Source organism: Myotis daubentonii, chromosome 21 (assembly GCF_963259705.1).
Source record: "Myotis daubentonii chromosome 21, mMyoDau2.1, whole genome shotgun sequence".
In the NCBI taxonomy this organism is placed as follows: domain Eukaryota; kingdom Metazoa; phylum Chordata; class Mammalia; order Chiroptera; family Vespertilionidae; genus Myotis; species Myotis daubentonii.
The window spans coordinates 11058560-11178621 of NC_081860.1; the positions used below are offsets into that span (position 1 = coordinate 11058560).

At 50.1% G+C, this 120062-nt stretch overlaps 2 protein-coding genes and 1 non-coding gene across 4 annotated transcripts; 2 read left to right on the forward strand and 1 right to left on the reverse strand.

The window, feature by feature from the left end:
• The first annotated feature begins 2734 nt into the window (after positions 1 to 2734).
• Positions 2735 to 11841, forward strand: RLBP1 (retinaldehyde binding protein 1). Its single transcript, XM_059678376.1, has 7 exons — positions 2735 to 2997; positions 3218 to 3346; positions 4565 to 4769; positions 7773 to 7951; positions 9262 to 9420; positions 10767 to 10877; positions 11524 to 11841. Exons 1-7 carry the CDS (start codon positions 2986 to 2988, stop codon positions 11680 to 11682), a joined length of 954 nt encoding a protein of 317 aa, XP_059534359.1. The 5' UTR covers positions 2735 to 2985; the 3' UTR covers positions 11683 to 11841.
• A 4187-nt stretch (positions 11842 to 16028) lies between these two features.
• ABHD2 (abhydrolase domain containing 2, acylglycerol lipase) lies at positions 16029 to 84684 on the reverse strand. Of its 2 annotated transcripts, XM_059678368.1 has the most exons (11): positions 84539 to 84684; positions 64873 to 64969; positions 61639 to 61838; positions 38816 to 38991; positions 35754 to 35921; positions 32237 to 32420; positions 27230 to 27322; positions 25330 to 25440; positions 24249 to 24318; positions 22452 to 22536; positions 16029 to 20234 (listed from the first exon to the last, which is right to left on the reverse strand). In XM_059678368.1, the coding sequence occupies exons 3-11, from the start codon at positions 61830 to 61832 to the stop codon at positions 20038 to 20040; spliced, it is 1278 nt and encodes a 425-aa protein (XP_059534351.1). In that variant the 5' UTR covers positions 61833 to 61838; positions 64873 to 64969; positions 84539 to 84684; the 3' UTR covers positions 16029 to 20037. The 2 variants fall into 2 exon arrangements, with proteins under 2 accessions (XP_059534351.1, XP_059534350.1); XM_059678367.1 differs by lacking the exon at positions 64873 to 64969 and having other exon boundaries at positions 84539 to 84650.
• A 25026-nt stretch (positions 84685 to 109710) lies between these two features.
• On the forward strand, positions 109711 to 109821 carry LOC132223096 (U6 spliceosomal RNA). The gene has a single exon (XR_009450376.1). It is a non-coding gene; the product is annotated as a U6 spliceosomal RNA (small nuclear RNA).
• The last annotated feature ends 10241 nt before the right edge of the window (positions 109822 to 120062 follow it).

The window sequence follows — 120062 nt, forward strand, 5'->3', positions numbered from 1 at the left end:
AGGGCTTTAGAGTGACGGGGTCTCCAATCCTTACCCGCTGTGTGGCTTTCAGCTCAGTTTCCTGTTCTGTAAAAAGGGGGATTGTACTCTAGCCGGTTTGGCTCAGTGGATAGAGCATCGGCCTGCAGACTGAAGGGTCCCGGGTTCGATTCCGGTCAAGGGCACATGCCCGGGTTGCGGGCTTGATCCCCAGTAGGGGGTGTGCAGGAGGCAGCCAATCAATGGTTCTCTATCATCATGGATGTTTCTATCTCCCCCTCTCCCTCTCCCTTCCTCTTTGAAATCAATAAAATATACATATATATGGGGGGGGAGGGAGTATACTCTGCCTCACATCTGGAAGGACTAGGAGTGAGATAACGCTCCTCAGGCCCCTGCCACAGTGCAGAACGGGGGCACAGCAAATGCGGGCCCCCTCCGTCCCTGCCCCCAGCCTGGCACAGGTGCCCGGGCCAATGAGGGCAGCGTCTCTCCTCGAACAATGGCACTGCTGTTGTTCCAGCCAGAGGAGCCAGACGTGAATGTGAGTGTTGAGACGGGGAAGGGCAGGGCCGAGGCAGGAGAGGGGCTGCGAAGAGAAGACGATGCCGGAGAAAGCCCCGCTCCCGGACAGGGCCTTGTGGCCTGTTAGCCTCCTGAAGAGCTCTGTTATGGGCAACCCGTAAGAGACGACCACCAGAGCCAAAGGGTAGAATTTAGGAGCGGCCCACTTGGTGATGGACTTCATCACCCAGCTCTGACGGAGAGACCTCCTTGAAAGTGGTGTTATGCACTTAATTGTGTCCCTCCCCCCCCCGCCCCCAAATTCATGTGTCACAGTCCTCTCCCCTAGTTCCTCAGAATGTGACTGTGTTTGGAGATAGGTGAAAGCTTCGGAGTGAGCCGGGGTCATGCACCTATGACATGCAGCCATAATCAAAAGAGATTTTATTTTATTGTTGTTCATCCTCACCCGAGGATATTTTTCCACTGATTTTTAGAGAGAGTGGAAGAGAGAGGGAAAGACAGAGAGAAACATCGATGTGAGAGAAACACATCGATGGGTTGGCTCTTGCCCCAACCAAGGCCCAGGCCGGGGAGCAGCCTGTAACCGAGGTACGTGCCCTTGACCGGAATCGAACCCGGGACCCTTCGGTCTGCAGGCCGGGGCTCTATCCATTGAGCCAAACGAGATTTCTATTTCACGCACCTGAGCGCAGGTGGGCCGAGTCTGAGGAAGGAATCGGCGGAGAATGCAGAGAGAGAGAGAGGTTTTTATTAATCCTGGCTGGCTGCAAGCCGTCCTTCTGACATAAGGGTCCAGTCGTCCTCGGTTCCTCCCCATGCCAGGTGTCTGGTGGTTATCTGGCCTATGCCGTGCTCAAGGTTGCAAGCCTTCTGCAAGGTATCTGCTAAGCACAGTAAGTTTTCTCTGCCCCCTTTTATTCTCTTTAACCCAGTGGTTCTCAACCTTCCTAATGCCACGACCCTTTCATACAGTTCCTCATGTTGTGACCCAACCATAAAATTATTTTCGTTGCTAATTCATAACTGTCATGTTGCTGCTGTTATGAATCGTCATGTAAATATCTGATATGCAGGATGTATTTAGGCGACCCCTGTGAAAGGGTCCCCCAAAGGGGTCGCGACCCACAGGTTGAGAACCGCTGCTTTGACCCTTTCCATAGGGTCTTTAAAGGTAATTAAGGTAAATTACCTGAATTTAGGTCATCAGGGTAGGCCCTAATGCAATACGCCTAGTATCCTTATAAGAAGAGGAGATGGCCCGGCTGGTGTGGCTCAGTGGTTGAGCATCAACCTATGAACCTCGGGGTCACAGTTCGATTCCCAATCAGGGCACATGCCCGGGTTGCGGCTCGATCCCCAGTGCGGGGCGTGCAGGACGCAGCCAATCAATGATTCTCTCTCATCGCTGATGTTTCTATCTCTCTCTCCCTCTCCCTTCCTCTCTGAGATCAATTTTTTAAAAAAGTGGTCGACTGGACCCAGAGCAGGCTCCTACCACAGCACAAACTGCCTAGCAGCGGGGTCGGCCTATCTAGTCTTGTCTCCCGCCTCCGCCTAACCAGCTACCTTTCCCCACTGGCCGCACTCACCGTGGAGGGGACAACTCCCTCGCCAGGCCCCGCGGGGCTAGGGGAGAGGGTGGCACGTCTGGATTCCCCCAAGCTGCCATTGCATCGGCAACCACCTTTAAAATCTGTCTGTGCCTCCTGCAAGCCTCCCTCTGGGTGTGAGCTCCCGGAGCCTGGGAGGAGGGAGAGGGCAGGGAGGGGGGGATGGGGCTGGCCCACATCCCACCCCCAAAGCCCGGCTTCCACATGGCTGAGCAAGAACCCCGGGCAGACCACACAAAGGAGGGCTTTGAGGCGGCTCCAGAGGACCCGGGCCGACCCCCTCACCCCCCTGGTGCTGTGCTTGCCCCAATCTGGGCCTCCCGTGAGCCTGATTTAACAGGAAATCATGGGCCCTGAGCAGTTCCTTGTGACATTCTAATCCCAGCCTGCTGACGGGACCACGCCCCCGGCGGAGGCCACGGCCAGGGTTCCCCCAGGACACAGCCACCAACCAGGTGGCCTCAAAGAGGAGCTGCAGGCCGGGCAGGTAAGTCAGCCAGGGGCCCAGCTGGGCGGGGAGGGGGGGGGGGAGTCCAGGACTACCATGAAGAGTCTGGGATGGGGGGGCGGGGAGGGGGGAGAGGCGAGCACAGCCCAGAGGCCTGTAAAACGGAAACCAATGGGCTACTTTCCAGGCCGAGCCAGACCGGCCTGTTGGCAGACTGAGCACCTAAGTCTCAATGAAATGTGAATGTGAATTTAAATAAGGAATTTCAGCCGAAGGACAACAAATGCCCCAGGTGACTGTGATGCGTGGGAAAGTTTGAGAGCTGCGGTTCTGAGACCAGATCTGCAATTTCTCCATCCACTGCTGCCCCGGCCCCCTCTCCCAGGACAGAGGCCCAGGACTCAGGCTCCTAGAGGCAGCATGTCAGGGGGGGTGAGTACCCCTGCGCCCTGAGGCTCCCCTCCACCCACCTTCCCCCTGCCCTGCCCTGCCCCCTCCCTCCGTCTCCACACCTGGTCTGCCCACAGTCATGGGCATTCTCCCCTACAACCTCTCTGTGGCCCTGGACGCCGCCCACAGCCCCCTTGGGCCGGATGGGCTCGCTGGCTCAGGCTGATGGGAACCTGTCACTGCTTTTTCCTGACGCCTGCAGGCCGGCACCTTCCGCGAGGTCCCTGAAGAGGAACAGCAGCTGCGCGCCCAGCTGGAGCGGCTCACAACCAGGGACCACGGGCCTGTCTTTGGCCAGTGCAGCGAGCTGCCCCCACACACCTTGCAGAAGGTGAGGTGACCCCGGGTGTGGGGGGCGGGGGGGGCAGGTGTGGGAGGCAGCAAGGGGGGGATGTTGATGGCCTCCTTGCTGCTGGAGGCAGCGCCCTGCCCCAGCTCTCCGGGTTGTCCTGAACCTCATGGCCTGGCCTGTGCTAGGGGCCCTCCTGGAGGTCAGGCCTGGCAGCCGCGGGGCTGGCCAGACATCAGCCGGCCTATCCAAGTCTACAGCCCCCAGGGCTCCCTGAGACCAATGCGGGACCTGGGGCCTCCGGCCAGGGATCACCTAGACTCTGATATTAGGGACTTTTTTAAAAAAATTATTTTTATTGACTTCAGAGAGGAAGGGAGAAGTAGAGAAATAGAAACATCAATGATGAGAGAGAATTGTTGATTGGCTGCCTCTTGCACGCCCCCCTACTGGGGATCAAGCCTGCAACCTGGGCATGTGCCCTTGACCGGAATCGAACCCGGTACCCTTCAGTCCACAGGCCGATGCTCTATCCACTGAGCCAAACCAGCTAGGGCTATTTTTTTAAAAAAATATATTTTATTGATCTTTTACAGAGAGGAAGGGAGAGGGATAGAGAGTTAGAAACATCGATGAGAGAGAAACATGGATCAGCTGCCTCCTGCACACCCCCTACTGGGGATGTGCCCGCAACCCAGGTACATGCCCTTGACTGGAATCGAACCTGGGACCCTTCAGTCCTCAGGCCGACGCTCTATCCACTGAGCCAAACCAGTCAGGGCTGGGGCTATTTTTTTAAAAATATATATATTTTTTATTGATTTCAGAGAGGAAGGGAGAGGGAGAGAGAGAGAGAGAGAGAGAGAGAGAGAGAGAGAGAGAGAGAGAAGCATCAATGATGAGAATCATGGACCGACTGCCTCCTGCATGCCCCCTGCTGGGCATCGAGCTGCCACCCGGGCATGTGCCCTGATCGGGAATCAAACCGTGACCTGGTTCAGAGGTGAAAAACACAATGGACTTCAAGGACTGGGCAGAGGGCTCACCAGGGGCTCCTGCAAGTGCAGGCTGTCAGGATGACAGATATCCAGACCTTTGGCTACGTCCTGCCAACAAGGCAGGATGAGCAGATGGACAGATGGACCTAATGTTGTCCCAATACAACCAGGTGTCCCCAGCGAGGTCTCACCCTGTGTGCGTGTGTCCCGGCCCGCACAGCACCTACCCGCGACTTCCCGCTCCCACCCGACTTTGTTCCAGGCCAAGGACGAGCTGAACGAGAGGGAGGAGACGCGGGAGGAGGCGGTGCGGGCGCTGCGGGAGCTGGTGCGGGAGCAGGCGGCCTCCGGGCAGGAGCTGGCCCGCGCGGTGGCCGAGAAGGTGCGGGGCAGGGACAGCGCCTTCTTCCTGCGATTCATCCGCGCCCGCAAGTTCCACGTGGGGCGCGCCTACCAGCTGCTCAGAGGTGAGGCCACGCTGGGAAGCTGGGGGAGGAGAGGAGGTGAGGACGGTGGTGCTGACCCTCACGCAGCCACAGCTCACACCGACCCCTCTGCGTCCGTCCCATTCCCTGCCCAGCGCGTCTCTGAGCCGCCTTATCTTTCCCCCTAAAACTGTCAGATGTGGCCGATCCCGCTCAGCTGTGACAATGAATGAATGAATGAATGAATGAATGAATGAATGGGGCAGGACCAGATTCCTAGAGATCTGGCTCCTCTCCTCTCTCTCAGTCTTAGGACTCAATGAGTAGAACCGTGTTATCGTAAAAACAATCAAACCTGTAGAGAATTTTTGTGAGTTTATTGGAGCCAAACTGTCGACATATGCCAGGAAGCAGAACCTCAACGAATTGAGATAATGCTCCCGAGAATGGCGGGTGACATCTGTATTTATACATGGCAATCAAAGGAGGGATGTAGATGGGTTACAGGAAATCCACTGGTGATAGACTAGAGAGGCGGGAGAAAGCAAAGCAGGGAAACCCCTGGGATTGGATAAAAAGTGAAATGATACCCCTGACCGGTTTGGCTCAGTGGATAGAGCATCAGCCTGTGGACTGAAGGGTCCCAGGTTCGATTCCGGTCAAGGGCATGTACCTTGGTTGCGGGCACATCCCCAGTAGGGGGTGTGCAGGAGGCAGCTGATCGATGTTTCTCTCTCATCTGTTTCTAACTCTCTATCCCTCTCCCTTCCTCTCTGTAAAAAAAATCAATAAAATATATTTTTAAAAATAAAAAAAAAAGTAAAATGATAGACACATACTTAGGTGGATGCAGGAACAATTAACATGATAATGAAGGAATTTGTGGTCTCTGTCCTGGCGCCCAGCACATTTGGTGGTACCCCAGGGACTCCAGAAAAAGGGAAGTTACAAGTTACCCAGACATTTCAAGCCTGTGTTATCATAGATGCAAAAAGACAGACAGGCTCCGTTAAGGTAAAGGCTGACCTTGTCAGGGAAGATACCGGCCTAGGACGTAACTGCCCACCATCACTGCTTTTAGTTCAAGTGTAATTTCAGACCATCCTTTGTGGTGACTTTAGGTCTCTGAGTTTGCAAGACCACCACGCAGGCGTCCCCTGAGCCGGTCAGGTCAGCATGTGGCCGCTTTTGTCCGCAACCAAATCCCCCAAATTGGTTGCCCAAAGAGGGGAGAAGTCCCCCGCCCCCCAAGGCTAGGGTTTGGCTCTGGGGCTCTGCGGGGAGTGGGCATGGGTGCCTGCTCACTGCAGGTGCCTAACGCTCATGCAGAGAGTGGGCAGAAGATGGTGCCAGGTTGGGCAGGGTCCCGAAGACTGGCCCTGCTGGCCCACGGAGACAGGTTCCCCCCAGAAATGGAGGCCATGGTGCTGGCAGAGGGTGGGGTCCTGGGCAGGCCCTGCGCAGGCCGAGTCTCCTGTTCTTGCTTCTAACTTCCTCCCCCAGACGTTCATTCACTGCCGGCTGTGCCATCTGCTGGTTTAGGCCAGTGGTCGGCAAACTGTGGCTCACGAGCCACATGCGGCTCTTTGGCCCCTTGAGTGTGGCTCTTCCACAAAATACCGGCTCTTCCACAAAATACCGGCTCTTCCACAAGATACCGACTTCTGCGCATGGGCCACGAAGTTTCAATGGCACTGTACGTGCGCGCCCGCACGTGGTATTTTGTGGAAGAGCCACACTCAAGGGGCCAAAGAGCCGCATGTGGCTCGAGAGCCGCGGTTTGCCGACCACAGGTTTAGGCCAAAGGGTGCGGCTGAGAATAATGCAGACAAGAACGGCTGCCCTCACGCACCTCACATTCTAATGTGAAAATACTAACGCAGATAAAGTAAAAATATGTAACCTGGCCGGCATGGCTCAGGGGTTGAGGGGTTGAGAGTGTTAGATAATAAGAGGGCATAATGGAAAAATAGAGGACGTGGAGATGAACCATTGAGGGTTTGACGTTTTTTATTTTTTAAATATATTTTTACTAGAGGCCCGGTGAACAAAATTCATGCACTTGGGGCGGGGGGTGGGGGGAGGGGTTCCCTCAGCCCAGCCTGCACCCTCTCAGAGTCCGGGAGCCCTTGGGGGATGTCCGACTGACATCCTTAGTGCTGCCACAGAGGTGGGAGAGGCTCCCGCCACCAGCAGCTCAGGGCTTCTGGCTGAGCAGTGCTCCCCCTGTGGGAGCACACTGACCACCAGGCAGCAGCTCCTGCAGTGAGCATCTGCCTCCTGGTGGTCAGTGCATGTCTTAGCGACCGGTTGATTTGCATATTAGCCTTTTATTATATAGGATTGGTCTCAGAGAGGAAGGGAGAGGGAAAGAGAGATAGAAACATCAACGATGAGAGAGAATCATGGATCGGCTGCCTCCTGCACGCCCCACACTAGGAATCAAGCCCGCAACCCGGGCATGTGCCCTTGACTGGAATTGAACCTGGGACCCTTCAGTCTGCAGGCCAATGCTCTATCCACTGAGCCACACCAGCTAGGGCTTAGGGTTTGATTTTATCCTCTCCTCACCCCACTCAGCTCACCCTGTGCCCAACGGAGACACCTGAGCCCCTGCCCGTGGGAGAGAGGAAGATCCAGTAGGTGCCATCCTCAGGTTTAGGGTCCCACCTCACCTGTGGGCAGTTGACCAATGATGTTAGGCCTAGAGTCTTTTGTTTTTTAATTAAATATATTTTATTGATTTTCCACAGAGAGGAAGGGAGAGAGAGAGTCAGAAACATCGATGAGAGAGAAACATTGATCAGCTGCCTCCTGCACATCTCCCACTGGGGATGCGCCTGCAACCCAGGCACATGCCCTTGAGTAGAATCGAACCCGGGACCCCTCAGTCCTCAGGCCGACGCTCCATCCACTGAGTCTTGATTCCCGCGGCAATTATCCCAGAGAGGGGGTGTCCTGCTCGGTCCCACGCAGGCCTTGGGATCCCCTCCCCCCCAGGACGGGCTGGCTCCCTGAGGGGCCCCTCTGTTCTCCCTGCGCCAGGCTACGTGCACTTCCGGCTGCAGCACCCCGAGCTCTTCGACAGCCTGTCCCTGGAGGCCGTCCGCTGCACCGTGGAGGCCGGCTACCCCGGCGTCCTCTCCAGTCGGGACAAGTACGGCCGAGTGGTCATGCTCTTCAACATCGAGAACTGGGACTGCGAAGAAATCACCTTTGACGAGGTCAGCGAGTCCCTCGCACACGCTGGGCTGGGCTCCCTCCCCCAGCCCTGGCCTCTGTGGGGCTGTCACTCTGCGAGGTGGGGGAGGGGGAGGCAGGCGGCCAAGGCCCCCAGGCCCTGTCCAGCTGGGGGAGAACTAACTCCTAGGGTGGCCAGGGCAGCTGGGAAACCCAGAAGCTTTGCAGGCAGGGCCCGCTGGCCAAGGGTCCTGGTGTCCCTGCCAAGCGGGGTGACAGCTGTGGGCCACGAGCTGGGCTCAGCCCAAGGCTGGAAGCTGAGAGCCACAAAGACGAGGGAGAGCGGGGAGGGGGTCTGGAGAGCACAGGCAGGTTCCAGCCTCATTAGCAGCCTGAGGTCTTGGCATTGACACGTAGGCGATGCCATGGGTCAAGCCCTTAAGAGCGCTGCCCTGCCCGGCCTGCGGGGCTCAGTGGTTGAGCGTTGACCTATGAACCAGGAGGTCACGGTTCGATTCCCGGTCAGGGCACATGCCCGGGTTGCAGGCTCCATCCCCAGTGGGGGGCGTGCAGGAGGCAGCCGATCCATGATTCTCTCTCATCATGGATGTTTCTCTCTCTCTCCCTTCCTCTCTGAAATCAATTTAAAAAAATAGATTTTAAAAAAGTCTTGGCGCCCTAACCGGTTTGGCTCAGTGGATAGAGCATCAGCCTGCGACTCAAGGGTCCCAGGTTTGATTCCGGTCAGGGGCATGTACCTTGGTTGCATGCCCAGTAGGGAGTGTGCAGGAGGCAGCTGATCGATGTTTCTCTCTCATAGATGTTTCTAACTATCCCTCTCCCTTCCTCTCTGTAAAAAATCAATAAAACATATTTTAAAAAAAAAGTCTTGGCACCCTAGCCAATTTGACTCAGTGGATAGAGCATCAGCCTGCGGACTGAAGGGTCCTACGTTTGATTCTGGTCAAGGGCACCTACCCAGGTTTCGGGCTTGATCCTCAGTAGGGGGCATGCAGGAGGCAGCCGATCCATGATTCTCTCTCATCATTGATGTTTCTCTCTCTCTCCCTCTCCTTCTCCCTTCCTCTCGGAAATCAATAAAAAAATATATTTTTTAAAAAGTCTTGGTAAATGCAGTGGAGTTTATAGGGGACAGGGAGAAGCACGCTGGCATCTCACCATGGCTTGGACACTTGCGGTTATTTCTTGGGACCCATTCACAGAGGGGGGAGTGTCCCAGCTCTAAGCTGGTGATGGTGGGTGACAAGTGACCTCTGATAAGGCTGCACCAGTCAGGTCCCCCGCCAGGATCTGGTCGCTGCGGCCGGGCTGGCAGCCTGTTCGCTGTGCCCAGATCTTGCAGGCCTATTGCTTCATCCTGGAAAAGCTGCTGGAGAACGAAGAGACGCAGATCAACGGCTTCTGCATCGTGGAGAATTTCCGGGGCTTTACGCTGCAGCAGGCTGCGGGGCTGCGGGCCGCCGACCTCAGGAAGATGGTGGATATGCTCCAGGTGAGGCCTCGGCGCCGGCCTGGCACAGGGCGGGAGGCGGGGCGGCAGGGCCCGGTGTCCTGGTTTAACGGTGCCGGCAGGGAGCGGAGAATGGGCCAACCACAGACACTTGCGTGGTGATTGACAGCGGGCCAGGGATTCACGTTCATGAACTCATCTACCCGGAGAGCATCCTCTCGCTGCTTCCTGCTTCGTTTTTTCCACATTTTTTACTTTTATTTTTAAATTTTTATATATTTTTTTAATTCTCACTTGAGGATATTTTTCCATTGATTCTTGGAGAGAGCGTGGAAGAGAGAGGGAGAGACCGAGAGAAACATCGATGTGAGAGACACATCGATTGGTTGACTCCTGCACACGTCCTTGACCAGGGCCCAGGCTGGGGAGGAGCCTACAACCGAGGTACATGCCCTTGACCGGAATCGAACCCGGGACATCTTTGGTCCACAGGCCGACGCTCTATCCATTGAGCTACACCGGCCAGGGCATTCCTGCTTCATTTTTAAAACCTGGAAAGTGAGGCTCAGAGATTTGTGTGACTTCTCAAGGTCACAAAACTCTATAGTGGCAGAAGCCGGAGTTGAACTTACACCTTCTGACCCCAAATCCCACTGTGTCTGCATATGTCTCTTTGAATGTGAATTTATCCCGAGAGAAGATATCACTAACGCCCGGGACACTCACTTACTCCTATAAGTGTCATGAGTCCTTTTTATTAAAAAATATATTTTGTATTGATTTCAGAGAGGAAGGGAGAGGGAGAGATAGAAGCATACATGATGAGAGAGAATCATTAATCAGCTGCCTCCTGCATGCCCTGCACTGGAGATTGAGCCCGGTCCCCTACAAACCCAGCGAGGCTACCATTTCATTTCATTTCTTTTTTTTTTTTTTATATTTTATTGATTTTTTACAGAGAGGAAGGGAGAGAGATAGAGAGTTAGAAACATCGATGAGAGAGATACATCGATCAGCTGCCTCCTGCACATCTCCCACTGGGGATGTGCCCGCAACCAAGGTACATGCCCTTGACGGGAATCGAACCTGGGACCCTTCAGTCCACAGGCTGACGCTCTATCCACTGAGCCAAACTGATTTTGGCGCATTTCATTTCTTCATGCCACCGAACCCTGAGGTTTCATGCGGCATCGGGGTGAGGGCTGGGCTGCATGGCCTCTGGGGCTTCCTCTCTGGGGGGGAGGGGGTGGGGGGTGCAGCCAGGGCTCCCCAGTTGGTGGCCTGGGGCTGGAACCTTCAGGGGGCTGTCCCTGTGCTTTGGGGAGGGAGAGGGATGGGGGAGTAAGCGGGGACCTCTGAGGCCCTTGGGGCACTCCCTGTCCCCGCAGGACTCCTTCCCAGCCCGGTTCAAGGCCATCCACTTCATCCACCAGCCCTGGTACTTCACCACCACCTACAACGTGGTGAGGCCCTTCCTGAAAAGCAAGCTGCTCCAGAGGGTGAGTGACAGCTGGCCGCGCAGGGGGCGGGGCGAGCAGGGGCGTTGCACAGCGATTGGCTGATGAGTGGGTGAGAGAATGGGGCTTCTTTTGTTGTTGTTAATCCTCACGAGAGGATATTTCCCCATTGATTTTTATTTTTTTTTATTATTTTTTAAAATATATTTTTATTGATTTCAGAGAGGAAGAGAGAAACATCAGGGATGAGAGAGAACCATGGATTGGCTGCCTCCTGCAGGCCCCACACTGGGGATGGAGCCCACAACCCAGGCCTGTGCCCTTGCCTGGAATCCAACCGCGACCTCCTGGTTCATAGGCCGATGCTCAACCACGGAGCCATGCCAGCTGGGCAATGTGTTTGGTGTTTTTTATTTTATTTTTATTGATTTCAGAGAGGAATGGGGAGGGAGAGAGAGAAACATCAATGATGAGAGCGATTCATTGATCGGCTGCCTCCTGCATGTCCCCCTCTGGAGATCGAGTCCACAACCTGGGCATGTGCCCCTGACCGGAATCGAACCTGGGACCCTTCAGTCCACAGCCCGACACGCTATCCACTGAGCCACACCGGCCAGGGCTGTTGGGTGACTTTTGCTGAGGGCATCCTAGGGCCCCCCAGCTCAGCTCCGTCTCTGCTTTCCTGTAGGTCTTTGTCCACGGAGATGACCTCTCCGGCTTCTTCCAGGAGGTGGACAAGGACATCCTGCCCACCGACTTTGGGGGCTCCCTGCCCAAGTACGACGGCAAGGTGGTGGCTGAGCAGCTCTTCGGCCCGCGGGCTCACGCCGAGAACACGGCCTTCTGAGGACACTCCCGCCTCCGACCCATAGTTAGCACCCCGGGGCCTCTCCCCAGTGCCCCGGAGCCAGAGGCTGGGAAAAGGGCTGCCGGGGGGGTGGGGGGGAGGCTGTGGTCCCTGACCCTCCCTGAGCTTGGGTGAGCTCAGGCATCACCCTCCTCCTAAGTCCAGGGGCAACAGACCGGGGGAAATTCGCTTGAACAAGAATTGGGGCCCTAGCCGGTTCAGCTCAGTGGATAGTGTCAGCCTGCAGATAGAAGGATCCTGGGTTCAATTCCGGTCAAGGGCATGGACCTCGGTTGCAGGCTCCTCCCCAGCCTGGGCCCTGGTCGGGGTGCATGCAGGAGGCAAGCCATCGATGTGTTTCTCTCACATCGATGTTTCTCTCTGACTTTCCCTCCCTCTTCCACTCTCCCTAAAAGTCAATGGGAAAATATCCTCGGGTGAGGAATAATAATAATAATAATAATAATAAATACATATCTTGTTTAAAAAAAGATGATGATGATGACTTGGGGACAATTACATTCTTACTGTCTTTGAAGCTTTGGGATAATGGCGTGTGTGAGGCTGTTTCCAAGACTCTACATTTCATAATGATTTCCTTTGCAGAGTTTTGCTACTTAAGAGCCGTGAAAACAGGCCAGGAGGGGGTAGAAGCGTGAGTGATCTGGGGGCACCGGAACCTGGGCAGCCAGCAGGCAGTGAGTGAGGGCTTCCCACGTGGAGGCAGGCTTGCAGCCACTCCGTTTTGGGGTGGCCTGCTCCCCTCAGTCAGGTGCAGGCTGGTGCGGGCAGCGACGGCAAGCTGTGTCCCCCTCCTCCTGTCTGTGGGGTCTCTCCAGCAAAAGCTGCCGAAAAAGAGTGGAGCTACTCTATAGCCTCGTCCTGAGGGTTTTCCTACAACATCTGGAGCTGAGGCGGCCAGGAGCTGATAAGTGAGTTTGCTGACTGTGGGCGGGCACCGCCCCCTGCTGGCCATGCCCTGGTACTGCCCCTCCCCGCGCAGAGACCAGCTGAGCAGGAAAGAGGCGGGCGGGCTGGGCCAGACCTTCCCTGTCCCCTTTGGGAGAATGTGTCCCAAGACCATGAATTTTTTTAAAAAAATACATTTTATTGATTTTTTACAGAGAGGAAGAGAGAGGGATAGAGAGTTAGAAACATCGATGAGAGAGAAACATCGATCAGCTGCCTCTTGCACACCTACTGGGGATGTGCCCGCCACCAAGGTACATGCCCTTGACCGGAATCGAACCTGGGACCTTTCAGTCCGCAGGCTGACACTCTATCCACTGAGCCAAACCGGCCGGGGTGACCATGAATGTTAATGTTAAATCTGACATGCTCAGCCTCTCAAAATCCCAGCTGCCTCCACGCTGGGTGCCTACAAGTGGCCACCATCACCATAATAGTAAGAGAGGAAGCGGGGCCCAGCCAGTGTGGCTCAGTGGTTGAGCATCGACGGGTCTATGAACCAGGAGGTCAGGGTTTGATTCCCGGTCAGGGCACATGCCTGGGTGGAGGGCTCGGTCCCCAGTGGGGGGCATGCAGGCGGCAGCTGATGGATGATTCTCATCACTGATGTGTCTCTCTCTCCCTCCCTGAAATCAAGAAAAATATATTTTAAAAAGAGAGGCAGAGGGACAATAAGATAGCCTTTTGGAAGCCACCCACACAACTCGACTTCAATGACAACTACTTGCTGCCCAGGACTGCTTTCTTTCTGGAGACACGTGGATGAAGCAGGAATTCATCTCTGCCACCGCACGCGGGCCTCGGGGGAGGCTGGGTTAGCTGACGGAGGCAGCTGGTTAAGGCGGGTGGAGGTCTCGGCAGGGAAACGGGCCGCCAGGTTTTGCCTGGCCAAGAGGCGAGACCACTCCGAGTGCAGGCTCCCGGGGTGGGGAGCATGCGAGCTCTCCTGGCTGTGCTGGTGCCTGGCCCGGGGGGTGGGGGGGCCTGGGCTTGGATTCAGACCGATACCAAGGAGAAGAGACCACCACCATCGCCCAACCAACCCAACACAATCCCAATTCAGTTCTCCTGTTCAGAGAGCTCCCCTGGAAAAGCACATGAATCAGCCATGGCAACCCCCACTGACCTCGCACCGCACATTTTGCCTACACGGTTCGCTGTGCTGATGAAGGCGCTGATTTCTCACTTATCTCGGGCCTTGGCTTTCTTGCCTGGGGAGACGGGCTTGTGAAGATACCTTGGGCTCGTCATTCCCCCGAATCTGCAAGGCTGGGTTAAAATCAATCATCATGAGCCCTGGCTGGTTTGGCTCAGTGGATAGAGCGCCAGCCTGGGGACTGAAAGGTCCCAGGTTCGATCCTTATCAAGGGCACATGCCTGGGTTGGGGGCTCGATCCCCAGTGGGGGGCGTAGAGGAGGCAGCCAATCAATGATTCTCTCTCATCATTGATGTTTCTCTCTCTCTCTCCCCCTCTCTCCCTTCCTCTCTGAAATAAAAAAATATATATATTTTTTTAAAAACCAGTCATCACGAGAACTTGGTGTTTGGCCCATTTCCTTCAAGCTCACGCTTTGGTGAAGACACAACCAAGAACCCTTTTAAATATAAAACCCTCACCATACAGAAAACATGCAGCCTCGCCACGTTTTTAGTCTTTTAATTTTTTTTTTAAGTAAAGAAATTCCATTGAATCAAAGATAACAAAATTACAGTTTTCGCCTGTAATGATCTTTGTTTACCACCACACAGAATCAACATAGGACCCCAACGCAATATGAGAACATAAAACGATCAAGGACACCGCTGTTTAGTATAGTTTCTTAATAAAGGTAAATCTCCTCGTTATTTAGAAAAAATTGCATTGCTAGTTGCAGATCTTAAACACCTCGGTGCTGGAGGGTCCCGTGTCCCCCGCCCGCCCGCCCACCCCCCCAAACCCAGCAGCACGGAGGATTTCAGAACACAAACGCAAAAACACACGGTTTTCAGGGCAGCAACGTTAAGTTTCAGGGAAATCCAAACAAAACGAAACACAACAGGAATCAGGAATGTGAACGTGATGGTTCCCAAAAATCAATCTGGAAGCAGATCTGCTAGTGGCTGACGGGAGTCTGAGCGGGCGGGGGGGGGGGGGCGCACTGGCTCCCACCCCTCCCCGCCCCGGTGGGTGGGTGTCGCTAAGGCAGCTGCAGTGGCAGGAGTCGGAGCTCAGGTACAGTGACGGTCTTCCTGAGGCAGTGGGGTGGAGAGGTGACAGGGCTCGAGGCGGACTTGTGCTTCGGGGGAACTAACCAGGCCAAAGCAAAAACCAAACGGGACCTAACTGGACACCGGGACCTAACTGGACACCCGGGGGAGCCTGGCCCACCCACGCCCGCGGCCTGGGGGCTGCTCAGCGTGGGTGGTCCGGGGGGAGAATGCCCATTGAGATGAGGGCGTTTCTGCAGGTGCTGTAAGTGGACAGTCCCCAGCTTATGGCAATAGATTTCTTGGCTTATGGGGACCAGGAGGGGGAGAACGTAGGATATAGATTTCATTACTAATGGACAGAGGAGTCGAGTTAAAAGGCTTAATCTGCCAGTTAAGAAAGGAATGTCATCTTATTTATCAGAGACACCTGCACACATGCCGGAAAAAACAGCTCAGAAAACATGGAGGGGGTGGGGGAGGCTAGCTCTCCCAACAGGGGCAGCTGTCCGCTGTCTGTAAGTGGAGAAAGGCTGGCGAGCTGGACCCCGCAGCCTGCTTCCGAGGAGGCCCGGATGGGAGGCAGCGTCCGGGGGCAGAGGTGGGGGCGAGAGGAAGCGGCTTTTGTTTTGGGAGCATCCCAGCCTCGCTGCCAGCAGGGGCCATTCCCCTTCCCTTAGCCTCAGATACAGTTTGGCAACAGCAATGCTACTCTAGGAAGAGGGGGGTGCCTCCCTCTGCTGACAGACAACAGGGGTTCTCTAACCTTCCCCTCCACTGCTGGGCCCCTGCCCGCCGCGGACAGGCCCCTTTTCACGGCCTTGGGGAGCATCCAAGTCAGCCAGAGTGGCTTTGAACAAGAGGCCAAGAAGGAAGAGAGGTGTCGGAGGAGGCATTTGGCAGGTTCTGGGTCCCCCAGCGCCGAGGGATGGGGGTGCCGAACGTAAGAAGGCGCGTGCAGGCCACAGGAGAAATGCTCTGGTTTTGCTTGTGGCTTCGCTTCTAACTCCCTCAGCGGGAGGGTGTGAATGGCGATGCCACGGTCCTGGGGAACACCGGGGAGGAGGGATAGTCAAGTTAAGGCTTTCTGGTCAAAGAAAGGGATTCCAGATGATAGTGTGAGCGGATGCTGCAGGCAAATGCTTCTTAGCGACTTGGAACGCCACGTGAGGTGTCAGTGATCTTTATCCACCTGCAAGCCAGGGCCGAGGCCCCGGGAAAAGAAGGGCCCCTCACATCCCAGACATCTGCTTGCCTGGCAAACACCCACAAGAACACACGCATTGTCCCCCTGGAGCTGGCGAAACGACCCGCAAGTCGCACGGCGACAAAGCGCGCTCTCATTCTCGGCTGCCCTACCCGGGGAGTGGGGCTTTAATGAAGACGGGGTTGGAGAATGCAAGCCGGAGCTGGAAGGGTGTCTGCCCCGGGAACTCTCAGCGCTCTGCCCGAGTCACACAGAAAGATGGGCCACCGGCCTCGCGCCAGCGCTGCACCTGCCCTGGTCACGCGGCCAAACCTCGGGACAGCAAGGACATGGAGATGAGGATGGAGACGCTGAGGAGAAGCCAAGGGCAAGGGCGAGGGCGAGGGTCTTCACCGCAAAGCCTAATGCAGCAGCTCCCTCCCCCAGGCCCCTCCAGCGGAGCCGGGGGCCCTGACTCAGCGGATTCTAAAGCAAGAGCTGCAGAAGGCCAGTGGGAGTGTTCGGGAAAATGACCTGTACATACATCAATGGTTTTAGAGACGGTCCAGGACAAGCATGTCAAACTCACGCCCGCCGGTGGGCCACCCGCCTCGAGGCATGTGGCCCGCCGGCCACGAGTTTGACATGCTTGGTCTAGGATCCCTGGGGCTCAGGGGGGTGAAGCGACTGCCCCCATCCAGGGTGAATGAGGGACAGGCAGGACAAGCACCCAGGTCCCCTGCACCCTGCTTCCTAACACCACGCCCAGAAAGGGGCGCTCCCCTTCCAGGCACACTGCCCCCTCCAACCCCCGCCAAGTGTGAAATGCCGCTGAGAGCTTACAAGGAGGGTGACCACAAACAACCTTCCGCTCCAGGCCGTCCTGGTCCTGGTGTAAAGTCACAGCAGAGAAGTGAGGGGTTTTCTTTCTTTCTTTCTTTTTTTAATCCTCACTGGAGGATATTTTTTCCACTGATTTTTAGAGAGTGGAAGGGAGAAGGAGAGACAGAGAGAAACACCGATGTGAGAGAGACACATCAATGGGTTGCCTCCCACCTGCCCCTGACCAAGGCCGGGAGCCTGCAATCGAGGTATGTGCCCTGGACCGGAATCGAACCCGGGACCCTTCAGTCCGCAGGCCGACGCGCTATCCACTGAGCCAAACTGGCCAGGGCAAGGGGTTTTCTTCAAGGCTGTTAAGCGCCCTCTAACAGAAGTGCATCAAGGAGACCTGACACCATTTTTCAGAAAATCCTAATTTGACTGGAATTGCTTACTCATCAGTGCCTTCAAATGGTTTAGGAGGCAGGGAGGAACATGGGCACCCCCCCCCCCCCCCCCCCGTTTTTAACGTGTTATTCCTGCGATTGAACTGTCTGGGTCTATGCAACTTACATCCTTCCTCTGGTTTCAGAATAGAGTGTTCAAAAGCCCTAGTTTTAGGCCAAGTGGGGCCTTAATAGCCAGATGAGCGCTCCCCTCACCATCAGAAAGAAGGACTTCAGAAGAGAAGCGAAGGGAAGAGGGAGGAAGGAGGAAGCTGACCTACATAGAAAACGCCGCTCCCTTGTTTACCAGCGAGTTCGCATCTCTGCAGATTCAATGCCCTGTGCGCTCATTCAGGGCAAACAAGAATGTCCCTGTTAAGACGGCCACAGCCACCCTCTCATTTCCATGCGCTGAACAAAGGGCTTCAGTGGACCTCGTGTGAGCGCCATTCAGAGTCACACACTGAAAAGAGCTCAGCTGGGACGCCACCCTCGCAGCCCTGGGGGGTGAATTCCGGTTGGGTGGCAACAACAAAGGAGGTGCCCCAAACTCTGCCTCTCCCCCCACCCCCGGAGGGACACCTGCCTCGGACTGGACTGCCGTGCAGACCAGGCTCTAAGCACTTCTGTCCCGGGCACCCCGGGGGGTGACAACGCTGTCTTTTCTCTTCCCGATGGAGCTGGTACCTGGCCCGTACTTCCTCAGAACAGGGCAAGAGAGGGGGCCGGGGCAAATGACAGGAGCCGCTGGCTTCCTGGGATGGTCACACAAACCTATGAAGTTATTGCTTTGTTTACCGAATGTCACAGAAAGTCTTAAGTAATGAAGGGAGACAGCGGTGGCTGTCGGGTGGCGGGGAAGTGACAGGGGAGAAGGACACGCTTCCAAATGCAGGGTTAGATGGTAAAGTGCCACTTTGTGCCACAACAACGCCAAGAGGAAAAGCACTAGAAAGATAACAACTTGGGGGGTGGGGGAGGGAGTCACAAGGACAAACTTGGTGTGTGTATAAACCACAGCCAAGTCCGGACCACAGGAATCATCATCTTTTGAGATCATGGCTGTTTTTGATGTTATTTGTTAGTTCGATCTAATGATTGTCAGCAAATAATTTCTCCAGGTCACAGACGTTCCTGTCACAGTCACTTGGACCAATGCTCAAGCTGTGACCACCTGCGGCCACAGGGGTCGGCCTGGGAGCCCCCAGGTGACTCCCTCCACCCCTTCCACATCCACACGGACCCACTTTTTCTATTCCTGTCTGCCCCGGGACAAAGGAGATGAAGCAGGGAACATTTTGAAGTATCCAGGCAATTTCTCTCATAGTTCCATTTCGCTGCCGACAGCAATGGCAGATTTTTCCAAGTGCAAGGGTTTTTAGACATTCAAGTACCACAGGATTGGAGAAAAGTACTTGAAACTTAGGGTGACATTTTCATTGGGGAAGACACCTTCGGAGAGACCTCTACAGCCTACAACAGGCTATGATGGTAAAAATCTGCTTGCAAAACACCTCAGGCTGGGAAGGTCTTTCTCCAAACTCGGGTCCAACTTTTGAATTGTTTGGTATCAAAAGCCAGAGTTGGAGAGACCTGGGTTACAAAATAAAATTACAAATGAGTGCATAATAAAGGCCCCACACACGGCTTTATATGACACGAGGAACAAACAAAGGCAAATGATGACATCTACATGTTTGGACTGGAGGGCGGCCCCCGGGAGGGGTGGTCTCTCAAACCTCAGGAAAGTGAGTTTGTCATTGAACTTTAGGGCGGGTAGTGATCTCGGCCGGCAATCCGCCTGGTCCAAGTCCCCCATTTTACAGGTGAGGAACGTCAAGTTCAAGGGGGCTCTTCCAGGGTCATATAGCCAGTGAGAAGCAGAGTCAGGTGTGGGCACAGGGGGCAGGCCTTGGAGGCCCCTGGGAGCCGGGTGACCCCTCCGACGACGGATTTTACTAAAAAAGCTACCGAGATGTTTCTAATTTAAAGGCCCTGCAGACAGTGTTTCCCAAATTTGCCTGGCGATGAGAATCACCGGGGGCACTTGTCAAAAATTAAAATCCCCAGGCCCTTTCCCAGGCCCACGCACGGGCTGCCCCTAGGGGAGGGACCCGGGAGGCTGAATTTTTAATAAGCGCCCCAGGTCACTCTCATCACCAGCAAGGGGCTGGGAGACCGGCTAGGAGAGAGCGAGGGGGAAGCTTGGCTTGTGATCAAGGGGGTTTTCTCTGCCTTAAGAGGCCACGCTGCGGCCGGGAGCCCCGGGACCCCAGGTTCGGAGCTGACCCGCATCTCCGGCAGGGGCTGCGCTGGGGAGCGCTTTTCCGGGTCTACACGAGGACACATAGGGCCACCACCAATAACAGACGTCCTTCATTGTTCCTGGGGGAGAGCCTTCTGATTGGCAAAGCAAACTGCTGTCCCGACACGTTTTTCATAGGGAAACTAGATGCGATTGGCTTAAAAGCAATCATGATATGATGCTCAACTGGACAGGAGGGTGAGAGGCTGTCTGGCGTGTGTCACCATGGCTAACAAGCAATGGAGGAAACAAGGAACTAAGCACAAAAATAGCCTGGAGCTCCCGGGGTAGCCGCCCACCCCGAGACAGGTGTGCCCGGCGGTGGCCCCCGCTGACGGTGTGAGGTCAGATCCAGGTCACTGAGGGAGGGGGAGACCTGAACAGCCGGTGAGGGACGCCAGTTCAAGGAGGGCAGCCGGGGCGCCAGAGTCCGGGGGCCTCACTCCAGGCCGGCCTCCACCTGCTCCGCGTCGGCGCACTGCAACTTGCTGCGTTCCCACTGGCAAATGGCGTTGGCGTACTCCACCACCAGCTTGTCCATCCACGTCAGCGGCTCGGGCAGCAGCATGGAGCCCTCGAAGAAGCCCAGGTGGCCCCCGTGCAGAGGCAGCACAAACATGACGTTCTCCCGCTTCTCTGCAGGGAAAGGCAGCCGTGAGTCCCTGTCCTCGGGGTAGCCCGGCGGCAGGAGGTGCGGATACACTGGCCAGGTGGCCCGGGTGTTCCCACAGGCGAAGGTCACCTACAAGGGCATCCGACCTCCGCTCACTGCCTCGTTCAGCTCCGTAGGAGGGAGACCGGTGGGGCAGGCACTACAGTGGGACCTAGCAGGTTGGGGAACAGCAGCTTGGCTTGGAGCAGAGCCTTTAAGATCTAAGTGGTCCTCAAACACGGCTGCGTGTTAGCACACATGGGTTTGGAAAGATCTCTGTGCAGCACCCTAGCTGGTTTGGCTCAGTGGATAGAGCGTTGGCCTGAAGACTGAAGGGTCCCGGGTTCAATTCTGGTCAAGGGCACATTCCAGGTCACGGGCTCAATTCCCAGTAGGGGGCGTGCAGGAGGCAGCCGATCATGAATGATTCTCTCTCATCATTTCTCTCTCTCTCTCTCTCCTTCCTCTCTGAAATCAATAAAAATATATATTAAAAAAAAAAGATCTCTGTGCGGCATCCAGACCAGTTACATCCGGGTCTCTGTGGGTGTGGGGGATGGGTGGGAGGGGGAACCAGGCGCTGCAGCTGCTAAAGCTCCCCAAGTGACTCAGCTGAACAGCCAAGCACGCCCCAACTTTGTGCATGGGAACCCCTGGACTGTTGCCTTAAATGCAGGCGCTGCTTTCCCAGGCAGCGACAGCTGAGTTGCCAGGCGGTGCTGCTGCTGCGTGGAGGGAGGGAGCTGGGAAGGATTCCCAGCCCAGCGCTTACACTGTCATTTCCTGGAGAACAAGGCGACTCAGCGAGGCGATGGTTTTTCATGCCATTTATCTTCTAAGACCGAAGCATCAAGCTGCCAGTGGGGCTTAGAGATGCCCACACTCTCGTGGCACCCGCTGAGCGGGCACGCCGAGCAGGACAGACGGGGCGGGCGCGAGGCTTGATGAGTGAGGTTAGTTGCTAGCACAGCCAGCACAGAACGGGCACACTGAAGGAGCCAAAGAGCTGCATGTGGCTCGTGAGCCGCGGTTTGCCGACCACTGCCCTGGGGGATAACTGACAGCACCCCTGCTGGCTGCCCCGGGCCTCCGCGGGCGACACTTCCTGGCACGCGCACGTGGCTCTCGGGCTCGCTCCTTTCTTGCCTGACCTCTGCACTCTGTCCCTGCGGTCACTATTTTTTTAAAAATATATTTTATTGATTTTTTACAAAGAGGAAGGGAGAGGGATAGAGTTAGAAACATCGATGAGAGAGAAGCATCGATCAGCTGCCTCCTGCACACGCCCTACTGGGGATGTGCCCGCAACCAAAATACATGCCCTTGACTAGAATCGAACCTGGGACCCTTCAGTCCGCAGGCCGACGCTCTATCCACTGAGCCAAACTGGTTAGGGCCCTGCGGTCACTATTGCACACGTTTCTGTGCCACGGCAGCAGCGCTATGGCTGGGTGCAGGGAAGGAAGCAAACGCGCTGCTTTCTCTGGGTGCTGCCCACGTGGCTGAGTGGGCGACTTCGGTGCAGGGACCCGAGGTTTGGAGGGGAAGGCGGGTGACGGGAGAGAGACTTTACCCAGCCCACGCGCGGCACGCACTTGGCGTGGTGCCTGGAGCTCTCTGGACGCGGGCATGGGTCCCCGTCTGCTGCAGGATCTCCCCTCCTCGCTTGGGGTCACGAGAGAACCAGAGGTATCCCCCCTCCTCCGGGTGACATAGGACACTGACAGGGGACGTGCAGGGAAATGAGGCCCTAGCAGTCCCAGGCTTCCTCCTGCTGCCCCGCCTAGCTCTCCTCCAGCCCCTTCCTGCCCTGGGTAACGCTCCCACAGCCACAGCCTGCTTTCTCAGTGGCTTATATTTTTATCCTCAAAGCAGATGGAGAGGCTGGCTGTCACACGGGGTTTTTTTTTATTTATTTTTTGCTTTTCAGGTCAAGTCTGAAGAGTAAATATCTCTTTCAGTCAAACTCTCAGACTTAAGGGAGCCATAACCCTGAGCAGCAGGGACTCCGCTGTCGCCTCTGATGGAAGGGAGGGGCCTGCCTTCTGCACGGGACGGACACGGGGGGCTCTGCCCAGGCCCCCGCACAGCCCGGCACTGTCGGGTCTGACCAACAGCACCGGCAGGAGGGACAGCGCGCGAAGGGGACAGAAGGACCGCAGGCTGCCGAGTGCCTGAGGGAGCGGCAGGAAGACACTTACCCGAGAGAGACTTTGGAATGCTGAGGAGACTTTCATGTACCAATGGGTCATCGGCCGCGTTAACCAGCATGAGGGGCACATAGATCTGAACCAAGAAAAGAAAAAGAATGAAGCGATCGCTTCCCTTTTGTGGACCCCACTGATCCAAGGTGCAAGTTCACTCCCCGACCTGGCCCTGAGTCAGAGGGAAGGTGGCCACTGCTCAGTGTGCTGAACAGGTGGGCAAGGGACACCCTGGTCCCCCGGGTGGCCAGCTGCTGTGACGCCGGCCCTCGGCCACCCCTGGACCGCCATGCCGGGAGTGCACGCCTGCGTGTGCTAAGCTGGGGTCTCTGGCCTGAGCTCTGGGGGGCTCCACGGTGCTGTAATGTGCAGATGAAGACACCAGAGGCCTGGGTGTGAGGCTGGGCTAGGAGGGGTGGCCAACAGGACACGTGGCCGAACTGCAGCCACAGGTCCCTGCTTCAGCTGGGGAGGGGGCCACACCAACACGTGCTCATAGTTGGGGTCAATGGAGTCCCACGTTGGAGCCAAAAGAGCAATTGTGCAAACACAGAACGAGAGAGACCGGTTGGTGGTGGTGGTTCAGGCAAAAAACATGTGGGGGTTCCCCTAGCCCAGTGGTCGGCAAACCGCGGCTCGTGAGCCACGTGCGGCTCTTTGGACCCTTGAGTGTGGCTCTTCCACAAAATACCACGTGCAGGCGCACATGTACAGTGCGATTGAAACTTTGTGGCCCATGCGCAGAAGTCGGTTCAAATTCACTCCCCGACCTGGCCCTGAAGAACTCGTGAGCCGCAGTTTGCCGACCACTGCCCTAGCCGGTTTGGTTCAGTGGATAGAACGTCAGCCTGTGAGCTCAAGGGTCCCGGTTCAATTGCCGCTCAGGGCACATGCCCAGGTTGTGAGCTTGATCCCCCAGTAGGGGGAGGGCAGGAGGCAGCCGATCAGTGATTCTCTCTCATCACTGACGTTTCTATCTCTCCCTTCCTCTCTGAAATCAATAAAAATATAGCCACAAACTTAATTTAATACGCATGGAGTTCATTATAGCTGCTATAACTGCATTAGTATAAACCTGGTCTCTTTGTCAACAGGCATATTCCTCCTCGTTTTTTTTGTTTTTGTTTTTTAATATATTTTATTGATTTTTTACAGAGAGGAAGGGAGAGGGATAGAGAGTTAGAAACATCGATGAGAGAGAAACATTGATCGGCTACTTCCTGCACACTCCCCACTGGGGATGTGCCCGCAACCAAGGTACATGCCCTTGACCAGAATCGAACCCAGGACCCTTCAGTTCGCAGGCCGATGCTCTATCCACCGAGCCAAACAGGTTAGGGCATTCCTCCTCATTTTGATAGAGAAATACACCTATTTTACTGTGATCCCCCGATCACGGCAGGACTTTTTAATTTAGCCCTAGGCACCACACTAACTAAACACACAAGGGCCAACAGAGGGTCCAGGGCTGTAGGAAGTCTACACGGATCGCCTATGAGGGACAGGCAGGAACCAGGCAGGGCTGCACCATCCAGAGAAGACTAAGGAAAGAATGGGCTGTAAGCTTTTACAGACACAGGCGCAGACCGGTCCTGCCCTGCACGAAGGGGCAGCACAGGGATTACACACAGAAGTCACAGAGGGACAGGGTTGCAGAGGGACAGGGTTCGGTTCAATAATTAACCCAAGTTAGCCACTGGACGGTCGAGCCAGACTCCGGCCGAGGTTCTGACAGGGAGGGAGCTGCCCCGGGCGGAGGCGGGATGAGGACACAAGGCCGCTGCGGCCACTCACCCTGTGCAGGTACCGCATGCAGCTCTCCTCCTCGTAATACTCCTTCAGGGAGTTGTAGCCATGGAACTTCCTGCGGCGCACATGGAGGAAAAAGACAAAACAACACGTGTCATCAGACGGGAAGGCGGAGTGGATGGACTCGGGTTCCTGCAGGAACTGGCCAGGCACACAGTGGAAATACGTGGCACCAGAGCTAGGGTTCAGAGCCCCGGCTCTGGCATCTGGGTTCCAATCCTGACCCTTCCACTCACTGTCTGTGTGGTCTCAGGCAAAGGGTTTAACCGCTCTGGCTTCTCCTCTGTGAATGGCGCTGAGCACAGGGCCTGCCGTCACGGCGCTGTGAGATTTCTGACATTAACGTGTGCACCAGCACCGCTACCGGCCCAGAGAAACTACTCAATAAGTGTTATCGACAGTGATTACTGGCGGATGTCACATCTTCTGAGGCAGTGTAAAGCCCGATGTCACTAGAAGCTAAGAAATGGAAACTCAAAGGCCTTTGCCAGAACTTTCTTTACAACAGAGTCTTTGTGGCAGAGTAACCCCGGCCACTGTGAACTGAAATGATGTAGGTTCTGAGGAGAAATGAGGGAGTCAGAGTCCCCGATTCCGTCCGCCACGGGGCAGTCAGACAGAAACGGACGCTGACCAAACCTTCAGCCGGGTCTGCCCCGGCTCTGAGCGGCCTGGAGCTCGGATCCAGCAGCCAGTCCGCCCACCACAGGCTCTGCGAGCAGCTTGGGTGTGACCCCAGACTCCGGTTCCAGCCCAGTTCTAGCCTAGTTCCAGCCCCAGCCCCAGCTCCAGCCCAGTTCCAGCAGGGATGCAGAAGGAGGGGGCATCCTCTTCCTACTTTCCAAGAGAAACTACAATTTTCATTTTCTGTGAAATCTGTGGGGGTTTTTGTTTGTTTTTGCCCCCCCCCTTCTTCTATTTTTTTTTTAAACACTGGACATGTATTCAGGGGTAAAAAAAAAAGCCCCAAGCACTAAAGAGGGCAGAGAACCTCCCCCACCCCCCACTGCTGGACAGCCTGGCCTGCGGCCTCCCGCCTGGCCCCGTCCCGAGCGCGAGGACCCACCTCATCACGTTGTCGTCGATCTGCATCAGGGACGTGGCCATGTAGAGGCGGCTCAGGTCCGAGTCCTCCAGGGTCTGGGGCTTCTTCACATGGTCCCCAAACAGAGCTTGTCTAGAGGGAGACACAAGGCAGAGGAGGACACGCGGGTGAGAAACAGGCAAATCCCACGCACACAGGAAACACCTCCCATCCATCGCCAGGGCTCCACAGCGCAGCTGGAAACCATTTGTAATTTAAAACATGCGACAGCGGACAAGAACCACAGCCGAGCCGCTTCCCGGCCCGGAGGCAGGCAGGCAGGCAGGGACAGCGCGCGCGTCTGGGGGAGTTAGAACAGCCGCCTCCAGCCCTCAGGCTTCTCTGAGGAGGCGCTGGCGCTGTTGACTTGGGAATAACGGCTGGAAGATGGGTGTCAAGACCTCCTTTTCCTGCTCAGGGGCCGCTAGACAAACTCCAGATCGGGGCTGAGCCCGGGCGGCTATGACCAGGCCGTCCTGGCGGGGGAGGAGGTCCCGGGCGGACAGTCACACCGTGAGCGGTGGGCGGTGGACCGAACAGGGGGGCCTCGTGTTTACATGGGCGGTGACGGTGCCCCGCTGCCAGAGCCCCTTTCCTTTTATGAGATGTTTCTGTGCTCACCAAGGCAGACAGTAGTTAACCCACTTAACATGCGGCCAAATTAGCCCCGTGTACGCCATAAGCGTCTGTAGACACAAGCAGTGGACCTTCTCCACATGCCATGTGTGTCTGTCAAAAAAAAAATTTTCCTCCGAAATCGGTTTGGCTCGGTGGATAGAGCGTCAGCCTGCGGACTGAGGGGTCCCAGGTTCGATTCCGGTCAAGGGCATGTACCTGGGTTGTGGGCACATCTCCAGTGGGGGATGTGCAGGAGGCAGCTGATCGATGTTTCTCTCTCATCGATGTTTCTAACTCTCTATCTCTCTCCCTTCCTCTCTGTAAAAAATCAATAAAATATATTAAAAAAAAAATTTCCCCTAAGTGGCAGCCCTGACCAACTTTAAAATCATTTTTCCTGAGAATTTTCAGCTGAAAATATTCAAGAACGCCCGAATTGGGAGGAATATATTTATTTTTATAATATTCATTGCAAATCGGTTTTTTAAATTAAATTCAAAATATCGCGGCGTGTGGGAATGGTTTCCGATTTGGACGCGTGGCAGTTAACTGGTTAAGGCTCTCCAACGTGTGAGCTGCAAAGCTAATATGTACTCAGCAATCACTTCTATTCAGGATGACAAGAAGGGTCAAGGTCAGCGCCACGTGAACCCACCCACAGGAGCCCATCTGGGTGTGTGGTCAGGACGGCAAGCACCACAGAGTTAGTCCTTGAAAAAAAAAGAGAGTAAGTAACTGATCATTCAGTCAAATTGCCTTTTCTCGGATGGTGCTAAGAACACCCTAAAAATGTATTGTTGAGAGCCCATTACCTGCCAGCCTCTGGGACTCAGAAGATATTGATGATAATCATAACAGTGAGTCACGCTCCTATTACTGAGAGCTCCCGCACGCCGGGCCTGCTCTGAGCACTGGCCAGGGCTACCCCCCTGTCCTCCCCGCTCGCCCCAAGGCTTCTGAGCAGGAGAGGCTGGGAGCACGGAGACCTGACCCCACAGGTGGCACCAGGCGCTGGGCTCCTGTCACACTGCTGCTTGGTCAGATGCCCAAGACACCCAACCACAAAGCCTCCTACGGGGAGAGGTTCCTGAACACTGACCAGCCACCCAGGACGGCCTGGACTCACTGGGAATGATGACAGCAGCCAGCAGGGCACCTGCGTCTCCCCCGCCCTTCATGTTCCCTGGAGAAAGCAGAGTCCGGCCTTCAGCGACACCCGAATGAGCCGCCGAGGGAGGACTGTCCCCCGAGGAAGGTGACGCACCTGTGCGAGAGGATGATTTTCTTCATGTTGTCGGCCATGAGGAAGTTGTAGAAGCGGCGGCACTGGTCCCACTGCATGAAGGTCTCCTGGGCCCTGAAAGAACCACAAGAGGGTGATGGGGTGCGTCCTGGAGAGGAAATGGGGTGGGGGGTAGGCAGCAGGCTGGGGGGCTCTCGCCCCTGACAAGTGCCTGCAGAGAGCAGCTGCTCCCTACGGTGGCAGGCGGCCTCGACGGCACTCACACTCTCTGCATGGAAAACGTCAGAGACGTGCAGACATGAGCTCAGGAGAAACCTCTCCAGGGACACAGGCTGTGTTGGTGACACGCCCGATACCTCTTCCGGCACCTAGGCCTCCTCGTAGTCACAGAACCTGCCTGCAGCAGTCTGCTTCAGCTGGCAGGGACCCCTTTCTCTGTTTGGTCTCCTACCTTGCACACATTTTTCGGGCTTACTGACGGGAGTGTGGAAGGGCCGGATGGGTGTGGGGACGAACACTGCAGGCAAAAACCGAAAGCAACTCTAGCTGCTGTTCGGTGTGAGCCCCGAGGCGGCTGCCACAGTGAATGAGCAGGAGCTTGAACTACGGCCCGTCTGACCCGACTGGGTAGTTTGCCAAGCCTTGCACAAGCCACTTCACCTGCCAAGCCTCAGTTTCCTCATCTGTCAAATCAGGGGTTTGATCTAGAGCAGTGGTCGGCAAACTGCGGCTCGTAAGCCACATGCGGCTCTTTGGCCCCTTGAGTGTGGCTCTTCCACAAAATACCAACTTCTGCGCATGGGCCATCAAGTTTCAATCGCACTGTACACGCGCGCCTGCACGTGGAACTTTGTGGAAGAGCCACACTCAAGGGGCCAAAGAGCCGCATGTGGCTCGAGAGCCACAGTTTGCCGACCACTGAGCTAGAGAATCCATTTTCACACCCGATTGCTCTATAGCTGGTCCCATCACAGGCCGACAGAGGCCGCCCGGGGGACCCCAGTGGTGTCTTCACTGCTTCTGTTAATGGTGGACGGCAGTCTGTAGACAGGATTCTGTAGACCAGGATTAGTGGTGTTAGAAATGAGTCTGTCCTGGCCTTGAAAGTCATAATGGAGTTCAAATGATGAATTACACGGGAGAGTGCCCTAGCCCAGCAGTTGCCAACTTTTAGGACCTCACGGACCACCGGTTGGTGACTGCTGCCCTAGGCAGTGTGGCTCAGTGGATAGAGCGTCAGCCTGCGGACTGGAGTCCTGGATTCGATTCTGGTCAAGGGCACATGTCCAGGTTGTGGGCTTGATCCCCAATAGGGGGCATGCAGGAGGCAGCTGATCAATGATTCTCTCTTATCATTGATGTTTCTATCTCTCCCTTCCTCTCTCAAATCAACCTATATATATAAAAGCCTCCTGATACCATCCAACCAGTAGCTATGATGTGCACTGACCACCAGGGGTCAGACGCTCAACACAGGAGCTGCCAAGCTGCAGTGACTTGGCAGCTGCGGTTCTCAGGTGACGCACCCAGAACCAGAGAGGAGGAAGCCCGATTCTGGGGTGTGTCACCTGAGAACCGCTCTCTCGCAATCCAGGACCCCTCAGGGGAAGTTGCAGAGCCGGTTTCAGCCTGATCCCCGCAGGCCAGGCTGAGGGACCCCACTGGTGCATGAATCTGTGCACCGGGCCTCTAGTAAATATATATTTTAAAAAAAGAATTAAAGCAGAGAGTTAGACGGAGTCTGACCACACACATTTCCAGGGCTAGTGGGCCGCCATTCATGCCGAGGGAACATGTAGCATCCACTAGATACCAGCAGCTTAGGGCATCGGTGTCCCTCCCTCGCCGGCTCAGCACAGCTCAACGTGAGCTTGTCTGGTGGCAGCAGCTAGACTTTGCCAGTACAGCAAGCGGTGCTGGCTTTGGGGCCTTGGAAGGGCTCTAGCTAGAAGGGAGGTGCTCCTGGGATGTGAAGCCTGAGGGAGGGGATGGATGGCTGACAAGCGGGGCTATAGACTCAGCCAGGAAGGATTTGCCAGAAGCAAGACGTCCCGTGTGGCCCCGAGAGGCAGGCGAACTCTCCCTGCTCCATCCCGGCAGGAGGGAAGCATGGTCGCCACCATCCCAGGGCCCAGAAGGCTCACTGCCCTCAGGCCACGGTGGGGAAAAAGGTTACACTGGTTTATAGTAAGGCTCTGTCCTTCAGCGAGGAGGTCTCATGCTAACGCTGAGGGGAGCTGAGCTCCGGGCAGCACCAGCACACGGGACCCTGGTGTTTCCCTGACCTGCCCCCCAACCCCGAGTGCAGGGCCTTGGGACCTTAGGATACAGTTGCCTCTTTCTCCGCTCGTTGTGAGAAGTTGTGTGACAATAGCTATTCTAAGTGTGGAGATCTCTGTAGCATCTCACATTTTTTTTTTGTTCCCTAGCTTCTTTTTTTTAAAAAAAAATATTTTATTGACTTTTTACAGAGAGGAAGGGAGAGGGATAGAGGGTTAGAAACATCGATGAGAGAGAAACATCGATCAGCTGCCTCCTGCACATCTCCCACTAGGGATGTGCCCGCAACCAAGGTACATGCCCCTGACCTGAATCGAACCTGGGACCCTTCAGTCCGCAGGCCAATGCTCTACCCACTGAGCCAAACTGGTTAGGGCCCCTAGCTTCTTTTTAAAAAACATCTTTTTGTAAGAAATTAAAGGATAGTTGCACAGTTGGCGTGGCTCAGTGGTTGAGCATCGACCTATGAACCTGGAGGTCATGGTTTGATTCCCAGTCAGTGCACATGCCCAGATTGCGGGCTCAATCCCCAGTGTGCGGTGTGCAGGAGGCAGTCAATCCATGATTCTCTCTCATCATTGATGTTCTCTCTCTCCCTCTCCCTTCCTCTCTGAAATCAATAAAAAAATATATTTAAAAAAATTAAAGTATAGTTGACATATATTATATGAGTTTCAGGTGTACAGCAGTTACTTGAAATTTATATACCGTACTGTGTGATGCTGCAATAAGTCTGTCACCCTACAAGTTATTATGACAATGCTGACTATATTTCCTGTGCTGCATCTATATCCTCGTGATTGTTTGTTTTATAATTGCACGTTTGTACTTCTGATTCCTTTCACTATTTTTGCTCATCCCCCACCCTCCTCTGGCAGCCATCAGTTAGGGCAGGGGTCCTCAAACTTTTTAAACAGGGGGCCAATTCACTGTCCCTCAGACCGTTGGAGGGCCGGACTATAGTTTTAAAAAAAAACCAACTATGAACAAATTCCTATGCACACTGCACATATCTTATTTTGAAGTGAAAAACAAAAACAAAATGGGAACAAATACAATATTTGTATTTGCATGTGGCCCGTGGTTTGAGGACCCCTGAGTTAGGGTCTCAGCTTCTTAAACCTTCTGGGCCTCAATTCCAACACCTTCCTTTGCCAAATGCGCTGATCGGGTGCCCTTGCCAACAGCAGGTGGCGCTACTGCCACAAAATGAAAAAAGGCTGTCGAGATGATTTTGTTCATTGAAAAACGCAGGAAAAGAAACGTCCCACATCCCCTACGTATCAAATCTATTGCTCTCTGAACACAAATCAGTGTTCACAGTGATTTCACAGCGCCTGGTTCAGGATTTTTCAGATGACCGAAAACTGGACCACGTGGCGGGGAGAGCAGACGAAGCTCTCAGGCCAGGCTGCTCCCGAGCCCCGGGCAGGCTCTGCTTGCCTCTCTGCTGTCCCAGGGACTGGGCAGGAGCAACTCCGGTTACTCTGGTTACAAGATGGCTGTGAACTTGGAGTTGGTTCTTTCTAGCCAAGCCAAGACCAAGGCACAGGTCCTTTCAGCTGGCCCTCCAGAGAGTAGGGGGGACAGAGAGGAGGGTCCCCAACAGGAGGAAGAGGGGGCTCATCTAGTCCTGCCAACTAGAGCTGGAGAGACCACGGAGGTCCCAGTCCAGTGACTGCTACACGTGGCTAAATATCAGGAGTCGCCGTGAAATGTGTCCACATGCGGATTCCTGGCCACAGGCTCCAGATTCATGAGTCAGAATCTCCAGGAGTGAATTTACTTCTAACACAATCTCCCAAGTAAGTCTCCATGAGTGGGATCGTCACCGTTCACCAGACTGGCCTTTGTGGCCCCTGATCTGAACCGACTCTTATCTTACAGTGAATAATGATGATGATCATGAGCAGTGGCTGACTCACTTTCTAATCCCTCGTACCCATCAGTAACACAAAAGACGTTATAACAGCCGTGGGCAAACTACGGCCCGCGGGCAGGATAAAACTATTGAAAAAAAAGACCATACCCTTTTATGTAATGATGTTTACTTTGAATTTATATTAGTTCACACAAACACTCCATCCATGCTTTTGTTCCGGCCCTCCGGTCCAGTTTAAGAGCCCATGTGGCCCTCCAGTGAAAAAGTTTGCCCACCCCTGCGTTATAATGAAGTGAGCACAGGAAACAATATGCATGCATTTGAAGAGTTTGGAGGTGTGTGTGTGTGTGTGTGAGTGTGAGTGTGTGTTTGTGTGTGTGTGTGTGGTGACTCGAGAGAGATCTGGGACGACACCGATCTGGGGTTGTGAGGGGGGACTCTGAGCAGACACTAACCCCTCCCAGGCTCATCCTGCCGGGCTCTGCTGCCAGGAGAGTGAGAGGCAAGATAACTCTTTCCCCAGCAGGTCACCCCCTCTGTGCTGCTGCCTAGGACACCTGAGAGAGGAAGGCTTAAGGGTAAGGCACAGCTGAAATGACTGCCACAGATCCCTTCCAGATGCCACCCGAGACCCGACTCTTCCGTGGGCAGGAGGGATCTGGGGTCATAAGGCTCAGCCGCCGGACGCTGGTTAGCCCGTCTCCTGTGCCCTTTCCTAACCCCTGTGGTGCAAAACTCCTGCAGCACAACATCTCTCAGGGTCTTTGCGAAGCAGCGTGAGGTGCACTGGGGCATCTCAGCAAACACGTGCTAACGGAAGGGCCCCACGGGAGACAGGAGTGGGGGCGCGGGGTGGGGTGGCTCACCTCAGCGCGCTGTACCCCTGGCACACGCTGACGCAGCACAGGACCTTGTCTTGGTTCGCCTGTGTCTCCCCCAAGTATTTGCACACGATGTTACCGCCCAGGCTGAAGCCCACGACGACCAGCTGGGTCAGGGGGTATGTCTTCTTGATGTAGTTGACCATGGCGCCGAACTCCCAGGTGCAGCCTGTGGGCAGAAAGGTGAGGACGTGCCGTCATGTTGGGTGCAACAAATGTGACACGGGGGAGGGGATGCCAAGATACTGAGAGAGAGAGAGAGAGTGTGTGTGTAAAGAGAGACTCAGACAGACAGGTCTCTTTGGCCCCTGGAGAGAAGTTCCCAGATCCCCCAGGATAAGAGGAAGCATGGCGTTAGTAGTGCCCATGGAGGAAGGTACCAGGTATCACACACGTGTAATGCTCCTTCAAAGGCAGGTTGTGAGAAGGCTGTGTGGACGCGCATGGAAATCAAGAGAGGTTCAGAGAGTGCAGGAGCACACGTGGTCGCCCACAGATGCAGGAACCGCAAGAGCAAACCCTCTGGGATCAGCTTCTTAAGCTACAAATAGGACGGGAAGCTGTACCCATCTGTTCAGTGATTCGTGGGGTTAAGAAAAGCACCAGGTGGCTGTTCTTAACGGGATCTTCCTGGGGAGAGGGAAGGAAAGACAAGCTTCAGTCCAGAGGGATGGCCCGGTGCTCTGTGGGATTGGGATCTGGTGCTCCTGGTGACGTAAGGACAGGGGGCCGAGGGAGGTGGCCCATGCAGACACACACAGGAGACCTATGGACAGAGAGGCGTGAGGGCCTAGTTTGCCCAGGAGGAATGATCTCGAGGGGGCCCCCTGGGAAGCGGTGCAGCCATGTTAGGTCTCAGCAGCTCTGTTTAGAGGAGCAGGTTGGTGGCCAGACATGGGTGAAGGGATGCACAGGACCCTTCTAAGGCCCGACCCCAGACTCAGCCTAAAATAAAACCTCACAGGGAACGTTAGGGGCTGTGGCAGGAAACATGTGCACGACAGACCAGTATAGAGAGTTTGGATTTTGTGCCTGTTTTGAGAAGTACAGATCGTTGGTCCAGCAATTATATCTTTGGGGACTTTACTCTGCAGATGTACATACAGATGCACACGTGCGTGCAACGATAGGAGTGCAGGGATGTCCACTCCAGCCCTGTTTGTAGCAGCAAAGGGCTGGAAACAACCTACATTTCCATCCACAGAGGACTAAATTGCTGTGAAAAAGAACGACAGAGTCTGACCTGCTGATGTGGAACGACTCGGTGCCATCTTACTGAGGGGCAAAAACAAGGGCAGAGGAGGACTGGCACCATCGCACGTGAGTACTTGGGCTCTAAAGGGATTAGATGTGCACACGTGTCTGGTTGAATGATCGCTGAACAACTGTAGCAGACATTAATTTTCTGGGGAGGAGGCGGGGGAGACTGGAGTGGGACGGGACATAGTTTTACTCATTGTACAGTGGGGCCTTGACTTACGAGTGTCTTGACTAACGAGTTTTTCGAGATACAAGCTGTCTCTCGGCCAATTTTTTGCTTTGAGTTGCGAGCTATAATTCGGGTTACGAGCCAGCTTCAGATACCCCACCGCTAGTGGGCGCAGCGAACGTCACAGTGAACGCCACATCAGCCCAGCATCACGTGTCTCACTCGTTCACTTTTTGATTTGACATACGAGTAATTTGAGTTACGAGCTTGGTCACGGAATGAATTAAACTCGTAAGTCAAGGCCCCACTGTATTCGGACTTTTGCATTGGCTATTAAAAATAAGTAACATGATTATTTTTAAATACATTTTTAAGTAAAAGTCTTGCTTTCTCACCACCTGATTCCTTTTAGACACATCTTCCTTTACTCAGGTTGGAGACTAATTACTTGAGAGCTGGAGCAGATGCTGGGATGTCACTGGGGCAGGTACGAACCCCGGGCTTGCCACACGGCTGAGGAGCAATTACGGCTAATTGGGTTGGCACGTTGGGAGGCTCGGTGTAAATTAAATGCAAACGGTCTGATCTGGATCAAGGGCCAGCGCTGCCTGATGCCGGACAAGCTGCTGGTGTTTGGTGAAGAGCTGCCTCTCGCCAGCCAGGGACAGGCAAGGACGTGTGTCTGCCCAGCCCCGGGACCGGCCTTCGAGTAGGGGCTGGTCCTCCCCGGGTCTCCGCCTGATGCCAGTTATGGAAGCCTCAGTGTCTGCGGGCCCCTCCCTGGGCCGGTTCACTAAGAGCCTCCGCAATCTGGTTTTGAATGCCAGGAGGATTTTAATGAGGTTCTAGGTCTCTAATCCCCACGGGATTAGCACCAGTAACAAGATTTAAGGCACTAATCTTGCTGCGGCTTCTTAAAGCCTCGATGAAATATGAGACACTAACCTGGCCTGAGCGAGATGAGGGCGACAGGGCCGCCTTGGAGAGGCAACCTGCTGGGAACAGGAAAGTCCTTTTTCCTCAAGCTCCCCCCCAAACAAAGGCAGAGTTAAGGCTGCCCGAAAGCCACTGTTTCAAATGTCACTAACATGACTAAGGAGGTTCTGAGGCAGGAACCTGGAGACGGCTGTTCCGTGTGGCTGGAGACTTTGAGTCATCGCTGTGTCCTGCAGAGAATGGGCCTGGCACAGGGGTGTGTCACCAACGTGAGCTGGGTAAGAGGGGCGTCTGAATCATGGGGAGTGAGAGCACACCAAGACCTAGGAATGTGACTGCACTTGGAGAAAGGGCCTTTAAGATGATGACGTTAAAATGGGGTTGTTAGGATGGGCCCTAACCCAGTATGACTGGTGTCTCTTTAAGAAGAGATTAGGCCCTAGCTGGTTTGGTTCAGTGGATGGGGCGTTGGCCTGTGGACTGAAGGGTCCCAGGTTTGATTCCAGTCAAGAGCACATACCTGGGGGGCGTTCAGGAGGCAGCTGATCAATGATTCTCTCTCATCATTGATGGTTCTCTCTCTCTCCCCCTCCCTTCCTCTCTGAAATCAATAAAAATGTATTTTAAAAAATTAATCATGACATTAGGTGCAGAAACAAAAGCCGACTCCCTCCCCCCGCCTTCAGTTTCTGCCCCTGTGAGATGGGGTGGTTCAGGGCCCGTCTGTGTGTCCCACCGTCTCTCTCTCTCTCTCTCTCTTTTTTTTAAAAAAACTTTTTATTTTTTATTTATTTATTTTTTATATATTTTATTGATTTTTTACAGAGAGGAAGGGAGAGGGATAGAGAGTCAGAAACATCGATGAGAGAGAAACATCGATCAGCTGCCTCCTGCACACTCCCAACTGGGGATGTGCCCGCAACCAAGGTACATGCCCTTGACTGGAATCGAACCCGGGACCCTTCAGTCCACAGGCTGACGCTCTATCCACTGAACCAAAACAGCCAGGGCTGTGCCACCATCTCTTGAAGACTGGCACAAATTCTACACTGAGAAGATGCAGGCAGGAGTCACAGCGCACTCGCAGCGGGGACAGAAACCAGGAGACCCACGTGGCCGCGCCCCCTGCTTACTCACCGTAGGTGAACATGCGTGGCGAGGTCAGTTCAATGTTGGGCAGGGCGCCCAGGTGGTTGAGCACAGCGCACCGGTAGCCATTTTTCTGGGCGTAGTCAACAAAGGTTCGGATGTACTGCTTCTCGCTGTGGTTGGCGATCCCAGGACAGATGACCATGGTGATGTCATCTGCAGGGTGGCGAAAGAGATCCCGGTATATCCATAAATAATCAGCGACACAATAAATCAGGACACGATTACACGTCACTGGCTTAGAAAACAGTAGGAGGAAATTTAACACACATCCTCTCCCTCAATTCTCTGGGAAAGGATATTTTTCCCTTCTAGCTGGAGCTGCCTCTCAAACTGTTTATGGGGAAGGGCAAGTTTTTAAAATGGCCAATCTGTCATGGACAGACACTTTTGAAATATACAATAAAAACTGTTTACTAGAAAAATGAAGTGAAAGAAAACCCCCACACATAAATCTCAATTTTTTATTATTAGACTCAACAGATACAAAACTATTCTGCCAAGCTGCTAAACAAGTTTCTGAACATTACTTTTTTAAAAAAATATATATTTTTATTGATTTCAGAGAGGAAGGGAGAGGGAGAGAGAGATAGAAACATCAATGATGAGAGAGAGAATCATTGATTGGCTGCCTCCTGCGCGTCCCCCACTGGGGATCAAGCCTGCAGCCCGGGCATGCGCCCTTGACTGGAATCGAACCCGGGACCTTTCAGTCCGCAGGCCAATGCGCTATCCACTGAGCCAAACCAGTTAGGGCTGAACAGCACTCTTAATTTCCGTACGAAGTTCTGTATCAATGAACAAATGATCGAATGGTCTGCACAGACCTCTTTGATCCAACAGCTTTTCTTGCAGGTGTTCATCCTAACTTGTACATTTGCCAAACAATGAATGTACAGTGTAGACTTCTAGTGACAAGGGAAAATACTTGTAATGTCTACTAATTCAAATTTTGGAAAAACAACGTGCAGAATGGGAATAAATAAAACAAAATGTTAACAATGGTATGCTGGGTGGTGGGATTATAGGTGATTCGTGCTTTCTTTCAAAAATGTTTCTGTAGTGCTCTAGTCGGTTTTGCTTGGTGATTAAGAGCAGCAGCACTTGGACTGAGGGTCACGGGTTCGATTCCCAGGCAAGGGCACATACCTCGGTTACAGGCTTGATCCCTGGCTCTGGTCGGGGCACGTGTGGGAGCCAACCAATTGGGAGCCTCTCTCACACTGATGTTTCTCTCTCTGTCTGCTCCCCTTCCCTCCCAATCTCTCCAAAAAAAAAAAAAAAAAGTTTCTTTATTATCTAAACTTTCTAAAATGAGTATTTTTATTCCTTTTGTAGATAAAAATCAGAAACAAATCATAAAAGAAAAAATGGGCTGTTTTTCTTAGAGCATTTCTTGGATGGGAATTCTCTCTTCCCCAGACCCACCACCATCGACCCTTTGTGGGGACAGGGGTGATAGAAGGACACGAATGAATAAAGCAAAGAATCTAAGTGTTTCCCTTTTCCACTTTCCACCTCGGTCCAGGGGGAAAGAGCAGGCTGGTTAAATTACATTTGGTGCCTTCTTGGTAGAAGAAGTATGAGTATTAGAAACAAGAGAAAAAACGTCACTGGGCATGGCAGAGACATAAATACTTGAAAGATCAGCTGGGAGACTTACAAACACAAGGTGAACTCCGAACCTATCATTCATTCATTCCTTCTGGGACTGTTTATTGGGAGTCTGCCGTCTGGACTCTGGGGCGTCTTACATTCCGGCAGACAGATAATAAACAACCACACAAATAAGTTTAGAGAGTGGCAGGTGCCCTCCAGCACTGACGCGGGAAGGCAGGATGGATTTCCTGGGAAGGAAACACTCGCTAGGGGAGGCAGGGCCCGTGCCTCTGAGGAGCGGGCATCGGAGCTGAGACCTGAATGACAAAAGGAGGCAGCCATGTGCAAGTCTGGCGACGAGCATTCCAGACAGAGGGAACATAAAGTAACGCTTCGTCACTAGCTACTCAGCAGTTCTTTTACTTTAAGTAACTGAGAGTTAAAGTATGTTTAATCCACCCATAAATTTTTAAAAAATACATTTTTATTGTTTTCAGAGAGGAAGGGAGAGGGAGAGAGAAAGAGAAACATCCATGATGAGAATCATGGATCGGCTGCTTCTGCACGCCCCTCACTGGGGATGGAGCCCACAACCCAGGCACGTGCCCTGACCGGGAATTGAACTGTGACCTCCTGGTTCATAGGTTGATGCTCAACCACTGAGCCACGCCTGCCAGGCCACCCATAAATATTGCTCGAGCTTTTATAAAATAAAACTGGGTGCCTCTGCACACTATAGAACTCAAAAGACATGTTCTCTTCTGGCCGGAATGGCATTCAGATGGGGCGGCCATCTAACTCCACTTCCTCCAAGCCCTCACTGTGAAGCATTTTATGAGTATTCATTGTGCAGCTGGACAGAGGAATGAAAATAAGAGGAGTCTGTGAGAAACAGGCATCCCAGGCCCCTGCCTGATACACAGACCTTAATGTGTCTTTTTGTGCATGGAAACCTATGGAGGTACCTGGGAGCCTCTATCTGCTGCTTTCCAACCAACACAACCAGCCTACACTGCGTCTCTAAGCTTCAGCTCCACCATCAGTAACGTAGGGACAATAAGGCTCCCCCCGCTGAGGATTAAATGAGATGATGACACATATAAAGCACGTACGACAGCTCGGCTTCTGCTGCTGTCATCAAGCCAGAGGCCTGGTCCTGCGGAGCCTGGGCTCTGAGTTCTCCCTCATCCCTTTGCACCAAGCTTCTGTCTCTCACAAGAGGATCAGAAACTGCATTCAACAATGCCTGCGAGCTGCACATGGTGACCGGCCCCAGGCGGACCTAAGCCTTGCCAGATGCTCCTGCGGGATATATCTCAGATTTCTTACCAGCCCTGGATACAGTGCCTGGTAAGAGCGGTAGCAGGAGTGTGTGTGCACACATTTCCCCCCCACTGACTAGTGCTCCTTCTCCGAGAGATGGCCCGATCCTACGACCTACACTCGCTCACCTCCAACACAATGCTCAGCCAAGGGCTCGAAGAGGTCGAAGGTCGAAGTGGCGCCATCGGACATGGTGATGAACTTCCGGTGCCCATACGGGTGTGGCGACCTCACCCTGCCCATCTTCCCATACAAAGCTGTTTGGATGTGTCCACTTTTCCCCCAGATCAACGGCGGAATGTATCTAAGAAAGAAGGAGACGAGAGGTCAATTTTCTCCACATTCCTTGAATAATGCTCTCAAAAACCTTTGAGCAAAAACAGTCTTTAAAACTATTTAAGATTTTCCCTGACAAATTCTGTACACTAAACATAAATGAGATTTTTTAAGACCTTACATCTATGCCATGATTTACCCCCTCCCCAATTTATTAATACACCCTGTATCTGATTAGCTTTAGAAATCAGCGAGGACATGCTTATCTGGACAGGATTCCAAATTTAGGGTGTTCAGTAATTCAACATAGGTTATTTCCATAACGCAGAATAAAAAGAAAGCAAGTGATACATTATGAACAAGTGCTACATGACAGGGTCAGCCTCCTTATCAAGTGAGCGAATGTACATAAAGCAGTAGCACAGAGCCCACACTCACTAATGCTCTCTTCTTCGCCCCCCCTAAGACCACAGTCCACGGCTGCGGTGGTTACTCCTTTCACCAAACCTGCTCTGTTACACCGGGAAGGGCTGCAAACTCTTCTAAGAGCCTGTGAGTGCCTGGGGCGTCTGTGTCGGGGTGGAAGGGCATTGTAAGCCCCACAGAATGAGCTGGAAGGGCAGAGCAATGTAAATATTGGTTGAACTGTTGAAGGATAAAGGCTGGTGAGCCTACGCAAGGCATGACGCCACCTTAACAACTGTCCTTCGTGAAAACTTGGAGTGACTGGTTCTGGGGTAGAAAGCTCAAAACCCACAAGCTAATGACTGGGAAAACGAGACACGCCACATTGCATTTAGGAAATGTTTACATTTCACAACCACAGTGCAAGAGGATCCCATTTACTGAAACGGCTACTGGTTTCTCTTCTGCAGCTTTGAGCCCAAGCGCGACAGCTGGCCAGGGTTTATGTTCTCTATAAACTAGATCCCTATATCATAAAATGGTAATCACACCAATCCTTCATCTCTGCATTGTATCCCAGTGGTGGGCATTCTATCAACAGTTTACCTTAACCTATTTGTCAATTCATGCCATCACTTCCATCAGGCCAGATGATCCCAGAATTCCTTCTTTAAAAAAAAATTGTATTTATATACATATATATTTTTTATTGTTTTCAGAGAGGAAGGGAAAGGGACAGAGAGAGAAAAACATCAATGATGAGAGAGAATCACTGATCGGCTGCCTCTTGCACATCCCCCACTGGGGATCGAGCCCGAAACCTGGGCATCTGCCCTGACCGGGAATCTAACTGTAACCTCCTGGTTCATAGGTTGATGTTCAACCACTGAACCATGCCAGCTGGGCTTAGAAACTCTTCTTCTTCTTCTTTTTTTTTTTTTTTTATAAAATTTTCTTTTCTGCTTTTTTCCCTTTTCTGTTTTTTTTAAAATATATTTTATTGATTTTTTACAGAGAGGAAGGGAGAGAGATAGAGAGTTAGAAACATCGATGAGAGAGAAACATCGATCAGCTGCCTCCTGCACATCTCCCACTGGGATGTGCCCGCAACCCAGGTACATGCCCTGGACCGGAATCGAACCTGGGACCCTTCAGTCCGCAGGCCAACACTCCATCCACCGAGTCAAACCGGTTTCGGCAGAAACTCTTCTTAAATTAAACCTGGTTTGCTCCTTTTTCTTTCTTTCTTTCTTTCTTTCTTTCTTTCTTTCTTTCTTTCTTTCTTTCTTTCTTTCTTTTTTTTTTGGTAATTCATTAAATCTACACAAACTTAAGAGATGTGAAGCTATCGCCTGAAGCAAGTCAGTTCCCAGAGGAGCTTCCTCTTTGGGGACGGGAGGAGAGGGAAGAGTATTTTAAGACCCAAGAACATGAAGCCACTGACCACAGGTCCAAATCTCAGAGCAGAAACCATGGCGTTAGGAAAGCAGATGAAGGCATTTATAAGAGACTAGAGGCCTGGTGCACCAATTCGTGCATGGGTGGGGTCCCTCGGCCTGGCCGGCGATTGGGGCCATCAGGGCCATCTCGTCTAGTCCCCATTGGGGCTGATTGGGGACGGCCAGCCGGGGCGAGGGACAGTGGGAGGTTGGTCAGCCACGGGAGGTTGGGAGAGCACTGACCACCAGGGGGCAGCTTCTGCATTAAGCGTCTGTCTGCCCCCTGGTGGTCAGTGCGCATCACAGCGACCAGTCGACGGGTCATAACAATTGCTTAGGCTTTTATATATAGAGATACTGACAAATTAATATGCACCCTAACAATGTGAATTCAGCTGTAGCATGATTGGAGTCTGGCTACTGTGTTCTTTCAGGCTCTTTAGCATCATTTTCAGACTGAATTAAAATTCAGCCTGGGATAAAATTGTCAAGATATGTATACATGTGCATGTGTGTGCGTGTGCGTGCGTGCGTGTGTCTCTAAGCAACTGCCTTGGGATCCTGAGACCTTCTCAGTTCAGCTGTGCACAGTGGAAGTTAAACAATCTTTAGTTTCATGACCATTACCACCTACTGATCAAAGACTGCTTTTTAACTGACTTCCCAATAACACAACACCAGGGTTTACAAAATTGAAACTGTGGGCAGCCTTTACTGTGGTGGGTTTTTCAGTGTTTATGTAACTCATCCACATACCAAAAAAGTTGCAAAACAGAAAACCAGAATCGGTGCCTAGTCACCTGGCCTAGTTAAGGGAGGAAATATGGACGAAAACAATGAAACACTTGGAAATGTATATAAACACACAAGCACTTAAGAGATACCACTGAAAAGGTGCATGGAGGACTATGCTTTACCCTAACTACCTGCGTGGTAGCTGTCTGAAAACATAGCTGCCAAGTTCCACCTATTCCTGTCCCCACAGGCCGTCCGTTCCCACGGGACCTAGAAGCCTCCCCACCCTGCGTGAGTGCAGGCTGCCTGCAACTGGTTTGGGCTCGCAGAGTGTGCGGTGGAAGGAATGCGGTCAGATCTGGGCCTGGCCTTTCTCAGGCCTGGAGGCTTCTTGTACCTCCTGGGCCTGGCACCATGCTGGAAGAGGCGGGGACTCATTACCCTGAGGAAGGAAGGAGTGGGCCTGGAGCATGTGAATGGAACTGAGCACTATGTACATTTCACATTTTAAAATATATACTTTATTGACTTTTTACAGAGAAGAAGGGAGAGGGAATAGAGAGTTAGAAACATCGATGAGAGAGAAACATCGATCAGCCGCCTCCTGCACATCCCCTCCTGGGGATGTGCCCGCAACCAAGGTACATGCCCTTGACTGGAATCGAACCTGGGACCCTTCAGTCCACAGGCCGACGCTCCATCCACTGAGCCAAACCGGTTAGGGCACATTTCAAATTTTAGAGAACCACTACATTGTCTCTCTCAAAAGACAGAGCAATCACCTAGCCGGTGTGGCTCAATAGTTGAGTTTCGACCTATGAACCAGGAGGTCATGGTTTGATTCCCAGTCAGGGCACATGCCCAGGTTGTGGGCGCGATCCTCAGTGTGGGGCATGCAGGAGGCAGCCAATCAGTGATTCTCTCATCACTGATGTTTCTCTCTCTCTCTCTCTCTCTCTCTCTCTCTCTCTCTCTCTCTCTCTCTCTCTCCTTCTCCCTTCCTCTCTGAAATCAATAAATATTTTTTTAAAAAAGACAGACCAATCGACACTCACACCAATTATGCATGAAAGTACCTGCTGTTTTCCTCACCCTCATCAATAATTGGTGTTATCAATCTTTTACTTTTTGGCCACTTTGATAAGCCAAAAAAATGGGTATTTTATTTCAATTTGTATTTCTTAAGTTTGACCCAATCTATGGTGAAAATAGTTTCTTATTTGCATTTCCCTGATTCATTTATTTATTAATTATTTGTATTTCTTTTGTGAATTGTCTGTCCATGTGCTTTGTCCATTTTTTTCCTTTTGATTTGTAGGTATGGTTTTATCACCTATACAGGAAGGCATTATATATTATGTTGCGAAGGTTTCTGCCCAGTCTATCGTATATCTTCATTTTTATCTTTTGTCTTATATAACTTTTATATAGTGTCTAAATTTGTTAGTGTTTTTCTATTAAAACCTTTGTGTTTTGCACTTTTTTAAAAAAGAGCTATCCTAACACCCAATTATAAATATATTCCCCAACATTTTCTTCTATTACTCCTGCCGTCTTTAAAAATATATTGCCCTAAATCCACTTATTTCTGTAAAGGATAAGAAGTAAATGAATTTTTTCCCTAACAGTTACCTACCTGTCCTTCCACCATAAATGGCCCATCCTTTCACTGCTGATTTCAACTGTCACTTTAAATATATATCAAGTTTCTACCCTACCTGGTTTGGCTCAGAGGATAGAGTGTCGGCCTGTGGACCAAAGGGTCCCAGGTTCAGTTCTGGTCAAGGGCACGTACCTCAGTTGCAGGCTCCTCCCTGGACCTGGTTAGGGAGCGTGCAGGAGGCAACCAATTGATGTGTTTCTCTTACATCGATGTTTCTCTCTGTCTTTCCCTCTCTTTTCCACACTCTCTAAAAAAACAAAGAAAAAAATATATATATGTGTGTGTCAAGTTTCCAATTAAATATTTCGACTTGTTCCCATATCTCTATTCTGGTCCATCTATCAATTTGTCTATTCTTGTGTCATATGACACTGTTTTCACTACCACAGCTCTATGGAGTATTTCGAGAGCTGATAGTGCAGGCCTCCTCTACTCCTTTTCAAACTTTCTTGGCAGATTTTTGGCATTTTATCTTCCAGGTGAACTATAGGAGCAGCTTGTTCTATGAAAATCTTGGGGTTTTTAATTAGAAACACATTCTGCCTTGGGGAAAACTGACATCTGTACAATTTTGACTTGTCTCACCCAAGAGCAGGGCACTTAGGTCCTACAGTAAGACTTTATAGCTTGCTGCATGTGTCATGCTGTTTTTACTACACTAATTTGCATGTACTTCACGTTGTGTGTGTGTGTGCGTGTGTGTGTGTGTGTGTGTGTGTGTGTGTGTGTTTGTTGTTGTTTTTAGCTATTCTTAGAGTCAGCATCTGGGCTTGTTTATTCCTAATTGTCTGAAAGCAGAGGCGATGTCTTCTAGTTTACTAACCACATGGGGTTTTGTCATATTGTACTGCGGCCAGTGGTTAGAAAATGCTCGTCACTAAGCAAGCAGCTAGACCACAGCACAATACAGAGGCCAGCCTGCCCTTGTCTTCTGGACCTATTTATAATCAGCATCTGGCTACACTAACAGAACTGCCCCTGGGACAGACCGCAAGGGAAAATCTAGACCCCCTCCCACCAGACACACACAGACGAGTTCACATGCGCAAGGACAGATGGTTGGTGGGCTATTTTAAGGAGAGTTGAAAAAACAAAGGTGACTCATGCTCTTCTTTGCCCTAAATCTGTGGGTGACTAATTCTCCCTAAGGGGACCCAGGTCCCTTGGCTGAAGATCAAACCACTTTATGGCTGTTGAATCCAGACGTAGGTCCTCAGAGAGAGGCCGTTTCTGAGCGCTCATCTCCGAGGCGAGGCCTGGGTTAGGTCCCTCATTGAGTCTCCACAACAACTCTAAGCGATGGTATTTTACAGATGAGGAAAACAGTCTTGACCTGCCTGGTCTCACAAAGACCGGACTCAAGGCCAGGTCTCTGAGTTCTGTCCAGAGCTCACACTCAAGACTTTTTAACTAGAAGTCAAAATAATGAACATCTTTTCGTTTCTTTTAATCCTCACCTGAGGCTATTTTTCCATTGATTTTTAGAGAGAGTGGAAGAGAGAGGGAAGACAGAGAGAAACATCGATGTGAGAGAAACACATAGATTGGTTGCCTCCTGCATGCGCCCTGACCAGGGCTTGGACCAGAGGAGCCTGCAACCAAGGTACGTGCCCTTGACTGGAATTGAACCCAGGACCCTTCAGTCCACAGGGCGACGCTCTATCTACTGAGCCAAATCGGCTAGGGCAAAATAATGAACATCTTTGTGCCTGTTTTTTTCCTGTCTGGTCAACTGTTAGAACGTTATATTAAATCCCGTTTAGCCAAGTTGATAATTGAATTTGCTGGAACTTCTCTTTGGTGTTATTCATGTACTACATTAAACAAACAAAAAACCCCCAAACACATTTCTTTGATTTTACATGTTTTTGCACAGCTGTAACCGACTTTTTGATGTTAGTGAAGTTTTTCTTCAGGAGATCCATCTGGGGGTACTTAATGCGAATATTCACACTTGATTATTCCTACGATGAGGATGAGGCCGGAGTGTTAATAGAATCACACTGAATATGTCCCCAAAGAGAACGCGGCCCAGGAGAGGGGGGAAAGTAAGAGCGAGAGGATGGAGGTGCTTCAGGAAAGGTGAGAGGTGTCTGATTTAAGGAGGAATTTTTTATGCCACTCAGCGAGGGAGAATAAACTAGTCAGGATGAGCCCCAGTGGGGTGGGGGGAGACCCTGTGAGCAAAGCTTTGTAGCAGCTCCAAAAGCCAGAAAACTGAGCTCCAGGCCTGTGTGTGTGTGTGTGTGTGTGTGTGTGTGTGTGCATGTCTGTGTATGTACACAAGCTTGTGTGAACACAGGGGAGATGAGGAAGCAGGGAGCAGGCAAAACCCTTTAGGATTTAGGGGAACATCCTGTAGACACTTATCCTGAATTTTGACCTGCCAGAGCCCCACCTCCACGGGCCTGGAACCCAGGACTCTTGCTGCTCCCACCACAGACCCCTATGGCTCCCTCTGGGGCCTCTCTGCCCCATCCAGCCTGACTGACCTGAGCCAGGAGGGCAGCAGCAGGTCATCTGTGAGCCCACCCCATTGGCTCCCCCTTCTCCGCTGGGATACAGCCCCCGGAAGTCCCTCCTCCTCAGGAGGCAGATGTGGAGTGGACCCTGCACCGGCCGCCCAGTCCTGCTGGGGCACGACCGAGGCTGGGAAACGGCTCCATCATTAGCTTCGGGAACTGCTATCTTGGCCAGCGGCACATTCAGCTTCCCAAGTGCTCACTAATGAGCTCATCAGGACCACGCTGTGAGCACAGCACTGCCCCACTGGAGGCAAATACTCCTTCGCAGCCGCCACACATCACATTTCCCTGTTGCTGGATGTTCCCGGCCTGAATCGCAGGCTTCTGCACAGGAAAATTCCAACGCAGCGACTGCTTTGTTTTCGCCTGGAATGACCAAAAGTGGCCGTGTGACAAAGAAAGAAAACATCTTCTGTCCCTGTAACTGGTTTCTAAATATGGGCCAGAGGCCACGGGGCAAGCTGGCACCTCGGTGACCCATTGTGTGAGTTATGAAACCCAAATGTCGGAAGAACAGGCGCACAAGTGAGTTACAATAAAACTGCTTAAAAAACCACCACCAGGCAAAATAAACTCCATTTTCAAGTACAGAGGACACCAGTTAAAATGCCTCAGAATTCTATTCACATGGTAAACGTATCCGATCCCATCCTCTACCTGTTCCACAGACAGCGTTCAGGACTGGCCAGACTCCTCCCAAAAGCACAGCCCTCCCTCCCTGTGTCTCAACTTGGTGTTTTATTTTCTTTAAATATATTTTTATTGATTTCAGAGAGGAAGAAAGAGGGAGTGAGAGAAACATCAATGATGAGAGAGAGTCATTGATCAGCCGCCTCCTGCACGCCCCCTACTGGGGATCAAGCCTGCAACCCAGGCATGTGCCCGGCCGGGAATCGAACTGTGACCTCCTGGTTCATCGGTCCAGGCTCAACCACTGAGCCATGCTGGCCAGGCTCAACCTGGTTTTGACACTATGCTCTACATGGGCTTGGAGTTTATGAGTCTCCAGGGTTCAGGTGACAAATGCCATCCACCGAAGAACTAGTCCTGCAAAGAGCCAGTCAACTGCTAGTTGCGGCTCCCAGAACCCACAGCCAGGCGCTCACAATGATGAAAGAGAATCACTGACTGGTTGCTCCTCCACTCAGCCTGCTTGCCCAGCCTGTCCACAGAAGACACCTCACCTTCCCTATTGCTAACTGAGGATTTGAGAAAACCGCCAGTGCTAACCAAACAGGGCGTACGCTGACGCACAGCACACAGGACACCTTTGATCTGTCCCTGTCTCCCCCGCTCACTCCTCTTGTGTTTGGAGAACACGCACATAGATGTCAATGGTCTGCCCTTCCGGCTAACCCAGGATTGCCTCTTCGTCCCTTCTCGACACAAGACCACCTCAAAAATCTATGCTGGGGCAGGGGAGAGGGAAGATGAGTGCTGAAAACTCACATCGTATCTGCTATTATTCCTAGTGCGGGGAAGCTTGAATACCTCCTGTGAATTTCCCATATTATCTAGATGGAATGCCCTTTAAGAACACTGGCATCAGCCCTAGCTGGTTTGGCTCAGTGGATAGAGCGTCGGCCTGCAGACTGAAGGGTCCCAGGTTCGATTCCGGTCAAGGGCATGTACCTGGGTTGCGGGCACATCCCCAGTAGGGGGTGTGCAGGAGGCAGCTGATCGGTGTTTCTCTCTCATCGATGTTTCTTACTCTCTACCCCTCTCCTTTCCTCTCTGTAAAAAAATCAATAAAATATATTTTTTAAAAGAAAAAGAACACTGGAATCAAGAGTTGACTATGAGGCCCTGGCTGGTTTGGCTCAGCAGATAGAGCGTCAGCCTGCGGACTGAAGGGTCCTGGGTTCAGTTCCCATCAGGGGCACATGCTTGGGTTGTGGGCTCGATCCTCAGTAGGGGGCGTGCAGGAGGCAGCCAGTCAATGATTCTCTTTGATCACTGATTATTCTATCCCTCTTTCCTTCTCTCTCTTCCTCTCTGAAATCAATAAAAATATATATTTTTTAAAAAGAGTTGACTATGAGGATTAAGTTACTGATCAAATGAGCATATGTCCCTTTCGTTGATGTGCAGAAAAGAATTCAGAAACTGGCAAGCAATGATGTTAGAAAAAAGATGGGTTCTTAAAATGTTGGTTTTGTTAGTCTTTTTAAAAAATATTTTATTGATTTTTTACAGAGAGGAAAGGAGAGGGATAGAGAGTTAGAAACATCGATGAGAGAAAGATTGATCAGCTGCCTCCTGCACACCCCCTACTGGGGATGTGCCCGCAACCAAGGTACATGCCCTTGACCGGATTCGAACCCGGGGCCCTTCAGTCCGCAGGCCGACGCTCTATCCACTGAGCCAAACCTGTTAGGGCAGTTTTGTTAGTCTTGAAGGGGTCCTAGCACTGCCCCCACTGTCCATAATAAAACACATTTAAAGCTACAAATATGCTAACAGTCTATATATTCAGGATTATCAACAGACCAGAATGTACTGAAATATGTATAAATACATCCTGAAATTTAGTACAAGAAAAAGATGGCATTTCAATAAATGGGGTGATGATGGCTTTTCTATTAAATGGCATTGGGCAAAGGGTAGCATCTAGAAAAATACTAAGTTAGAGCCACACTTCACACCAAGATAAATTCCAGAGGGATCGAACATGTCAACATAGAAAATGGAACCATACTAGACGTGTAGAGCTTTTTTCATAATCCTACAATGAAGAAGACCTTTCTGAATAAAACAGAAATCCCAGAAGCCATAGAAGAAAGAACCGAAAGGTTGGACTATGCAAACATTTTGTAAAATTCGGAGTGCAAATACCACCACAGGCAAAGTGAAAAAACAAATGACAAACTGAAAACAAATATTTGCAACTCATAGCACAAAAGGCGAATTTCCCTAGTCCATAAAGGGCTCTCTCAAATGATTGGGGAAAAGACCAGTGACCATCAAATGAATGGGTGGGTGTTACCAGAAAAGGAAATACAAATAGTTTTTAAAATATATATTTTATTGACTTTTTATAGAGAGGAAGGGAGAGGGATAGAGAGTTAGAAACATCGATGAGAGAGAAACATCGATCAGCTGCCTCCTGCACACCCCCCACTGGGATTGTGCCCGCAACCAAGATACATGCCCTTGGCTGGAATCGAACCTGGGACCCTTCAGTCCACAGGCCGATGCTCCATCCACTGAGCCAAACCAGTCAGGGCGGAAATACAAATAGTTTTTAAATGTAAAAAAGGGGCACAGCCTCTTTCAGAAGCGACATGCAAATTAAAACCATAGTGAGAAAAACAATTTTGCCTACCAGATTGAATATCAAAAAGTAGACGAACCCCTCATGTTGGCAAGGTTTCGGGGAAACAGTCACTCATTCGGTGCCTGTGGGGACAGGAGACGCCTGGGGGGGACGGAGCAACAAAATTTCTCAGGCACACAACCTCTGGGCCAGCATCCAGTTGACCCTACACTGACACAGGTGCACGTGATATAAGTACAAAATTATCTATTGTGCAGCATCGGGAAGCAAAAGGTTGGAAATAAATAAAACCTCCCATTAGGAAACTGGTTAGACAAGTGACAGTCTATTTTTGTAATATATTTTTATTGATTTTAGAGAGGAAGGGAGGGAGAGAGAGAAAGAGAGAGAGAGAGAGAGAGAGAGAGAGAGAGAGAGAGAGAGAAACATCAATGATGAGAGAGAATCATTAATCGGCTGCCTCCTGCGCCCCACACTGGGGATCGAGCTCACAACCTGGGCATGTGCCCTGACAGGGAATCAAACTGTGACCTCCTGGTTTGTATGTCAATGCTCAACCACTGAGCCATGCTAGCCGGGCAAATGACAATCTGTTATGTAACACTAAGCAGCCAAGACATAAATGGAGGAAGCTAGCTATTCCTATATTCTTTTTTTAAAAAAATATATTTTATTGATTTTTTACAGAGAGGAAGGGAGATTGTTAGAAACATCGATGAGAGAGAAACATGGATCAGCTGCCTCCTGCACATCTCCTACTGGGGATATGCCCGCAACCCAGGTATATGCCCTTGACCGGTAATCGAACCTGGGACCTTTCAGTCCGCAGGCCGACGCTCTATCCACTGAGCCAAACCGGTTTCGGCTATTCCTATATTCTTATGGAAGACTCAGGGATATTTCATGAAGAAAAGCAAGGTGAGAGTATATAGCATACTGCTATTTGAGCAATAAAAGGAAAAGGGGTGTGTGTGTGTGTAACTGCCGTTTTTGCAATCATGAAACTGGAGACATTAGTTGAAGGGAACTGGATGGTGGCTGGGGGAGTGTTTTAATGTAAATGTGTGACCGGTTTTATAAAATAAAGGGGTTAAGGATGCTTATGAGATATATAACTATTCAAATTTACTCGGATAAACACAGGAGCCTACTGATAGCAAGGGCGACACTGAAGGAGAAAACAAGGTTGCAGATTCTACGGTGACCTTGACGGAGAGAGCTATGGGGAAACACAGCAGCTACTGCTTGCGCCTTGAGCAGAAATGGCAGAGGAAGGAAACGCTGCAGCCGCCCTGGAGCTGTCACGGGTCCAAATGCTGAAAGAAGCCACTGTCCATGGCTGTGGGTTAGCCCCGCCGGAACAGCAGCCCTCGCCCGTGGCATGAGAACACAGAAAAATATTTCCTCAAATGATCAACCACCCCACCCTCGTGAAAACTCACAGCAGCTTAGGCACCACGTCTCCATTCTTGTCCACACCCCAAGAGAGCATTGCAAAACCACAGAAATAAGCAGGTTCCAGAAAGTTCTAAAAAGCCAAGTCCATCTCTCTTTACATATGAAGGACGAATGCAAAAGACAACGGCTGGTGTCAGGGCTCATACTTATCTATAATAATAAAAGTGTAAGATGCTAATTAGACTGGACATCCTTCCAGACATCCTTCCGGAGGACCTTCCAGACGAAGCCGGGGCTGCAAGGGAAGCCTGGGTCCCGGGTGCCAGAGGGAAGCCGGTGCTGGCAGCCAGGGAAAGGAAAGCCTACTCTTGCACGAATTTTGTGCACCGGGCCTCTAGTTAGCAATAAACGATATACAACTTTTAAAACTATGAAGGATGACATGCATATTCAGAGGCCTCTGTTTTACTTCACATCAATTGGAAACAGCTCACCGAGACCCTGGCTGGGGTCTCAGAGAGCCTTGGAACCTGGAGTTTCAGGGCCTACACTCTGCACAGCTAAGGGACGCTTCTTTGGTCATTTGTTTCCCTCCACTTTCTCTAGCCCCTTTCTGGAACTCCTGTTACTTAGATACTGGATTTCTTGGACTGATTCTCTAATTTCTCTTCCACGTTCCTCTTTTGTCCTCTTTTTCTACTTTCTGGAAGAGACCCTCCATCTTATTTTCTAGTCCCTCTATGAAATCTTTTCCTCTCTCCTCCAAAAGCGCCCCCTGTTCGGAGTGTTCGCATTCTATGGTCTCCTCTTGCCACAGAGCCTGCATCTCTCTGAGCATGCTCATTCCAGGTTTTCCTGCTCAAGCTGAGTTTGGTTCCTTTCACTGTGCGTCCTCCACTTCATCTGCTTGCTGTGTATTTTTGTCTTTCATGTTTGAGGCTTTCTTCAGACATTCAGTAACTCCTGGTTTTCTGCTCATACTGCAGGGTGAGGCAGTAAGAAGCAGATGCAGAGCTGTCTGCCCACATAGGCGGCGCCTGCCAATCTGTGGGCTCCAGCTACTGTGTTAGAGGGGCCCCCCCCCCAAAAAAATCTCTTGGCTGGTCCATTTCCCCAGGGGGAAACCCTCCCATGTCCTTGGTTGTGGCTGGGCACCCTCCATGGGCAGACACTATGGCCTGGTGCCTCGCCTCCACCCTCCATCTGCAGGAGCAGAAGTAGGCAGTCACCTGGCCGTGTGAGATGGGGGGGAGACTGAGAAACTTAACACCAATCTTCACGCTTTCAGACACATTACACACCCCATCTTCAGAGGTCCCTGGAGCCTCCCATTCTCAAGCCTTCAAAATCAGCCTCACACCTGAGGGCCTCCCCTCTGCAGGCTGTGGGTCCGCTTCCTCTAGTCTATAGGTCAGTGTCCACTTGTCCATCTGCTCCTATCTCCTCTCCTATTCTACGTTCTTGAGACTTTACCCTACAGTATCGTTTTAGTGGAGACTCAGGAAGGAGTGAAGAAAAATGTACTTGATTTGCCACTTTTAAAGTTTAGCTTTTATCCTAGTTTAAATGATTTGTTTGAGCCCGGCCGGTGTGGCTCAGTGGTTGAACGCTGACCTATGAACCAGGAGGTCATGGTTCGATTCCTGGTCAGGGCACATGCCTGGGTTACGGGCTTGATCTCCAGTGGGGGGCATGCAGGAGAATTGATGATTCTCATCATTGATGTTTCTATCTTTCTCTCCCTTTCCCTTCCTCTCTGAAATCAATAAAAATGTATTTTAAAGAACGATTTGTTAGAGTTAACTTCATAGTAGCAGGATCAATGTTTTTACTCCTTTATTTAAGACTTGTGTATTCACTCAATAAATACTGATCAGACACTTACTATGTGCAAGACACTAATGGGCAGTGAGAACACAGCTCGAAGGCCTCTCTTTGCTCAGTGCTCATTTGTCCTAACTTTCTGTGGTTTCTAGCACTTTCCTCTTCAATGCCTTCCTTCTCTGCCTTCCATGACGCTCGAGGCTCCTGGTCCTCCTCCTCCCTGTTCTTCGTCTCTGGCTGACCGGCTGGCTCCTCCTCCCACCCCACCTGCCGCAGCCAGCAGTCCTCCGGTTTTTCTCCCCACCCTGCCTTCCTCTCCCTGCGGCTGCTGATTTGGAATCTGCACAGTCCGGCCTTAGGCTCACACCTAAGTTCTACTGCCCCATCTGTACCTGCCCACCTGCCCATCCCACAGTGTCCCAAACGACACAACTTTCCCTGAGAAAACAGCTTCCTCATTTGACTTCTCTATTTCTGTCAATGACTCTATTCTTCTCTCAACTCAAAGAAACTCTCAGCCATCTGCGACTCAGCCCATTCCTCCCAAGCCCAAGGGCATTCCATTATCCACACCACCCACCGGTGACCTCAGCACAGAAGCTTCCACAGAACCATCTCCCCTTCTCCACACTCCTTGTCACTCAGCTTACTCATTCTGACACTTACTCACAGAGGTTCCCACCTAAGCCATCTACCAACATTGGTGAGCACTGCCTGTGGGAAGCAGCGACCATAGTGAATACAGAGAATTTAAGACAGTCTGTCCTTAAGCCTCCCAGAATACAGCTGGTGATGATGACAGATAGACAGATGGGGAGATATGGTTACATTCCCCTGTAGGAGCCAAGGGGACAGCCGAGGGGTAAAATAAAATGCTGGAGGAGCGAGGATGTCAGGAGGCCTTGAGGGATGTAGGAATTTGATGGAGAAGGTGGAAGAAAATATGAAAGAACTAGAGGCCCAGTGCACGAATTTGTGCAAGGGTGGGGTCAGGCCGGCCCGCCCCAATGGGGGCAGATCGGGCTGGGCTGGCTGAGAAGGGGCGCGGGAGGTTCGTCAGTCCCACCCCTGATGGTAGGAGGGCCAGCCAGGGGTGGGGGTGGCTGGGGAGAGGGGCCTCAGGTGGTTGGCCGGCCGGACCCGCCCTGATAGGGCCAGTTGGCCCGGCCACAGTGGGCGTCATAATGAGCAGTCATTCCGGTCATTCTGTTCGTTCTGGTGTTCCAGTCACTGGCTTTTTATATATATAGATTTTGTGTGTGTGTGTGTATGTGTGTGTGTGTGTGTGTGTGTGTGTGTGACTGACTGAGTGTGGCATACAGACAGTAGACAGACTAGGACAGCCGTGGGCAAACTATGGCCCGCGGGCCAGATCCGGCCCATTTAAAATGAATAAAACTGAAAAAAAAAAAAAGACCGTACCCTTTCATGTAATGATGTTTACTTTGAATTTATATTAGTTCACACAAACACTCCATCCATGCTTTTGTTCCGGCCCTCCGGTCCAGTTTAAGAACCCATTGTGGCCCTCGAGTCAAAAAGTTTGCCTACCCCTGGACTAGGAGAACAGATTCCTTAATGTGAATGGACTGACTTATATGCATACATATTTATTTTTCACTGAGAATACTTTAATGAAATGCCAAGTGCAGATGGGTAACATCCAAGAGTCGAATCAAACCTAAACACTCACCCCCAAATGCACAGCAGAAGACAGTGAATAACAGAGAAGGTAAGCATTAACAAACAAGGAAAAGTCCGTACTGTTATGGCTTGGCAGATTTCACACTGTAAAACGTACATGGAGTTTCTCGCTTCCTGTTAATGAGGAATTACTGTTCGAGCTTTTATGATCAGGCTGACAACACCAGGCCAGGATCTCGCTGGCAGGAGACTGGTACTACATGTCACCGGATAGGCAGGCTGGCTGTGGCAATGGCATCAGTAGCCGGTAAAAAAATGGAAAAATATATCAGCTGCTGCTTTGCATGGCCTCTCCCTACCTGGGAGGCCGCAGGGGGTTCTGGACGAACCATGACCTCCAGGGGGCCTCCCCAACTGCTCTGCATTATAGACTCTTAATGGCCACCTCGGAAGCTAAGCTGCCTGGCTTGACGCCATGTGCCCACGCTGACCTAGAGCCCAGACTCTATGATTAGATGCTGACACAGGGAGGGGCCTTGAGGTGGTTCACAAGCTGCCACCTGGGTGACTCATTTCCATGGCTCACGGTGACAGGGCATGGGGTGACACGGCATGGCAGGCGGCTGCCTGGGCCAGATGAAGAGCTCCGAGGAGCACACGGGCCCGGGGAGAGGGCACTGCTAGGCAGTCAGTCGTTGGGTGGTCACAGGGATGGCATCTCATACGGTCCTGGGAAAAATCAATGGGTCAAGGATGACGGCGTTCTGTATCAGTGACAGCTTCGCTTCCTGGAATTTTGTAGAGGGGGCAGATTTCCTTACGAACCTGGGAGATGCTTTCCTCAGCCCAGCCCCCTAACAGACTCCAAGATGGTGGCCCTTCCCTCTCTGGCTGGGATGGCCTCGGGGGTGAGTGACCTGCTCAAGCAGGGACAGTGCAGATGGCAACATCCAGAAATCGAATCAAACCTAAACACCCGCCCCCAAATGACAGCAGAAGACAGTGAATAATAGAGAAGGCAAGCATTAACAAACAAACAAACACACCCCCAGCTGGTTTGGCTCAGTGGATAGAGCATCGGCCTGCATGTATTGATTCCAGTCAAGGGCACATACCTCGGTTGCAGGCTCCTCCCTGGCCCAGGCCCTGGTCGGGGTTCGTGCAAGAGGCAACCAATCAATGTGTTTTTCTCACATTGATGTTTCTCTCTGTCTTTCCCTCTCTCTTCCACTCTCCCTAAAAATCAATGGGAAAATATCCTCGGGTGAGGATTAAAGAGAGAGAGAGAGAGAGAGAGAGAGAGAGAGAGAGAGAGAGAGAGAGGAGGTAAGCAACTCATCCCTGTCAGGATTTCCTCGGTTTAGCACTGAAAAGTCCCCATGCCGGGATCCTATCAGCCCTGGGAAAACCCAGGTTTAGCAACTCAACCTTTTCCCCCTGACAGTATGGATTTGGGCTATTTCATCAGAAACACAAGCAATCTCAGGATGAAGTCACTTGAGAATGTGACCTCACCGATGCTAACCATCAATCCCTGGTCTTGATAAAGATGATTTTTGAGTCTTTCATGTTTCGAGAACTCTCTTACAACGGAAGTTTCCAGGTAAATGTGCCCTGAAGGTCTGGTGCCTATAACCCGGGCACCAGGGGCCACAGATCCGCTTATCAGTGGTTAATGGCTTACCACACACATCTAGGGAAATATTTGCACAGTTCTTAAAAAGGGCCAAGTCAGGTCAATGGTATTAAGACTCTTGGCAATTACGAGTTTATCCTATAAAAAGGACAAAGCTATAGTGTTCAGCCAAGGCGGAAAGGATCTAAATCTGATCTGGAATGTCTCTGTGAGCAAGAGGGAGTTAGGAGGAATTTAAGCCCAAGATAATGAAATCCTTTTTATTTAACTCACTATAAATAAACTGTACTGGCTCCCAAAATTCTACCTAGGGGGGAGGGGGGGGGGTCTAGGGTGGCCATCTGACCAGAAGGGGGTATATCCATACATTGCACAATCAGACCTCCAAATTAGTAGTGCTTTCCTATAGAGTACTTCTCTTTAAAAAAAAATTAAAAAAATATATATATATTATTGATTTCAGAGAAGAAGGAAGAGGAAGAGATAGAAGCATCAATGATGAGAGAGTCATTGATTGACTGCCTCCTGCACGCCCCCTACTGGGGATCGAGCCTGCCACCCAGGCATGTGCCCTTGGCCAGAATCGAACCCGGGACCCTTCAGTCGCTCTATCCACTGAGCCAAACTAGCTAGGGCCATGGCGGTGGCTTTGATCACACTGCTTCCCTCCTTCGGACCCTGCAGGGGCTCCTAGGTCTCGCGATAAAAACTCCCCCGCTATCTGTTTCTAGGCTGTGGCTTAGCTCAGCCCTCCATCACTCGCCTCCTAAATGCCTGTATCTTTAGCTGCACCAGGCCTAGCTATCCACAGGGAACACTGAAGTTTTAATAGGAGGTTCCCAGAGATGGGGTACCTGCCAGAGGAGGCTTCCAGAGATGGGGTTCCTGGCTCCTCTTTGCTTTCGACCAGGACCTGGTGAATGGAAACTTCAGCTGTGCCCATGGGAAGGGCGGAGGCTGAAACTGCTTTTCTGCTTATACCTGGGGGTTGTCCTGACTTAAGACCAAAAACAACCAACCCATCTTTTTTCAGAGACGGGGTAGTGACTCCCCAATAAACAAAACTCTCGTGAGCCCCAGCTGTGCTGACTGCATAGGCTGGGGACTGTGGTTTCTTTTCCCAGAGCATACCTGGAATTTGCCAAAATAAATATACCCTCACCTCTATCTGTCCATGTAAATACGACACAAACAGCATTACGCTCAGGATCGGGAACCCCTGGGGATTCTGTTCTGTCTCATCAAGAGTGTGGCTCTTGCCAGTGTGGCTCAGTGGTTGAGCACGAAGCTATGAACCAGGAGGTCACGGTTCAACTCCCAGTCAGGGCATATGCCTGGGTTGCAGGCTCGATCCCCAGGGCGGGCGTGCAGGAGGCAGCCGATCGGTGATTCTCTCTCATCATTGATGTTTCTCTCTCTCTGAATAAAATATATTTTTTAAAAAAGAGTGTGGCTCTTGATTTGGGGTACGTGTGCTCTCCTGATAGAAAAGAGACAGACACAAATTCCCATAAAAGAGGGTGGGTGGGCTAACCCAGTGGTCGGCAAACTCATTAGTCAACAGAGCCAAATATCAACAGTACAACGATTGAAATTTCTTTTGAGAGCCCCATTTTTTAAACTTAAACTATATAGGTAGGTACATTGTTATTAACTTAATTAGGGTCCTCCTAAAGCTTAGGAAGAGCCACACTCAAGGGGCCAATGAGCCGCATGAGACTCGCGAGCCACAATTTGCCGACCATGGGGCTAACCAGACATGGAAGCTACATGCTGGGGAAACATGAGTAGAAAGAAGGAAAAGGGGTTCCTCTGACTGGGGAGTAGGGGGAAGTCAGGGGAAGTTTCTCAGAAGTCATGCTATTGAAGTTCAATTACAGGGTAAGTGATATTTTGGTGCAGAGAGAAAGAAGGGGGTTTGGGGGTGGCCGGGGGCTGGCACTTCATGGGCAATGAGAGCAGCAATGAGAGCAGGCCAGGTTGGGGGGCTGGGCAGGTGGTGGGGTCACGCTATAGCGTGCCTTGGTGCTGGCCTGCTTGAGGAAGCCACTCCGCTGGCATTGTGACCGGTGAGGCCAGAGGAGGTGACTCGGGAAACTCCTGTAAAAGCCCAAGGGAATGGTGGCTGCACGGGCGAGTACCTATCAAAAGGCCCTGAGCTGCACACTTAAGGTCTGTGCATTTTGCTATAGCGACGGCTCAAAAAAATGAATATGCATTACATTTTTTGTTCAGAAAAAAAAAAATGGAGATTCGTAGCATCACCGACATTTTCTCCTAATTCTGAACTGAGCTTTTAGCCTGCGGTTTCGCTGAAAGCAAACACGTCTTGAGAAGAAGAAATGAATCACTAGGTAAATATTGATCTGTTGCTAAGTGAACAAGAAACACGTCGCCCCATCTAAGCTGGGTTTTCCTCCAGACATGAAAAAGGTTCATTCCTAAGGACAGATTACCTTAAGACAGGTTTAAAAACTGACTAGAGTGCTGACAGGGGGAAAAAAAATCCACTTTCTCCTGTTTTTACTGTTCACCTTTCATCAAGTGTTTTTTTATTTTTATTACAGAACAGCAAGCGGAAATGTTCTGATTCCGCACATAACTCATAACCACGGGCCGCTTCAGTCAGGGTTACTGAGTAACGCCATCAGCCTGTTGTAAATCAGCTAGCTGCACTTTTTCTTTTTTTAAAAATATATTTTATTGATTTTTTTACAGAGAGGAAGGGAGAGGGAGAGGGATAGAGAGAAACATCGATCGGCTGCCTCCTGCACACCCCCTATTGGGGATGTGCCCACAACCCAGGTACATGCCCTGACCGGAATTGAACTTGGGACCCTTCAGTCCGCAGGCCGATGCGCTACCCGCTGAGCCACACAGGTTAGGGCTCTTTCTTTACATATATATATATATATGAATATATATATATATTTTTTTTTTTTCAGAGAGGAAGGGAGAGGGAGAGAGAGATAGAAACATCAATGATGAGTGAGAATCATTGATCGGCTGCCTCCTGCACACCCCACACTGGGGATCGAGCCTACAACCTGGGCATGTGCCCTTGACTGGAAGTGAACCCAGGACCTTTCAGTCCCCAGGCTGATGCTCTATCCACTGAGCCACACCAGCAAGGGCAGCTAGCTGCACTTTCCAGACCAGACAATGGCTGGTGCAGGCTGCAGACAGGTTTCCCTCCAAAAAAAAAATCTTCAAAGTCGCCGGAGAAACGCTTTTACCCCTAACAGACGTATTTCCTGCCCTCGGCTTCAAATAGATGGGAGGCTGTGACAGAAACGCAAGACTGAGGAAGAGCGTGGAGGACAGTGGCTTCCAGCAGAGGGAGTAAAATAGAAAGAGGGTCACTCGGAAGATGCATTAGGATGGCCCCTGGCTGCCCTCCGCCGCTTCCCTCACCTGCACCCCGAGAACAGTCTCTGTCCCCCTCCCCCATGGATAGGAAGGGAACCAAGTCCAGAGTCACAAACTTGGGTTCACTTTTCCTCTCTGCTACTGTTTCCCTATCCTTCAGCATGAAAGGGAAAAGGAATCTGACCTCAAAGTTGTTAAGAGGATTAAAAGACATAATGCCTATGAGGCAAAGGGAAATCATTAGACTTAATGACTCTGGGTTCTTTTTTTTTTTTAAAGGAAAACAAGAAAAGAGGTAAGCCCTAGCCGGTTTGGCTCAGTGGATAGAGCGTCAGCCTGAGGACTGAAGGGTCCTGGGTTCGATTCCGGTCAAGGGCACATGTTCGGGTTGCAGGCTCAATCCCCAGTGGGGGGTGTGCAGGAGGCAGCCGATCAATGATTCTCTCTCCTCATGGATGTTTCTACCTCTCTCTTCCTCTTCCTTCCTCTTAGAAATCAATGAAAATATATTTTTTTAAAAAGGCATAAAAACACACACAAAAGCTGCCATAATCAGCTTTGTGAGCTACTAGTATAGAATCAGACTTTATATGATGTTTCTCAGGAGCCTGGACAATAGCAGCTTTTCCACGGTTCCCTCTGATCACCAGGACCCGATGGTGGGTGGAAATTTACAGTCACCTCGATATAAACTTATAGGGATTGCCCTAACCGGCTTGGCTCAGTGGATAGAGCGTCGGCCTGGGGACTGACGGGTCCCAGGTTCGATTCCGGTCAAGGACATGTACCTTGGTTGCAGGCACATCCCCAGTAGGGGGTGTGCAGGAGGCAGCTGGTTGATGTTTCTCTCTCATCGATGTTTCTAGCTCTTATCCCTCTCCTTTCCTCTCTGTAAATAATCAATAAAATATATTTTAAAAAATAAATAAAAATAAACTTATAGGGATTGAACACCTTGCTTTCCAAAAACTCTACACGAGATGGCCGAGGAACCTGAGTCTAGATTTGGGGGTCCACTGAGTCTGAAAGTGGGTGCAAATGTTAGCTGCCAGTCCAGATTAGTGAAGTATCTACATTACAATTTGGGGGGGGGGAAGCTGGACAATTTGAAAAGCATACAGATTCTGGGCACCACCTTCCGCTGTGGAGCCAGTGGGAGGGAGCCGCCTCAGCATGGTGACGTCACACTGCACGTGGCACTCCACAAGTATCAGGCAGCACAATCCAGGGACAGGTCTCTTTCGACTTAATAGTAACTTTTGGGTCATGGCATCACTGTGACAACTATGAGGAAATTGCACGTGAACGTACAAAACACCAAAGCCCACATAGCTCTTCACCCTTGGCGAACAGCACGTGAAAACGAACTCGACGGTCAAACGAGACAAGCAAGAGTCCAAGTTCTCCGACGTGTCTGTCACACATTTGCCTGCTCTCAGAGGCGAGTCACTCACTCAGTATCACCAACCCCCACCGAGGTGGGAGAGATCGTATCAGGACAGAGGAAAAAGCTGCTGCTAGTACCCGCTGAGCACTAGACACTCCACTGAAGTGATCACACGCTGAGGGGCACAGTGTTAATACTCAGCCCCCCCAGCAGCTTCCGCCTGGTGAGGCGCACCCGGCAGGATGGATTCAGCTTAAAGAGGCCCAGAGTGAAGAGCAATGAGGAGAAAAGGGGGCATCCAGACCCGGAAGCATACGGAATGCTTCGTGCATGAGGCTTGGCCCGAGCCCTGAAGGAAGACACAGTTATTATGAAGACCTCAACAGGAAAACATTTAACCGCACGCCTCTTGGAAACAGTCTGTGTGCCCAGCGGCGTGGCTCAGTGGTTGAGCGTCGAGCTATGAACCAGGAGGTCATGGTTCGATTCCTGGTCAGGGCACATGCCCGGGTTGTGGGCTGGATGCCCAGTGTGGGGCGGGCAGGAGGCAGCCAATCCATGATTCTCTCTCATCACTGATGTTTCTCTCTCTCTCTCTCTCTCCCTCTCCCTTCCTCTCTGAAAGCAATAAAAATGTATTAAAAAAAGAAAACAGTCTGTGACATAAAATGCATGCTTTACATGTCTGGTTTCCTGTCCCAGACGCAGTGCTCACCCAATATATAGACCTGGCCTGTTACAGGGACCCCTGGCTCATTTGGAAGGAAGGCATTCTATTTAGGCAGTGGATCCTCTTAGCCAACGTCAGCCCACTTTTCAATAAGAGAGATGGAGAGTACCCAACTCATAAATCTATGCTTTTTAATTTATTAACTAGAGACCCAGTGCACGAAATTTGTGCAAGGGGCTCGGCCCTTGCAGCCCCAACAGCTACCTTGGCCCTCACAGCCCTGGCTTCATCCGGAAGGTCGTTCCGCTGTCCGGCTGTCCGGTCTAATTAGCATATGATGCTTTTATTATTATAGATTTGGGGTAAGGATAGTTTTTCAGTCCTAGCAACAGAACTGGCAACAGACCATTTGATAAAGGTCTAGAGTGTTGTCCAAGTTTTCTGTATCTCCCTAAAAATAAATGACCGCCGTTTTCTGCAACGTCCTTGTCATGAATGATGACTCCAGGCAACCAAGGTCGGATTCTGTCTCCTACCCTCCAGCATTCAAAACACAGACTTCCATGGAGACTGTGGCTATTTTGTCAGCCACGACACCGTTTTACATGGTGGCCCTGAAGACACATGGGAGAAGGTTCTCTGAATATCGCTCAAGCCAAACAGCTCAGCAGGCGGGCCTACGGCAGGCGAGAGGTCTACTCACTCTTTGGTCAGAAGGGGACAGGACTTGAGCAGAAAGCGCGAGAGCCCCGAGTCCTGGAAGTAGAGGTCAGGGGGGGCGGTGGGGCTCTTCAGGTTCAGACAGCGGACGATCACGTACAGCACGGCGGCCACTGCGGCCAGCTTCACCCCGTCAAACACGGCCGGGAGCTCGGGGGTCTCCAGCATGGCATTCATCCTGACCTGGGGGCAGAGGCACAGGCTTAGCTTCAGAGCTCAGGGAGGCGGGTGGGGCCCGCACGCGAGGCGACAAACCCAGCGGTGGCATGTCCTATCCAGGTGTGTCCGCCGGGCCCACCCAGGTGGCCCGCCATCAGCATCCCGCGGCCTCCCATGGACTGGCAACACCCCAAGTCACAAACAGTCCTGAGCACTGATAAGCTGGGTAGGGTGTTGTTTTATTTAAATTTAATGAACCTTCTAAGATAAGCGAACTGGAAAATGCTGAGAACAGGAGCCTTCGGGGAGTGGGAGAAAGAAGGTGCCAGAGAGGATGAGTGGCACCGCGAGGTCTGTGCACAGGTGCCTCGGATCCCTGCAGCTTAACCCACAGGTGGTGCGCCAGGTGTGTGAAGGGCCCGGTTACAGCGGGGACACAGATGTGAAATGGGACTGCGATGGCCCCCAGGTGTGGCTGTACTGCCTGCTGGGCCCCATCTCTATTTTTAGAGCAGAGTGAGATCGAGCCACCTGGGCCTGACTGGCCATCTGCTCCTCAGGGCACCGGTGTAAAGTTCAGACCCAGCCCCAGTGGCAGGGATCCCTGCTCCTGGGGAAGGAAGCTCAGCAAATTTGCCCCCTGCTGTTACAAAAGAGGCTAAAGCGGACCACATTCAATCGCTAAGCCAAAACTAAACACTGGAGTAAGAAAACTACATATGGCTGAAACCGGTTTGGCTCAGTGGATAGAGCGTCGGCCTGCAGACTGAAAGGTCCCAGGTTCGATTCCGGTCAAGGGCATGTACCTTGGTTGTGGGCACATCCCCAGTAAGAGATGTGCAGGAGGCAGCTGACTGATGTTTCTAACTCTCTATTTCTCTCCCTTCCTCTCTGTAAAAAATCAATAAAATATATTAAAAAAAAGAAAGAGAACTACATATGTACATCTGGCTTTGCCCAAGCTCTCCTGATAGTTCATCTTCTGAGGTAGCTTTAGCTCATATCCACGACACACATGCGGGCGCACACTCCTCCACACACAAAACGAACATCATCAACAAACGCAACAAAAATCCAGTCTTTTCCTTGCTGCTTAGCAAAAAAACAGAACGTCAGCCGGCACCTTAAAAATCAGGGAAACCACAAGCTTACAAAAAAGGAGAAAAACGGGAACTCTCCCAGCCAAGGTAGCCATGGCAACGGCTTCCCCTGGAACGGCTTCCAGTAGCCTCTGCTAAAAACAGCACAAGAGCTCTGGTGGCCACCCGTGCAGGCAGAACAGGGCAGGCCGGACAAAACAGCCTCCAAAGACAGGTTGGGGGCATAACAGAAGGAACTCTTTCGAGACCCACAGCAAGGCCAGAGGGGGGGTGCAGGAGTCCTGTTCTACATTCAGGGTGACTTTGGCAAATGCAGGACCTACCCACACTGCTCTCTGGCAGGGCTCCTGACTCAGTGAGGGCGACAACCAAACTTTGCAGCTCCCTTGCCCGCCGTCCACCATCAGGGCAAGAAAACAACTTTGAAAAATGTATCTGACACGATTTCCCATCCAGGCTAGACCACTAACTACACGTTCAGTGCAGCCACCTTGGAACTTTTAAGAGCTGACAGTTTCCCTGAAACTCAACCTCTGGAGATATGTCCCCCCTACCGACTAGCTGCTTATGAATTCCTAAAACAGGATTCTTTAAAAAAAATATACACACACACACACACACACACACATATATATTTATATTTATATTTAAATATATATTTATATATACATTTAAACATATATATATATATATATATATATATATATATATATATGTTTTTTATTGATTTCAGAGAGGAAGGGAGAGGGAGAGAGAGAGAAACATCAATGATGAGAGAGAATCATTGGTCGGCTGCCTCCTGCATGCCCCACACTGGGGATGGAGCCCGTAACCTGGGCATGTGCCCCAACCAGGAATCAAACCATGATCTCCTGGTTCATAGGTCAATGCTCAACCATTGAGCCATGCCAGCTGGGCCTAAAACAGGATTCTTAACTTGGCGTGTGTGGGTCCCTAAAGGATTCTAGGGCCCAGGAACCCTGTGGCAGTCTGTGTAATGCACAACTTTCTGGAGGGGGGGGGGGTCTGTAGGGTTAATCAATTCTCCAAGGGGTTAGGGCTAAGGTTACAGTTGGTGGCAGCGTTCAGCCTATGGCCCAGGGTCCTTCACCTCATCAGAGCCCATCAGAGCCCTGCCACTTGGGCCAGTCAAGCCAACGAGAAACAAACATCCAAGATGATTCGGCTTGTTAACATGGACCTTTAAGTCTAGTGAGGAAAGAGCTCAAAACAAGACGTAGCAGGAACTCCAAAATTTCTCTGATCTGACGCTGGTGCTATGGACCTGAGACGGGCTTTCTTGCTCCCTTTGTCAGGAAGATAACAGAGAAAGCAGCAGGTGGCTTCATCAGTTTCCTGTTGGTCCAGAGCAGACTTATCAAATAAAAAAGATAAAACAGCCCTAGCTGGTTTGGCTTCAGTGGATAGTGTCAGCCTGCAGACTGAAGGGTCCTGGATTCGATTCCGGTCAAGGGCACATGACCGGGTTGCGGGCTTGATCCCCAGTGAGGGGCGTGCAGGTGATAGCTGATCAATGATTCTCTCTCATCATTGATGTTTCTATCTCTCCCTTCCTCTCTGAAATCAATAAAAATATATTTAAAAATTAAAGCAAAATAAAATAAAATAGGTCCTTTCCTCCCCGCTTTCACTCACTACTAACTAACATGGGGAGGTGGCAGAAGTAAAACTGGACAAGCCCTCGCCGGTTTGGTTCAGTGGATAGAGCGTTGGCCTGCAAGCTGAAAGGTCCCAGGTTCGATTAAGGTCAAGGGCATATGCCCGGGTTGTGGGCTCGATCCCCAGTAGGGAGACTTGCAGGAGGCAGCAGATTAGTGATTCTCTCTCATCATGGATGTTTCTATCTCTCTCTCCCTCTTCCTTCCTCTCTGAAATCAATAAAAATATATATATTTTTAGAAAGAAGTAAACTGGACAAGAGTCTGGACAATACATACCTATGTACTCTGCTCCTCTCTAGGTGGGAATATGAACTTGAAATGTTGTGCAGCTGGGCCGGGCAGGTCAGATCTCTTATTCAGATTCACCTAAAAGCTGAAAAGATTGGGGACAAGAAGGAAGCCATTTAATTGAAATACAAACACATTTCCGTTTCTCTGCATTTCAAGTCTTTAGGGAAAAAGACAATTTCTGTAATTAACATGTGTGCCACACTCTTGGCCGGCTGAACAAACCTGCTGGGGGGAGCCTTTGGCAACCCACAGAGTGGCGGCTCTCTCTGGTTTCCAGGACAAGTTATCTGCTGCGCTCAGAAGTCTGGCTAAAGCAAACTCGCCCTGCTTTTACCCTTTATCTTGTAACGTAATCTTCAGAAACGCCGGAAAGGTATTGTCTCTGTCTAACCAATGACATAACCTAATGAGGCGTTAGGTCAACACAGCTGTCAGGGGTGTGGGTGAAGGTGGAAGAGGGCATAGCAGGGACAAATGGTGATGGAAAAAATAAATATGATTTGATTTTAAAAAGACAGCAGTCAGTTGACCCTTTCTCTTGCAAACATATAGCAATGGAGGAAAAAAATCTGAGCTAAGAAAAGTAAGGGCACAGACTAGAAGTAATGGGTAGGGAGTGCGCACAGCCTGAGGGTCTGGGTGCAGACTGGGGGCAGGAGGCTGGCTGTGGAGAGGAACCAGGAGCTACAAGTGCTCCCGTGAGACGGAGAGCCAGAGCCAGGCCCACTGTGCTGGAGATCCATGCCTTTCATTTAAAAAAATAAAATAAATTTTGCCCTAACCGGTTTGGCTCAGTGGATAGAGTGCCGGCCCGCAGACTGAAGGGTCCCAGGTTCGATTCTGGTCAAGGGCATGTACCTTGGTTATAGGCACATCTCCAGTAGGAGGTGTGCAGGAGGCAGCTGATCGATGTTTCTCTCTAATTGATGTTTCTAACTCTCTATCCCTCTCCCTTCCTCTCTGTAAAAAAATCAATAAAAGATTTTTTTAAAATAAATAGTACCTTTCTTATAGGATACTTCTCAAGATTAAAAAAATAATAATAAATTTTTAATAATTTCAGAAAGGGAGAGGGAAAGAGAAATAGAAACATCAATGATGAGAGAGAAGCATTGATCAGCAGCCTCCTGCATACCCCCACCTGGGGATCGAGCCCGCAACCTGGACATGTGCCCTTGACCAGAATCAAACCCAGGACCCTTCAGTCTGTAGGCCGACGCTCTAGCCACTGAGCCAAACCAGCCAGGGCTCCATGCCTTTCAAAGCAGCAGAGGAGACAAAAAAAAAAAAAAAAAAGAGAGAGAGAGAGAACGGTGTTTATATATCCCTGTGTGCCAAGCTCTGTTCTTTGTATTTTACACATATTAACACAGACTCCTTACCACACCCTGTGAGGCATAGAAACCTTGCGTAAGTTGCCCGAGGCCACACAGCTAGTAGACACAGAAGCCAAGATTCCTATCTGGCTCCAGTGATCCTTGTCTTAACCACCACACTGTGCCACTTGAAAGCCAGAAGAGGGGAGAGAGAGAGAGAGAGAGAGAGAGAGAGAGAGAGAGAGAGAGAGAAGCAAGCAAGAAAATGGATGGTGCGGAAAACACAGAGGAGTCACAGATGAAAGACTTGCCCCAAGTCTCACAGCTGTGAAACCGTCGAGCTGGGAGGTTCCAGCCCAATATTCTCGTATTCCGCCACCCCAAAAAGATTGACACAGAAAATGAAAGCCAGTGGAAGGGGAGATTCAATGAGCCTTTGGAGTAGTCTTGCTCAACTGCAAATTTTTATTACGTCTTTGTATTCTGAGATGAATTAGCCACAGAAGACCAGGCTTTGTTCGGGTGGGGACGGAACAGCAAAGTCTCCGGCCCTGTCAGAAGCCACTGGACCTCCCCAGGGCTTCGCTGCCAACTGAAAAACAAGGGGTGGATCCTAAACTGGTAGCCCACGGGGTGGTGCTGCATTTGGTCGGCATTTTTAAATTCAAATGTATTAGCTGCTAAGTTATAAGTGCCAGGTTTCATAGAAAAATCTGGATTTCTGGCTTCTCTTGAGGAAAAAAAAGCAACAGTGAACGCAGCTGCTACACCTTTTGCACAGAGCATGCTCCCTCCTGGTTGCCACAGTCCCCACCACTCCCTATCGTGGTCCTCAACACCAACCCCTGGCCTCCTTATCATTATGGTACCTGAATGGGTCCTGCAGGCATCTGAATAGGCAACCCTTGGAGAAACCTGCCTAAGGTCCCTTCTAGCCCTGGATAAGTTTGTACTGACTGAAATTCAAAACATAGATTGCCCAGCTGGTGTGGCTCAATGGTTGAGCATTGACCCATGAACGAGCAGGTCACCGGTTCGATTCCTGGTCAGGGCTCATGTCCAGGTTGTGAGTTCGATCCCCCAGTAGGGGACGTGCAGGAGGTAACCACTAGACGTTTCTATCTCTATCCTTCTCCCTTCCTCTCTCTCTAAAACCAATCCTATATAATAAAAGGCTAATATGCAAATTGACTGAATGGCGGAATGACCAGTCGCTATGATACGCCCTGACCACCAAGGGAGCACCACTCAGCCAGAAGCTGGTCTCACAGCTAGTGGCAGTGGTGGGCCGAAGCCAGCAGTCAGACATCCCCCGAGGGCTCCTGGACTGCAAGAGGGTGCAGGCCAGGCTGAGGGACCCTCCCCCCCACCCCAGTGCACGAATCTCATGCACCGGGCCTCTAGTAAAAACATATTAGAAAACAAAACACAACATACACTATCAGTACAAGTGATAAGTTCACAGAAAAGGATTATGGAAAGGCAGAGTGATAAATAACAAAATGGTAGTGCACTTTACTTACTGATATTTACAATGATGTTTGTTTACAACTTAACTCATCCCACAAACTACTTGAGATCGCTTCCATAAAACACTGCAGAGCTATGTGATACGGGAAGAACGGTGGCAGTCGGCTGATTGCTTCCCCAAAAGACATCTCTCCTCCTTCCTTGCAACAAAACCTGGAGCATGTGCCCTGTTGGAAATAAACACTTCAGACCCCAGCGCCCCCTGCAGTAGGTGGGTCCTGAGTCCATGGGACTACATTCTGGCCACGTCTGGAGGGGCTGGTCTGCTTTCTGGGGAGACTCCTTAGAAGGCAAGGAGTTAACTCTTTGGCCCTTTTCCTTCCCTGCATCCCTGGGTTGCAGACAACATGGCCGCAACCCAGCAGTCATCTGGGGCCATGAAGTGGCCTCGCGGTCACTCTCAGAGCCACATTAAGAGGACAGCAGAGTCGAAAGAAAGCAGCTTAGGGTCCCTGCTGATTTAAGGGAGCCATCATATCAGACCTAGACTGCCTACCTCAAGATTTCTTTTATGTGAGAGAATAAACTCTTGCAGGTGAAAGCCACTGCTATTTCTAGACTCCTTTAGTCTGCAATTTCTAATGACACAGAAGGAAATACTATCCACCCAAATCGTTATAGATGCTACAGTTGCTGGGTTATTAGATTGTAGGCAATTTTTCTTTCTCTTTTTTCTTTTCCAAAATTCCTAATGATTACAAATATTTTTGTTATTAGAAAAAAAGAACTTTAAAATAGCAACTAGCAAAACCCAAGAAGAAATGACGAAAGTCTGGCTCTAGCCAGTTTGGCTCAATGGGTAGAACGTTGGCCCATGGGCTGAAGGGTCACGGGTTTGATTCCAAGGGCGTGTACCTCGGTTGCAGATTTGATCTCAAGTGTGGGAGGCAACAAGTTGAGTGTGTCTCTCACATCGATGTTTCTCTCCCTCTCTGTCTCTCCTCCTCCCTTCCACTCTCTCCAAAAATCAGTGGAAAAAATATCCTCAGGCAAGGATTAACAACAACAACAAAAAGAAACGCTGAACAAGGAAAGTAACTATGCCATCCTACACGATCACCTATGTCAGCGGTTCTCAACCTGTGGGTGGCGACCCCTTTGGCGGTTGAACGACCCTTTCACAGGGGTCGCCTAAGACCATCCTGCATATCAGATATTTACATGACGATTCATAACAGTAGCAACATTACAGTTATGAAGTAGCCACGAAAATAATTTCATGGTTGGGTCACAACATGAGGAACTGTATTTAGAGGGCCAGAAGGTTGAGAGCCACTGACCTATGTGATGAAACCCAGAACGTGTTTGAGGTTTCTGACTGCCAGGGGAAGGAGGAAACCCATTTAAACCCAGTTCTCCAAAATGGAAAGAGACCTAACATGTATTGTGTTCTTACCCCAGAAAGCATGACAGACACTCAGGGGAAGCAGGGCTTTTCAGGCACGGAATTATAAAAAATAAAAAATCCGTGGGACTTGACAAAAGAGGACCTTGAGTGAAGTGATAGGCAGTGTCCTCCTACAACCGTTTTAAATAGCAAATGCAATAGAGAATTAATTTACTCAGCCCCTGGAAAATGACAAGGGTTTAAAATTGAATTCAGTTCAGCGAAGGCAATCCTAGGAGAGGTTTGTAATGGCTATGGTCCACATATGCAGCCTTGATTCAGGGCTCGAACCTGAATTCCCAAAGAGAAGGGCAGTTCTACCACAGTCACTAGGGTCACCGCCCTTGAACTTCAGTGGGCTTGAGGACCTACTGTGTGCCTAGCACTATGCTAAGCAATGTATGGGACTGTAATGAAGTAGAATTCTCATCTCAACGGGGGAGAAAATAAGTTTCTGTTAAGGCTACATATACTTTAGAAACGTGGGGACAGGAATAATTAGTCCAGGAAATAATTAACCATAGATGGACTTACAGAGCAGCTAGATCTAAAACTGGCCCTTAGGATTTAGAAGTATGTTTAAGTGTGAGAATGTGTATTAAGCCAATAAGTAGGTGGCAATTTAAGAACAGAACTCTTTTTAAAAATATATATATTTTTTATTGATTTTTTACAGAGAGGAAGGGAGAGAGATAGAGAGTTAGAAACATCGATGAAAGAGAAACATCGATCAGCTGCCTTCTGCACAATCCCTACTGGGGATGTGCCTGCAACCAAGGTACATGCCCTTGACCGGAATCGAACCTGGGACCCTTCAGTCCGCAGGCCGACGCTCTATCCACTGAGCCAAACCGGTCAGGGCAAGAACAAAACTCTTGAAATTAATTTAAACTTATCTTGCTGCATTTTATTTTATGTTGTTCCTTCTTTCCAAGATCAACCTGCCACTGCATATTAATATTCTGAATTTGTTCCAGACACAACAAACTTAGCTTCCATGGCACTATTTTGTGTGCCCCTGGCCCCTTTCCAAGCAGGTGACATCCAGTTAAAATGAACATCAGGCAGCGGATAGGGAAGTCACCCAGCATGGCTGGAGGGCCGGGAATGCTGAGGACGGAAAGGAAGCCTCGCTCCAGCCCCCTGACCTCATGCACTTGCCTGATCAGTCCGTCTTCAGACCATCAGCCCCACACCTCCCCGGCTCCCACCCCAGTCACTTTTACGAATGGAATTTATTTATTTATTTATTTTTAAATCCTCACCTGAGGATATTTTTCCACTGATTTTTAGGGAGTGTGGGAGAGAGAGGGAAAGACAGAGAGAAACATCGACGTGAGGGAAACACATCAATTGTTTGCCTCCTGCAGGAGCCCCAAAGGGCCCAGGGCCAGGGAGGAGCCCGCAACCAAGTATGTGCCCTTGACCGGAATCCAACCCTTTGGTCTGCAGGCCGATGCTCTATCCACTGAGCCACACCGGCCAGGGCAGTGAGCGGAATTTAGATGCTGGAAGTCATAGTTAAAATTCCATCTGTCGCCTCTATATTAACAAAGAAGCACAAGGTGCTGCCAAGCACCAGCGGGAAAGGAGCGCTCAGGGTGGCCCTCGGGCTCTGAGACCTGCGGGACTGGCCTTCCCACCAGGGCGGGGCCGGGGCTCCTCTCTCATGGCCAAGAGCGACATTTTACGATGGAGGCGATGGAGGCGCAGACGCAGGGAGAGACAGGACCACTGGGCGGGCGCAGGCTCTCCTCCAGGGGTTCTGAGGCCTGGGACTCAGCCCTGCTCTGCCCCTTCCACGCCGGTGACCTTGACCAAGCCACTTAACCTTTCTGGGCCCGAAAGACCTCATCTGTAAAACGAGAGGGTTACAGGAGAAGTAGATAATACCAAAGCCCTCTTGCAGCTCAAAATTTCTGAGATTCTAGGGATAGAATTGCAGTCCTTGGCTAAAGAGCACGGGAGCAACTCCCGGAGCTCGGAGCTGGGTAACAGAAGACAGCGCTGCCCCGCCACTGGGGACCGCTGCACCACACAGTCCACAAGAACTGCAGCCCTCCGGGCCTTCCTTCCCTCAGATGAGTTCCACAGTCATCATTTTCAGCTGTGCCACTGAGGCCAATAATTCCGTCATGTTCCTTCTATCTGCCTGGGCCTTGGAACAGTAATGTCCCCTGACAACCCAAAACTAGCTGTGAAGACAGATAAATCTGAGTGGAGACTTTAAGCACCAAAAACTCACTACCTTGTGTAGTGGGGTAAATAGTGTCCCTCTGCCCTGCTGGTGTGGCTCAGTCGTTGAGCACTGACCTATGAACCAGGAGGTCACGGTTTGAGTCCCAGTCAGGGCACATGCCCGGGTTGTGGACTCGATCCCCAGTGTGGGGCGTGCAGGAGGCAGCTGATCCATGATTCTCCCTTATCATTGATGTTTCTCTCTCTCTCATCCTCTCCCTTCCTTTCTGAAATCAATAAAAATATCCTATATAATCAAGACCTAATATGGTAATTAGACCAGACGGTGGAACGACCTTCCGGAACGACCAGTGGATGGGGGGTGGGGGCCTCGAGGCAACCGGGGCTGCGAAGGCCTCCCTTGCATGAATTGTGTGCATCAGGCCTCTAGCATTAAAAAAACAAAAAGGGTCCCCCTAAAACTCATGCCCACGTAGAACCTGTGAACGTGACCTTATTTGAGAAGAGACTCACTGACGATGTAGGCAGGCTACGATGGTCATGCATAGAGGGGCCCTAAGCCGTGACTGGCGTCCTCACACGAAGAGGGGAATTTGGACAGAGACGCAGACAGACACAGGGGGAGGGAGATGGAAGCAGTGATTGGGGTGATGCGTCTCTAAGCCCAGGAACCACCAGACGATAGGAGAGGCCGCAACAGACTTAGGCCCTCGAGAGGGACCGACCTGCCGACCCTGATCTGACTCCCAGACCCCGTGCTGTGGGAGGACAAGCCCAGATGACCGCCCATGACTCAGCAGTTCCGCACCCCGGCCTGCAGGGGCTGGAGAAAAGCGCCACATCCCCTCAAAGGGTCCGTTGTTCCCCAGCGAGCTCCAACCAAGAGACCATAATCAGCTAACGAGGCAAACGCTCCCAAGCTGCTTGTTAGCACAATACAAACCGTCTTCTGTGCACAGATGTTTACTGGCTTGGTTTCTTTGCCTCTGCGATTCAGCTAAGCGCCCAAATATTAGCTATACCATCACCACTACCGGGCTCTCCTCCACGTTGCCTTAGTAAACTCCCCAATCCAGCAGATAGAAATTACTGCAAAAGATACTCCTTCCTCCCACAGAGACCGCACGAACAATGGCATAGCTAGCTGATTAGCTGCTCGGGCTCCTCCAGCAAGTTTTAAATTAGTCCCAGGACACACGCTGGATTCTGGTAACACGGAACCATGATGGACTTGATAAATCCCCGAGTAATAAGTGTCCATTGTCAAGTTCCACGCACAGTGTCAAGGCGTGTCCTCGTGCCTGTGCTAACAGGGGTCCTGGCACAGTCCCGACAGCCCCCCCTCTCCTGCCGGGGGCCCCGCTTTCCCTCCCACGGAGCTCACTTCCAGTAGCTCTTCCTCGCCCAGGGACTCCTTCCCCGGGTAGGCGCGTGTCCTGGGAGGGACCAGCCACCAAGGAAGATGATTTCATCAGAAATGAGGTAAATGCTTCTCCATAATTGGGAGGGATCGCATTTCCCCAGAACTGATTTACGTGTGGAAGTTGGGAGAGCGTTGGTGGATAATGCCGTGGCTTATACACAAAGAGGACAGACACCCCCCCCCCAAAAAAAGGGGTGTCAATATCACTGGGGGGCTGTTTGTAAAACTACACTCCCTTTCTGACATTTCACCCCACTCCCCGTGGGTACCGAAGTATCAGCTTCATGCTGAGCTCTGCTGGGGCTATGAAAAAAGCATAATGCAGGCCCTGGCTGGTGTGGCTCAGTGGATAGACCGTCAGCCTGTGGATTGTGGGGTCCCGGGTTCGATTCCGGTCAAGGGCACATGCCTGGGTTGTGGGCTCAATCCCCAATGGGGGGTGCGCAGGAGGCAGCCAATCCATGATTCTCTCTCATCATTGATGTTTTTATCTCTCTCTCCCCCTCTCCTTTCCTCTCTGAAATCAACAACAACAAAAATATTTTTTACAAAGCATAATGCAGGGCACTCAGAAAATAATTAGCCGAAACCGGTTTGGCTCAGTGGATAGAGCGTCGGCCTGCGGACTGAGGGGTCCCGGGTTCGATTCCGGTCATGGGGATGTACCTTGGTTGCAGGCACATCCCCAGTGGGAGATGTGCAGGAGGCAGCTGATCGGTGTTTCTCTCTCATCGATGTTTCTAACTCTCTGTCTCTCTCCCTTCCTCTCTGTAAAAAATCAATAAAATATATTTTAAAAAAAAATTTAAAAAAAGAAAGAAAATAATTAGAAAACAGTGCAAATCTATGCATAATTATGAAATCCTGAAGTACCACCTATAAATACTAGAGGGATTCAAACCAAGGAGACAGAAAGGAGAAGGAGGTGGCCTCAGAGAGCTGGGGAGCCATAGGAGGACATGGAACAGAAGAAACGGGGGTGGGGGTGGGGGGAGAGAGAGGTGGGCACAGACTGGGCTGGGCTCAAAGGCTGAGGCGCGGCCGGGAATGCGGGGCGGTCCGGAGACCGCAGACAGCAGACGGGACAGGTTTGGGAGCAGAGGTGTGAGTCACTGTGGAACGAAGCTTCGGGGCTTTACTTACAAAGGCATTCCAGAGGTCAGCCGGGAAGATGGCACTGCATGTGTGTCGCACACGTGCTGGGCTGGCAACCTGAGGGGCTAACGTGTGGCAGTGGGTGTGAGCGGGTGCAACTGATCCATGGGACGCTAGACAAGCACCGTCATTCACCATCTGAACATCACTGCAAGCCCTCCACGGCTTCCAGACGGTTCTGTTCAACGTGCGGAACTACACGGGGACCTTCATGTGGGAGCCCGTCCCCGCCAGGCCCTGACAATCACACCAGCTCCCACCTTCGCGTTTTGCAAAGACCCTCTCCTATCCAGAGGATCTGAGAGTCTCATCTCTCTTTGACCGTGGCGGGTCACAGCCCTTGCATCTCTGTTGGGGATTCTGTCTACGCCTGTCTAATTCAATCCTCAGGTGTAAATTCTTTGGTTGTTTGTTGATCCTCATCTGAGGATATTTTTCCATTGATTTTTAGAGAGAGTGGATGGGAGAGGGAGAGAGAGAGAGAAACATCGATGTGAGAGACACACATTAATTGGTTGCCTCCTGCATGTGCCCTGACCAGGGCCCGGGCCGGGGAAGAGCCTGCAACCAAGGTACGTGCCCTTGGCTGGAATCGAACCCAGGACCCTTCAGTCCATGGGCCAACCTCTATCCACTTAGCCAAAACAGCTAGGGCCTCATGTGTAAATTCTACACAAGTTTAAATTTATGGTCTTGAGCACGCAGTGCGCACTCTGTAAATATTTACTGAGTCTGTGGGAAAGGCCTAACGTATCATTACTCTGGTCTCTTGAGCACAATTTTCTTCTGAGATTATTGCACTGGGCTGAGCTGAGAGGTACAGGCCTTCATGAGTAACTGCCATGCTCAGACGAAGAGAAAGCTCAGTGTGACCTGGGCTGTCAGCGGCTTTTGGACAGTTTAAAGAATATCTCAAAGTTCAGGCAAACACTATCCATCAAAATGAAAGCTTTCCATTTTCTATCACTTGTAGAAACGAATGTCCAATGCCGTATTTCTTTTCCCCTTTTCCCTGTTTGTCCAAAGCACCTCTTACTAGGCTCAAAGAATCATCAATCTACTTCAGAAACTGTTCATGAATAAAGAGAATTCAGAGCAAAAACATGGAACCATTGTCAAGATAGAAATGGTTTGCTGGAGCCGAAACCGGTTTGGCTCAGTGGATAGAGCGTCGGCCTGCGGACTGAAAGGTCCCAGGTTCGATTCCGGTCAAGGGCATGTACCTGGGTTGCGGGCATATCCCCAGTAGGAGATGTGCAGGAGGCGGCTGATCGATGTTTCTCTCTCATCGATGTTTCTAACTCTCTATCTCTCTCCCTTCCTCTCTGTAAAAAATCAATAAAATATTAAAAAAAAAAAAAAAAAAGAAATGGTTTGCTGGAGGCACCAGAAGGAAAGGTCCCCAAAGGGAAGGGAGACGGGATTCACCCATTGATGGTCGGCGTTCAGATAAACCCGGAAATACCACTGGACGACTCATGCTTTCTGCTACTCACTCCAACACATCCGATGCAACAAAACTGTCCATGGTATTTTCCATCCGACATGAACTCATAAGATCCAGAAAATATAAAAAAATTTAAATATATATATATATATATATATATATATATATATGTATATATATATATATATATATTTTAAATATATGTTTTTATTGATTTCAGAGAGAGGAAGGGAGAGAGAGATAGAAACATCAATGATGAGACAGAACCATTGATCGACTGCCTCCTGCACGCCCCCTACTGGAGATGGAGCTGGCAACCTGGGCATGTGCCCTGACTACAAATCGAACCCGTGACCTCCTGGTTCATGGGCCAATGCTCAACCACTGAGCCACACCGGCCGGGAAATATATTTTTTATTGATTTCAGAGAGGAAAGGAGAGAGCGAAAGAGATATAGAAACATCAATGATGAGAGAGGATCACTGAGCGGCTGCCTCCTGCACACCCCACACTGGGAATCGAGCCCGCAACCTGGGCATGTGCCCTGATTGGGAATCGAACCTTGACCTGCTGGTTCATAGGTCAATGCTCAACCACTGAGCCACGCCAGCTGGGCCGGAAAATATAAATTTGGTTAGAACGAATCCTAGGTTAACCTAGACTCAGATGTACGTATCACTATAAAATAGGAATCCTTGCCCTAACTGGTTTGGCTAGAGAGAAGGCCTGCGGACTGAAGGGTCCCAGGTTCGATTCCAGTCAAGGGCATGTACCTTGGTTGCGGGCACATCCCCAGTAGGGGGTGTGCAGGAGGCAGCTGATCGATGTTTCTCTCTCATTGATGTTTCTAACTCTCTATCCCTCTCCCTTCCTCTCTGTAAAAAATCAATAAAAATATATTTTTTTAAAAAAATAGGAATCCTTTTCAACATCCAAGGAAAACAAAGAAATTCTTTCTCAAATATCTGCGGTATCTGAAACAGGGCTGTGGATATAGGGCAGGGCAATTGGCGTTACAAAGATTTCTGCTTGACAGAGATGCTTTCTGTGGGTGTGCACCGATGCTGGGGTCGCGAGGCCGCTCACAACAGGGTGGATACATTCCCAGGCTTGGGAAAAGGTCAGGTCTGGCCCGAAGCCCAGCTCTACCATTTACTGGTTGTGGGACGGTGGGCAAGTGTAACCTCTTTGCACCTCAGTTCCCTTGCCTGTTACATGGGAATAGTAAGTGTCCTGCTATTATGATAAAAATTAAACACACAGACACAACGCTAACTAGGCAGTGGTGTGCTCACCAGAGAAGGCAAAGGTGGGGTCTGCTTTATCCAACAAAGCCAGAGGACTGGGTCCACAGCCAAAGTCTGGGTCTTCAAGGCCATCAGTCCGGCCTGGCCCTGCCTGTGAGCACATGCACCCCTGCCTCATTCCAGACCATGAGCTTCCGATCGGCACCCAGAGAGAATATTAAATCTGTGAACCACACGTGAGGATTCTCTGGCTGATGCTAACAAGTCACTATATCTTTTTAAAAATATATATTTGTATTGATTTCAGAGAGAGGAAGGGAGAGAGAGATAGAAACATCAATGATGAGAAAGAATCACCAATGGGTCGCCCTCTGTATGTCCCCCACCGGGGATCAAGCCCGCAATCCAGGCATGTACCGGGACCATGAATCTAACCGTGACCGCCTGGTTCATAGGTCGACGCTCAACCACTGAGCCACACCGGCAGGGCACAAGTCACTCTATCTTTAAAATGACAGAGCAGAACTAGACGATGATAAACATTCTTATTTGTATATCTCCACATTTATCAAATGCTTGTGATTTTAAGATATGACCTCAGTTATCCTCCAACGTGTCACAACATGCACTGGCGTTGACAGTTGAGACCAATTACAGAATTTACTGTTTACAAAGAACATCCTCAGACACTACCTCATTTGCTCCTCACCGCAATTCTGTGAGTTATTATTCGTGCAAAAGAGGAAATTGAGGCCCCAGAACCCTCTCTGTGCCAGGCCCGGGGTAAGGCTCTAGGACAGTGGTTCTCAACCTTCTGGCCCTTTAAATACAGTTCCTCATGGTGTGACCCAACCATGAAATTATTTTTGTGGCTACTTCATAACTGTCATGTTGCTACTATTATGAATTGTCATGTCAATATCTGATATGCAGGATGGTCTTGGGCGACCCCTGTGAAAGGGTCGTTTGGCCGTCAAAGGGGTCGCGACCCACAGGTTGAGAACCGCTGCTCTAGGAAGACAGAGAAGTGAGGCACCTGTTTGTCTTAAAGGCCCCGCAGAGAGCCGGGTGGATCCCGACCACTTTAGTCCCATTGACTCAATCGCAATACGTTCTGTGTAGAAGGCTGCTCTCTATTCTGGCACAGTGACCTTCCCTCATTTCGGGCGTTAAAATATATTTTCTCAAATGATGGTAACAATGGGAGAGAGGATTGGGTTTTTTTTTTCCTTATTTGAAAAAATTAAAATTTGGCAAGTCTATATTGGACTTCCTGCTTGTTATTTACTGTGCTCACTGACACGACTAAGTAACCAGCTTAGAGGAGTACATATTAGAGGAACTGAAAAGAAATGGGGAAATTTTTATAAGCTTCTCTCTCTTTTATACCCCAGAGAGACTGGACAGAGTGTCCCTCCCCTCATATTACATAACACGGTATCTGTGGTACAACTGACTGGTAATGTGCACACCCAGCAATGAGCAAAGACCAGAAAGTCCCGACCCTAGATTAGATTGGCCGACTAATAGCTTGAAGATTCAATTCGATTTCAAGGTGACTCAATTAGACTCAGAGGTAAAGAAAAGCAGATTAAAGCACATTAAAGGAACGAGAGAAACACAACAGAGGCAAGACTCTGGGAGCCACAGAAACCATTACGACCATGTTGGGCCCTGGCTGGTGTGGCTCAGTGGACAGAGCACCAGCCTGCGGACTGAAGGGAACCAGGTTCGATTCCGGTCAAGGGCCCGTGCCCGGGTTGTGGGCTCGATCCCCAGTGGGGGGAGGGGGGGGGCGTGCAGGAGGCGGCCAATCAATGATTCTCTCTCATCAATGATGTGTTTCTCTCTCTCTCCCTCTCCGTCTTTGAAATCAATAATAATAAAAATGTAAAAAAAGACCATGTTGACATCAGTATGGTCATGTAAACCCGAAGTGCAGTCACGGGAAATTCAAATATGGAGAACTGAAACTCTCTTCTCTGATGCCTGAGGACAAGGGCACCCGGAACCAGCCTGGGTGCAGGACACAGGAGGAGACAGAGAGGTGCCGACATGTTTGCAGGAAGATCAGAGCCTTCTCTAAAGGCCAGGGAACGTACAGCAAGCTTTCCCTGGCGATTCCAGCACAGAGGCAAGAGGAAGGGCCCAGGGCCCTCCATCTCCAACGTTTCCCACTAAGCCCTCCACCTCCCCTGACCCCTCCCAAGGCTCAGAGCTGCAGAACGTAGAGAAGAAAAGTATTTGCCCCCAAATCTCCATAAAATGCTATACGATATCTCCATGCAAAGCTGCTGCCCAAGTAAGACTGGTTCTTAGCATCATTAGAAACAAAAAAACAACGGGTATTTAATACAGACAGCCTTTATAAAAGGTGACGCGGAAGCTCTCTGCATACTGCCAGGCATATTAAGTGACAAGAAGCAGGGTTCCCCATAGCATGCTACCGTCTGTATAAAAGGGAAGGGGCATTCATCATGAATCTGCTAGCAGATGTATGAAACATCCTGGCTGTGCCTGGAACACCTCTGAAGGATGAAAAAAATCAGTCACACTGGTGCCTCTCAGGAACAAAACCAGTTGGCAGATGCCCTGGCTGGTGTGGCTCAGTGGACAGAGCGTTGGCCTGCGGACTGAAGGGTCCCGGGTTCGACAAGGGCACATGCCCAGGTTGCGGGCTCGATCCCCAGTGTGGGGCGTGCAGGAGGCAGCCGATCAATGACTCTCTCTCATCACTGATGTTTCTCTCTCTCTCTCTCTTCCTCTCCCTTCCTCTCTGAAATCAATAAAAATATATATTAATAAAAATTTTTTTTAAGGAAAACGAAGTATCTTTTTTAAAAAAACTAGGTAGCAGAATCGGGTGGACAGAGACATATTTACCAGCCAGCCTTTTGTGCTTTTCGAATATTTTCTTTCATCACATGAATGTATTCCCTATTTGAAAAATTATTTTTAATTAAAAACATTAAAAGGTTTTTAATGTACAAGTAAAATAATCTTCATGCAGCAAACCAAACACACTTGTTAATCCGGACAGCTGTGTCGCCGGCACACACCAGATGCTCAGTTTGCGGAACTTAATGGACCTTCACGTACAGAGAACAAAAGAGAATCAGAAACCAGGCAAACACAACGGTCTCAGTGCTCCAATTCTCTCCTAAGCTCTTTGCCTAGATGCTACTCTACTATAAAAGATCGGAGAATGGCCCGGCCGGTGTGGCCCAGTGGTTGAGCATTGACCTATGAACCAGGAGGTCATGGTTCGATTCCCGGTCAGGGCACATGCCCAGGTTGCGGGCTCCATCCCCACTGTGGGGTGAGCAAGAGGCAGCCGATCAATGATTCTGTCTTGTCATTGATGTTTCTCTCTCTCTCTCTCTCTCTCTCCCTTCCTCTCTAAAACCAATAAAAATATATTAATAAAAAAAAAGATCTGCCGAAACTGGTTTGGCTCAGTGGATAGAGCGTCGGCCTGAGGACTGAAAGGTCCCAGGTTCGATTCCAGTCAAGGGCATGTACCTGGGTTGTGGGCACATCCCCAGTGGGGGATGTGCAGGAGGCAGCTGATCAATGTTTCTAACTCTCTATCTCTCGCCCTTCCTCTCTGTAAAAAATCAATAAAATATATATATATAAAAAAAAATCGGAAAAATGGGTCCTTGTGTAACTGCGTCATCCAACTGGGTCCAGGGCACAAGCTTCAAAGGCAACAGCAGGTCTGGCCGCCCGTCCACACCAGCCATTTTATAAACAGAAAACGTTTAATATAGAAACACGATGCCCTGGAACCAGGACAACAAAAATAAACGTGCAGATATGAAAGTGATCCCACACGGCGATAAGACCCGGAATGTTGCAAGTAGTAGGTCAGAGCAGAGTTCTGCCACATGGTGTGTCATTACAGTGGAAGTCTCTCTCTTTGCTATGGTTTTTCAAAGAGCCAGGTTTTAGGCAAAAAATAAGACAGACTCTGCCCCTGTCTTCCATGGGACCAAAGAAATGTTATGTGCTCTGGACAAGGGCGGTGGGGAACCCCTATACTCCTTGTGGGCCCTGCCGGAGATTACCAGGAGGAAGGCGTGAGTAAAGAAAGAAAGAATAACTCTCGCTGGTTTGGTTTAGTGGATAGAGTGTTGGCCCGTGGACTGAAGGGTCCCGGGTTCAATTCCGGTCAAGGGCATGTACCTTGGTTCAGGTTTCCCGCCCTGGTTGGGGTACGTGCAGGACACAACCAATCGATGTGTCTCTCTCACATCAATGTTTCTCCCTCTCCCTTCCGCTCTTTCTAAAAATCAATGGGAAAATACAAAAGGATTTTGTTCATCCTTGGGTGAGGATTAACAAAAAACAAAACAACTAACAAACAAACAAAATAATAACAGTAAATGAGAGAAGCCCTTTCACCAGGACCTTATGAGAAAAGAGAGTCAGAGAAAGGGGCCCATTATTAACACACAAACAATGGAACTAAAGCAATTCTTCTAAGATGGCCGAGCTCTGGAATGTCCCAAACGAAAAAACAAACCTCAGAATCAACTCTGAAGAAGGTGCCAACTAATGAACAGTGATCATCTTTGGTTTATTCTAGAACACCCGTAAACACAGAGAAGGAAAAACCAAAGGTGACCAGATTCCTGCAAGAAATAAAGGTGACAGGCATGTCCGACATAAAAAGGAATTAAATTAGCTGGCACACATGCCCCGGCTGGTCTGGCTCAGTGAATAGTTCAGCCGGCAAACTGAAGAGTCCTGGGTTCGAATCCTGCCCGGGTTTCAGGCTGGATCCACAGTGTGTGTGGGGGTGTGTGTGCGGGAGGCACCCGATCAATGATTCTCTCTCATCATAGATGTTTCTATCTCTCTCCCCCTCTCCCTTCCTTTCTGAAATCTATAAAAATCTATTTTTTTTAAATTAGCTGGCAAACAGAGTAGGTATCTATCAAAACTGCAAAGGTGATAAAGGAAATGAAGGTGAGAATAAAAAGGAAAGAGAGGCAACTTCCCCAAGTAAAATAAGAGGAAAAGATTGCTGTTCCATGGTACCTGCCATCTGGTTTATTTCAAGCTCAAGGAAAGAACAGGAAAAACACAGAAAAACCAGTGAACAAGCTAGTTTAGCAGCACGGACCAGTCACACACTTGTGTGTCTGCCCGGCTAGGCAGGCGCTGCCGCTGCTCGAATGACTAAGTAACTGGCTTAAATGCATCTGACACACGATCCCTGAACTTCCGAAAAGCACTTAATACAGTGGCTCATGAAATCTTAATCTAAAAATGTCCGTCCATTTATAATCGAGCTGCATCACACTGACAACTGGGAGGGAGGGCCAAGCAGAGGGAAGAGATATTTGGAAGAATGCGTGGAAATTGCTATCATCGGAGACGAGCACTGGGAGGGACTTCCCCTCCTTTTTAAAAAGAATAAAACAGATTTGGAGTCTAAAAAAGAGTGTAGCCCTGACCGGTTTGGCTCAGTGGACAGAGCATCGGCCTGCGACTCAAGGGTCCCAGGTTCGATTATGGTCAAGGGCATGTACCTTGGTTGTGGGCACATCCCCAGTGGGAGACGTGCAGGAGGCAGCTGATCGATGTTTCTCTCTCATCGATGTTTCTAACTCTCTATCCCTCTCCCTTCCTCTCTGTAAAAAATCAATAAAATATATTTTAAAAAAATAAAATAAATTAAAAAGAGTGTAAATTACAAGGAAAAAAACTAACAGAGAAAAATGACTGCCCTAATTTAATAAAAGACGGACAAATAAGCAAAATGCAGTGTGGCTTGGAAAACCTCACAGATGCTACAATAAAACCTGGAATATGTTTAATGAACTGCAGGGGAGAAGGCAGGGAGAGAAATAAACTCCTGACTGAAAATAATGGGTGTAGACACGAAGAAAACTGTATGAAAGGGCAACAGAACATTGTATTCAGCAAATCTAGAATGGTTATTATGTGCCAGGCACTATATTAAGTGCTTCAGATATAGTAACTCATGTACCACTCAAAAAACCCTTTTAAGTACCATTATTATTCCTGTTTTATAGATGAGCGAACAGAGGCCTGGAGAGGTTAGGTAACTTGTCCAAAGTTACGGCTAGAAAGAAGCAAGGCTAGGATTCAAGTCCAGGCACTATGACACCAAAATCTGTGGTCCTAACCTCTCTGGACTCCCCTAGCATTTAAACACCAAGAGTGAGATAAATAGGCTGGGAGTGAAACACAAGTCATGAACTTGACAGATCCAGAGGCAACAGAGCACCCTTCCCTTCACCCATGGCTCTGGGATGACCAGCGACCTCCCCGGGCCTTAGTTTCCTCACCTGTGCATTGAGGAGAAAGATTAGATGAGCTCTATCTAAGCTGCTTTCAGCTCTAAAATGCCACAAGTCCAACCCTAGCCGGTATGGCTCAGTGGATAGAGCGTCGGCCCACAGATTGAAGGGTCCCGGGTTCCATTCTGGTCAAGGGCACATGCCTTGGTTGCAGGTTCCCCAGCCCTGGTTGGGGTGCGTGCAGGAGGCAACCAATCGATGTGTCTCTTTCACATCGATGTTTCTATCTCTCCCTCTTTCTTCCGCTCTCTCTAAACATCAATGAAAAATATCCTTGGGTGAGGATTAACAAAAAATAAAAAATAAAAAAATGCCACAAGTCCAAGCTGTATCAACTGAACTGCTTTCTGACTGGTTATTCAACGGTTAATTCATCCTAAAACAGGCAGCAAGTGGTGTCAAAGTTCCCTGCCTCCTGACCTTCAGGAGATTATTATGTCATCTCATATGACAGAGGGCAGTCAACCGATACTTCATGGTTTCTCTTTTGGACTCTACTTAATGTGGTTTTAACAAAATGGCCCTCAAAAAGCTCTGGCCGCAGGTCACATTAACTCTGTCCAACCTACAGTCTCCCCAGATCCTTCTCATGAGCCGGATCAAATCCTGTTAATGGAATGTAGGTGAAACTGACACGCTGAATGAGAGGAATGGGAAGATGAAGAGAGGCAGTCCACAGTTCACATGAAGGAGTCCCATGATGACTAAATAAACCTTGTATTTTTGGTCTAGTCTATTCTCTTTGCTAACTAACACCCACTCTTGAGAGTTGAGACCGCAAAATTCATTATGGGTGAATGCAACATCCCCTCCCCAACGACCCCCGAAGTACCCTTCCCAGGCTGGCGTCAAAGGCACCCGGAGCGCCTGCGAGTGGAGAAAGGCCTTACAGGTGGGTCACGCAGTCCTCCCGGGTAGTCCTGTCTAAGCATCCCTGACAGGTGGCTGTAACCTGACCTCTGCCCGGACCCTTCCAAGGTCGGGGCGCTGGCGGCCTCCCCTGGCAGGCAGCCACCTGCCCCTGCTGGACAGCTCTCCTGGTGGGAAAGCCCACAAAGCGCCTAGGACAGGGCTCGGAGCCGAGGCGAGCTCCATCAGTGCGTCTCCAAGTGGCTCAAAAGCTGCCTTCCGACAACTTGAACCCAGCGGTCCTAGGGGCACCCCTAAAACGCAGAAGCCCCTCGAATACCCGTGGCTACAATCAGGGCCCTTGGCCCTCTCCTTCCAGCCGCGGATCCTGGACTCGCGTCGCCAAGCCCGAGCCGGCATACCCACCCTCCCCGGAGGTCCCAAGAGTGCGCACCGATGGAGCGATGGCCGGCAGGGAGGCTCCAGTCCGGGATGTCCCCAACCTCGGTAGCCGGGGCAGGGGGGACAAAGGGCTTTCAGGAGCGCGTACCCGCTGCGGGCCAAGCAGCCTCCCTCCCCGCCACTTCGCGAATCGGCCCTCGGGACTCCGTGGCGCCAGGTGACAGGCCCCGAAGATCCCGGGCGCGCAGGCAGCGGTGCGATGGGCCGAGCCGCGATGAGGACCGCGAGGTTTCAGGGGTTTGACCCGACCGATTCGGGGCGCGACCCCGGCTTAGCGGGGTCCGCTCGGCCCTGGCTTTACCTGTGTGTGGTTGACTACAGCGGCCCAGCTCGCCCCCAGTCCGGTTCCTGGCAGCTCCGCGGCGCTCATGGAACAGCAGCCGGAACCCCTGGGCAGTGCAGCTCCCGCGGCTACCGGGCCCGCCCCAGCAACTGCCGCCACGCCCCTGACGACCGCTGCTCCCACGCCCCCAACCACGGAAACCCGCGGTTCATTGGGCGGCTCGGCCGTCGCTCTACAAGCCCCGCGCGCTCAGTGCACCCAGGAGACAGCCCATTGGTCGACGGAGCTGCTCCTCAGCGTAAAGGCGGGGACCTTAAGGCAAACAATTGGCTCCTTTTGACGTCTTTGGCCCGTGGGCCAAGCCCTGATTGGGTAAGGCCAGCCCGGAGGGGGCGGGAAGAGGGAGGAGGGCTAAAACACGGGTCGCGTTTGATGTTGCTGGGGGCGGGTGCAGAGAGGGAGGCAATTGTGATCTCCAGCTGGTTAGGGAGGACCGTGAAGGGTCTGGTGTCATCAAGGGTTGGGAGGGGAGGAGGGAGACCATCTGGTAGCTCCGCTGCGGGAGCTGATGGCTCCAGGCCCAACGACTGACTCACCTGTAGCCCAGGACACAGCGGGTGGAACAGGGGGCCGGCCAGGGGAGAGAGGAGGGAGGAAAGTGAGTGACCAAACCACAAGGAGAGGGAAGGATGTGGGGGCAGCCGCCTCGGCCCCTTCCTGCTAGGGAAGTTAGGCAACTGATTAGGTCCCGCTGTCCTCGCAGCCCTTAAGACCACCCTCGACCCTCCCTCGCTGAGTCGGAGGCTGCCAGAAAGAATGTAGGCTTTGGAGTTGAACCTGGAATTGAGCCGCTGTTGCATAGCCTTGAGCTAGTCACTTTAACCTCTGTGCACGCACCCTGATTTCGTCTGGCAACCGGGAGTAGCAATAGCAGTTAATGAGATGAAATAACGCAGAGGTAAACAATAATGTGCCTGGCTCGGCAGACATTCAGTCCACACTGGTTCCCCACCCGCTCACCCCCAGAGGTCTAGGGAACTCGGCCCAGCGCTAAAATTCTATGAGCCTGAAAACAGCTTCTACAATGGCATGTGCTTTACCAAGAATAGAACACTTGACTGACTTGAAATGCAACTCCCCACAGCACCATCCTACCAGGGGACAATAGGGCTGGAAAAGATGGGAGGAGCCATTTAGCCAGAGAAGGGAAGTGGTATTTGCAGCAATGTTAATTTTTCCCCAACATATTTTAGAATTATGACAAGGATAAATGGAGCTTCCTATATCCTGTTCACCCATCCAAGTGTCCCATGGCTCCGGTTTCAATAACCCTTAGAAGGCCGATCACCCCGGACCAGAACTCACTGCACAATAATCTATCAGCCAGGGACTTCTGAAGCCATGCCCATTCTAAAGGTGTGAAAGTCCTGAACAGAAACAGTCTCTCAGGCCTGAATTTAGCCCCAGACCCCCTCAGGTCTGCCTTTGAGAGAACCCACAGCCATGATGAAAGAGGAGAGAGAATCCTTTGCCATTGCTCTACTTTTCATCCAGTTGTCATGTTTACCTAAAAAAAAGTTCACCTCAGCATTTATTTATTCCATCTTGGGAAGGAAAAATCCAGGCTTCCATAGCAAAGGATTTTAGTGAGGGACCCCTCTAGTTTTGACTCTGTGTGAAAGCAATTTGGGGTTCCAGAAAAGAGCCTTAGATCTGTTTGCCAATTGGGTGTGTGTGTGTGTGTGTGTGTGTGTGTGTGTGCCCGCGCACGCTTGGTTCTGCTCCACTGTTTTCTAGTTCTGTGTCTTTAAATAGTTCTGCTTGGTGGCCATACATATGTCTGCACACGTGCTGGGGAAACAGGCCTGGCCCAATACAGGGCTGCCTCTGCTTCTGTTGGCAAAAGGAGACTGAGATGTCTTGTTTGGTCGTGAAAGGATTGAAGTGGGCTCCTGAGATCTGGGAAGATTTCTCCAGCTCGTTTCAAAGCCACAGAAAGCAGCTGTGAGGAGTATACCCCAGATGGACTTACCATGGTGCAGACTGATTTTTTTTCCCCAGGTCAGGAACACAAGTTCATCCAACATTTCCAGAAAGGGACGGGTCCACCCAGTTCAGGAATTCTAAACCACGACAGCGTCACAGAGGCCGAAAAAGCACAGAATGAGCCCAGGCCCAGGAAGGAGAAGGAAAGGACACACGCCTCTTCTCCTTTGCAGCCCTGGCTGCGTCAGTAACGACCCACTACCCCCTGCAACACTTAGAACTGCTTTCTTATTTGCCCATGGGGTCTACTTCCTCCCCTCTGCTTTGGCTCTTGCCATATTCTGTTGAATTGAATTATTTTATTCCATAAAGTTTTTCTGTGGGAGGCCATTTAAGAGACAGAATGGACTCCTTTTTGCCTCCAAGTTTGTGAGGCTCGGCCTGGGATGACTAGGAGTTGGGATGAGGCTGTGAAGTGCTCTCTGAGAGCATGTGAGTGCCCTGTTATAAAGACAACAAGGGGATTGACTAAAGTGGAACTGGCTCTCCACGCTCCTGGGGACTCTCAGCAGGATTCCCCAGCCCTTTGGAAAGTCCTCGAGTTCCCACGGGAGGCAGCAGGCAGCAGTGGCCACAGCAGGTGGTGTGCACTGTTGATTCTCTTTATGCAAAATCAGTCATTGCTTTTGCTGTATCCTTAAGGGATGGTTGAGAGCAACCAGCTCTGGCGCCTCTGCTGTTGGGCTAGAATCCTGCCTCCGCCCTTCCCGGCCTTGTGATTTTGGGCAAGTGCTCACCTCTCTGTGCCCCACTTTCCTCTGTAAAATTCGGATGATGGGGTGCTGTGAGGAGCAAATGAGTTCAAGTGCATCAAGCAGAGCCTGGCACACACTTAGTTCTTAGTAAGTCTTTGCCTAGTTATTCCAGGAGCCCACTTAGGACCCTTTCTCTAAGGCACTAACTCATTTTCTAAAGTTTTCATATAGACTTTCTTTTAAAAATAGTTTTAGATTAACAGCAAAATTGGACACAAAGTTCCTATTTACCCATCCCCCCAAAACATGAGGGATTTTTTTGTTTTTGTTAATCCTCACTCAAGGATATTTTTCCATTGATTTTTAGGGAGAGTAGAAGAGAGAGAGAAAGACAGAGCGAAACATCGATGTGAGAGAAACATCGATGGGTTGCCTCCTGCACGAGCCCCGGCCAAAGCCCGGGCTGGGGAGGAGCCTGCAACCGAGGTACATGCCCTTGACGGGAATTGAACCCAGGACCCTTCAGTCCACAGGCCGATGCTCTATCCACTGAGCCAAATCGGCTGGGGCAGATATTTTTTTTAACCAGCAACATCTACCACCCGGACAGAGAAACTTTTCCTTCAGAATATCCTCAGCAAAAGAGGGTTCCCAGGACTGAGTTAAGATTTTTGAGCCTGGACCTCATCAACTTACTCACTGTGAGGGAAATGGGAAAGGACGTGTGGATGTTCATGAAATTCCCTTGAAGGCCAGAATGGCACAGGCGCTGAGAAATCCAGACTTGTCACTTGACTGCCACAGCCAGTGCTGCCTGTGTGTGACTAGGCAGTGAGTTCAGAATGCCCGATGACAGGCCTCCAGGCCAGCCCTATTGATGATGGAGATAAAGTTTGGAAGTTTTAAGTCCCAGCATGCAATGGTTCTATGATGTCTTTAGTTATTGGAAAAGCTTCCTGCTGGCTATTCAAAAACAGTGACGAATAATCCCCTTGGTGTTGCTTCGTTAAACCTATGGGTGAAGTTGTCTATGATAAAATCATAGGGTGCTTTCATGCCCAGGACAGTCTTGGTTTATGCTTATTGCCTTGGCAAATTTTTAATAGTGTCCCCTTTTCATTCTCAAATAATCTCAGAGTTTGGATGACAAAAATATATGGAATACTTATACTTACGCACATAGGATCCAGCACTGAAAATGCTCATCTCTCTCTCTCTCTCTCTCTCTCTCTCTCTCTCTCTCTCTCTCTCTCTCACACACACACACACACACACACACACACACGGTGAAAAGCTGTTCCAGCCTTATAATCAGATACATACGTGCTATCGGGCTGGTGGTTGGCTATAGATGCCTTCTTAGTCACCACGCATTCCCCTTCCTGATGTCATCCTTAATTACAGAAATAAAAGTTGAGTTCCTCATGCTGTTCACTCAAAAGGAGTCAATAAAACTTGCACGTTAAATAAGAGCATCACATACCTTTTCCTGGATAATTTCATGTTACTGAGCTTTTATTTTATTTTATTAATATTTTTATTGATTTCAGAAAGGAAGGGAGAAGGAGAGAGAGATGGAAACATCTATGATGAGAGAGAATCATTGATCAGCTGCCTCCTGCACGCCCCCAACCAGGAATCGAGCCCACAACCCGGACATGTGCCCTTGACTGGAATCAAACCCAGGGCCCTTCAGTCCGCAGGCTGACGCTCTATCCACTGAGCCAAACCAGCGAGGGCCTGAGCTACTATTTTAAAGCTGTTTATGTCGTACCAGAGATCCCTGTATTGTTTTTCCATATATTTGGATTAATTATTAACAAGAGTAAATATATTTACTGCACCAGACATATAATACTAGAGAAGTAAACAGAAACATAAAGCAAAGTCCTATTCCTATTCTAGCACAGGACAAAGAGGACATACTGTGAGAGATAACTAAAAGAACTGAACAGTAAGCGATCGAGAGTAATCAGTGTTATGAAAAATTACTCAGAGGAGGGAATAATGTTTTCTGATTACGATTCCTGGGGCTGGAATTGGGGTGGGGCTGGCATGGCCGTCCAGGTGATAGGACCCCAGGAACACAGGCTCCAAGTGGAAGAACGCAAGCTGGTTTGTTCAGAGTAGAGTCCGAGGGCAGCCTCAGTAGGAGAGACGATGGAAAGGCAGCCAGGGCAGTGACAGAGGCCAGTTAATGCTCCCTAAGTCAATGGCTTCCTCTTACCTACCTGGCTATCCTAGCACCGTGCACAGCAGGCTCCGGGCATCCTCAACTCCAGAATTTTGACCCTATCTCTTTACTACCTTCTTGTTACGGTCACGTGCTGCTTAATGATGTGTTCTGAGGAACAGGTGATTTAGGCAATGTCACCCCTGTGCGAACATCAGAATGCACATACACAGACCTAGATGGTACCGCCTACCGCATACCTAGGCTCTATGATACAGCCTGTTGCTCGTAGGCTACAAGCTGATACGGCTTATGACTGTACTGAATACTGGAGCTTGCAGGACTGGAAGTTGCTATGGGTGAGTCAGTGAGTGAGTGGTGAGTGAATATGAAGGCCCAGGACATCAGTGCACACAATTGTAGACTTTATAAACACTGCATGCTGAGGCCATGCTAAATTTAGTTTAAATTGAGATTAAAACAAACAAACAAACAAAAAACCACCACGAGATTAAATCAAGCTGAAGAGAAAATGATGCAATCAAGAGACGCAGTAAACACGGGATGCATGAGGCTGCTGCTGGCGTGACACAGCATATGGCTTGAGATGCGTGATCAGAAAAAAATAGACCCAGTTTCAAAATAAAGGCATTCCATGTTCTATCAAGAAGCAGCCACTGTGATTATTGAAAGAGACGTGACATAGTCAAATGAGCAAGATTAAAAAAAATAAATTGGCCCTAGCCGGTTTGGCTCAGTGGATAGAGCGTCGGCCTGCGAACTGAAAGGTCCCAGGTTTGATTCCGGTCAAGGGCATATGCCTGGGTTGTGGGCTCGATCCCCAGTGGGGGGACTTGCAGGAGGCAGCTGGTCAATGATTCTCTCTCATCATGGATGTTTCTATCTATCCCTCTTCCTTCTTCTCTGAAATCAATAAAAATATATATAATAAAATAAATAATAAATTGTTCTCCAACAAAAGTGACTCATTCAGTAAGCAGGAGAAGCCAACAAGGTGAGATGGGCCAGCTCTAGATCTCTTTTTTTTTTTTAAATATATTTTATTGATTTTTTACAGAGAGGAAGGGAGAGCGATAGAGCCAGAAACATCGATGAGAGAGAAACATCGATCAGCTGCCTCCTGCACATCTCCTACTGGGGATGTGCCCGCAACCAAGGTACATGCCCTTGACCGGAATCAAACCTGGGACCTTTCAGTCCACAGGCCGACGCTCTATCCACTGAGCCAAACTGGTTTCGGCTAGATCTCTTCTTTGACATATGCCCCTTTTACAATAGAACATCCTCTGAAACTGCTCCTTCTTTCTTCTCGTCTGTCTTAGAACCACCACCCCTAGTCCATTCCTAAATGTCTTTTTTTTAAACTCAATTCAGCCGAAACCGGTTTGGCTCAGTGGATAGAGCGTCGGCCTGTGGACTGAAAGGTCCCAGGTTCGATTCTGGTCAAGGGCATGTACCTGGGTTGCGGGCACATCCCCGGTGGGGGATGTGCAGGAGGCAGCTGATCGATGTTTTTCTCTCATCGATGTTTCTGACTCTCTCTCTCTCCCTTCCTCTCTGTGAAAAATCAATAAAATATATTAAAAAAAATAAAAATAAAACTCAATTCAGTGACCTCCTCCAGACTTGCCCCTAGTGCACATCATGCCCAAATACCCAAACAACCTTCATATTCTGGAACCAACAGCACTGGGGCCCTCAACCCGCTTCTTCACTTGCTGTGCCTTTTCTTGGACCTAGCACGGCCGCAGGACTCCATCTGTCCTTTCAGCCCCAGCGTCCAAAAGGCTCCTCTCTTTCCATCTGTGGCTGTATCCTCCAGAATTTATTTTTAACAGATTTTTTTATTGATTTCAGGGAGGAAGGGACAGGGAGAGAGAGATACAAACATCAATGATGAGAGAGAATCATTGATTGGCTGCCTCCTGCATGCCCCCTATTGGGGATCAAGCCCGCAACCCCGGCATGTGCCCTTGACTGATATCGAACCCGGGACCTTTCAGTCCGCAAGCTGATGCTCTATCCACCGAGCCAGATCGGCTAGGGCCACAATTCATGTCTTAAAGTGTCCTCCAGCTTTGGTAGTCTCTGTGATCCTGGACTTTACTCGCTCTGCCTGACCCAGCTCCTCTGTCTGGGGGTATTGTTTCCTAACCTCAAGCTCAGTTGCGCCCCAGTCACTCCTAACTGGTGTAGCTTTGGCCTTATAACCAAGTGGCCTTAGAATTGAATCTTGCACTGACGGTATGTACAACCTTCCAGGAAAGCCACTTGGCAATATGAAAGAAGGTCCTCACCCTAGCCGGTTTGGCTCAGTGGATGCAGCGTCAACTGCGTACTGAGGGGTCCCAGGTTCGATTCCAGCCAGGGGCACATGCCCGGGTTGCAGGCTCAATCCCCAGTGTGGGGCATGCAGGAGGTAGCCAATCAATGATTCTCTCTCATCATTGATGTTTCTATCTCTCTCTCCCTCTTCCTTCTTCTCTGAAATCAATAAATATATATTTTTTTTTAAAAAAAGAAAAGCCCTAACCGGTTTGGCTCAGTGGATAGAGCATCGGCCTGTGGACTGAAAGGTCCCAGGTTCTGGTCAAGGGCATGTGCCTTGGTTGCAGGCACACGCCCAGTAGGAGATGTGCAGGAGGCAGTTGATCGATGTTTCTCTCTTATCGATGTTTCTAACTCTCTATCCCTCTCTGTAAAAAATCAATAAAATATATTAAAAAAAAAAAAAAAGCAGTGACTTCTTGGTTCCTGGATGGACTCTCAACTGCTGAGTCACACCAGCCAGGCAAAGCTGTCCTTTTTTAAAAAAAAGAAAAGAAAAGAAGGTCCTGAAAAGGCTCATAGTCTTTGAGACTCTGACCTTATAATTCCATTTCCAGGACTCTATCCTAACGACACAGTCTAAGCCAGCGGTCGCCAACTGGTGGTCCGCGGACCACTGGTGGTCCGTGAGGTCCGAAAGGTTGGCGACCGCTGGTCTAAGCTGATAGACAAGGACTTATGCAGAGATAGGAATCACATAACTTAAATTAGCAAGCAACAGAAGCAACCAAATGCCCAAGAGCAGAGGATTCACCAGCCAAATTATGGTATATGCATATTACAGGCAGTAATTCAGCCTTTATGTTTGTGAAGTTATTATTAATGCCATAGAAAAACACTGCTGATCACAATTGCGCATCTGGTGCCCTAGTCTGAACTGCTAAGTTTCCAGGTACATATCCATGAGAATTTAATTTGTGTTTTGTTGATGTTGTGTGAGAGGCTCCTGTCCATGTTGGGGTGCGGTGGCGAGCAGATCAGCCTTCAGGTTTTTGAGGTCCGTGTTCTCTTGATGGAGCTCTAACGTAGAGGAAATGGCTGAACAAATCCTTGTTTGGAGGAGCTGGTGCTGAAAAACTGGTTCTCAGAGAGGAGAAGGAGGGATAAGGGCTGGTATTCAATGAGAGGCAGTTGCTTGAGCCCAGGTTCCTCTTTGAATGGGAAAAGCTGTGCAAACGCCTGAAAGAACTGAGAAACAATAGTCAAAGGCACTGGGCGCCTGAGAGGGACCCCAAGCTCACGGAGTAAGGTGTGTTCCTTTGGGGGCCGGGCTGGCCTGGGCAGGGGACAGTGGAGTGGGATTTTCCTGCAGCCGTGGACCAGCGGGCCCTGTGGGTGGGAGGAGGCACTGCAGCTCTGCAGCAGGAGACCAGTCCCCCACTTCCCATTGAGAGCGGAGTCTTGCGCTCCTTCCTACCTGACTTCTGAGGACCCGCCACTGCCCCACTCACTGCTCACCATCTCTGGACTGGCATCCGCAACTATTGTGCCATCTTGCATATTGCAGGCTAGCCAGTCACAATTCTCAAGCCCAGTGGTTGCCAAACTCATTAGTCAACAGAGCCAAATATCAACAGTACAACAATGGAAATTTCTTTTGAGAGCCACATTTTTTAAAACTTAAACTATATAGGTAGGTACATTGTGATTGACTTAATTAGGGGGCTCCTAAGCTGGCCTTTGCTAAAAACGTCCTCAATCCGATGGAGGTACGTTCGCCGAGGTCAACCCCTCCCAACTCTCCCATCCACACTCGTTTGTATACTTGTTTCGTCTGTCTCCTTTCGTTCATCCTCTCTATATGTCCAAACCATCTCCACACACCTTTCTCCATCCTCGACACCACATCTTCTTTCACTCCACAACGTTCCCTAAAATTAACTTCATAATCTTTGCTTAAAGTTTTAAGTCAACTTCGCACTGTACGTGCGCGCCCGCACGTGGTATTTTGTGGAAGAGCCACACTCAAGGGGCCAAAGAGCCGCGTGTGGCTCGCGAGCCGCGGTTTGCCGACCACTGCTCAAGCCCATCCCAACATTAAAGTAAAATTATCCAGCTCTGCCCGGCTGGCGTGGCTCAGTGGTTGCGCGTTGACCTATGAACCAGAAGGTCTCAGTTTGATTCCTGGCCAGGGCATATGTCTGGCTTGCAGGCTCGATCCCAGTAGCGGGGATGGGAGATGGGAGTCGGGGGTGGCAAGGTGCTGCAGGAGGCAGCCGATCAATGATTCTCTCTCATCACTGATGTTTCTATCTCCCTCTCCCTTCCTCTCTGAAATCAATAAAAATATTTTTTTAAATAATGTAGAAGGTTGTGTTTTTTTTAAAAAAAAATTATTCAACTCTTACACTTGGAGGTTTATACCCCTTTAACTGTATCCAAACTGTTGTCTGCCCAGTTTGGTGACAAGAGATCCCAGGCTTCCTTCCCAAGCTGTGAGTTCTGACCATCTGACCAACCACATGGAAAGTGATCACATTTGTGGGTCAGGGAATTGGAACAGGAAGTAATCTGTAGGGGGCCCTCCCAGGGACAGATAATTCCTTGTTTGGGGCTCCTCCGGGTTTGGGGGTGCCAGGTGGCCAGACTGTTCCAGAGAGCTCTAGGAACAACACGCATCTTGTTGAGGTTGCTGGCGGGCACCCGATCTGCATAAGGAGGAAGCTAAGAGGAAGGCATTACCTGAGATGAAGACTTTAACTGGCCTCTTCCTGATGCCCTGAGCCTGAGGAGGCGTGACCTGGTGTAGCCAAGAAGGGAGCCCCCCGCCCTCCCCTCCCCCCCGAACATGGAAGGGGAGCATGATGGGAGGTGCTGGACAGGAGAGAAAATTTCCATTTGGCTTTTCCATCTCCTTGCCACGTCCCCAGAGCACAGCAACTTGGCAGCTATCCGAGTGCCCGATCCCTCGTCTTTCTTCATGAATTTTTCATTTCAGGCAAAGAGCCCTTATCTCTCACCGGGGCCGCTTCAGGAGCCTGATTTCCCATCAGCTGGAGACTGGGCAGATGAAGAGCCGCATTAAGGCAGGAATTATCTGTCCCCTGAGACAGGAAGGGCACTCTGTTCTCTTGAAAGGATAGCTCCTACCCCCACCCCACATTACTGTAGACCTCTAATGGTCAGATGAACGTCGGGTTGCTGTTTTTATTGAGATATTGTTGAGGGCTCAGAGAGAAAGACTTTAGCATCAGCCACTGTGATCTTGCCTGCAGGTGAGGTCTTTATGGTGTCAATCATTGGACATCAGGGGGGTCGACAGCAGAAAAGACGGCCTAGTCCTGGGAGTCTTAGTCCTGGGGTCCCTGGTGGTCAGGGAAAGGGCTGTGAGCTGCAGGGAATAGGCTAGACCTGGAGAGCTGGAGTTTTAACTCCTGGAACCCTGAGTCTATTTTTTTTTTTTTTTTTTTTGGTTATTCTTCAGCCTTTACGACCATCTTGTTGGGGAGTCCAGACGGGGTTTAGAGTTGAGCTGTACAGCAGCCATCAAGGGCCATTGTTGAAGAGGGAGCAGTGCCACCCTGAGGCCAGAGTGGGAATGGCAGCAGGAAGCGTTGGCTCCAAGGGGCCTGCCTCTGAGCATCCGATGCAGCTGACAGGCCCCGTCTCTGCTTCCATGGCCACAGCTACATGAGTTTCAACTTTTTCTTTTCTCCCTGTGTGCGTGTCTGCGTTCAAATTCCCCCTTTTCCTAAGAACACCTGCCTTGCCCTAGCCGGTTTGGCTCAGTGGATAGAGCGTCGGCCTGTGGACTGAAGGGTCCCAGGTTCGATTCCGGTCAAGGGCATGTACCTTGGTTGCGGGCACATCCCCAGTAGGGAGTGTGCAGGAGGCAACTGATGGATGTTTCTCTCTCATCGATGTTTCTAACTCTCTATCCCTCTCCCTTCCTCTCTGTAAAAAATCAATAAAACATACTTTAAAAAAAATAAGAACACCTTCCATACTGGATTAGGGACTTGAAGGCATTTATATCAAACAGAACTGCTTGGGCCACTGTGAAATTCTAAAACCAGCTTGCCTGCTGATGTAATAGCAATGTAGTCATCTCTTACTTCCTGCAAGCTAACTACCCCTTTCATATGTAATTATAAACGTATGTCAGCTGATAGCTTTGTTATTAAATACACTAAAAACTAGCCTTGTGGTACAGCCGGTGTGACTCAGTGGTTGTGCACTGACCCATGAACCCAGAGCTCACTGGTTAGATTCCTGGTCAGGGCACATGCCCAGACTGCGGGCTCAATCCCCAGCAGGGGGCGTGCAGGAGGCAGCTGAGGATGTATCTCTCGATGTTTCTACCTCTCCATCTCTATTCTTTCCTCCGTCTCTAAAATCAATAAAAACATATGAAAAAATTTTTTTAAACTAGACTCAAGTTCAATCCCCTTCTAAACCATACCAAACTCCACACAAAAAGACCTTGGGCCCTGGCTGGTTTGGCTCAGTGGATAGAGCATCAGCCTGTGGAGTGAAGGGTCCTGGGTTCGCTTCCAGTCAAGGGCACATGCCTGGGTTGCAGGCTTGATCCCCAGTGGGGGGCGTGCAGGAGGCAGCCAATCAATGATTCTTTCTCATCATCGATGTTTCTCTCTCTCTCCCTCTCCCTTCCTCTCTGAAATCAATAAAAATATATTTAAAAAAAAAAAGACTGTGGCCTTTGACAGACTCAGCTCCCCAGAAAGGAGTTATGCCACGGAGCTCCGGTCTCTCTCAACCCTGATTTAGGGAACAGCTCTGAGTAATGGAGTGAGTAACATTGTGGGGTAAACCCATTTCCACCCACTGACCTAAGAACCGAGCCTCCATGTATGGTATTGTTCCCATGGGCAAATGCATTCCAAATTCCAAAGGACTGATTTGCACATGAACTTTCCCTCGGGAGGTTAGGGGCTGCCGGAATGTGTTCTCTTGCAGCTCAGTCTTCCCATAGCTTCCCACGAGTCTGGTCCCCTGGCTCCCTCCTCACCTCCCACCTCCCTTGGACACACACTCAGCCCTCACTTGGTACCTCTCCTGGGACGCCTCAACCATGTCTCTAGCCCTCCCTTCAACCCCTGGATCTTGGGGCCCAGGCAGCTGTGTGCAAGGGTCAAGCTCTTACAGGACCTTATGACCCTGGAGGGCGAAGCTCTGTTTTCTTCATTTTTGTAACTTTTAGGAGGAGTACAGGCATTTTAATGAAGCGCTTACTAAGGGCCAAGCTCTGACGTGTGGTTTCTGGCATTCTTTCTTTAAAAAAACAAAATTCTATTGCTTTCAGAGAAGGAGTGGGGGGGGGGGGGGGAGGGAGAGAGAGAGAGAGAGAGAGAAACATCAATGATGAGAGAGAATCATTGATCAGCTGCCTCCTGCACATCCCCTACTGAGCCCGCAACTCACGTATGTGTCCTGACCGGAAACTGAACCATGACCTCCTGGTTCATAGGTCGATGCTCAACCACTGAGCCACAGCAGCCAAGCTCTGGCACGCTTTCTTTTACTTACCGCCCAGCGCCTAGCTAGGACCTGGCACATGGGAAGTGGTCAGTAAGGTAATTCTAGAATGGACTGAAAATCCCCTGCTATGACACCTTCATGCAGCTTCCTTTTCCTCACTCTTCTCCTGGACCCTGGAGTGCGCTCTCCCAAGCTCACTGACCCATGGATGTCCCTCATGCTGCCCTCGCCGGCCTCGGGGCTGCACCCCCTGGGGAACAGTCATCTGGCGCCTGCCCTCTCTTCTCCACCTCCTACGCCAGCAGATGGAACCCAGTGAGATGGCTGGGACGGGACCAGGTTGGGTTCCCAGCACTCACAGTGTGAGAAGGTGCACTGGGTGGAAATCTGTCTGCAAACTCAGATGCACATGAGGTTTAACTCTGCTTTTCAAAAGTCAGTTACTCTGCTAACCTGGGGGCACTTAACCCCGGTTTCCAAGGAGATGGGCTGCTTACTCCCCTACCCCACCCCATGGTTGCTCCTCAGTTCCCAATTCCTAGATGTGTCAAGCCATCCTGTTGGATAAATGTCTACTTGGTTACTGCCAAAAGGTCCATAATCCTGGCCCCCAGAACCTAGGCCCAGAAACTCTGTAAATTTCATCTAAACTAGCCCCCCATCTGGACACACTCTCCGGCCATTCTCCCCTCGGGTCAGGTGTGTGGCTTTGGGATCTGTCAGGGAGCCAGGCCGGGTCTGCACTGCTCCTGGGACCCCTGACCCCTCCGTCCTCCCAGGCCCAGCCCCCTTCACTTTCTCCAAGACATTTTGTCGCCTCCAGTGAATGTCTGAGGGAAGCTGGTCAGCTCACACCTGTTTTCCCAGCTTCTCACCCCTGATATTACCCCACCAACACCTGAACCCTGAGCTGTCACTCCTGGCTTCTGCCACACAGAATGTCCCAATCCATGAGAGAAAGATGCAAGAGAAAGACTTAAAATTTTGGCCTGGCTGGCATGGCTCAGTAGGTGAGCATCGACCTATGAATCAGGAGGTCATGGTTTGATTCCCCATCAGGGCACATGCTGGGTTGCAGGCTCGATCCCCAGTTGGGGGTGTATAGGGGGGCAGCCGATCAAGGATTCTTTCTCATCATTGATGTTTCTATCTCTCTCTCTCTCCCTTCCTCTCTGAAATTAATAAAAATATATTACTTTTTTTTAAAGGAAAAAATATCTCTTGCAGCCCATCCTCCCATTACTGTGGATGCCCCCAGGTGGATGCCCAGCCCTCATGCTCCAAACTAACACCACACACTAGTTCACAATGGTTTTCCGGGGAGCACTCACGGTTTTGAGGTTTGGTTCTCAGATCCAAGCTTCTACGGTTTCTCCAGAGTTGGTTACGTAGGTAGGAGCTGTAGCCCACATTAGATGCCATCTTCTGGGGAAATGAGAAGTGCTTCCAACCCCACTTCGTTCCTGAGTCTCTATAAAACAATAAAGGGTAGATTAGATCAGGGGCATACACTCACAGGCCGACACTAATGAATGAAGCTGGCTAATGGTGAGGCAATAGGGAATGGTGGGGTCTGTGGTGAAGTGGCATGTTCATGGGCATGCTTTACCTACTGAGGGCAGCGATACCCCCTGGCAGGCAGGAATGTAGACCAATGTCATCATGAAGCCAGAAAGGCAGACTTTATGGGAAATGTCCTCATTTATTTAAAACTAGAGGCCTGGTGCATGAAATTCGTGCAGGGGGGTGGGGGGCTCAGCCCAGCTTGCACCATCTCCAATCCGGGACCCCATGGGGGATATCTAACTGCCAGCAGTCGGACATGCTTCTCGCAATCTAGGACCGCTGGCTTCTAACCGCTCGCCTGCCTGCCTGCCTAATGGCTCCTAACCACTCGTCTGCTGGCCTGGTCGCCTCCTAACTGCCCCCCTGCTGGCCTGGTTGCCCCCAACTCCCCCCCCACTGGCCCAATTGCCCCCAACTACCCTCCCCTGCCAGCCTGATCACCCCCAACTGCCCTCCCCTGCCAGCCTGATCACCCCCAACTGCCCTCCCCTGTCAGCATGACCCCCTTAACTGCTCTCCCCTGCTGGCCTGATTGCCCTTAACTGCCTCTGCCTCGGCCCCACCACCATGGAATGGCCGCACCACCATGGAAGGTCTCCGGAAGATCTCCCAGCCTAATTAGCATATTACTCTTTTATTAGTATAGAAGATGTCTGAGGACTGGATTCAGGTGGAAGTCACTGGTTTGGCTCTTCTGGTTTTTTAATCCCTAGAGGGATTAGAATGTAGCATATTCTACCCAAGTAACCTGCCGGGGCGAGAATGTTCTCAAAAAGAGAAATGAGGCCTGTCTGGCACAATCTGTGCTTAAACCCACACTGGAGCCTTGCCCAGGTCACCAGCCTGGAACTCTTAGAATCAGCTTGTTCTTCTTGGAAGATCAGATCAACATTTGCCCATTTCTAGTCAGGTGGTGCCTCACTCATTCTTAAAAATCCCTAAGATTAAAAACTGTGATGAAACCTTGAAACTAAGCCAAAGCCGCCCTTGTTGATTTTAGAGGATGTTTTTAGAGAGAGAAGGAAAGGAAGGAGGGAGGGAGGGAGAGAGGAAGGGCAGGAGGGGCGGAGGGAGGGACGTCAATTTGTTGTCCCATTTATTTACACACTAGATACCTAGTGCATGAAATTCGTGCACTGGAAGGGTCCCTAGCGGCTGCTGCCCAGGTACTCCCCCTTCCCTCAGCCCCCACCGACCCCCCCGGAACTCCCGGGTGAACTCCTGGTCAAGGGGACAGTTTGCATGCTTCGCTTTTATTATATAGGATTCTTTGGTTGTTTCTTGTAGGCGCCCTGACCGGGGACTAAATTCTGGTATATTGGGACAATGTTCTAACCAACTGAGCTACCTGGCCAGGGCAAGGTCTTATTTTTATTTTGTTCTTTTAAATAAGCCTCACCTCATTCTATGCTTTATTTTCCCCACACACACACTCTCTCTCTTTAAAAATAAAAAAATATTTCTTAACAGAGAGGAAGGGAGAGGGAGAGAGAAATAGAAACATAGATGATGAGAGAGAATCACTAATCAGCTGCCTCCTGCACACCCCACACTGGGGATCAAGTCTGCAACTCGGGCATGTGCCCTGACCGGGAATCGAACCGTGACCTCCTGGTTCATAGGTCGATGCTCAACCACTGAGCCATGCTGACCGGGCTCCCCACATTCTCTCTTTTTTAAAAAATATATTTTTATTGATTTCAGAGAGGGGGGAAGAGGGAGAGAGAGATAGAAATATCCATGATGAGAGAGAATCATGGATCGGCTGCCTCCTACAAGTCCTCCACTGGGGATCAAGTCCACAACCCGGGCATGTGCCCTTGACTGGAATCAAATCTGGGACCTTTCGGTTCGCAGGCTGACGCTCTATCCACTGAGCCAAACCAGCTAGGGCCCCACACTCTCTTTTTATGGTTCTCTACCATTTTTCAAATGTTTGTCTTGACTCTAACCTTCAGATCAGGTTTTGACCCTTGCTTCTTATATATCCCCTTCCTCAACCTACATGAGATCAATATGGGAACCCATCATAGTTGTGTGATCTTAGGCGAACCACCTAAACCCTCTGCACCCCAGTATTCCCTTCTATAGAATGGGGGAGTGAAACCCAGTGGTCACCAAGGTTACTTCTAGAGCTAAGATTTTGGGTTAGGGATCCCTTTGACCATTGGTTAAAACTATGGACCCTGCCTGGCCAGTGTGGCTCAATGGTTGAGCGTCAACCTATGAACCAGGAAGCCAGGGTTCGATTCCCGGTCAGGGCACATGCCTGGGTTTCGGGCTCGATCCCCAGTAGGGGGCGTGCAGGAGACAGCCGATCAGTGATTCTCTCTCATCACTGATGTTTCTATCACTTTCTCTCTCTCCCTTCCTCTCTGAAATCAATCAATATATATTTAAAAAACAACAACTACAACTATGGACCCTCATTCCAGAAAAGCAATCACGTGACTCATACTGGTTTACCTTGCTTTGTCTACCAAGACCACCATTCCCCTTGATTTGGGGGGATATTTCTCCCCACTCCAACTATTTGGCTCTAGATGGGCTACCAATAAAAGCACCCCACCCCACCCTTCCCAGAAGGGCACATCAAGTCCTTTTCTGGTTTCTGTCTCTCTTCTTTTGAATGGAACCCAAAGGGAAGATTTCATTTCTTCTTTGGTAGACAGCCAAGGTATAGGTCCAGATCTGCCCGGGCCCCTTTCCTGTTTGCTGAGAAAGCCCTTCTGTGTGAGCCACGGAAAGAGAAGCCTGAAGATTCCGGGTTGGTGGGAAGGGGCTAGCGTCCTCCTTGTATTTCCGTCCTGGATCCAGCGGTCCCTGAAGCTAGCCCATTCCTACCTTTCTCTCCTTTCAATGAAGCAATAAAGGCTTTTTTGTTTGTTTATGTGAGTTTGAGCTAACTGGTACTTACCGTAGAAAGTCCTGGTTAGTATAGGTAAGAACTTACTCTACTTTGCACCATTGACTATTATATTTTAACTAGGGGCCCAGTGCGCGAAATTCGTGCACTGGGTGTGTATGGGGGGGAGGGTCCCTCAGCCCAGCCTGCCCCCTCTCACATACTGGGAGCCCTCAGGCGTTGACCCCCATCACCCTCCAATCGCAGGATCGGCCCCTTGCCCAGGCCTGACGCCTCTGGCTGAGGCATCCGGCCCGGGCAGCGGGGACCCGCAGCTGCAGCGGCCCCACGATCGTGGGCTTCGCTTTAGGCCCAGGCAAGGGACCCCTAGCTCCCGGGACTGCCAGCTTCCACCGTGCCCAGCTCCCATCGCTGGATCCACCCCTATTTCCTGCTATCACTGGCCAGGGCGGAAAAGGCACCTGATTCTCCGATCATGGCTGGGGGGCAGGGCAAAGGCGGCCCCAGGGCCGCCTTTGCCCTGCCCCCCAGCTCTTAGCTCCCCCTTGGGTTTCCGATCACTGTCAGTGGCAGGGGGCTTCTTCCTGCTTTCCCTTTCACCTCCCTGCATTGTGCCTACATATGCAAATTAACCACCATCTTGTTGGCAGTTAATTTGCATATAGCCCTGATTAGCCAATGAAAAGGGTAGCTCGTACGCCAATTACCATTTTTCTCTTTTATTAGTGTTGATAATGTCCCATTCCTCATTCTTATTGTCCTCAGAAGATACTAACTAAGAGTCACAATTTTCTTTTAAGGTAACTTTAAAATGCCTTATGCAAGTTCTTACACAAGTGCTCAACTGGTTTTGATGGACTTGAACAGAATTTTATTTTCTCTTATGTACTCATGTTATCACTGCCCCTCACCCCATAAGACCATATGGTTTTGCCCTGGCCGGTTTGGCTCAGTGGATAGAGCATCAGCCTGTGGATGGAAGGGGCCCAGGTTCGATTCCGGTCAAAGACACATGCCCAACTTGCGGGCTTGATCCCCAGTAGGGGGCATACAGGAGGCAGCTGATCAAGGATTCTCTCTCATCATTGATGTATCTATCTCTTTCTCTCTGAAATCAATAAAAATATATTATTTTTAAAAAGACCAGCCCTAACCGGTTGGGCTCAGTGGATAGAGCGTCAGCCTGCGGACTGAAGGGTCCCAGGTTCGATTCCGGTCAAGGGCATGTACCTTGGTTGCGGGCACATCCCCAGTAGGGGGTGTGCAGGAGGCAGCTGATTGATGTTTCTCTCTCATCGCATCGATGTTTCTAACTCTCTATCCCTCTCCCTTCCTCTCTGTAAAAAAATCAATAAAATATATTTTTAAAAAAAAAGACTATGTTTTTGGAAGACAAAGACACTGTTTTCAACTTTTTAAAAGTTCCTGGAAAGTGCTCTGCACATAGGGACCCACAAAATGCTGGAGATTGTGATAATAGTAATGACCACATCATGAGAGGAGCCTGTTGACCTCACCTACTATAACATTTTAGACACTGTCAATGCTGGCGCCACCTACGGACCATGAATCACTCGAAGACAAGGTCAGGCGACAAGAGACCCTTCTGCAGACGCCTGAGGCCCAGCCTGGAAGCTGAGAGCATACGTGACTCCCCACAGCACTCCCCCTCCCCCAGGAATTTCAGTCAGCCCTGGCTAAAGAGGAGGAAGCTTCTGAAACTTCCCCAGTGAATGGAGAAATGGGACGTGAGAGCCTAAACACTGACAGCGGTGGCTACAGCCATAGTCTGTTTAAGAAAAAAAGACAAAACATACATATATATATTATTGATTTCAGAGAGGAAGGGAGAGGGAGAGAGAGATAGAAACATCAATGATTGAGAGAGAATCATTGATCGGCTGCCTCCTGTATACCCCACACTGGGGATCTAGCCCGCAACCCGGGCATGTGCCCTGACCAGGAATCGAACCGTGACCTCCTGGTTCATAGACTGATGCTCAACCACTGAGCCACGTCAGCTGGGCCATCGTCTGCTTTTAATACAAGGGCCAGAGTGGCCTAGCCTGGCTATTGGGTCCCTCTCCTAAGGCCCTGGGAATCTCCTGAAAATACAGGGAACGCACACACGACATACGACACAAGTACACATGCCAAGGACTTCGCAAGCAGACAGATAACATGCTTTGTCTACTTAGGTAACTGCCAGTTTTTCAAAAACATTTCCTCAAGCAATGGATTTTAAAAGCCTATGTACTGTCTGAGTATTTGGCCATGTGTCATTGGATGTGTGCGGGTGTGATGTGGTCAGGGAGGTGTTTTGACTTACAAAAGGATCCTTCAGATCCCAGAACCAGAGGTGCGGCAGTTGAAGGCAGGCGAGAAAGCAGTGGGTCCGATTAGTCACCAGAGGGCACTGGGGAGCGAGACAGCCAAACTGGGGTGTCACATTTTGCTCACGGCATCCTCACAAAGAAGCCCAAAGGGCCCGAGCTGGTTTGGCTCAGTGGATAGAGTGTCAGCCTGCTGACTGGAGGGTCCCGCCCCAGGCTGCAGGCTCAATCCTCAGGGGGGTTGGGGGGGGGGCAGGGAGGGGGATGGCGGGGCGTGCAGGAGGCAGCCGATCAATGATTCTCTCTCATCATTGATATTTCTCTCTCTCTCTCTTCCTCTCTGAAATCAATAAAAATATATTAAACAAAAGAAAAGAAAAGAAAAGAAGGCCAAAGGTGGGGCCACTTTTGCAGACAGAGTCCAAGGAGCGTGGCCAGAAGTGATCGAGTGAGAACAAAGCTGTCTTATGCTTTGGGGCATTTCCTGGCTTCTGCTACCAGGAAAGGCCAGGGAAGTGCCACCTCTGTGGGTAAGCTTCAGCAGCCATGTCTCTTAGCGTCATTAACATGCTAAGGGGGCCTTCTTTGTCCTAACCAGGCCTCCAGCCCCTAAGACAAATCTACGTCCCTTCTGCTCACTCTGGCACTGAGGGCAAGTCCCCCAGACCGTGCAGGGATGAGGTGATCGTGGAGGAGAGCGAAGGCAGCCACTTCTACCTACAATAGGCTGCTTGTCTCCTCCGCAGGTAACAGCAGGAGCGACCTCAGTTTTTCCAGGTGAGTGGGTGTCCAGGAAGTGCGACGGAATTGCCTCCAAGAGAATGAGTCACTTATGGGGAAAATGGCAACGAGAACTTCTTCGCCAAAACCATGGAGACTAAAAATATGTCCTTTTACCCAGGAACTAGAAATATGTCCTTTCCCACTGCGTCCCCGATGTTGTCACTGGCAAGGTGACTCACTGCAGAAGCCAAGAAAAGGATGCCTGCCCTTTTAAAAGCCTTCTGGGCAAAGAGACCATGGCCCAGGATGGTTAAGACACCAGGGGTGCTCCCCGGCACTAGGAAGGGTCAAGGGGACCCCTCCCCCCTTAAATCCTCAACCCCACTCCTCTTACGTCAGCAGAATCTGTTGCCTTCTTGTTAAACGATTAGCTACAGAGATTCTGCTGGGTCAAGAAGCATTTATTAGGTGCTCCGCACATAACTCATCCTGTGGAATGAATGTTTCTTTGGGAAAATAAAGGACCTAGTTAAGTCCAGAATTTCTTTCCCTTCTCCCTCAAACTTTTTCTTTGTATTTTTCTTTCTCGTTCATTTTGTTCCTTTTTCTTTCTCTTCTTTTCTTCCTTCCCCACGTACCATAAAATTTACCCTTCTAAAGTGTACAACTCAGCAGCTTTTAATATATTCATAGAGTTGTCCAACCATCACCACTAGTTCCAGAATATTTTCATCACCACAAAAAGAAACCCTATACCCATTAGCAGTCACTCTCCACTCCTCCCTCCCTTCAGCTCCTAGGAACTATCATCTCCTTTCTGTCTCTATAGGTTTCTTATTCTGGACTAGAGACCCGGTGTACGAAATTAGTGCACTGGGGGGGGGGGCGCAGGGGAGAGAAGTCCCTCAGCCCGGATTGCAAGAGGGTGCAGGCCAGGCCAAGGAACCCCATCAATGCAAGATCGGGGCTGGGGAGGGACATGGGAGGGCTCCAAGGCGTGTCTGGCCTGTCTCACTCAGTCCCCATCGGCCAGACCCCAGCAGCAAGCTAACCTACTGGTCAGAGTGCCTGCCCCCTGGTGGTCAGTGCTGGTCACAGTAACTGGTTGACTGGTCGACTGTCTGCCCCCTGGTGGTCAGTGCACATCATAGCAAGCGGTTGAGCATCCTTAGCACATCATTAGCATATTACGCTTTGATTGATTGAACAGACGACTGGACGAAAGGACACTTAGCATATTAGGCTTTTATTACATAGGATATTTCATATAAATGGAATCATATATGTAATATGTGGCTGACTTCTTTAATTTAATATAAGGTTTTCAAGGCTCATCCACATTGCAGCATACATTATTTATTCCTTTTTATTGATGCAAATGTTCCATTGTGTGATATTCCACTTTGTTTATCCACTTATCAGCTGATGGACATTTGGGTTGTTTCCACTTTTTGGCCATTATGAATGATGTTACTAACATTCGTGTGCAGTTTTTTGTGAAAAATGTTTTCATTTTTCTAGGGTATAGAGTAAGAGTGGATTTACTGGGTCATATGGTAACTCTATGCTTGATCTTTTTAGGAACTTCCAGACTGTTTCCAAAGTGGCTGCCCCATTTTATTTATTTTATTTTATTTTAAAATAATTTTATTGATTTTTTTTACAGAGAGGAAGGGAGAGGGACAGAGAGCTAGAAACATCGATGGGGGAGAAACATCGATCAGCTGCCTCCTGCACCCCCCCCCCCCCACTGGGGATGTGCCCGCAACCAAGGTACATGCCCTTGACCGGAATCGAACCTGGGACCCTTCAGTCCCCAGGCCGACGCTCTATCCAGTGAGCCAAACCAGCCAGGGCTATTTATTTATTTTAAAATGTATTTTTATTGATTTCAGAGAGGGAAGGAGAGGGAGAGAGAGATAGAAACATCAATGATGAGAGAGAATCATGGATCGGCTGCCTCCTGCACGCCCCCTACTGGGGATCGAGCCTGCAACCCAGGCATGTCCCCTGACCAGGAATTGAACTGTGACCTCCTAGTTCATAGGTCAACGCTGAACCACTGAGCCATGCCAGCCAGGCTGTTTTTCCTAGTTTGTTTGTTCTTATTGGTTCCCCCTTTTTTATTGAAGGGGAGACAAAGACTGTCCTCTGGAATAAATTATCTGTTGACAAAAGATAAAGACAAAGAGAGAATCTTAAAAGCAGCAAGACTAAAGTGGTTAGTTATCTACAAGGGAGTTCCCATAAGAATGCCAGCTGATTTCTCAACTGGTATTATGCTGAGTGAAATAAGTCAGACATAGAAAGACAAGTGCCATATGATTTCACTTGTATGTGAATCTTAAAACACAAAATAAACAAGCAGGACAGAAACAGACTCATAGATATAGAAAACATTTTGATGGTTGGTTGCCAGATGGGAGGAGGGTTAAGGGGTTGGGTGAAAAAGTTTAAAGACAAAGAGAGTATCTTAAATGCCTCGAGACAAAAGCGGTTATTTATCTACAAGGGAGCCTCCATAAGATTGGCAGTTGGTTTCTCAACAGAAACTTTTCAGGCCAGAAGGGATTGGCAAGAAATACTCAAAGTGATGAAAAACAAGGACCTACAACCTAGCAAAGCTATCATTTAGAATTGAAGGACAGATAAAGAGCTTCCTAGACAAGAAAAAGATGAAGGAATTCATTACCGCCAAACCAGCATTACCAGAAACGTTAAAGGGTCTTCTTTAAGAAGGAAAAACAAATGAATAAAATGGCAATAAATACATATCAATCTTTACTTTAAATGATGAAATCTTGTCATCTGAAACAACATGGATGGACCTAGTACTGTGCTGAGTGACACAGAAACAGAAAGATAAATGCCATATGATTTCATTTGTATGTGGGCTCTAAAAAGCAGAACAGAAACAGACTAATAGATACAGAAAACATTTTGATGGTTGCCAGATGGGAGGAGGGTTAAGACGAAGGGATTAAGAAGTACAAATTGGCAATTATAGAATAGTCACAGGGAGGTAAAGTAGAGCATAGGAAATATAGTCAATAATACTGTAATAACTATATATGGTGTCAGGTTTGTCAAGGTGATCACTTAGTAAGTTGCATACTATCTAATCACTGGGTTGTACACCTGAAACTAATATTGTATGCCAACTGTAATTGAAAAATAAAAATTATTTAAAGTAAAAAAATATTATCTGTTGATTGGAATTCACTTCCTCCTTGAAAGCATTCTTCATGAAACTTCTTGACTTCCTACTGCTGAGCCACTAATTTACGGATCTGTGGACAAGTGCCATTCTGGGATCTTTCCCCCCTTGTGTTCCTCACTTATTTTCATTATTTCTTTTTCCTGAATTCCCTTTTCATTTTGAAAGTTTATGTCCTTGAATCCTCCCAAAGGGGCATATGGGAAATCAATGTTCAAAAAAATTTTATTTGATCCTTTGGGTGGGCATACAATTATAGATCAAAACACTATCCACTGGGTACTTGAAAGCCATTGTTCCAATATCTTGTAGAATCCAATATTGCTGATAAGAAGTTTGAGGCTAGTTGGGTGTTTCTTCTTTGGCAGGTGACTTGTTTTTCCTTCTCCAGAAACTTTTAGGACTTCCTTTTTTTTTTTTTAATATATTTTTTATTGATTTTTTACAGAGAGGAAGGGGGAGAGAGAGAGAGAGAGTTAGAAACATCGAAGAGAGAGAAACATCCATCAGCTGCCTCCTGCACACTCCCTACTGGGGATGTGCCTGCAACCAAGGTACATGCCCCTGACTGGAATCGAACCTGGGACCCTTCAGTAAGCAGGCCGACGCTCTATCCACTGAGCCAAACCAACTAGGGCAGGACTTCCTTTTTAAAGCAGTGGTTCTCAACCTTCTCGCCCTTTAAATACAGTTCCTCGTGTTGTGACCCAACCATAAAATTATTTTCGTTGCTACTTCATAACTGTAATGGTGCTACTGTTATGAATCGTAATGTAAATATCTGATATGCAAGATGGTCTTAGGCGACCCCTGTGAAAGGGGTCGCCAAAGGCGTTGCGACCCCAGGTTGAGAACCGCTGTTTTCAAGATTACCCTTAGAGTACTGTAGTATCATCAGACTGTGTCTAGTTTTGTCGGGGTATTTTGTTCTATTGTTGATCTTGCTTGACACTTGAGCCCTTTCAATATGAAGTCATTTCTTTCTTCAATGCATAGATATTTTCTTCTATTGGTTCCATCCGCTCTGTTTCCTTTTCTTCTCCATTTCTGGAACTTGCAGATGAACTGCCCCTCATGTCCCTTCTTTTTTCTCTTTTTTTTCTCTGCTAGGCCTTTCAGTGCTGGAATTTCCCCAGCAGCCAGACAGAGTAATGATTGTCACGTACTGCTTCCTCTCTGGATGACCGCCTCCACTCCTACCGCCTCACCTCTCTCCTGTATTCTGAGGCCTGTCCAAACCACAATGCCTTTCTCTGCATCTCTCATGGGCTTCAGACCCAAATTTCCTTCTACCTGCTCAGCCTGTCCACACGGATACTTTAAACTCAGTATCTGGACTCTGGTGTGAATAGCTCAGAACCTGGGCAATAGAGGCTTTCCTCTTCCTGATCATGTCGCCAGGGTGTCGAAAGGAGGCCAAGTGTCCTTGGGGCCTCTGGGATTTCCCCTTGGCACTGCCTCAGGGCATTTGCCCTCCATGAGGTTATAGGTTCAGCCTGTCTGGGACTTAGACAGTTGGGATTTTGGGGTGTTTTTCTTCCTAATAAACAAAGCAAAAGGTCAGCTGGGATGAGCTGGCCACACTGCCTGAAAGCTACGGAAGTGCTGTGGTTTCGGCTGCTGTAAACATCTGGATGTAGAAGGTGGGCAGATGCAGGCGGTGAGGGGAACCACGCTCCTCTTTGGAAGATACAGGCCCCCGATTTCTCTCTTGCTCCCTCATTTGGGCAAAAGAACCGGATTATTAGAATAGCAGAATTTCAGATTTTAAAAAATAGAATTAGTGCTCACTTCGGCAGCACATATACTAAAAAAAATTGGAATGATACAGAGAAGATTAGCATGGCCCCTGCGCAAGGATGACACGCAAATTCGTGAAGCGTTCCATAAAAAAATATAAAAAAATAGAATTATATAAACACAAAAGGCAAGATTTGGAAGGGACTCTGGAAATCATCTGGGTGGTGACGATTTTAAAAAAAAAAAGAAAGAAAGAAAGCCCAGCCCTAGCTGGTTTGGCTCAGTGGATAGAGCATCCGCGTGAGGACTAAAGGGTCCCGGGTTCGATTCCGGTCAAGGGCACATGCCTGGGTTGGAGGCTCGATCCCCAGTAGGGAGCGTGCAGGACGCAACCGATCAATGATTCTCTCTCATCATTGATGTTTTTGTCTCTCTTCCTCTATGAAATCAATAAAAATATATATTAAAAAAAGAAAGAAAAGAAAGCCCAGATGTGTCATGTGACCCGCCAAGGAGCTCCAGAGAAAACTGGGCACGCTGCATCCTGCCATCCCAGTGCCAACATGTTATGTTCACTCCACAAGCGAAGAACAATGGAATGGACTCATCCGGGAGCCCCATTCCAGGATTTCCAGGTGGCAGGGCTCCTGGTGAAGGGTCAGACATCAGTCCAAAGGTCTTCAAGATTTGGGATTCCCTTTGTTCAGCTAGAGGTGGGGGAGGAGCACCGTGACCCTCCCGCCTGGTTTGTGACTCCAGCTTATCAGGGTTGCATCAACTCCTGGGTGTCCTGTGAATAACCTATGACCCACACACTGAGCCAGCAAATCAGGGCACATAACTCTTGGGGCCACAGGTCTGACATTTCGGCTGAGATCATGGCAGGAGCACCGATGGTGGGAGTAGGACTCCTCCGACTTTATTTCTTCATTTCCCCAAACAGGGGCTCTGAGATTCCACTTCAGAAGGAAGATGCTTACAGGTGCGAATGGGATTTACAAAATGCCAAATTAAATTCAGTACTGAGCCCCCACTACCTGCCAAGCACTGTTCCCACTGCTCTTTTTTTTCCTTCTTAATATATTTTTATTGATCTCAGAGAGGGAGGGAGAGATAGAAACATCGATGATGAGAATCATGGATCGGCTGCCGCCTGCACGCCCCCTACTGGGCATTGAGCCAGAAACCCAGGTATGTCCCTGACTGGGAACTGAACCGTGACCTCCTGGTTCATAAGTCAACACTCAACCACTGAGCCACCAAGGCCGAGCCCCACTGCTCTTCACGGCTAAAGGGGAGCAAATTATACCGGCCCCAAATGTGCCACTTTGGTTTGTTATTCTGAGTTCAAGTTCTTGAGAAACGGCCTGTGCAAGAAGGACACGCTGAGCTAAGGGTGATGGAAGGCAACTGGGGGCTTTAGAAAGAAGGAATCCGCCCTTTGGCATCCTGAAAGCAGGAAGTCACTCTCCTGTGAAGGTACCTTCCCTATAGGAGGCGGGTAGAAGGCATCCTTCTCACCAGAGACAGAAAATTTAGGCTGCAAAGACTACAAGCAAACCTAAACCCTTTGTTTTGTCAATTCTTCACAAATTTATTTTCTTATTTAAATGGTCTAAAAGCCGCCTGTTTTGATGACAAAGATATGATGACTCATCTCTTTATGTGCTAAGTTAAATGTTCTTCCTGTTAATCTGTTTTGTGTCAATGTCATTACTAGACCAGCTAAACCACCGAGAGACAGGAAGAGGGGAAAAGTTCTCCTAACAAAACACTCAGGAGGCAGGCACTGCTATGAAAACACTGGGGAACAGAGAGGATCGGCAACTTGTCCAAGGTCACCCGGCTAGGAAGCAGTGTGAGCTGGGATTCGAACCCAGGAAATCTGGCGCCAGAACCCACACACTCAGCCTGGACCACCTTGCTTCTAGCAAGGACTGTTACTATTTTTTTCAAATATATTTTATTGATTTTTTACAGAGAGGAAGGGAGAGGGGTAGAGTTAGAAACATCGATCAGCTGCCTCCTGCACGCCCCCTAACTGGGGATGTGCCCGCAACCAAGGTACATGCCCTTGACGGGAATTGAACCTGGGACCCTTGAGTCCGCAGGCCGACGCTCTATCCACTGAGCCAAACCGGTTAGGGCAGTGGTCAGCAAACTGTGGCTCGAGAGCCACATGCGGCTCTTTGGCCCCTTGAGTGCGGCTCTTCCACAAAATACCGACTTCTGTGCATGGGCCACGAAGTTTCAATTGCACTGTACATGCGTGCCCACATGTGGTATTTTGTGGAAGAGCCGCACTCAAGGGGCCAAAGAGCCGCATGTGGCTTGCGAGCCGCAGTTTGCCGACCACTGGGTTAGGGCAATGACTGTTACTATTACTGAGCACTCACCTTGGGACATTCAGCTAGTGCCTCAGAACTGACTTATTTCATTGACTCTAGAACAGTCCCTTCCGGTTTGAGGTAACATTTCCACTTAATACAGGAAAACACAGACTCAGAGACTGAACAGCTTGTGCAGGGTCCCACACTAACTGGTGGTGGGATTGGAATTCCGGGATCAGGAAGTTTCCCAAACCCCCGTCTCCCTTGTTCTTAAATGCTGATGATTGCCGAAACCGGTTTGGCTCAGTGGATAGAGCGTCGGCCTGCGGACTGAAGGGTCCCGGGTTCGATTCCGGTCAAGGGCATGTACCTGGGTTGCGGGCACATCCCCAGTAGGGGATGTGCAGGAGGCAGCAGATCGATGTTTCTCTCTCATCGATGTTTCTAACTCTCTATCTCTCTCCCTTCCTCTCTGTAAAAAACCAATAAAATATATTTTTTAAAAAAAAGAAAAAAAAATGATGATTGCTGAAGGTGAACGACACACCCAAGAGTTCATTTTACCCTTCACCGTGTTTGTGTGTATTTGCAAATTGCCTTAAAAAACCCCATTACGCCCAACTGGCATGGCTCAGTGGTTGAGTGTCAACCTATGAACCAGGAGGTCATGATTTGATCCCTGTGTGGGGTGTGCAGGAGGGCAGCCGATCAATGATTCTCTGTCATCGTTGATGTTTCTATTTCTCTTTCCCTTTCCCTTCCTCTTTGAAATCAATAAAAAAATATATTAAAAAAAACACAGCCCTAACCTGTTTGGCTCAGTGGATAGAGCGTCACCCTGCGGACTGAAGGGTCCCGAGTTCAATTCCGGTCAAGGGCATGTACCTTGGTTGCGGGCACATCCCCAGGAGGGAGTGTGCAGGAGGCAGCCGATCGATGTTTCTCTCTCATCAATGTTTCTAACTCTCTATTCCTCTCCCTTCCTCTCTGTAAAAATTAATAAAATATATTAAAACAAAACAAAACACAAAAACACCCTATTGCGCTGTCCCAACTCAGTTGGCTGCCTCCTTCCTTGATGAGTGGGGGAGAGGAAAAGGTTAGTTGTGGGTCAGCAGAATTTCCCAAACTTTTTCAACCACAGAATCCCTTTTGTTTTCTTAGAAGCGTTTTAATGAGACGGGGAGTCTGAGAGCTTTGTTGGGGGAGTCTGATTTCTTACCTCACTCGGCCAATTAGAGAGCTGGCTTCTGGTGGCTTGTCCTGGGCCTGGGCATCAGAGGGAGCTGGGATGAGGGGTGAGTGGTGTCCCAGGAGAAGGTGGTCAGAGCGACAGGCTCACGAGGTCCCAGGCACCGTCCAACCCGGTGGGGAGGAAACCTCTCTGAGCAGCGGGACATCCAGATGTGTCTTCCCTCAGGCAAGGGGAAGAAAGGGTCCATGCAGCGCTTGAGGTCGCTGCAGTGGACAGAAGGAGATTGTGCCAACTCAGGCTGGTATTTGGAATTCCGCAAACGTATTATCATCATTTCTCTTTCTTACATGCCTTTCTGTTTACAAGATACTTTCCCTCATAGCAACTCACTTCATCCTCACCACACTCGAGCAAGATGGGCCGTGTGGCTATCACTTTATGGCACCGAGGAAAGAATTTGCGTGACTCTCTGAGGTCACACGATCAAGGCCAAACAAGGGAGACTGGGACGGAAGCCCAGGATGTCAGTGCCACTGGCTCTGTCGCCCGGAATCACTGGGGGTTGGTATCTTTACTTTTGGAGGGTCTGTTTAGTCTACAAAATGTGGGTGCGGCCTAAGATCATGTGGGCACGTTCGGAGGGGACCACACACACAGGAGGGGAGGACAAAGCTGGGCGTGAAATGCCCCCGGACAGGAGAGATGGGCTCTTCACTTGGACGCTGGTGTAGGCTGGCAAGAGGCTGGACTCATGAGCAAGGGGAGGAGAAAAGTAGAGGCGGGGGCCACAGTCAGGGAGGGGCAGAGAAGAGGCCCAGGAAGGGGACCTCCGGGGCAGTGGGGACACCCGTCCCACACTGGCCATGGGCGAGTGTAAGTCCTGCCCTGGTCTGCCCCGAGGCCGTCTGACTCCAGGCCCTCGGCTTGTCCACAGCCAGCTCAGCTCCTCATCAGGCCAGGAGGCTGGGGCAGAAGGTGTCGCCTCCAGCTGTGGCCAGTTGTGCGTGGCTTTGTTCTTAGGGGAGGATCAGGCTGAAAAATTTGGAAATTCTAAAAGGACAGGGCTGGCCTGGGTTAAGATGAAGGGAAGGGACGATGAGACCTGGGGTCTATGTGGGAAGCCGCTGTGAAGCCCTCGGCTCCGAGAGCAAGGAGCTCTTCAGTAACAGCTCAGGATGCCGAAGGCATGGCTAGTCCCCTAATCCAGCGGTTCTCAACCTGTGGGTCGCGACCACTTTGGCGGTAGAACGACCCTTTCACAGGGGTCGCCTGAGACCATCCTGCATAGCAGATATTTACATGACGATTCATCACAGGAGCAACATGACAGTGATGAAGTAGCCACGAAAATAATTTTATGGTTGGGTCACAACATGAGGAACTGTATTTAAAGGGCCAGAAGGTTGAGAACCACTGCTCTAATTCCTGCAGGTACTGTCCTCAGGGTTTCAAGGCGCTTATGGTGTCAATGACTATCTCTGTTCTCTGCTTGATCTCTGCTTTTCAGCCATTAGCCAAACACATAAAACCCCTAATCCAGTCAGTGAGTTGTTTTATAACTAGAATCTTCTTCCTCGGATTTATCTTCTCTTTCAAAATTTGGGGTTTGTGCCTGGCTGGCATGGCTCAGTGGTTGAGCATCCACCTATGAACCAGGAGGTCACGGTTTGATTCCCGGTCAGGGCACAGGCCCAGGTGGCCGGCTCGATCCCCAGTGTGGGGCGTGCAGGAGGCAGCCGATCCATGATTCTCTCTCATTATTGATGTTTCTCTCTCTCTCTCTCTCCCTCTCCCTTCCTCTGTGACATCAATAAAAATCTAAAAAAAAAAAAAATTGGGGGTTTTGTAAACTGAATTTTCTGAAGTGGTTATATATAGAGAAGAATAAAAGGAGGAAAGCAAGCTCTACTCTTCATATGTCCCAAAGAAGTTGCTGCTCTATACTAGTCAGGGTTTTCTGTGCGTCAGGCACTATCTTAAGCCATTAAATACGTTATCTTATTTAATCTTTACAACCCATCCACATGGCAAATACTATTATTTTATCTTCCTTCTTAGGGATGGATTCAGGTTTTTTGTTTCATTTTACATATATTTTTATTGATTTCAGAGAGGAAGGGAGAGGGAGAGAGAGATAAAAACATCAATGATGAGAGAGAATCATTGACCCTTTAGTCCGCAGGCTGATGCTCTATCCACTGAGCCAAACTGGCTTCATGGCCTGGTCTGCAGATGCAGAAACCAAGTCCCTGTGAGGCTAAGCCATTTATCTAAGGTCACACAGCTTGTAAGAGGGGAGGGAGAACTTAAAGCCGTCTGCCCAACTCACCATACTACCTCTCTCTGAGAATGAGAATGCACACACGGAGCACTGACGAGATGCCAGTTCTGTCCTAAACATTTCACATATTTTATTTTTTTAAGTATTTTTTTTTAATTGATTTCAGAGAGGGAGGGAAAGGGAGAGAGAGATATAGAAACGCTAATGATGAGAGAGAATCATTGATTGACTGCCTCCTGCACAACCCCCATTGGGGATCAAGTTGGAAACCCGGGCATGTGCCCTGACTGGGAATTGAACCGTGACCTCCTGGTTGATAGGTCAACACTGAACCACTGAGCCATGCCAGCCGGGCAGCAGTTTACATATTTTAAATCATTTAAATCTCACAACTAAATGATGTAGGTATTATTTTTACTCCTCACTTTTATATAAGAGGACATTGAAGCACAGAGAGGTTAAGTAACTTGCCCAAAGTCACACAGCAGCAAATGGGAACCCTAAGACAGTGAGTGAGAAGAACTGGTTTGCCAAGACCTAGAGTTTGAGTTTGTAGTAAACAGAACCTAGAAGGTACACCCTCAGACTCCTTCAGTACCCAATGTTATTGTAAAGAAAACTGAACCGGAACTCTTGCTTTACGGCATCTCTAAGATCTTAACCCCTAACCCCAGCCAAATCCCTGGCTCACAGCCTGACTTTATGTCAAAAAATCTGCTACACAGAACCAGCACTTAAGACTGGATACAGCCGAAACTGGTTTGGCTCAGTGGATAGAGCGTCGGCCTGCAGACTGAAAGGTCCCAGGTTCGATTCCGGTCAAGGGCATGTGCCTGGGTTGCAGGCACATCCTCAGTGGGAGATGTGCAGGAGGCGGCTGATGTTTTTCTCTCATCGATGTTTCTAACTCTCTATCTCTCTCCCTTCCTCTCTGTTAAAAAAAAAAAAAAAAAAAAAAAAAAAGAAGACTGGATACATTTTACCCTAAAGATATAGGGTGGTGAGTTTATACTCACAGCAATCCAGTGAAGTATTCACTGTTACCCTTGTCTTTTGTTTGCCTAACTCAAATTCTATTTCTTAATATACAGTAACCAAATTTCCAAAATTTTACAGCTCCAAAAGGGACACTCTAAAGTTTCTCTTGCTCTGGCCGGTGTGGCTCAATGGTAGAGCGTCTGCCCTTATACCAAAGGACTGTGGGTTTGGTTCCCCGGCTCCAGTTGGGGCAGCTTTGGGAGGCAACCCACTGATGTGTCTCTCTCACATTGATGTTTCTCTCTCTCTCCCCCTCCCTCCCTTCACCTCTCTCTTAAAGTCTATGGAAAAAATAAAAAAAAGTTTCTCTCCTCCCCCTTCCCGGAGGCCACCCAAACAGCCCATTTTTTGTTTATCCTTCCAGAAACACTTTATGCACACAGGAGCAAACGAGTATAAATATTGGGCACACGATACATGCACTCTGCACCTTGCCTTTCTTTTTAACTTCACAACAGGCTCTATGGTCATTATTTATTTATATTTACTTATTTTAATGTATTTTATTGATTTCAGAGAGAAAGGTAAAGGGAGAAACGTCAAGGATGAGAATCATTGATCAGCTGCCGCCTGTATGCCCCCCATTGGGGATCGAGCCTGCAACCCGGGCATGTGTCCCTGACCAGAATCGAACCCGGGATCCCTCAGTCCACAGGCCGACCCTCTATCCACTGAGTCAAACCAGCCAGGGGTATAGTCATTATTTTAAATAAGCGGACCCCGAGATTCCCAGGGGTTATGGAGCCTGGAGGGTGAATGCAGGTCTCTCAGAATGCAAAGGCCATGAGGCTTGGACTCCGGGAGGGAGCATCCGCTGGCCTGGGCCTCTTGAATGTGCCAATTCAGGGCCTTTCCTCAATGGGCTCCGGGCAGCTCCCATCGCCACACCTCCCAGTGCCAAGAGAGCTGGGAAAGAACCAACCAATGGCTGGGCCTGGCAGAGGGTTCGAGGGCCTGGAGAAAAAAGGGTTTTGTTTTCCGCCCCCTGCAGACTGGCAGAAGTTGGCTTGCGCGGCCATGCTGCCATTGGCATGACTCTCTGTAAGAGCAGAAAAGTTTTCTCTTCCTGCCAAGACCTGGTGGCAGCCCCCCGGCGGGTCCTGCGGTGGCCCCTCCAAAGGGCCCGGCTCCCACGCCTCACTTCCCTTTGACGGCCTGGCTGGCAATGGGCAGCTGCCGTGGCGCCTGCCAAGGCCTTGGGTCCTGGCCTCCCCGACAATGTGCATCTGCTCCCATGTCTGGATCTAATTGCCACCTGGGAAGGAACTCTTGGTGCCCGCGTCCCATGCCAACTGGCTCTCTGGGCTTGGCGTGGGGGTAGGGCCAGGGAGATCTGGCCAGCTGGGCTGATGAGGAAATGTCGCTGGTAGTATGAGAAGGAAGAAACTTTGCTGCACCTTCCAAGGTTCTCTCGGCTGGTCTAATGATTAAAATGACGGGAGGCAGATCAACGAGACAAAACGACCACCTTTAACCACAGATGTGCACATAGGAAACCCATGTGCCTGAGAGAGGCTCAGAGACAGAAGGAAAGCAAGGTCTATCCCACATTCGGAGCTAAGGATGCGGGAAAGCGCCTAGGGCTACACAGGAGTGGGGGGTGGGGGGGATGGTCACACTGGCTGTGTAGCTCAGTTGGTTAGAACTTCCTCCTGATAAGCTGAGGTTGCCGGTTTTGTGTTTTTTTTTCACTGCAAAGAACATTTTATTTTATATATCACTGGCCATGAATGTTTGTCATCAGTTACTACACCAGTGCTGCCTGGTGCCATTATCCAAGTGGCACCAATAGGAATCAATCTATGAATGCTTAAATAAGGGATAGGCAAATCAATGTTTCTCTCTCTCTCTCTCTCTCTCTCTAAAATCAATAAAGAAAATTTAAGCCCTAGCCAGGTTGGCTCAGTGGATAGAGAGTCGGCCTCTAGACTGAAAGGTCCCGGGTTCGATTCCGGTCAAGGGCATGTACTTTGGTTGCAGGCTCCTCCCTGGCCTGGGCCCTGGTCAGGGCTTGTGCAGGAGGCAACCAATCGGTGTGTTTCTCTCACATGGACGTGTTTCTCCGTCTTTCCCTTTCTTCCACTCTCCCTACAAATCAATGGAAAAATATCCTCGGAGGAGGATTAACCAAAAATAAATAAATTAATTAAATCAGATGTCCAGTAATAGGTAAAAAAAAAAGGGGGGGGGGCTGGCTGGTTTAGCTCAGTGGATAGAGCGTTGGCCTGCGGACTGAAGGGTCCTGGGTTCGATTCCTTCCGGTCAAGGGCACATGCCCAGGTTTCGGGCTCCATTCCCAGTAGGGGGCGTGCAGGAGGCAGCCAGTCAATGATTCTCTCTCATCATTGATGTTTCTCTCTCTCCCTCTTCCTTCCTCTCTCTAAAAAATCAATAAAAATATTTAAATAAAAAAAAACCCGGGGGGGGGGAGGTCTGGTGATAAGTCTTATTATGGACAAACCCCCAAATTTAAATTCTTTAAGGGAGAGGTAAACATTTGACACCCCCCATCCCCTGTGATTAAATGTGTATTTTTTGCTTTTCCCTATAGAGGGCGCCATATGCGGCCTACCTGTCACCTGCTCTCCTCCAGGGCCTGGTCTCAGAACCTCTCAGTCTGCAAGGTGGCGGGAGGCTGCAGGCAGCTTCCACTTCCACTTCCGGTGCTTGCCCTGAGTGTCTTTTCCCAGGCTCGGTGGCTCCCGCTTCCGGTGCTGCCCCTGGGTGTCTTCGCCCGGGCTAAGCTCGCTGGCTGAGGGGAGCACGGGGAGGGAGCCCTCGGCTGACAGCTCTGCCGACATTCCTTCCCAGGAGGACCGGGTTCCAAACCAGGGGTTCGCTCTCAGGGTCTGGCCTCCAGGCCAAGGCGCCCCGAGCAGACAGCAAGCCAAGCAGGAGGTTTCTCTGCGCCTCGCCCTCCCACTGTGACATGGGCACCGTCACCAAAAATTCCCAAAAAGAATATTAAAAGACTGAGGCCTTCTTATTCCGCTGGACAGTTTGCAAAACGAGAAACAGCGCCTGTGGTAGGAACCGAAAGCGAGCTCCCTGACTGCAAGGGGTGGCTGCCATTTATGGAGAAACTTCCCACCCAGGTTCCGGTTTACGTAGGCACGTAAAGGGGCCATTGCGCAGTCCCGGCTGGTCAGCATGACGCGATCTGATTGGTCAGATGGAGCAATTATGATTGGTCTGTTTTAGATGCAAATGAGGATGTAGTAGAGCAGCTCTGATTGGACATGGCAGGTCAAAGTCCATTGGTCAAAAGTCAGAACCAAAGTCCTAGCCGGTTTGGCTCAGTGGATAGAGCCTCGAGCTGCGGACGGCAGGTCCCGGGTTTGAATCCCGTCAAGGGCACATAACTCCATTGCAGGCTCCTCCCCAGCCGTGCAGGAGGCGACCAATCGATGTGTTTCTCTCGCATGGATATTTCTGTCTTTCCCTCTCTCTAAAAATCAATGGAAAAAATATCCTCAGGTGAGGATAAAAAGAAAAAAAAAATGACAGAACCAGGAACTTCCCATGTGAGTTGACTTACAGGGACACGAGCA

What these genes read in the sequence shown, in the direction of transcription:
- RLBP1 (XM_059678376.1), top strand. An exon ending in CCCCACACACCTTGCAGAAG is followed by an intron (nt 3,347 to 4,564) that starts GTGAGGTGACCC and finishes ACTTTGTTCCAG; the next exon opens with GCCAAGGACGAGCTGAACGA. An exon ending in AGATGGTGGATATGCTCCAG is followed by an intron (nt 9,421 to 10,766) that starts GTGAGGCCTCGG and finishes CTGTCCCCGCAG; the next exon opens with GACTCCTTCCCAGCCCGGTT.
- ABHD2 (XM_059678367.1), bottom strand. Translation starts at nt 84,607, where the DNA reads ATGAGCGCCGCGGAGCTGCCAGGAACCGGACTGGGGGCGAGCTGGGCC. An exon ending in AAAATCATCCTCTCGCACAG is followed by an intron (nt 25,441 to 27,229) that starts GTGCGTCACCTT and finishes GTCTCCCTCTAG; the next exon opens with ACAAGCTCTGTTTGGGGACC. An exon ending in GCATGCGGTACCTGCACAGG is followed by an intron (nt 22,537 to 24,248) that starts GTGAGTGGCCGC and finishes TTCTTGGTTCAG; the next exon opens with ATCTATGTGCCCCTCATGCT.